Raw genomic sequence first — 135,829 nt, 5'->3', positions numbered from 1 at the left:
CCTGAATGCAGTTCCTCCAAAAACCCTGGGCTGCACCCTTTGTATCCCATGGGCCAATGTCTCCAACCTCTGCACCCGGCCCATGACCCCTGAGCCAGACCTCTCTCTATAAGCGAGAACCACCAAGTCATTTTGCTTCCATTCTGTTGGCCCTTTGTTTCCTTGCATGGGTCCCTTAATACATGTTCCCCTTCTTTTGGTGGTGTTGCCCTTGGCTTTAATTTATGTTGTTCAGGAAACCCAAAGGTCAAAACGTCCTCTATAGCTGAACAAAATATTCAGACTATTTTCCCCAGATTTGTTAATAGGGATTTTTGATGGGAAAGGATAAGAAAGAATAAGCTTTTACAGAGAGGTTAGTCATTCAAATAAGGAAGTCTTAAAAATCTGTATTGCATAAGGCACTCTGGCCACTTTTAGCCTTACATAAGACTTTTAGCCTATGGGAGTATGTTCCTATTGTAGACTCAATTGTGTCCCCTTGAATTTCTTCCTAATCCCCAGTGCCTCAGAATGTAACTGTATTTGGAGATAGAATCTTTAAAGAAGTAATTAAGTTAAAAGGAAGTCATTAGGGTGGGCCCTAATCCAATATATCTGGTGTTCTTATTGCAAGAAGCAATTAAGACAGATAAACAAAAGGAAGACAAAGTGAAGACATGGGGAGAAGACGGCCATTTCTAAGCCAAAGAAAGAGGCCTCCAAAGAAACCAGCCCTGCAGACACCTTGATCTTGAAATCCTAGTCTCCACAACAGTGAGAAAATAATGCCTGTTTTTTAAACCACCCAGTCTGTGGTACCTTGTTATGGGTTCCCTTGCAAACTAATCAGTTCCCTGCTAATTATTAGCAAACTGGCATCACTCTTCACCAAATTCATTGGAAAAGAACAATAGAAATCTTTTCCTGGCTCTCTCTCTCTCAAAAAATATCCACAGAAAAGAAACGCATGGTATTTGTGGAATTACTACTAAACACTTTCTTATCCAGCCAGTAATAAAGGTGTGGATCTGGGGTCTTGATCATTGGTGGGAGAGGATGATACTACAGTATTCTCTTCCTCCAGTGTCAATTGTGGCCCCTCTTCCTTCTCTTCTTTCCCTTCCTGTCTCCTTCCCTAACAATTTATGCAACAGCCATTAGATAGAGCTGAGCAAGTAAAGTGTGTATGTGTGTGTGTTTAGGGCCTAGGGGGATGGTAAGCTGTGGTGGCCCAGAGGAGGGTGCTAGTGTCTGAGTGGAAGGAGGAGGGTACCCACACAGGGGCTTAAGCCTAGCACAGGGTAGTCTGGCCTGGGAAGGGTGAAGAGGGCATTTATGTCGATGAGCTGCCCGTGTAAGGAGTTGAAGGCTGAGTGGGGTGAGGCAAGTCTCCATGTGGGAGGGTGACCCCGTGTGGGGTGTCATGGCCAGAACAAGGTGAGAAGGATGTCTCTTCCCCACAGAGGTGCAACCCAGTGTAAGACATTAAAGCCTGAGCAGAGTGAGGAAGATGTCCACATTGCGGGGGGTGGAGGGGAGGCTGGGACGGGGTTGGAGCCCCAGTGGGGTGAGGAGGATGCCCAGACAGAAGGGCGAGGTGGTGTGAAGTGGCAGGGCTGGAGCTGGGTGAAGAGGACATCCACATGGAGCCCAAGAGGTATAAGGAGGAAAGATGAGAGACTGGTTACACAGAGGTAGGTTGATTAAATAAGAAAATGTATTAAGGACAAGGAAAGCTAGATGCCTCATGGTTGGAGAAGGACATTACAAATATGGAAAAGGGAAGACTAGAGTGAACCCTGTGGTGCTGGATTAGAGTTGGAGATGATGGTGTGAACACATAGTTTTCAAGACAGATATATAGAGGATAAACAGATAGATAGATGACAGATAGATTGTTGATAGATGATAGATAGATAGATAGATAGATAGATAGATAGATGATAGATAAAAAATATAAATGTGTACATGCACAAATACACATTCCCTAGCTCTGTGCACTGAGAGGATCTGGGAGTAGTGATACTCCAATATCAGTGAGCATCCTAAGTACCTAGATTTTGGTTTCTAAACACTATTCTCCACTAAAAGACACCAGGGATCCTTGGATAAAGGGCTGATGCCAGAGCTGGGCTAGGAAAAGTACAAGGTAACCCTGAAACCTCTTTTTGTACCAGAGAGTTAAAAAATGATCAAAGAATTGAGAGACACATCACATCAAAAAGACACAGAAGCCAGCTTGAAGGGACTCCCACTAGGCAAATATGGAACAATAATAAGCATGAAAATAAAGATAGTTATAGATTATGACCCATTAAATAAAAGAGGAATTCATGAACCTATACTGACATAAATAAATAACAAATTGAAGGTATGATAAGAAACAGGATAATGAGGGGCTTCCCTGGTGGCGCAGTGGTTAAGAATCCGCCTGCCAATGCAGGGGACACAGGTTCGAGCCCTGGTGTGGGAAGATCTCACATGCCGCGGAGCAACTAAGCCCGTGCACCACAACTACTGAGCCTGCGCTCTAGAGCCCACACGCCACAGCTACTGAAGCCTTCCTGCCAGAGCCCATGAGCCACAACTACTGAAGCCCGCATGCCTGGAGCCCGTGCTCCACAACAAGAGAAGCCACCACAATGACAAGCCCATGCACCACAAGGAAGAGTAGCCCCCACTCGCTGCAACTAGAGAAAGCCCACACGCAGCAACGAAGACCCAACACAGCCAAAAATAAATAATAAATTTATTTTAAAAAAAGAAAAAAAGTGGGCCTCCCTGGTGGCGCAAGTGGTTGAGAGTCCGCCTGCCCATGCAGGGGATACGGGTTCGTGCCCCGGTCTGGGAGGATCCCATATGCCGCAGAGCGGCTGGGCCCGTGAGCCATGGCCGCTGAGCCTGCGCGTCTGGAGCCTGCGCGTCCGGAGCCTGTGCTCCGCAACGGGGGAGGCCACAACAGTGAGAGGCCCGCATACCGCAAAAAAAAAAAAAAAAAGAAAAGAAAAGAAAAAAAGTAATAGGATAATGAGATATTTCCCTAGTCTTAAAGTGCCTCCCCATTAGATACTGACTAATTACAAAGAGAAAGATGCCTGGGTGGCAGACACTGCATTAATGCTTATTGTTAACAGCATCAGTAATGGGACAAACCTAAATCTTAGGACACCTGATGGGATGTAGTGAGAAGAATGCAACATCAGTTCTGTGATATTTCTGCCAAAGATACCTAGCCTGAATCTAATCATGAAGACACATCAGACAAATCTAAGTGGAGGGACATTATACAAAATAACTAGCCTCCAATCTCCACCAATGTCAAGGTCATGAAAGCCAAGGAAAGATTGAAAAATGTTCCATATTAAAGGAGACTAAAGAGATGAGACACAAAAACTCCACACGTTATTCCAGACTGAATCCTTCATCTGAAAGGCTTTACTGGGGTAATTAAAGAAACTTGAAGGGGGTCTGAAGATTAGATGGTAGTGATGGATCAGTGTTAATTTCCTGATTTGATGGGGGTATTGTGGTTATGTAGGAGAATGTCTTTTTTTATAGGAAATATACACATAAATGTTTGGATGTGATGGGGCATCATGTCAGCAACTCACTCTCAGATACTTCAGAAAAAAAAATACAAATTATTTGTACTGTAACTTTTCTGTAAATTTACGATTGTTTCCAAATTAAAAAAAAAAAAAAAAGGTCAAGGATGCAGGACAACTGGCCCAGTCTCTTCAAAGAATCTGTGTCATGAAAACAGGGATAGATTAAAAGAGGCTTATGGGACATGACGAGCAGATGCAAACACGGTCTTGGATGAGATTCAAATTTGGATAAACAGCAACAAAGCACATTTTGGAGATGATTGGGTAATGTAAATATGGTTTATTATTAGATGAGATGAAATGTGTTGAAATGGAAAAATGGACATCATTGACCAGAAAAGAAAAAAAAAAAGCAGGTAATAGAACAGTGGTAAGCATCATGTGATCTGATTTTGTGGAAAAAAGAGAAATACAAGTCAAGTTCTAGAAGGATAAATACTAACCTTAGTACTAGTACTCATTGAGTGGCGGGAATACATTTTTATTCTCTTATTTTTGCTTGTCTTTATTTTCTAGTATACAGCAATGTCTATGCCCTTTTTCTGTGGTAGTAAAAGATAATTTTTAAGCAAAATTTAAATAACAGAATTAGGGGGAAAGCATCAATGGGGTCAGTGTATACAACTTTGAATAACCCACATTTTTATCCTCTGGGACATGTTAATGTTACAGAAGACGTTTGGACAAAGTCCCTGAAGTATCTCCTTGTCTCTGGCATAGGGTCATCACCTTGGCTCCATGTGTCTGAGAGGTGCCTAAGGGTGTGTCTGACTGTACCAGTCCATTTTAATACCATATAGAAACGTTTCAGTTATCTCACCTGTAAAATTGGAACTAATGCCCTACCACAGAAAGTTATTGGGAGTACTAAATGAGTTAATACATTTGTAAAGTGTTAAATAAATTATTAATAGATACCAATAGCACCTCATTTATACAACTACAAAATTTGTGATCATCTCATTTTTTTGTTTCATAGAGAGAATAAAAGGAAACAGATATAGCCTCCCAGTTCAGATCAGAACATGGCATTTATTTTAATTCATGAACTCTTATATTATACCTTCTGTATGCTAGGCACTATTCTAAGGGCTTTACAAATAATACTTTTTTTTTTTTTTTTTTTTGTGGTATGCGGGCCTCTCACTGTTGTGGCCTCTCCTGTTGTGGAGCACAGGCTCCGGACGCGCAGGCTCAGTGGCCATGGCCCACGGGCCCAGCCGCTCCGTGGTATGTGGGATCTTCCCGGACCGGAGCACGAACCCGTGTCCCCTGCACCAGCAGGCGGACTCTCAACCACTGCGCCACCAGGGAAGCCCCAAATAATACATTTTTAATCCTCATAATAATCCTATGAGGAGGGTAATCCTATTACCTTCCTCATTTTATAGTTGAAGGAATTGAGCCACAGAGAGGTTCAGTTGTGTAAAGTCACACAGCCAGTAAGAGGTAGGGACAGGGTTAGAACCATGCAGTCCATGCTCTTAACCTCAACCCTTGTAGCTGCTCTTACCACCACATAACCAAAGTACAGGAGTTGCTGGTACATTTATGCACGAGTTGCTTTCCAAAAGTTCACTTGTAAGCTAGTATTTCAAGTTGAATGCATTTCCCACCAAAACAATACTGCAAATTAGGTTTGGTTCCTGGGCCAACCTATTTAAATAGACCAAACTTTTTTAACAACATAGCTGATTCAGAGCAACTATGACCTCAAGACCAGTGTCCCGCTGGGCAAAGGATAGTGAATAGGTTTTATCTCCCAACTCAATTCCAATCAATGACTGTGGCTGCACAGAACTCAGATCACTGTCTGGAGAAGAATTCTGAGATTGGCCTTAGCAGGAAAGGATACCAGTGTCAATTAATGATGTCTTCCATGAATGGAGAAGCAGGAAGAGAGGTCCCAAAGCCAGGCATTTGCCATCTCTGCTCCAGACCCTTTTACATCCTGACACTAAGCTGTGAGGTAAGGCTTGCGACCCTGTCTCTGGATATGTCTCAATCTAGAGCCCAGAGGAATCCAGGGAGTGGAAGAAAGGGACAGGGAAGGGATTCTGAGAGCAGAAACTGCTTGAGGCTTCTGTTGACAGCGTGTGGGGCCTGGTGAAACTAGTGGCTGAGATGCCTCTGATGGGGTGACAACAGCTGTTCAGAATTATGGGTAACTTTGCAAGTTGAAAATTTGTGTGTCAACCACGCTGGCCTAGCCCTTCCTCACACTCACAAACATCACCCCAGTGATCCACACACCAGCAAGCCCAAGGGAGGCAAGTCTTTGTCTATTCTCGTGGCATTTCAAGAAGTTGTCAGAATGGTTAAATGATTTATTCCAGGTCATACAGTGAGATCAGTCATGAGTTATATATAAAAGCAATGTCAGAGTAGAAAGAAAATGAGTACATAGAACCCAGCAAGATGATCCCACAAACCACCAGCTTACGTACAGGGCTGTTAAACTAGGGTTTGGGATGGGTGGATCCTTGCTCATACTGCTGAGGTTTTCAGAGAGGGACATTAGAATGTGAAATAGACTTTGCATGTGGTTTGCTGAGGACTTATTTCTCAAGATAAACTAGAAAAAGTTAATTATATAAAGCTAAAAGTGAGTCCCAGGCTAGGTTGCATTTGAGAGAGTACTGTAGCCCAGCAGGCCCCCAAAATGGCATGTCAGCTTTCGAAGGCATTTCACAGTTGCTTCAACAGCACTGTTGGAATAAAGCCAAGCAGCTTTAGAAGCAGCCCAGTCCCTTAGACACAGATGACAGTGCCAAGAACAAAATAAAAAAGGGCCATGGCATCTGGGTCCTGCAGCGGCCAAATCACATCCATTCACCATGCCAAAGTCATCCTCAGAAAAATTCCCAGTGAGAGGCCCAGTGGCCCAGCAAGCTACAAAATCGCCTATGATCCAGGCAAGCAGTGGGTTCCAGTTCTCCAACTTCTGCCAAGATTGCCAGGCAGTCCTGATTAAGCAAGTCAGTAGGATGATTTCTTGTTCATAAAATGGACACTCCACTCCTAGTGTGTGTGTGTGTGTGTGTGTGTGAAAGAGAGAGAGAGAGAGAGAAACAGACAGACAGACAGACAAAGAGACAAGGAGAGACAGAGAGTGCACTAGAAGTCAATGATAAAATGAACAAAAAAATTTTTTAGGGAATTCCCTGGCTGTCCAGTGGTTGGGACTCCATGCTTTCATTGCCGAGGGTGCAGGTTCAATTGATCCCTGGTCGGGGAACTAAGATCCTACAAGCCACACAGCTTAAATAAATAAATAAATACAGTTTTTTACAAATTGTCTGGAAGATAAGGTTAACATGATTAAACGAACTAAAAAGAGGAGTGGGGAGAGAAAGAAGATGCTGGCCATCTCCTTAAGCCTTCTCCCAGTGCAGCAGGAAACTGACACAGGGACTGAAATCCCTCCCTGAAGGAGGGAAAGTCATGCCTTCCTCTGCTGGAGAGGTAAAAGAAAGCAAAGCAAAACTCAGAAAAGGTGGCCAAGCCAGGCAGAACCTTCTCTCCCACCTGCACATCTGCCTTGGGCTTTTCTTCTTTTCGGATTGTTGCAAGAAAACAGATGACTGTAGAAGGCTGAATTTTAAATTTATGAATGGAAATTTGAACAGATGTTAGCAATCAAGATGGCATATAAGAATTTTCTTTCATACCGTGTTTACAGCCCAGCCTCCTTCGCATAAATGGGAGAGGGGGTCATAAAAAGGGTAGTTTTTGATCTCAGGACAGCATAGATCCAGCTTGGTGATTATATGGCACAATAACGGAAATATTGAGAGAACAAAGCAAGAAAACACTAATCAACTCCCTGTATAAATGCTAAATATTTATCTACAAGATGATAAAATATATCTGCAAGAAAACCATTAACCCATCAAGAGCACATTCTGTGTTTTAAGTGGGGGATGTTCAAGCCCAGGGTCTTAACAAATATCTGTGAATACCTAGTTGCTTGGATTCTGTTTAGATTTTTGATGTGATATAGATTACTTGCTTTGGTTTGGTTTGGCTGAATGTCCCAGACATATGGGGCCTTACTAAATTTCAGGGAGGAATTGAGTAAGAGCTAGTAAGAGATCTGATGATATGGGCATTCATCCATCATCCAATGCTAGGAACTGGGCTAGGTGCTCAGGGTGGGTGGGAAGCCACAAAATGAATCAAACCTGATCTAGGCCCCACACACAGAGAGCTGAAGGAAAAAACAGGTATGTAACACAAGGCTGGAGCAAGGTATATGTTGAAGGTTATAGTAGTGAAAAGAAACGAGTGGGGTTGATTGGGGAATAGATCATGACCGTGATTCCTGATATCCTAAGAAGGGAAGAGTCAGGAGCTTGCGGCCATCTGGTAGAAGACCATCACCCAGGCTTTGTTAGCAATTTCTGTTGACTACACCTTCAAAACATGGGGTGGCCATAAAGTCTGGGAGCATGAATCATATAATGTGATCAGGTGTTATAATATAATGTCAATAAACCATTTATTATGTATTCACTTGGATTTCCAGACTTTGCAGCCACTTTGGCTCTCCAGAATACATCACTTCTCACCACTGCCATCCACCGTGGTTATCTCTCTCCTGGAGGACTGCAACAGCCTTGCTAGTCTTCCTGCTTGTGTTTTTGCCTACATCCATCACCCACAGCCAATCTATCCTCAACACAATAATCAGAGCAATCCTTTTGAAGCAGTGGTTCTCAAAGTGGGGTCCTTGCTGGGAAAGTTGTTGAAAAGGCAAATTCTTGGGTTCTCTTCACCTCTAGAATCAGAAACTCTGGAGGTAGGGTCCAGAAATCTGTGTTTTAAAAAGTGCTCCTGGTGATTCCGATGCGTGCTGAGGTTTGAGAGCATAGGTGAGGTAATGTCACTCCTTGGCTCAAAATCCTACAACTCTCCAAGGCCATTACAAAGCTACAAGGCCATCCATATACCGTCTGGCCTGTGGATCTTTCACTGACTGCCCATCACTCTAGTCTCTAGCTCACTTGCTCCTTGGCTATACTCAAGGTCTTGGCATTTACTGTTCCTTTGGTCTGGAATGTTGCCCATTCCCCAGGCCTCCTACCCCACCTATCATGGCTCAAACCCTCCTCACCTTCCCCCCCTCACCTCAAATGTCACTTTCTTGTTGATACATTACATATCCATGGTCTGTCTCTTCCCACTAGAATGTAAGTTACTTGAGAACCAGGATGTTGTTTTGTTGACTCCTGTATTCTCAGGGCTGGAACTGTGTACCTGGTACATAGTGAGTATCCAGGAAACAGCTGGTGAAGGAATGAATAAATGATCCTGTATTGAGGTCCTACCAGATGCCAGATATTGTTCTAGGTGCATCACCTCATTGAATGTGCCTCACTGAATTCCAACAAGGCATATGGTGTATGTTATCATCTTTATTTTACAGATGAAAAAGTGAACTAAATGCAAAAAAGAAGAGTGACAGATACTAAAAAATTAAAAAAGGAAAGGACTGAGATACGAGGTTATCAGAAAAGGAAACTTTTCATAATCCCCAAGTTCTGGGTTTGACATGGAGCCAAATCCACCTACATTTTGTACCAACTTTACTGTTTTTCCTTGAAAGTGGTCTGGGCAGAGGACATGCAAGCTTACTCTGGTATTTACCTAAGCAGAATGTAACTAAAGAGGTAAAATCCTGCTTTCAATGATCCCAGGACAAGGCTACAAGTAGGAGAATTGCTGCTCTGTTTGCTGATATTTTCCCATTGGAAACACAGATATTTCCTGAATATTCAAATAGTTCTTACTCTTCCTCCCAATTACTTTTTTTCAGTTTTAAAAACAGTTCGTATGTTGTTAATGACCTGGTAGAAGTGGATACTTGAACATGCTTATTAATGTGCTCGAAAATGAGCTCTCTATCAAGCCTCATGGGGATTTTTTTTCCCCCGGCCGTTAAACATTGTGTTCTCTGCTAAACATCTGCCAAAACGAAAATCCAGTCCTGTGACCAGTGCTGAAGAGTGAATCTGGTAGTGGTTCATCTACAAAGAAAGACTATGCGAGCAGGCCGACCCAGGGCCGTGGTCCTTCTCTATCTGTGCACATCTCCAGATGATCTCATTTAGTCCCATGGCTTTTAACACCATCTACATGCTGTTCGCTCCTGTGTCATCAGTCGGGGTCCAGGAAGGAAAATAGAACCCATGCCGGGTAACACAATGGAAGGAATTTATCCAGGGAATTAGTTACAGAGATGTTGGAAAAGCTGTGTGGGTAAATGGGGGTGGTGGTGAGATAACCCAGAGAAGAGCAACAGCAGGAAGCTGTGACCCTCCCTGAGGTTGGAGAGACAAAAGGGCCACAGTGGTGTTTATGAGAGTTTAGGAACAGTCGGAGCAGGGAACTTGGAAGAGAGTCAGACCAGTGGGATCTCAAACCATAGAGGAGACTCATTAATGCTACAGACGCTGCTCAAAGCAGGGAGAGGGGAAAGAACGCTGGCTTTTCCATTCCTCCTGACCTTTAGTGTTCTGCCAGTACCTTCCATCAGCCAGATTTTCCCAGGAGCCAGTTGGCAGGGAAGCTTGGGAAATGTAGTTTGCATAGGTCACCCCCACTTCAATACAGAGCAGAGCAGGGAAGAGAGGGAAATGAATCAGAGTGCCAACAGGCAACGATGGACACTGTTCCCAAATTAACTTCTCCAGCTCAGACCTCTTCTCTGAGCTGCAGGTTCTTACATTCAGTTGTTCACCTGACACCTCCACTTGGGTGTCTAATAGTTCTAACTTAACAAGGTTCAAAAGGAGCTGGTTTTACCCGCCAACTCCCCCCGATATTCTCCTTCTCAGAATGCGGATCACCCAGCTCAGCCAGAAATACGGGTGATCTTGGATTCCTTTCTTTCCTTACTCCGTATTCCCTCCAACCTTTTAGCAAGACCCACTGATTCCGTCTCCCAAACGGTACCTCTCCAGTCTTCTGTGCCTTCACTATCACCACCTTAGGCCAAGCCACCATCATCGCTCTGACAGGGAACAATAATGACATGCTAACTGGCCATGGTACTCCACTCCCCACCCCGTCTCCTTCCAACGCATTGTCCCCCCCGAAGGCCTGGGGGGCAAGTGTAAGGAGTCAGGACTTTATTCTAAGTGCTTTAGGAGCCACTGAAGGGAATGACATAAATAATTTATATCATAAAGAGATCAGCTTAACTTCTTTGTGGGAAATAAAACGTAAGGGCCAAAAAGTGGAAGGAAGACTAATTAGGAGGCAGTTACACGTCTCAGCCCTCTTACCCCAGCTCTTCCACAGCTATTCACTTGCTTGGCAGCCACTCCCCTTCTCCCTGTGCCTGCGACATGCCAAGCCCTTTCCCTCCTTAAGGCTGTCCACAGCCTGGAACACTTGTCTTGATGTTAGCACAGCCGGCTCCACATCATTCAGTCCCTACCCTCTCAGAGAACTTTCCTGACCAGGCTGTAGTAATTACAGCTGTTCGCAAACGTCCCATCTCTCTACATAGGGGCACAAAGTAGGATTGCACTTCTCTGCGCCTGGGCAGTTAGTTGTAGCCACGTGACTTGCTTTGGCCAATGAAATGTGGGTGGAAGTGATATACAGCTCCACTGGGTGGAAGCCTACGAGTCACTGTGTGTTTCACCACGATTTTTCTTCGGCCACAGAGACTGGCAGCGTACCAGATGATGGCTCCTCCACTGGCCTGAGACCCAGACTTAGGATGATGATCTTTCAGGGCAGAATTCTCTGCCAACCTACGGACACGTGGCATGAGCAAGAAATCAATGTTCCCTGTTTTAAGTTGCTGAGGCTTTGAGATGGTGACTGCAGCATACCTAGCCCATCTGGGCTGAAAGAGTCCCTCAGTCCCTTACATCAACCTGCTTCAAGGCCATCGTGGAAATACCACCAAGTGATCATTTCTACTTGCTGGTTTTATTCATTTATTTTGTTTCCCCTCTGCACCCCTCTCCAAACCCCATGAGAGCAGGATCTCTGTTTACCTAGCTTCTAGAAGAGAGCCCAGTACAAGTCACTAGGCAAGTATCTGTTGATTAAACCTCCAGTGCCTTGCACCTAGCATTTGTGCCTTATGTGTTAGTTTGCCAAGGCAACTGGAATGCATGGGTCTTGTACTCAGCACATCTGAAGCATCGAGGCCTAAAGCTTCACTCTGCTATTTACCGGTTAGGACAGTTGCTTGGGTTACACCCTTCCCAATTCACAGGAAACCAAGTTTCCCAAAGTCACCATGATTCCTTAGTCAGAAAAAGCTCTGCTAAAGACCACATGCAGCAGATAAACAAAAAGGAATGAAATCTTGGAACCATAAATCATGAGAGTGAAGCCGCCCAGAGTTAGGAGACAGAGTGGAACAAAATTCATTTTGATACTATTTTACCAGTGTTACTTGGCAGACAGTTGCTCTATCTTTTTTACAATTTTCTATGCCAGCTAAATCTAATTCCCCAGAAATGACCAAACCTCCAATTTCACTCTGGTCATAAAATACTGGCATTGAAAAAAAACTTAGTGATTACTTAATTCAGACAACTCCATTTATCAGCTGGCTTGACTCCCTTTATTTGGAAACCTCTTAGGGTCTCACTGTTTTCTGCCAGAGGCTTAGAACGTAAAATTCAAGTTAGAGATTGTTTTGTTTAACGTCTTTACCTTTTTAAACCAAATAGATTTTAAAACATTTTTTTTCTAGCATTCCATTATATAATTATAATAGAGCTGTAAAGAAGATCCTGATTATAAAATTAACCCTGCAATATTTTTAGGTTTTATATTTTTGCTCCTCACTTAAAATTTTTCCTTAAGGTTTCAAAATGTCTGAGATATTGAAGAAATAAACTCTTAAAAACTACGAAGTTATTACTGCATCTGTTCTTTCAGGAACTAGCACCCTTTGGTTCTTTAGGGCAGCCAGAAATTAATTATGTTCTACTTATTTAGCTTAGTCTCTTAGACCCTAGACAAACAGGCTGCATCCTCAGGAAGCAAGTGCATTTTGCCCCAAAAAAGAGTAAATATCAATTCACTAAACATTTGATCTGAAACTATCAACTTTTAATGTTAATAGAAGGCAATTTCTGCAATCTTGTCCAAACGAAATTCAATGTTATTAACCAGGTCCTAATCCTGAAGTTCAGGTACTAGGCACTTGCAGGCGAAACTTTTTTTAAAAAAATGAGCTCATACCATTTCCCCCACATGCTGAAAATGGGACAGTTTGAATATTGCAAGTCTCTCAAACAAAGCCATATTCATTCACATGCAGGAAATCATTTAGATGTGGTTAAGGAAACAGGAAATTTTTGCATTGGCTTTAATATTTATATTTTACCAAAATTTTTCTGAACTTGGTAATCATTACTAACACTTCTTATAGTACTGTTTACTGCATCTTAAAAATAAAATAACTAAGCAGAAAATGTACAGCTGAAGAAAACTGGATGTCAGTCTAAACAATGATTTTTTACTTTCAGCATGACAGACTTTATTTTGGCACTTTAACAAATATTTTGCTTTACAGCAGTGACAAAATATTTGCCAGAAATCTCCTTTTCCTGGCATGGATATTCCAAGCAGTTGTTATTCTACGAACTGAATTTCACTATGCTTTGCACAGTTAGAGGTATACCCACTACATTCTTAACCTCCGTAACCGAGGGACATTGTGCAGCTTTAAGAAGGTGCTATCACTTCCTTTTAATCACTTCAAAGTGGACTGATTGTGCAAGTGACTGGACAGGAATTTGAGAATTAAGGCCATTAAGAATTGACGTAAACACTGTTCCGAGTGCTGCATTAAAAAAAATTTTTTTTTAAATGAGTTCTGTGGCAATTCTGGGGAATGTTCTCTAAATGAAGGATTCATACTTCATTAAAAGTAAATTACGTGTTGTAAAGGTTGCTGTTTTTGCTGTCTTCCTACTTTGGCCACTCACAGTTTAAAACAAAATTGGTGGTAAAATAGAAAAAGGAAATGTTCAGTTAGAAGGCAGTCCCCAGATAGGGTACTCTCATATTTCCAGCTCTTGATCAGGCATCGCTGCTTTCTGGCAATTGCATTCCTAAGCAGTGAGGCCCTCCTTTTAATGCACAGAGCCTCCCTGCCTGACTCTTCTTCCCTACAGTGTGAACTATGGTATTCCATCTATTATCTCTTCGGTTAAGCTTCAGGAGAGATTTGGAGCAGTTTCGAAGGTAAAACAATCTACAGGACTAAACCATAGACACCGATGTCAGGAAAGCCCCCTTTAGTCCTTGGGAATTTATGGTCCTAAAAGTTATTTGCAAGAGCAGGCATTCGTCTCAATATTGCCATCAGCTATCTCCATAAAGGTTGCAAAAGTCACAATTCCCTCTCTGGCGGCCTTTCGATATCTACATTCAAACATACACAGGATGATGATACATTCAGATTTCCTCTGGCCAATTCACAAGTGAATCTGGTAATAAACAGCCTCATCACTGAGCTCTTTGGTTTTTGATTTACAGACACTGTGGAACACTCAGAAATCAAACCCACATCATCCTTGAGAGCAGACAGTCGTTAGCAAAGGGGAGGTGTACATTTGACCGAAAATGTACAAAATTTATAACAGTGACATTTTCAATATTAGGCCACATGATTTATTCAGTAGTTTTTATGTTCCCAAATTACAATTTACGTCTATTCGTAAGACTACAAAAGTTACCATTATAATCGTCTGTTCTTATAAAATACCAACTTTTTTTTAAACTGTTATATATACTCATTAACACCAGTCTGCGAAGAGTTACATAGAATCATAGGCACTTCAAAGGCTTAAAAAGATGTTTACAACTTAAATGCGTTTTTAAGAACAAAAACTGATTTTTTCCTTAAGTCCCTACTCGTACCTTCAAATTGCAAGAAATTAACAAATACAGTGGCCAAAGGAATCTGCAGCAACTTCTCAAAATACTGTTATCATCTTTGGGTTTGCTGAGGCTTGTCAGTAACTCAAATCCTCCCAAAAGAAGATCTGATTAGACAGACATGACTAAACAGTTTTGTGGTGATAATCCAATTTTACACATTAATTTGCTGTTGCAAATCTGCCTGAAGCTACAGGTAATGAAAAACAAAGCAAGTGTAAAACGGATAGTCTGACACTTAAAAATTTATACAAAATGGAAGTTAAAGTTTATATATTTGAAAATCACATATACACTAAATTACCATTATCTGAAATATCCAAAGACAAACTGCACCGTAACAGCTACAAAAGGCATAGAGTTTTGTTTTCTTTTCAAGGGGACAAGAGGGGCAAGCAGAGGAGAGGGAAACAACAGATAAATTAACAAAGTAAGACGAACTTGGTAAGGTCAATCTGAGACATGCAGACTCAAACGAAACAGCTTTCATCTTCAAACCGTAGGATAAAAACAATCTTTTCATATTTGCACATAAAAGTTTAGACCGATTCCATGAACATTGAGGGTTTTTAGAACATAATATTTTGCCACTGCTATTCACAGAACACTGCAGATGTTAAATGTGAATTTTATGTTGTTCTAAAGAAATACATGAGAAGTTTTAAATACAATGGGATTTTATCATTAAAGTGCCAGAATGGCTCTTTAATGAAAAAAACAAAAAAAACAAAAAAACAAAGATCTTCATTATTCTATGCAAAAGCTTTATTTTTAAAAGTTCAGTGATCTCATAAATAGAGACACTCAATGGGAGTTTTCACGCATAAAACTCCTTAGTAGGTGCCTTCTGATAAGCGGCACTGGATGGTTTGCGCTCTCCAAGGTCGTAACTTCCTTCATCCTTCTTTCTCATGCGATACACCAACAGCAGGATAAGGAAAATTGCAAAGAGAAAGCCGATAACTCCGCCAGCAATGACAGCTGAAACACACCAGAAGGAAGATTACTCTCAGAAGAGATTCAAGGGTGGCAGAAATTAGCTTTGTCAAGCCCAATCTATCTACACTTTCATAAAAAGCTTAATTTAAAAACCCCAAAACTGGATTCAATGAAGCAACCAGGTAATTATGCAAATCTGACATTCCTCAGGAGGTATAATACTTTCTTTGATTAATATTAATAACATCCCCCAAAAGCCTCAATAAGAAAAATCTGGCTGTGACCTCAACTAATTCCATACTTTAAAACTCTTGAGTCTCTTCGGTATTCACATTTTGTAGTCTAATCTTCTAATTGCTTTTTTCAATGAATACACAAAACATGATATAATTGACTTAAATTCTGTAAAGGAAAATAAATATGAGGGGCTTCCCTGGTGGCGCAGTGGTTGGGAGTCTGCCTGTCGATGCAGGGGACACGGGTTCGTGCCCCGGTCCGGGAAGATCCCACATGCCGCGGAGCGGAGCGGCTGGGCCCGTGAGCCATGGCCGCTGAGCCTGTGCATCCAGAGCCTGTGCTCCGCAACGGGAGAGGCCACAACGGTGAGAGGCCCGCGTACCGCAAAAAAAAAAAAAAGCATGCAAATTTCCTTTCTAGTCTTGGATTTGGGACTATCCTCTTCCAGGGATCAAGTGTTGTACAGACATAGAGAACAGATTTGTGGTTGCCAAGGTGGGTGGGGAGAACAGATTTGTGGTTGCCAAGGGGGGTGGGGAGTGGGGGAGGGATGGACTGGGAGCTTGGGATTAGCAGGTGCAAGCTAGTATATGTATGTCTAACTGAATCGCTTTGCTGTACATCAGAAACTAACACAACATTGTCAATCAAATATACTTTAATAAAATAAAAATTTTTTTAAAAGGATTAAGTGTTCTAAAATCTTGCAAATCTTCCCCTTTAAAATCCTTTCATCAGTAAGTTACGATTAGAGACAACATCCTTTAATACCTTGGGCACTATATCAATGGCCCTCCCCATAAAGAACCTTTCCTTCTCTTAAATTTGTTTTGAAATCAGGATGAATGACTTGGATCAAGACTGATCGATTTTCATATTCTGCCACCCCCAACGCCCCACTGTTCTGGACCAGCTCAGGCCTTAACTTTCTTCTTCCTGCCTCTCCCCACCCTGCCCAAAAGGCTGGCCAAGGGGGAGGCTGAGGGAGCTGACAGAAAATAAAGACAACATTTGCCTAACTCTTGTCTCTCACTCTGGAATGAGACAGGTGCTCAATATGGTGCTAAGGTAACATCCAGCAAGCTTTGCCGATACCTCTGAATATCACTTAGGCAAATGCTGGCCTACTTAAGGACGTGCCACCTGATCCCCACTGGGCTACTCACCTGCCAGGACTTCTGTTCGTTTAAACAGATTGTCTGAGTGCTTCTCAGTATACACATTTGTAGCCTCTTCAGCTGGGTCCATTTTCCTTTCTGAGTCAGAGAGGTGAACTTTTTCCTTATCAATTTCTTCAGGTGACTGGGGAAAAAAAAAAAAGATTATGAAGATTTTCTTTTAATGTGCTGGAAAGAAGAAAAGTAGATAAGCACATTCCCAAGTTGGTTCTTTTCAAACACTGAGTTCAGGAAAGAATTGCAATCATCGCTTTGTGTGATGTGCATATCAGTGGGTGAGTCCTATGGTGGACCCACGTTGTTCATGGTTTTATATAACACCCATCACATGCATAGGCAAAATGGATAGTTAGTGAGTTCATAATAATCCTAATGACATGGTTAGATTGTTTGAGTCGACATTTCGTAAGATCTCTTTCTCACCACCCTTTGGACTTTAGGCCACCATCCCCCTCTGGCTGCTCCAACCCAATAGCACTGCCCCGATTCTCCTCACTCCTTTATCATCTTTTTGCTACACAGGGCACTGTGATGACAGCTTCCTTGTTGGCATTCTCTCCAAGTGTTCTCCCAGGGCTCTGCCTGCTACCAGTCTGTGGCGAGCAGCCCCCAGGCTTCGTCTGTAATGCTCCCCTCTATTTATTCACTCTTACAACACCTTCACCAAACCCTGGATGACAAAGAACTTCAGGGGGCCTGGGTTCTGCAAGTAGCTCCTATGTGGTCCTGATCAAGTCATACCACTTTTTTGGACTTCGTTTTCTATATCTGTCCAATGAATGGCACTCTCAGGTTCCTGAGTATTCTGCAAGCCTAAAGTACACTCTTCTCGTAGAAAGCCCATCGCTATTTGGATACCTGGTAGAAGGACAGACAACTGGACAGATGAGAGAATGAATTATCTGGGTTCTAATCTAGGAGCCTTTTCACTATGCATTAGCAGTCGGGGAAGGGTTAGGAAAGGGAAGAGAAAAATAGGTTAATACTCAGGTTTTTGACTAGGGAAAGAGGAAAGCAAGTTCTGGTGGCGAATGAGGTGAGCATAAGTAGCTACTGTGATATTAGAGACTGAATTTAACTTATCCGTATCATCTTTGTCCCATTATTATGACAGATCGCATGAGTCCCCTCAGGTTTTTTCAGTCCCTAAGATCATTTGAGAGAGTTGACCTTCCCTCTGACTCAGCTTCTGATCCAGCAGCCAGGAAGGAGCTTGCATTTCAGGGGGTCTGCGGGTGTGGGGACAGGAGGTCTCCATAGAACTGGGGCCACCACGTACTCACAGGAATGGTCCACCAGTGTACAAACTTCCAGGTGCTCTGGATGGAGCATTCACTCTTTAAATTTAAAAGTTTTATTGTATGAAAGTAAGAGCTTGACTAATAAGAATTCTTCCAATAGTATAGAACTAACCTGAAATACCTTAACTCCTGTATAGATGTACAAAGTGAAAGTACGGAAAGGCAGCAGAGATAATTAAATTAGGCCAATTAAAGATCTGTCACATCCATGTCTGGTTGTTTGGATGCCATGGAAATGTGATGGAAGTAAAAGATGATGAGCAATGCTCTGCTTGAACAAGCAACTGTGTTCCTTTTATTCTGTCCCATAACAAACTAGACAGAATATCTATAACAGTGACATTAATGCCACAGTGACGCCCATTCAAAAGCAAAGTCTACTTTAATGGTATCCTAGAGGCAATGTTTAATTTAGCTGTGCCATGTAACGACAAAATAGAAAATTGAATCACCAGTATTAATATTATTCATTATCAGTATTATCATGATAAGTACCTTGAAAAGTGTTTGATACAATGAGTAGCACTCAGTAAATCTCCCACAAATGGATAAATTTTTATTATTACTACATCGAACACAAATGATACCAGGAATGCAGTAAAAGATTTGGGGGTCCTTAATTTCTGAGCTCATCTGCCAAACATCTGTCTTCTTTATTTTAATCTGACACAATTATTTCCTTAAAACCAATTCTTAGGGCTTCCCTGGTGGCTCAGTGATTGAGAGTCCGTCTGCCAATGCAGGGGACACGGGTTCATGCCCCGGTCCGGGAAGATCCCACATGCCACGGAGCGGCTGGGCCCGTGAGCCGTGGCCACTGCGCCTGCACGCCCGGAGCCTGTGCTCCGCAACGGGAGAGGCCACAACAGTGAGAGGCCCGTGTACCGCAAAAAAAAACAGAACAAAAAAACCAAACGATTCTTAAAAACTTCAACCAATTTTCAATTCATTGTTGTGAACTGACCAGAGAGCTCTACGTCAAACTAGGTTTTGCTTAGGATAAACTCCACCATGAAAAGCCAAAACTGAATTTTTTTTTTTTTTTTTTTTTTTGCAGTACGTGCGCCTCTCACTGTTGTGGCCTCTCCCGTTGCGGAGCACAGGCTTCGGACGCGCAGGCTCAGCAGCCATGGCTCACGGGCCCAGTTGCTCCGCGGCATGTGGGATCCTCCCGGACCGGGGCACGAACCCGTGTCCCCTGCATCGGCAGGCAGACTCTCAACCACTGCGCCACCAGGGAAGCCCAACACTGAATTTCTTGTCTCACGCTAGCGAGTCCTAATGCTTCTTAACGGTTCTTGACTTCAAGGGATTCAGTTATGACATGTGGTCAAATAAACAAAGCCAGATGCATCTTTCAGCAGCCACACTGGATGACCTACCCTCAGCTGCACCTGTTACTTTTCATTGCCCCTCTTCTCCCTTCTTCCTTTCACTCACTGAACCGAATCCATTGCTGGAGCAGCTACCGTGCACGGAGCCAGGTGTGTCTGCCTCAGTGCTCAGAGCTTCTCCCTCCTTTCCTGCTGCCTGGCCTGTGAAGTCAGTCTACTGCTAACGGCAACGAGCCCTTCTCCATCCCACAAACAGCACTCCCGTCTGGAGAGGGCTGACCTGACCGCTCCACATCTGCAGAAACCCATCCCGCCTGTCCCTCACCACCCTGTGCCCAGGCACCGGGAGGACGGCGGGCGAGGGGAAGAACAGCTGCACCCTGGGAAGGGGAGGCGCATCAGTGGGCAGGAAGCCTGCGTGCGTTCCGGCCTGCAGAGGGGTGCTCCTTCCTCGGGAGAAGGCCCGTCCCTACCTTCGTGACACAGCCTTCCACAGCCTGTCTGCTGCTAAAGCTTAGCAGCACCTCATTTCTAACCAGCAGATGGGTGAGCTCCAAAAGGGGGCACTTGTGTTTCCAAGTTCTCATAAGCAGCATGCTACCCCCCAGGCCGCCTGCAAAGCCTCCTGCTTTGTCACTCCACAGGCTCACTTGGTGAACTGCCTCGGTCTCTCCTGCTCTAACCAAATTCAATAAAGGCTTACAAAATGCTTACTGGCTCTCAGGTGCCACGCTGCATGCCCTCACATGTAACCTTCTCAAGGACCCATCAGGAATGCGCTCAGAGAAGCTAAGAAACTTGACCAGATCTAGGATTTGAAACCTAGGCCTTCTTCAGACTTTAATATGCATTTTCCAACTTAAATAGCTTACCTAGTAGTGGGTAGTCAGCTAGTTGCAGCAGCATGCTAATAAGGCCAAAATCATTGGTCTCGCAGTTTCCATGAACTAGTAGCCTTGCTCTGTTCTAAGCCCAAAGACCTTATTTCTTAGTAAGTCAGCTCTCAAAATGAATATAGGGATGTACCCGCATGCATCATTATCATTGGAAGAGGTCAGGGTTTACGTACCACTGAAGGTGGGCCTGAAAAAACTCTGGGAAAACACGTATTGAGACTAGTACCTGGAGGCTCCTTAGTCCATAACCTGTTTCAGCAGATGTAAAAGTTCACAATGGTTTTAACTCAGAACAAATTCTTTACGAAATAAAAACAAATTTTCTTAGCATAAGCCAAATAAACTGAAAAGGTTTTGCTTCTTAACTGGGCTATGAGGTCCTTAAGAAGGAGTACCCTGTAAAAAAGATTTGTTCATAAGCTACGCCTGGGTGATAAAAGTACTAGGTAGAATTAGCTATCAAGCCATGAACAGATGTGGAAGAACTGTAAATGCATGTTACTAAGTGAGAGAAGCCTATCTGAAAAGGCTACAGACTGCATGATTCTAACTATGCAACATTTTGGAAAGGCATAACTATGGAGGCAGTAAAAAGATGAGTGGTTTCTAGGGGCTGGGGCAGGAGGGATGAATATGTAGGGTACAGAGCATTGTAGGACAGTGAAACTTTTCTGTAGGCTACAATAATGGTGGGTACATGCCCATTATATATTTGTCAGAACTGACAGGATGTACATCACCACGAGTGAACCCTAAGGTAAAACTCTGGACCCTGGGAGACTATGACCTGTCAGTGTAGGTTCATCAGTTGTAAGAAGTGTACTCCTCTGGCACAGGATGTTGATGGGAGGAGGCTGTGCATGTGGGGGAGTCTCTGGGAACTCTCTGTACTTCCCACTCAATTTCCTGTGAACCTAAACCTGCTCTGAAAAACAAAGGCTATCTAACAGCAACAACAAAAAAGCAGTAGGTGGGCAAATGTCAAAAGGATCAGAAAGAGTAAGGAAGAGCCATTTACGATACAATGAAAAGACCCTTTGTCCTTACACAGTGTTAAAGGGCACCTCTTAAAAGGTATAGTCTGGGGCTTCCCTGGTGGCGCAGTGGTTGAGAGTCCGCCTGCCGATGCAGGGGACACGGGTTCGTGCCCCGGTCCGGGAAGATCCCACATGCCGCCAAGCGTCTGGGCCCATGAGACAGGCTGCTGAGCTTGCGCGTCCGGAGCCTGTGCTCCGCAACGGGAGAGGCCACAACAGTGAGAGGCCCGTGTACCGCAAAAAAAAAAAAAAAAAGCACAGTCTATACAATTTTTTAAAAAGGCACCTTTACAATAACCTGAGAACGTAATGGAAAAAAAATACACCTTTGTCTGAGCGGGGATCTTATTCTGTATCTTGTTCAGAGTCGTGGTTTCCACTCTCGGAGCAGCACTGGTGAATGAGATCTTTGGAAGCGGTCGAGATGTGCTCAGCTCTGGACTCTCTCCGTCCTCAGCAGCTCCTGGAAAAATAAGCGAAGATGAGCTAAGCCCACGAATCAGGACACAGATTTCTACAGTATCAGACAACATTGTCTAAGGCTGACGATGACAGAGCCATGTTCTCTCAAAACACCTGCTCCTCAAGAACTTAGCACAAACCTTCCTGCAGTCTTCATAGCAGTGAAGAGTGATTTCAAGGTGGATCTGTGGGGAGCCTGGCATTTTTTTCTATATTATTATTATCCTGAATGCTCTCAAGTAGCCCTTCTTTTACTTCCATGTTCAGTCTGTCCTACTCAAGAGATTTCTTCCCTTCTGTGCTGAAAGGTGCTACATTTTCCATTTTAAAACATATCCACCACAAAAAAGGAACACGGACGCTTTATCTGTGTGAGCTGCTGTCCTCTCTCCCCATTTTACAACCAGATTTTTCTAGTGGTGGCGTGCAGACTCACCAGCCTCTTCCTTCACCATCTACTCCACTCTGTGCTCTACTGCCCCTAGTCAGGTGTCCCCTGTCACCACACTACTGGTACTGTTTTGTGAAGGTCACCATTCCCCTCCACGTTCCATAGCCAGTGGCATTTTCCAGAGTCCTCATCTAATTGAACCTCCTAGCGCCACTGGACGCTTGTCAACTCTCACCTCCTTCTTGATATACTACCTTTGGGTTTCTATGCCTTTGACTTCCTGGCTTTCTCCCCTCACCTCTCTGGCTATTTCTAAGTCTCCTTTGCAGGCTCATTCTCTTCTACCTGGACACAAAATATGAAGAGTTCCTTAAGGCTGAGCCCTAGGCTGCTTCTTACTCCACACTTCCTCTCTCACCCATGGCTTCAATTACCATCTAAAGACAAATGAAACCTAAGTTGACATCATTAGCTTCTACCACTCCTCTGAAATGTAGACCTACATATCCACTGGCCTACTTAGCATTTTCACTTGAATGACTCAAAGGTACCATATACATCTCTATCATGTTCAAAATACAACTCACGGAACAGACTTGTGGTTGCCAAGGGACAGGGGGGTTGGGGAGGGAAGGATTGGGAGTCTGGGATTAGCAGATGCAAACTATTATATAGAGAATGGATAAACAACAAGGTCCTACTGTATAGCACAGAGAGCTATATTCAATATCTTGTGATAAACTATAATGGAAAAGAATATTGAAAAAGAATGTATGTGTGTGTGTGTGTGTGTGTGTATCTAATTATATACTGAATCACTTTGCTGTACAGCAGAAATTAACATAACATTGTAAATCAACTATACTTCAACAAAATTAAAAAAAAAATAGAACTCATGATCTCCTTGCCTCTCCCCTCTACAAACCTGGTCTTCTCCCCATATTATCTTACAGTGAATGGAACCCTCCATTCCTATAAATCACAGCTCTGGCCACTTCCCCTCTTCCTTACCACCACATTGAATCCATCACCCAGTTCTGTGGATTTTACCTTTTTATTATGTCTTCACTCTTACACCTTTCTATGGTTCCAGGGCCACCGCCCTCATCCAAACCACTGTAATCTTCCTATCAATCACTGTACCTACCTTCTTCCTAACAGCTCCCTTTCAGTCCACTGTCCACAAACTGGCTGTGACCACATCATCCTCCTGTTTAAAGCTATTACAATGGCACTCCACTGATTTCAAGATGAATATAAAATGCCTCAACCTAGCCTTGTGTGGTCCAGCCCTGGCCTACCTTTCCAGCTTCCTACAGCATCATTTTCCCTGCTGTCCCCTGTGCTCCAGCTGTGGTCCCCGATCTCTGGCCAGAAGCCTTTGCTTAGTTAATTCCTTCTCACCTCCAGACCTCAGCACAAATGTCATTCCTTGGAGAAGGCCTCCCTTCCATATTAGATTAGAGTCTTCGTTAAGTGGTTTTTTAACACCACCTTTCTTACCCTAAGATTGCATTTATCAAAAGTTTGTAATGATGCATTTGTTTGTGTAATGATTGACTGAAGTTTCCCCTACAAGACTGAAGCTCCATATGGCCAAGGGATTGTTCGCCAAGTGCCTAACAGAGTCCCAACACCTCCAGACTCTGACCCAGTATTTGTGCAGTAAGGACTGACAACTGACTGCCAGCTGGGCACTATGTTTTTTGTTCATTTGTTTTGCTTTTTTATCAGAAGAATTTGAGAATTTCTCACATTCAAATATAACATTCTTTTTTTTTTAACATCTTTATGGAGTATAATTGCTTTACAATGGTGTGTTAGTTTCTGCTGTATAACAAAGTGAATCAGTTATACATAAACATATATCCCCATATCTCCTCCCTCTTGCGTCTCCCTCCTACCCTCCCTATCCCACCCCTCTAGGTCACAAAGCACTGAGCTGATCTCCCTGTGCTATGCGGCTGCTTCCCACTAGCTATTTATTTTACATTTGGTAGTGTATGTATGTCCATGCCACTCTCTCACTTCGTCCCAGCTTCCCCTTCCCCCTCCCCGTGTCCTCAAGTCCATCCCCTACGTCTGCATCTTTATTCCTGTCCTGCCCCTAGGCAATCTTGAGAAAGAAACACAGAGATGGAGGAATCAGCCTCCCGGACTTCAGACTATAACATTCTTTTTAAGCTGACCATTAGTCAAATTTGTAACAACTGAAAAAAAACTCAGTCTGTAACTTGAGCTAACCTGCTTCCTCGGACAGGAACAAATGATGAATAGCCCCAAATTCCTCACAGAAGCATGTTACAATAACAAGCAGTTCAAAAAGCAAGAGGTAAGATACTGGGAATAGTGCAAAGCTATGAATAAGGCTCATTTTAAAAATATTTTGATATATCGACTGCCTCTGGCACATACACTCATTATACAGAGAAGAAATGGTGAGGGTCTATTGGAACAAATGTTGGATTTGGCATTAAACAAACAGTACTGATTCTGGCATTTATTTTCTCTGTGACCTTGGGCACATAACGTTTGAGTCAGTTTCTTCACCTGTAAAATGGGGATAACAACAACTAAGTCTCAGAGGTGCAAATATAATATGTATATTTGAAAGCATTCTGTATACATAAAATGTTACATAAATGTAAGTCATTAATAATGATGGCTCCAAATACACTGCTCTTTCATATCAGTCTCCCCAATTTTCCATCAAAGTTTTATACATAATATGATTAATTTGCTTCTTACAAAAAAAATTCAATGAGAAATGAAAAATTTTCAATTAAGGGCTTTCAAGACTCCCTTGGCTCACAAGAGTTACAAATACGAACTGCCAAATTAGGAGTGTGGAGAATTTGTTGTGAGAGAAGAGATTTTGTAAAGTAGAAAATTCCCTCAAGTTGGCACTTCTTAAATTAGAGATAGGTGAGTGACCCACCTCAGAGGCTCCTCCACTGCATTTATTATCTTTATTAAAAAGATTGACCCTCCTGCCCAAACCAGTAATCTGGGGACCCCCTTTCAGCCCGCTTTGCCTGAGACATGCTAGCCCAGAGCCCAAAGCTCGTTTCTACCTGGGAAACTCCTGCTTACACTTTTATGCCCAGAATCAGTGTCATCCCCTTTCCATCCATTGTGGAACTGTTTCTTTCTCTATGTTTCCACTGTTCACTAATTCTCTTCTTTTTTAAAAAATAACATTTTCTTCTACTTATAAAAAGAATACATATTTTTAAAAAATACATTTTTCATGGATGATATTGGGAAACAGAAATACAGGAAGGAATAAATAAAATTATTCCACCACCAGAGAAAGCATCATTAGATTTTATTTACTGAAGTGTTCCTAGCACCTAGAATGTTGTCTGTTCCCCCGTGTTATGGGTCATTATTAAATAGTTGAGGAATGAATTGAATAAATATCTGCATATCATCTCCTAATGAGTTTTTCACCTCTTAGATGACAGTTCCACTCTCCAAGGACTCTTGCACTCTCAGAATGTTCCTTTTTCAAAGTATCCTCTTCTTGTTTCAACATTAAAGAGCCTTATCTCTCCAACTGTAATAAGTTTTTCTGTAAGTTCTCTTCTCACTGTGAGTTTCTGTTCTCTTCCAATTTGGGGGTGTGGGAAGGTCTCTATCTTTCAGAAGTTACAAGTTCTCCTGTAAATGTCTGGGGAGCCTTGGTTGTCTTCTTGTATTTAAGAAGGAAAGGCTGAGAAGCTGACTGGAAGTTCTGAGCACACAGGAGAGGTCTGTCAAATGTTAGCATCATCAGTTAGATAGACTTGTGTGTTTTGTTGGAGAAATTGCCAATGCCAGTATCTTGGAGTTGTTTCCTTTGAGTTGGTCCAATTTCCTGGAGAGGGTAAAGGCCAGCCCATCAGTGTTCCAGGAACTGACTGGGAGAAGACAACTGGGAATATCTCTGCATTAAATAACTCTTAATCTGAGAACTTGTATTTCCTGTTTTCAGTGTGGGGTCCCTTGCCCCATCTGTGCCTGGTACACTCCCAGTCCAAAGACCCTCTGTTTTATCTTCCCCAGATAATAAACCTCCAGTTTTCTCCTGAGGTTGGGAGCATCAGTCCCTTTGCTGCATTATGGTGGGAAGGAATTAGGAAATCTACCTGCATCTTGAACAGACTTCCAACTAATCATCCTGAGTTTAGTACCATTTTCACGCTCCATCTAGTGCCATGAATTCTGGGGCCCTACGAGGATTCTACCGTGTAAAGTGGTTGCCTCTTGGCTCTCCTCACCCCCACTACTGGCTAACTCAGCTTTCTCACGTCTGCCAAGTCTGTTACTACTAGCCCATCTGCTTCCCAGCTTTCAAAACATTGTGGCGTTTGTCTCCTGTACTGTTTTGTTTGTCCTTGTGAGTTTAGGCCCAATTCCTTTATTGTTGGTTTAGTTGTGTATTGAAAGGTATGTGTGTTCAATCTGCCATCTTTAACCAGAACTCTGCATTTCACTCTTACATTTTTGTTTTATAGCACCTTCTTGTGTTTATCACCCATGACAAGGTATAACAATGATTTTTTTCTCATTTCTACATTTTTCTCATCAGACTCTTGGTTCCTTGAGGACAAGGACCTAGTTTTTCATCTGTGTCCCAAGAACATGGCCTAGTGTCTGGTCCACAGTGAATGCCCATGAAACATTTAAGTGAATGGTTGAAGTTTTCATGTCTGCCAATGTCCACCCCTGAGTGCACATATATAGTCTGGTACCATCTTCTCAGCTGGGAAGCATCCTCTAGGCCTCTGGCCATTTCCCTCCAGTCCCTTTGCTCTTCCACTGGATAGCATGACGGGAGTGAGGACAGAGGGAACGAAACCCTCTGGCCAAAATCCGGGGGATCCCAGGCTCCAGCTGGGACTGGGCATCAGTTAGGCAGGGTCTCCTCATTCTGGAGTAGAGTTTTGAGACACAAGGAGGCAGTAGATCAAAGGAGTGGAAGAGAACACACTCCCAAGCCCAACTCCCTGGCCCCTATCCCAGCTCCATTTCTTTCCAACAGTGTGATCTGAGGCAAGTTATTCAATCTCCCTGAGCCTCAGGGTTTTTCATGTGAAAAATGGAGATAATACAATCTCTCTTTACAGAGATGTCATAAGACTAGGAACAGTGCCTGACATGCAGTAAGGGCTGTACAAATTTTAGTTACAGCTTCTATTACCTTTAAGCTGAAAATCAACATCCCCAGTGCACTGCAAGGAGGTTTCCAGAATCCAGAATGATACACTTCTTCTTTTTTTTAAAATTAATTAATTAATTTTTAAAATTTATTTCATTTTTGGCTGCGTTGGGTTTTCGTTGTTGCGTGCGGGCTTTCTCTAGTTGTGGTGAGCGGGGGCTACTCTTCATTGTGGTATGTGGGCTTCTCATTGCGATGGCTTCTCTTGCTGTGGAGCATGGGCTCTAGGCGCACGGGCTTCAGTAGTTGCAGCACACGGACTCAGTAGTTGTGGCTCACGGGCTCTAGAGTGCAGGCTCAGTAGTTGTGGCGCAGAGGCTTAGTTGTTCTGCGGTATGTGGGATCTTACCAGACCAGGGCTCAAACCCGTGTCCCTGCACTGTCAGGTGGATTCTTAACCACTGTGCCACCAGGGAAGCCCCAGAATGATACACTTCTTTGTAGCAATGATCTGTCTGAGGCTGGAGCCAAGGTGGAAGCAATATGGGACCACAGTTAAGCCTCAGCTCGATCCATCTGACGAGTGGTTCAGGATTTCAAATGATCCACTCCAATCCCCTTTCACCTGGATTGGGGGGAGTGGGGGAGGAGAGGTGCTGCCAGAGGAGCAGGACTGAACCTGAGTCCTTATATTAAACTTAGGGACAATCTTGGGAGAAATCAGCAAAATGACTTGGACAACCTCCACAAATTTCTAACAACTCTTAGATTCTAAGATCTGTGAAATGGGGACCAAAATGTATACATATTTATTATTTCCTGGGACATTTTGAAGAGGACAGTTACAAAGCACTTTTGAGGTGCTAACGAAAAAAAAAGAAGTGCTATGAGTGAACGTTATTAATAGAGTTGTGGACTATGGAGAACAACTTTTCACACTCTTCCTGCATGTGCGTTATATACCACTTTCCCCAGAATAACTAGTTTTACATGAGGGCTATTTTTACATGAGGACTGCATTGTAAGCTCATTGTTACTAGGTCAGCCACCACCTCTCTTGTCTTTCTCAGACTTGCTGTTTTCCAACCTAAAACGCTCACTTTTATGTAGCTAGAGCTCTCCCAAAGACACAACTGATTTTAATTTCCTCTGGGTCATTCTGAAGCCCAGGCCGATCTGATTGTGAGACATCTACATTCAGCGTAACTTTTACCAAATGTTGAACAGAAAATGAAAACTCAGATCAAGGAAGATCCTGGATAAGACTTGCCTAGCATGCTGCTGACTTCGAGTTCCTGACTGGATCATTAACATATGCACAAGCTCTTCTTTCTCTGCTGCCTGGGGTCCAATCCTGGCACAGGTGAAACATTTCCCAGGTATGGTAGACTGCAAAATTGGCCAAATCCTTTATTCCCCCTTGTATCCACATCCTCTGCAATGTGGCCCTGCAGCTCTTTTCATTAAGAGGCGGACTCTGGCCTCACCTTATAACTGGCTCTGACCCATCAAATATGGTAGTGAAATTGTGCCAGTTCTAAGCCTTGGCTTCAGAAGATTTTGCTCACTCCTGCTTGTTGTCTTGGAATCTCTGCCTCCTCCCTGTGGACAAATGGCTGGCCTTATGGAGGATGAGAGACTGCATGACCAGAGCCAAGTCTGTCCCATTGTCCCAGAGATATGACAGAATCCAGAAAGATCAGCAAAGCTGCAAACCCAACCTGCAACTGACAATTGACATGTGAAGGAGCCCAGTCAGGCCAGCCTAAATTTCCACCCTGCAGAGTAATGAGCTAAATAAAATGACTGTTGTTTTTAGCCACTACACTTCGAGGTGGTTTGTTACGAGTCATTACTTCAGTGATAGATAACTGATACACCACTGGAGTTGAGGATATCACTGTACAATCATTTTACCTGGCTACTACGTTCTCCCTCCTACGCTTGAGCAATAAACTAGGAGTAAGAAAGTATAACTCTTCTCGGTCTCACCTATAATATTTAAGGTAGGGTTGGCAGCTGTATGAAACCATTGTCTCAGGGATCTCTTTCAGGGTGGTTTTCATGACATCACTCTGAAAGCGTTAATAATAAAATTAAAAGCTAATGTTGACAGAACACTGACTACATGCCAAGCAGCATACTCTAAGAGCTACAGATGTGTCAACCCCTTGAGCCTCACGACAAACCTATGTGGGAGGGACTATTATTACCTTCCATTCTATAAATGAGGAAACCGAGGTTCAGCCAAGTTAAATACATTCCCAAGATCTCACAGCTCAAGTGGCGGGGAGCTAGAATTCACACCCAGATGCTGTGACTCCACAGAGCATGCTCTTAACCATTGTGCATACCTCCTGTCTCCTCGAAGTAAGTTCCACTAGTGTGTGTGTGTGTGTGTGTGTGTGTGTGTGTGCATGCGTGCACACACACACGTGCTTACACAAGCGCAGAGAACAGAGGTGAGTGTGGATGTAGCCTGCCTTACCCGAGCCTGATGCAGAAGCATAGTCATCGTCATCAATAGGATACACTCCTGAAGCTTCTTCAATGGAGCTGTTGTCAAGGTACATGTCTTTATCAGATGTCAGCTCTGCCCGCTGAGAAAGGAGAGAGAAGGGATTCAGGATGGTGAGAAATTAGGAAATGAGCTTATTCAACTCACTGTGCAGGTTTACACCTCGGCGACTACCCGTCCCTCTCCCCTGTTCCTTGGAACCCACATTTCTGGCCCTACCCCTCCTTAGGACACCCTGACAACTCATATTACGTCAAGGGCTGACCACAGACAAATGCCCCTGAGGGAAGCCTACAGAACCTAACTCAGTAACATGAAGATGGCTCAGAGGCCGAAGCACCTATCACGGGCTTATCTCCTTATGTCCCACTAAACCTGTCTGAGTTCCAGGGCCCCCCAGTGCTAGTGGGAACTATCTGAGGCATTCCTGTTGTCACAAAGTCACCGTGAGGCTCCTTTACTGGAAAAGATACAAGACATTCAAATCATTTAAGACTTTCTTGGGGATGTATTAGGGTGCTTGGGCAAAATCACCACCCAGGGATCCGTCAAGGCCCCTTGGATGTTTGCAGGCCTGGCCACACTCAGAGAGGCATCACCGCAGCCAGGAGCTTGTGGTGGCGGGCAGGCTGTCACAGGGCTTCCTGCCACAGCCCAGACGCATGCAGATGCCAGCACCATACCCCTTGAGGAGCAGGGCCTGTGAGGCTCATGGACCAGGGCGACAGCCCACCGTGAGCCGCGTCTGGGGCTCACGGGCTTAGCAGAGCCTTAATGACAAATGCAGATAAACTCACATGAGCACATTCTTTTTATATTCCTGGCACTTGGTAACAGCAAATCACACAGTGAATATGGAGAAGGATCATTCACTAAGTTGACCAGTTCCACAGCTTCTTAGCTCTTCGGTAAGAATTTTAGTATTACAATTCAACCTAATCCTACCAAGAAAGCAAGTCGCATGAATTGGAGGCCGAGTAGATGTATAAATTTTTTCTTAAATGGTTTCAGTAAATTGATATTTTACCACCAGTATCTCATGAAAGCCCAGAAACAAATACAGCAATCTGTCAGCTTCTAAAACAACATCTGTGTTTGGAAAAAGGCAACACTCATTATTGTCCTATTTTTTATTTATTTTTTTATTTTATTTTATTTTTTTATTTTTTTGCTGTACGCGGGCCTCTCACTGCTGTGGCCTCTCCCGTTGCGGAGCACAGGCTCCGGACACACAGGCTCCGCGGCCATGGCTCGCGGGCCCAGCCGCTCCGCGGCATGTGGGATCTTCCGGGATAGGGGCACGAACCCGTGTCCCCTGCATCGGCAGGCGGACTCTCAACCACTGCGCCACCAGGGAAGCCCATGTCCTATTTTTTAAAATCCAATGGAATGTCTCTTCCTAATAGGAATGACAAAAAAATGTTTCCCTCACGACAGAGGCTTTCATTAGATTTCCTTTAAAGCCTTCTGTTCCAGCTGTCACTGGCACTGGAACCTTCCTAGGAGGATGCTGGCCCCGCCCCCCATCAGAGCAACACCATCTTCCCTCACGTTTCGGCCGCTGGCTGGAGAGGCTGAAGTGTCCTAAACCCGAGTCTGTGTTCTCTCCAGGAGTCAGGGACAACTGACGGGAAGGTATGGGCGCCCACTCTGTGTAAGCGGCCACATCGGCACATTCTGAGAACTGAGACTTTAATCGGGGACTGGTTTCCCAGTGGCCCGGCCTGCAGACACTGAGTGACCACCCTGATCCAAGAGTGTGCTGGAGTTTTCCTACTAGAACAGTCAGAGCTTAACTCCGCCCCCTGAGGCCATTCTACGTGACACAGGTCTCCAAGGCTCTCCCCAGTCCAGGCCTCGGGTGTTTTCCCAAGCTTGTGAACCGACCGTATCAGGATCCCTGGTTTCCACAGCCCCACCATCAGCGTCACTGAGCCACAGTATGCAGTCAGCTCCTTTGAGGGCGAGGACCGCACCTTATACATCTTCAGTCCACCCCAACTCCCCACAATCATGTATCTGGCGTATAGTACATGCTCAGTAAACACTGCTTGGGCTGTTTCATGTGTTGTCCTGATTGTATTAAACTTTGTCCTGTGAACTTCATCTTCAGGACCCTGTCGTTCTTTCTCTCAAATCCTGTCTACAAAACAGGCTCTGACTTCTTCAGTCCTTCCATGTCCTCTCGTTCCAGACTACTATTTTGGATTTTGTAGCCTATGAACAGTTTAAGACAAACTCTCAGTGTTATTTATTTTTTTATATATATACATTTTAAATTTTTTATTTATTTTATTTTTTGGGCCGCGTTGGGTCTTCGTTGCTGCGCGTGGGCTTTCTCTAGTTGCGGAGAGTGGGGCCTACTCTTGGTTGCGGTGCGCGGGCTTCTCATTGTGGTGGCTTCTCTTGTTGTGGAGCATGGGCTCTAGGCACGTGGGCTTCAGTAGTTGTGGCATGCAGGCTCAGTAGTTGTGGAGCATGGGCTCTAGAGGACAGGCTCAGTAGTTGCGGCGCACAGGTTTAGTTGCTCCGCAGCGTGTGGGATCTTCCTGGACCAGGGCTTGAACCCGTGTCCCCTGCACTGGCAGGCGGATTCTCAACCACTGCGCCACCAGGGAAGCCCTCAGTGTTATTTTAAATTGTTGCCCCTCAGCAGAGCACACTTGGAGAAGGCAGGGCCTCAGTGCCCTGTGTGTGCTCCCCGGGCATCTAAGACTGCATGGGGACTCAGTAAATATTTGCCAATTGAGATTACCTAAAACAAATTGGCCTTTGACTCAGGCTTCAGAGATAACATGTGTCATAAGACCCCTAAAGTTGAAATCTTTCCATCTGAAGCCTGGGAGATCACTGGCCCCAAACCTCCCCCACACATGGCATGGCACCTGGCTTAAGTGACCTTGAGTCTTAAAAGCAGAAACCCGTTTGCCTTTTCTTAACATTGAACGCCTTTTTCCTCCTGGCTCCGTCAAAGAAGTTTGAGGTGGCGCCGGCCACACGAAGATATTTAATCCCTCCTTGTAAACTGAATTTCTATTCATTAGGTGACCCAGTTGTCGGACAGACATGTCTGTCACACTCACAGGCAGATGGGCCAAAAACGTCTCCCAGAGGATTCTGGCCACCGCACAGTTCAACCACACGGGGAGGCTTGACAGGCAACTCACTTCTCCAGTACAACCGGCTCCTTAGGAAGAAGCTGTCAGACCTGAATTACTATAAGACTTGGGGTCAGGATGCATGCAGAGAAGCTGGCTTGCCCTCGGGCTCTGCGGGGCTCCAGGGTGGTCCTGCGGCTGACGGGATGTTTAATGTGCTCAAAGGCAGCTAAAAGTATTTGTTCCTCCAGCATCCGGTGCGGTGCAAATAGTGATGACCTCACACTAAAAGTTAACTCCTGCTCTGATGTCAGGGGCACCAAGCACCTAAGAGGAATTACCAATATCCATCCTTCTATAGATTCCAATTTAAGCAGACTCCTTTTCACTCGGTAGCAGATAATGCTCAAAGAAACACCTCCACTGTCTTTCCTTTTAAACAAAAACCACCTTCACAAACATGACAATTCCTTTGGTGAAGCCTCCGCAGTCTGTGGAAAGGATTGCTGAAGTTAACATGCCCGGAGAGGGAAAAGAATTCTGCATTGACATTCCCTGGGGGCAAGATGTGCATCTCTAGAAAGCCAAGAGAAGGGGTGACTCAAGACTACTACTTCTACACCAGCCAACTGCGAAGTGCCTCACTCAGCAGAAAACCCCAAGACACACAGAACGCTCTCGTGTTCGATGAGACAGAGCCTCTGGATGAAAGGAACCAGGAGGAAACGGGCAGAGGCACAGCCCAGGGGGTGGAGATGCAGCCTGATGGTAGGATTTCCTAATGCATTTGTTTCACTTGGGACCAGTCATCTCTACGGGGCAGCGCCAAGACTGTTGGCTAACAGGGCTCAGAGCACGAGTTGGAAGAAAAACAAAGCTGGTCTTTCAGACCCTTCCCCCCTTGGCTGATGCAAGACATGCATGCAGGAGAGCAAGGGGAAGTTGTAGAGAGCAACTGGGTACACGAGAAGGAAAACTGACTGCAGGACCAAATGGAGGTTCAACCATGGAAACTGAGCACTAAGTTGCCTTCATCGAGGAAGCAGCTCCTCCCAGAGGAGAAGGCCCGCTGCCTGAGTGCTGGGTCCCCACATGCCTGGAAGGCAGGCAAGATACACGTTTGTCTCCCAACTCCATCCCTTCTTTTCTAGCCTTCGAACTGCAGCAACCTCATCATGCTGGGTCCAGACCGTTACAGAGGCCTCCGTACTTAGTCACCCCTCAAGACATTGTCTTTATTTTTATTTATTTATTTTTTTAATTATTAATTAATTAATTTATTTTTGCTGTGTTGTGTCTTCGTTTCTGTGCGAGGGCTTTCTCCAGTTGTGGCAAGCGGGGGCCACTCTTCATCACGGCGCGCGGGCCTCTCACCATGGCGGCCTCTCTTGTTGCAGAGCACAGGCTCCAGACGCGCAGGCTCAGTAGTTGTGGCTCACGGGCCTAGTTGCTCCGCGGCATGTGGGATCCTCCCAGACCAGGGCTCGAACCCATGTCCCCTGCATTAGCAGGCAGATTCTCAACCACTGTGCCACCAGGGAAGCCCAAGACATTGTCTTTAAATCCACTGTCTGCTGAGGTACTCTTCTTAAAAAGGACCACATTGCTCCCCTGCTGAAGAAAACCCTTTAGTGGCTCCCTATCACCTATAGGATGAAAGAAAAATGCCTTTTCCTTGAAAGAATAGCATATGACCTCACCTGCATTTCCCGTGTCAGCTGCTGCCACTTCCTCCGCCCAAACCCTGGGCTCCATGGCAAAAAAAACTCCACTCAGAGACCTGGTGACACCAATTTCCTTTATACAAAACCCCTAAGAGGGGCTTCCCTAGTGGTGCAGTGGTTGAGAGTCCGCCTGTCGATGCGGGGGACGTGGGTTCGTGCCCCGGTCCGGGAAGATCCCACATGCCGCAGAGCGGCTGGGCTGTGAGCCATGGCCCCTGAGCCTGCACGTCCGGAGCCTGTGCTCCGCAACAGGAGAGACCGCGACAGTGAGAGGCCCGCGTACCGTAAAGAAAGAAAGAAACAAACAAAAACCCCTAAGAGGAGATAAACTCCCCTAAGGACAGAAAATTGAGGAAAACAATGGTGATCTAGGCCTCATATACTTGAGAATGGTGAAAACTAATATTCTGACAAGACGGTTTGGCCCAAACATACATGGTATTTGTAATAAAAATGAACAGAGAAAATGCTGATCCAGTGCCTGGAAGACCCCAAGTGCACCAGTCTCGATTTTAGTAAGCAATATCACAAACCTGCCCACTTTCTCAGCAAAGAAAATCGTGGGATGGCAACTGAACAAATCTACTTGTTGGTTTTTTCTTGTGAGGTAAAGCTTACATCAAACAAATATCATGTTTCAAACTGCCAGGGTGGAAATCTGTTATTTAGAAGTTAGAGGTCTTCCTTGAAAGATACACTGCCTTATCTACTAGATGAATGTCCTCTAAATGCCTTAAACTAGTGCAACCGATAAACAGTGGTCAAGATAATTAAAGCTCAAAGCAGTAGGTGTTAAATTCACCTTATGGTGGAAACTTAGGTTGATAACAAAGTCAGAAAGTAGAAAACCTAATTATTTATGGATACCACTCCCAGACCCAAGCTTCAGAAAATTATCCTTTGGACATAAAATTTAAATATTCATGTGGCCTGCTATGACATTCTAAATCATATCTTAGATAACAAACACCTGGATGGTGTCTCAGTTTTAGGATAAAGGCACATCCAGTCCTGACTTAGACTCAAATATATATTAACTTTTATGGTGATTACAAAGCACCAAACTGGCTGTAACTTTAGCTTATTTTTCCAGAGGTGACTCAATAAACTATTTTATTACTAGCTAACACACACTGTAAAAGAAATAATAGTTAAAATTTTCTCCCACATAGTCCCACAGAGATGATACACTTGCCCTTAAGATGAACTTGCCAATTCTGGCTTAGGTAGAGCCCAAAGGAACATATAATTTTAGAGCTTGACTGGACACTACAGGTATCTAGATAACCGATTTATTTCAAAAGTGAAGACACAGAACACCACAGTGGCAAAGTCACTTAAAATCACCCAGTCTAGTTGATGGCCAAACTAGAGCCCAAAACTTTTCCCTCCTAATTTTTACTATTGCACTGTAATGTCCTACAACATGAAGCTATCAGAGCCAGTCAGCCTGGGGTTCAAAAGGATTAGCTGTAGCTAATGGTTAAGTGTTTATTATGTGCCAGGCATTCTGTGCTAAGTGTTTTATAAGCACTGGCACCTTTAATCATCTCAACAGTCTCCACTGCCGACCAAGGAAATGAGGCTTGTCCAAAGACAGACAGCTCAGAAGTGGGGAGGCAGGGGCTCACGTCCAAATCTGGGCTTCAAAGTGTGTGGTCATTGAGAGGGCTGGCCATGCTGTGCCTCCCCCCAGCCCCCCTGGTGATTCACACACAATAAAGGTCCTGAGAAGAATTGTAATAAAGAGTCCTGTTGAACTCTGCTTGATCCAGGACCTTCAAACTTTGGCCACGGAAATTCTCCAACCACCCCCCTCCCCGAAAATCTATTTAACATCTTTTAGAACTAGTATTCTTGGCATCATAGATGGGGGAAAAGTCTGTGTGAAGAGTTAGAATTCTAGCTTAACAATTTCTTCTCTGCCTAACTTCTTGTAAACTGCCCATGTGAAGGATGCCAACTGCCATTCATTCATTTTTAGTAATACCTTCATCTCTATCAGATGTCCCATCCAAACCAAAGATGTAATGGAAGGAAAGAAACCTATGTTTATTGCTGGGAAAAGATATTGCTGTCCTTGAATATGTGAGATATGACTGCATTATATATTTCCAGGCAAATGCTATTGTATTTACCAAGCACCTGTTTACAGAAAACTACCTGGTACCTAACAATGTCCTAGGCATATTCTACTATCCTGTATATAATTCCCACAAAAGCTGAGGTCAAAGGTGAGGTCACACATGAAAGCAAATTCTTAAATCCTTACTTAAGAAATCCTTAAGAAAGATCTTTAGCTCAGACCTGTTTCAAACACCTAGACTAGTCCTTAATTACTAGTCCTTTTAGCTTTTTGCTAAAGTCTCTAACTTTAAGAAACACTTCAGCATACCTTCCATAAAGTGGGGATTTAGTTTAAATTATTTACTGGTGCATAGGAAAATAAATCCAATTCTGAAAAGAAAAAATCAGGTTTATGAAGGTGGAATCACATTTGGGTGTGAATGAGACAAAAAGATGACTGGGCTGCTCATAAAAACGACACATCAAAAAATAAATTCTAAAAAAGTCAAATCATCGGCAACCGTGGAAAATTTCAACTAGTTCCATGAACCTTTTGAAACAAACCAAAGCATGACAGATGACAGAATTCCTACCTATCTATTTACAATCCTTCAGGTCTGAACCACTCATTTGGAATTCACCAGTCATGGCGGATTTTCCTGCTGGACACTGCATACAGAGTGGGAATCTTATCTCACCACTTAGAATGTACGTTCCTTGAAGAGGTCCAGGAACCAGGAGCAGGTCTGATGTTTTCTGTATCCCCTACTGCTTTAGAGCCAGCACACGAAAAAGGTTCAACAAAGAGTAGGAGAGGTCACATTTTTCTGAAAGGCTAAACCCAAGCTTTAAGCCATTTGGTGAAAGGAAATAACCATGTATTTTAAATAAGTTAGCTGGTTACCTCGCATCAAGGAAAACTCAACCGATGTACTCTTACTAGGTCTCTTTTTAAAAAGGGAGATCTGGAATTCAGCCTTTTACTGTGAGGAGGACTAACAGAAAGATAAGTATGACCTTAGAAGAACCCACCAACTCATTAAGAATGCCTCCAATGAGCCGGGTACAACACTAGTCTCTGGAGAACATTAAATGGCTGAAAAGTGTTTTAAAAAGTAACACTGAGTTAGTGTACTTCACAGTAGAAATTTTCCTCTTTGTTTAAAAAAAAGAAATGAATGTGGTTCAAAGTACTTAGATTTTCTAGCCAACAAAGCTCAAATAAAATCTTTCTCTAATAAAATGCTCAGTCCAATAATCAGCATGTTAAAAAAAAACAACAGCAAAATAATCTTGCCAAAGGATTACTTGACTCATCTCAATTTATATTTATGATTCAATAGAATCCATATCATTTTCACCAAACATGCCTCACTGTAGGTATATTGGTGTAGCTGGAGCTTCAAAATTATTTTTCTCCCTGCAACGTTTGTCTGTTGAGTCTACAGTACGGTACCTGGCTCAGTAAGTGGTTTGTTGGGTAAATTTCAACCAGCCTCTCAGATAGGAGGACCCAGAAAATCCTGCACGCTTATTTAACTGAATGATGCAACCCTCCTCTGCCCCCAAGCATTACGACACACAGAACAGGCAGGAGGCTGGTCCCCAGTCCCATTTCTCTTTAATCTGTGAACAGCCCTGATTACACAGACTCGTTGAGAATATGCGCATCTACCAATAATCATACCACTGGCCTATCCCTCTACAAACCCCCATGTTCCAAAGCCCTTCGTTTCTATAAGCCACCACTTCATGAAGAAAAGCCCTCAACTAAATAAACCAAGCCGAAAGAAATCTAAACCTTGCACCCAAATTCTTGACATACTTTATGCTTTGGCACCTAGAGAAACTACAGGGACAACTAATTAAATGCAAAATCTCTCACCTGGAGTTTTCACTTTATGTCCTTTCATAACTTTTGAATTTTGAAACATCTATACTACAAAATTCAATCAATATATATATATATTTTTTTAAATCCTCTTCCTGAGATTGGTTTACTGCTAATAGTAAACAAAAACCAGTCTTCCTCTTTGGGAGCAAGGAAGTCAACCGGGAGGTAGGGGGTTAGGGGTAGGTAGTGGGGGACAAAAGCAGAACACACCAAAACTTTTTACTTCTGTCTGTGGTAAAGCGTTCGGATTCTTGATCCAGAGAGAGAAGGGAAGCCACCTTTGTCTTGAATTAAATTTGTCGGCTACAAAAACAGGGCTCTATGAAGCAATGTACATTAAAGCAACGCCTGGGATGCGGAGTGGGATTATGTTGAATATGCATGACACACAAAAGGAAAATGTTCATGACTTACAGATGTGCTCCAAGTTGTGCTTTCTTCCTTTTTTGGAATATCAAACAGAGGGAAGCCAGAGGTTTGCAGCCATGTTATTACAAGCACTGTTGCCTCTCCCCCTCCCAAACTAGAATATTCCAGTTTTTATTTTGCCATCCATATGACCACAGTTTAGACTAGGGTAAAAATAGAAGCTGTGTGGGCCTAACCTGAAAACTCCCAAGTGCTGGAGAGGGTCACTATTAATATATTCTAACTGAAATAACGAGATTCTGTTTCCTGGTGGCGTTTGACAGGAGAGGGGGGAAAAAAAGAGATTTGGAATTTATTTCTCATTCAGAAGTGTTTTGTAAAAACTACCATAATGGAACAGACTCCAAATCAAGCACAGGAAGCCAACAGGCTCTGGTTTAGATTTAATAATTCACTCTAAAGGCTTTTCATCTGCTACAATTTTAGGCCCCAAGGCACAACCACATATACTCTCCACCCTATACGGGAGCTGACAGAGTGCCACAGGATGCCTACGGGACAGAAAAATGGGAAAGACCGGTCCAAAGGGCACACCACGCCCTTCTGGGCTCCAGCTGATGCTGGAGAATGAACCTGCTCTTGGCAGTGAGCAGCGGTTGGTGGATGGAATTTCCAACTGAGCCTGTATTTCAGGTCTAAGCTAGCACTTAGTTTGAACGTTGATAGGAATATGGGAAGCTTTACTGTGAGCCTGTCAAGAGAAGCTTTATTTAAAAGATGCCAACTAACAGAAATGGGCACAAGTCCTTTGGGAAGCACACTGGCAATGTGTTTTACGAAGATATGAAACCTTTCTTACCATCTGACCAGGTATTTCTACTCTCAGGAATTACCCTAAGGAAATATTCTAAAAAGAAGGAGAGGTGGGGTGTTTACTACTGCATTAAAGCGAACACCCTGAGACAACCTAAATGCAACTCTAGAGGGGTAGCTATGTCAATTGTGTATGATACGTTAATTTCTCAACACAGCCATTAAAAAGCATATACCACAGAACAATGAGTAAAAAGTTTAGACAACACACTATGTTTAAAAAGCATATATTGCTTTAATGTTTTCTAATATTACAACTCTTAAAATTTCATATCATTTGGTTAAGCATTGAAAGGGGAGTGGAAAAATGAAGAGAGTTAATTGGTGAGGGTGGTGGCTTGTGAATGATTTCATTCCTAATTGATATTATTGTTATATTTTCCAACATATGTATGCTGCTAAAGGCACAGAAAGCACAAGATCAATGGAAAGGGCCAGGGACCAGCTTCCAAACATCAACAGTAACTTTTAACAGTTAATGCATTCAAACAGACAGGTACATACATATATAAAGAACCTAAAGGAAGCATCATGGAAGTATATGGGTGTATAAGTGACAAACACTAACAAAAAAAGTGCACACTTCAGAAAAGTGCCACAGAATCATACCACAGTGCTTGGGCCGCTTCCCATCCAGTTTAACCGAAGCCATAAAGGCAAAACGTATAGTAAAATGGATATTTAATCACAAGATTCTAGGTTTGAAAATGTCCTGGGTCTAATTACCCATCTTATTAGCTACTCTTTGCTCTTGAGTTATTTAAAGAAAGGAAGACACTCCACATCAAGGTGAGGCTGCCGGTGCCCCAGTCAACAAGCTCCCTTCCAGCTTAGTCCCCACCTGCAGTGGCCACTACCTGACCTGGGAGCACTGTGCCCCCGACACACTTCCAGGGCTGATGTGCCAGTGAGCCCCCAAGATGTTTTGCGTTGTTCCTGGTTTTCAGAGTCCATTCTGTTACACTGATCTCGTCTGTCTGCAAGGGGAGCCTCTTGTTCTATCTCTCCTTCTGCTGATTCCAGAGAGCCTTGGATTGGCACAGTGACTACCTGATCTAGGAGACTTTTTCAATGAAGAAAATGACATGCGGCTACTTCCTTACGCTGGAAGACTGAGAATGTGTCAGCACTTATCTAAATAAAAGGAACAAAGCTACACAGAAAGGGACACACCCAAAGGGGATGAGAACACGGACTTCAAAAGTGGAGTCAAGCTGTTCTGAACATGGGCTTTTTAAAATTTTTAATTTTATATTGGAGTATTGTTGATTAACAATGTTATGTTAGCTTCAGGTGTACAGCAAAGTGATTCAGCTATACATATACATGTATCTATTCTTTTTCAAATTCTTTTCCCATGTAGGTTGTTAAAGAACATTGAGCAGAGTTCCCTGTGCTATACAGTAGGTCCCTGTTGTCTATTTTAAATATAGCAAAGCGTACATGAACAGTGGGCTTTTAATACCTAGTGCCAAGTCACAGCGGCGGCTGCACCGTGTGCTGAAGGATTATTCATATTCTTGATTATCTACTGGAAAAACACTCTGTTCTGCCCAAGGCACATAGCCCCTGGCCCTGTATTTCTTCTTGTTATATAAAGGAACTGTTCTTGACCAAACTTTCCAACCAGTAAACAATGAAGGCCAAGCAGCTTTTAAAGAAATGATTTCCTTGATAGAGGAAGCGGGAAAAAGTTTAAAGGTATTAGAGTCCCATTATGAAATCCACTGTGGACCCTGCATGGAATTTCCCAAGAAATGAAGCCTGAGCTCCCAGACAAAAGCACCTGTTTCACAAGGACTGTTTACAGTCACGTGACCTGTGCCATCTCTCAAGCGAACGCATTTTAGAAAGCGCTCCTGTTGGTGTTCTCAAGTGTTGTTTATGAGTTATTTATCTGAAGATAACATTTACAGTCTTGCCATAGGAAGAGGAAAGGAGATGTGTGGATAGTCATATTTTTTCCCCAAAACAATAAACACTTTATTGGCTGTTCAAACTAACATGTGAGCAAAGCCTTCAAAAATCCAAAAGGTAACCTAATCCACCCCAGTGCTGCCTGTCTTTCTGATCTGCCTCCATCAGAATCTATCTATGAAGACATTCTGACATTCTGCTGATGGAATCGTAACTCTGATTCTTAAAATACGAGGATGTCAAAGATGAAGGGAAAAACAGAGCCTGCAAGATGGTAAAATTACATACTCAGTTAAAAAATAATATTTAAGAAGCTCTTTAGAGAATATATTGAAAAGAGCCTGTCATTATTTTTTGCACCCAAATGAGGCCAATTCATGATAATTCGCTAGTGATAATTAAAAGTCTCAGCTGGAACACACATTCATAAGTACCATTTCATAGGAGACATAGCACTTAGTTTTCTAAAAATATGGGAGATAAGGAAAAGCAAATAGTTAGGAGTCAAAAACACATCAGATCATCTCAAGGAATTTTTTTTTTCTCCAGGTGAATCCAGTAATAAAAGCAGCTTACTAGCTGATTCCATCAGTTCTGAAGCAAGCCATACCAAAAGCCTGAGGTGATTTAGCACCCAAGTGTGCTAAATTATTTTCTAAAAATTCCCATATTCCCCAGGATCCTTCCTTCTTCCCAAATTAATGGGCCACCCCATGCCTGCAAATGCCTTCTGCAAAGCAACCAATGGCAAGATCTTTGTAGAAAGCCCTGCCCTTTCGGATGACAGCCGCCTGGAGCTACTTGTTACATCTTCATTTCCTAGAGAGCACAGGGTCTTACTGAGAATTAAAGCCCGGGGAGCCCAGTCCACATTCATGGTCTCTCACTTGGGTCCTGTCACACACAGCCTTTTGAGATGGGACCGGTTTCGAATAGATGGAACTGCTCCGGGCACCCTGCTGCCATATAGCGCCTCTGCCCACAGAGTAGAGTTTATTATTTAATTGGTACAAGATCAGCAGGCAGGCTGAGAAGAACTCTCTCCTGGGGCTCAAGAGTAAGAGACCCAAGGAAGATGCGTCCACTCCTCACCGGCCTCCAGGCCACAGCTGAGGATGTGGAAGCTCGGGGGCTATCCGTTTCTATCCTTCCTAACTTGGACTGGACCTACCTGCCTTTGGCCAATGGAACAAGGTATATGGATACTTCCATCTCTCTCTTCCAGCCGCTTACACACGGCTGGTAGAAAAACCACTTGCTTCTTGCCCCTCCTGCTTTGGAGGCTGAGGAATTCGGCTGAGTGATGTCAGCTGCCAGGGTAACCTCTTTGGCATGCAGGCCAACAGCCCCTCACCTGATAGCCTTTCCCTGCCTGGCCGCCCTGGCGCGCCGGTGCGGCCACAAGCCCTTCATTCAAGTGGTCACACGGCAGCGCAGCCCCCGTGGAAACCCGCTTGGAACTGTTCCAGCTCATACCAAAGAAGGAGGCTTTTAATACAGATTGTTCTTTTAAAATCCTTTACAAAAACAGCTGTAATCAATCGTGCTGGGGGGCTCCGTAAAAAGCTGCCACTCGGAAAGCCCTAATATTGATTCTTTCCCCTCGCATGGCTTTTAAGCAAACAATCCCATGGAAGAAACCGTAATCAATTTCTTGAGACTTTGCTAACACGAAACAGTGTCTAAATTAAAATATACTTTTCAAAATTAAAGGAAAACCATAGTAAATATAAGAAATCCATCCGTTATCCTGCCTTTTATTCAAGGGCCAACGTGTTTGTTTCCAAAGAAAAGTCAGTTGAACAAATGCAGTAATTATTAAACACTGATTAAATCTCAGCAACTCTTCTAAGAGTTGTTTAGCAGGTGACCCTAGCCGAAAGATTAAAGGGAAATCTGTCTTCATTTGAGGTCTGGCATTTCCCATTCTTCATTTGCAAGATAATATACTATTTTCTCTGTGCCTATTCTTAGGGAAAACTATCAATTCTAAGCCTGTGTTTACAGACAGTCATGATTCCAAGTGGTCACATCCTGAATGGACGTCCAAATACCAGAATATTTTAAGCCTTTTCATAGGAATTCTGGTAGATATATTATGCTGTCAAATTTGCCTTTCCACATGAGGCCCTCTTAGAAACCCAAGCATGTCAAAAGGTGAAAAGTCAATATTTAAAGCTACAATGTGCAAACAGAGCAATTTGGTGTTTTCAGTTGAAAATTATATTAAAAACTCTCACCAACATCAACAGCCAATTTCCAGATTAAGCATTAAGGAAAAGCACAATTTCATATAATGTCTGTTATCTGTACTTCTATTTAGAAGAAAACAACCTGAAGACTTTATTAAAATGCCATACATACAATGCATACAGAATTGAAATCTAAGTAGACTGAAGAAACCCATAACACTGTGTCAGCATGGCACTTACCACGTGAATGAAATTAGATCTGATCACATCCAAAGAGCTGGCAAAAAAGAAAAAAACCAAGAAAACTTAACTGTCATTTGCTTTGCTCCCAAATAAAAGTAATCTCAATTTCAAGGGAATGAGCTACAATTTCTGTGGCAAACATCTGATATTTGTTCAGGTTTCACATTCCTGGCATCCAAGGACCATAGGCGTTTACTCAGGGGTGGGTGTACAATTTGCAGATGTATTAGTTGAGAAGTTTAACTCCCTCTCCACACCCAACCCAACCCCTCAAATTAGAGAAGGCCCCTGCTTTTTCACCAAACTAAATAAGTAAGAACTCAGAGTTCTATAAAACTCCGTTAACACTAGTTGATCAAGGGATTAAAGCTTTGGCAAGCTAGGCCTCCTGGGGTTGTCACACAAGAAGGATTTCACAGCTTCACTGGCCTGGGCAGCCTTTTTATCCCCAGTAAGTTATTTTAAGCAACTTTTCTCCAGCAAACAAACCTCTGGTCTTCCTCTCTTCCATTGTAAAATTGTTACAGCTCAGAAACAGCTAAGCATTAAGGAGAAACCAGAATCGGCCTGATCAACTCATGTCAATCCCCTCCTTCCATTTGAATGCTCTAGATCAGGGCTGTCCGATACAATTGCCTGTGATGATGACAATGCCTTGTCCAAAATGGGAGCCACTAGTCCCATACAGCTATCGAGCAATTGAAATGTGGCTGGTGCAACGGAGGCACTGAATTTTTTTATTTTATTTACTTTTAATCAATTGAAACTGAAATAGCCACACGTGGCTAGTGGCTACTACAATGGACAGCGCAGTGCTAGGAAGAATGTTTAAACTGTTGCTGGAAGCCTGGGCATATCAAAGCTGTCTGCAGCTGCTGGGCTAAGCCGCTGTGGGGTTAAATGCTCTCTCCTTAAACAATAACTGCATATGAGCAGAAATCAATGCCTAACACAGAATTGCCTTTTCCATCACAACACTCCCTTTGCACTACACACCTGTCAGAAAAAGTAAGGATTCAATCTAACTAAGTCATTTAACAACTACTGATTTACCAAACATCTACTATGTGCCGGAATGTTCTATCATCTATTTAAAAATAACGACGACCTAGAGGGGTGGGATAGGGAGGGTGGGAGGGAGGGAGGCTCAAGAGGGAGGGGATAGGGGCATATATGTATGCACATGGCTGATTCACCGTGCTGTACAACAGAAACTAACACGGCATTGTGAAGCAATTATACTCCAATAAAGATGTATTTTAAAAAATAGATAAATAAAACAGTAAGCTTTGTGGATAAGCAAAGTGTGGTAGAGCCAAACAGTGGAATAGTATTCAGCGATAAGATAAAATGAGCTATCAAGCCAGTAAAAGACAAGGAGGAAACTTACATGCATATTACTACGTGAAAGAAGCTAGTCTGAAAAGGCTACACACTGTACGATTTCAACTAGGTGACATTCTGGAAGAGGCAAAACTATGGAGACAGTAGAACATCAGGTGTTCAGGGGAAGGAGGGAGAGATGAACAGATGGAAAGTGAGATCTTTAGGGCGGTGAAACTATCCTGTGTGAAGCTGGAATGGTAGATACATGACATGAAGCATTTGTCAAAACCAACAGAATGTACACCACGAAGTGTGAACCTTAATGTACACCGTGGACTATAGCTAATGATAATGTACCAATATTGGTTCATTAATTGTAACCAATGTATGCAATAATAAGGGAAATGGGCAGGGGCCTGCGGGATATATAAAACTATATACTATCTGTTCAATTATTCTGTAAATCTTAACATGTACTCCCCCAAAATAAAGTCTATTAATGATCATGACGTCCAAATCTCTGGTGAATTCCTAAGGCCTGCCCATGTACCTGTGCTGAGCTATGCTCCTTTCTAGAATAAAAACACACGTTTTTTGGCAAACCAGCACACACAAGATGGTTCCTGGGTACTAACAACGTGTGTATGTGGCTGCCTCACACCAATGACAATTAGGTTCATGAAAGAAATGAGACCTTCCAGACTTCTAGGAGTGATAAGTGGCCCATTCACAGTGGTGATGGGTGTCTGCATTCATGCTTATTCATTCACTTTTGCCTACACTTGCTGCATCAAGCAAGTAAGGAAACTGCCAACAACAGACAGGCAGATGCAGACTTCTCCTGGGGAACTGTCTACATGATTAACAATGTCTGCACCACTGTTCTATCCACTGAGCCATCACAATCATCCAAATACTCTGATGCATTAATAAACTACCAGGAATAAAAACTCTAGTATACTCTGTTTTTTTTTTTTTTATTGTAAAAGACATTCTTAGGACAACTGGGGAAAACTGAATGTGGACTGGATATTAGAAAATATTATGGAGTATTAGTTCGTCACTAATGGGCCAAGAAAGTGCTATTTTCCTAACAAGGGGGAAGAGTGAACTGCACTTGACTGAAAATTACACCAGCCTGTGTTAAGTTGGCTTCAACTAAGTGGACCCACAGAAGACAGCATGGGAGGAGGGGAGGTGATCGGACAAATCTTCTAGAAGAAAAGAAGGCCATGAACTTGAGAGATAAACTACAGCCCTAAAGAGTTTCCACCTCTGAAGACAGAAAAGGGGAAGACATAGGGGTAAGAGAGGCATTGTCATAAGGGGGGGGAAATCCAATCTAGGTAAGGAACTCCCTTATCAGAACCACGTGTGCAGATAAACTCTTTGGGGTCCTTTCTTCGGACAAACAAGTAGGACGGGAGCAGGCCACCTTTATATGTGGGGGCTTCACTGGAATTCATCTGTGTATTCAAAAGGCTAAAGCAACAGAACTGGAGACAAAAGTTACAGGCTGTGAGCACCAGGAAACAAAACTTGGCCTTCTTGAGCATGTGAGTAACGGGGAGGTTATTAAACAGCTGTGTCAAGAGAATGGAATTCAGAACTTCATTCCCAACTCCATCCTCACTGACCCCTTCATTTAATTCAATGAGAAATTGGTGGTGGCACCAAATCCTATTAATCATTATATATTAATATATATGAAAAGGGCAACTTGCAAATTCAAGCTGGGCACTTCTGATTTGTGTCCTTTGCTGATGGCGTTATACTTCAGTAAAAAGTTGACTGAAACACACCAGCAGAAAGAGAGCAACCTATGTCTTAGAGAATAAATCCTTTTCCCTGGTCACAGCCTTCTCTTTCAGAGAAGTCTGCATTTCCAAGATCCATAACAGGTGGATCGTGGGGTCCTTTTTCAGGCACTTCTGTATATCTGAGCACGAAACTCAGAGATGTCAACACTTGCTTGGGAACATATTTAGCAGGTTTTGCATCTTTTTTTTGTGGGGGGGACAAAGCAAATCCCCATAGTTCTCATGAAGGAGAGAGGCTTGGATTTCTAGTGGTTTCAAACATACATGTAATGCAATAAGTTTTCCATGCTTCTTGAGTTTTCCAGAGCATAACATATGGAGGGAAGCATTAAATGTCTTTCTCACAAAACAATAAGACTAGACTAACGCCTCACAACCTTCTGTGGAAAGCTGTCAGATGACTCTGGACAAGTGTGATTCCAGCCACAACAGGGTAAGCGCCTACGGCCTGTAGGGCCAGCAGGCCTGGCTTTGTCACTTTTCGGCTGATGGAGATGGTAGGCCTGGTAACCATGGATAATCACTCAGCTGGTTGTTGATGGGGTGGGGGTGGGGGGAGGATGGCTGCTTCTGCAGGGAATATTTAGGGACAATTATGATGTAAATTCTGAACAGTCAAATGGCAACTCTGGATAAATTCCTGGTGGGACAGCTGCTGCTGTATATACTTGAACCTCAGGTAGGCTTTCTTGCTGTGATAAAGTGGATGAATTGTGGTGACAGTGACCTCATTTCTCTTCACCCCAAGTTCCCAGGGGCAGACTCCAGGCCTCCTGCTGGCTCAGCTACCAACCCAGGGTCTTCCCCTGAAGATCCAGTCTGCGTCCAGCCTTGTTAACCCCCGAGAGACACCGGAGACGTGAGAGGACCCTGGGCTAAAGATGCTGGCCACGCAGTATCCACTGAAGCCAAGAGTTAACTCGTTCACTTCTTGAGCACCTACTGTGTGCAGGATGCCATGTGAGGTGCTGAGACCACGAAGCTGAAGGTGGGTTGATACCAGCTAGGCATGGCAGCAGGGGGGATCTGAGGGGCAGGAGGGAAGACGGGAAACTGGGGACAGAAAACCAAGACATTTAGGGGACCCAGACAGGATGGGGAATTACTCAGAGGAGCCCCAGTTCTGCATGGTGGAGGGTAGCGTGTGTGTCCAGGAACAGGAATGATAGTGAGATGAGGCTATGAAAAGGGTCAGGTCATGAAGGGCCTTTGGGGAGAAACTAAAGAATTTATATTTATTCTGTAAGCAAATGAGGGACTTCAAGGAGAATTTCAAATTTGTGCTTTTGGAAATATGAGGCTGGATATAGTGCAGATGATGGATTAGAGGGGCTGGACTGGAGCCACGGTTGATGAGTCAAATTATGGCAGCAATTATGTAAGAAGTCCAAGGCAGAGAGATTGGAAAGGACAGAGTCGATGGTATTAATGTGGGTAGAATCTGCAGGACCTGCCAATTGATTGAATGAGGGGAAAGAAGCTATAATGATATTTTAAAAATGACAACAGTAGCTGCTATCCTTGTTGAGCATTTGTGTGCCAAATGTAGATGGATGAGACCCCAAAATACTCTCAACACCCAATAAGACAGGTATTAGCCCCATTTTACAGCTGTGGAACCCTGAGCCCTAGCGATCACATGGTGTGTCCACCATCACGCACCATATGATCCTAACACCCAGGTTTCGTCAAATGAGGGGTCGAGTCTTTCAGTGACTCAGAAATACAGGAAGAAGCAGGCATGCGGCTCACACAGCAAGGTGGTTTGAGACATGATGAGTTTGGTGACCAAGCAAGCAGGACATGCCAGTGGGAGTTACTAGACAGAGAATCAGAAATACTTGATGGATGATGGGTTCCTCCCATTATGTTGAATGACCAGATTCTTAGAGACCACTGGGCCACGTGCCAGAAAGTTAGGCAACATGTGAGTTAGAAGGGGCTGAAGAGAATCCAACCTGAAGTCAGCACACCTGGACAGAAACTCGGAGGCTGAGCCTCCTTACCTGTAAGATGAGAAAATAACAATGCCCATCTCCCAGGTTTCATGGGAAGATTAAAGAGAGGCAACGTGTGAAACAGCCACTGTAAACTGTAAAGTAAAAACCCAATGCATGATTATTTATAATTGTGTAGACACATTTGCTCTTTTAGGCAGATCCGGTACCCTGTTAAAAAAAAAAATGACTGTTCTTCAAACTCAAGCTACTCTGGGGAATCACACAGCTTTCTTAGTCTGTGTCATAATGAAGCCTGGGGGTCACAATGATCTGGCTAACTTTGATATAAAACAAACCAAATGAAGCTGATCAGGACTGAAGAATAAAGGGAAGGCTCTGTTACTACCCTAAACCCAAGTCCACCTTCATATAAACTATCCATATAAGGAGTTCCTCATGTGGTTAGAAAGTGGTGAATGAATGTAGTTCATGACTTCTATTAGTTGGCCATTTGACAGTAAACAAAGATGACACAACAGTGACCCCACAGAAACAGATCACAATATGCAGAGTTGAGAGATCTTCTAGGAATTATGGGACAGATTTTTGCTTTGTGGCTCAGATATCAATAATTACATAACATGCCTCTACTGTTCTTAGAAAATTAGTGTGCACAGCACCTAGGCTGGAAAAGATGTCTACTCATCCCAGGGGAGCACAACGCATCCAGTCAACTTTTAAAACTCCACATAGCCTGAGGAATCCACATTCACCTCTTCCCCTCACACCACCTGAGATGCCCAGAGCCACTTAGAAGCGTTTGGTTGGGGAGTTCAAACAGAACCCAGACCACTTCCACAAAAGACCAGAGTCCAAGGCGGTAATCATTATTTCTGGCTGAACCCACTGGTCCCCAGCAGGTGGCCAGAGAGGTTTCAAAGCCCAAAGAATGTTTTCACCAGATGAAAGATTTTAGGTATTAACCATCTCCCCCTCTAATATGAACAAACATTTTTCATCAGGGGTTCTGGTATCAAAGACTATTAAGAAAAAGAGTTGTCCCGCAGCACCTCCCATGGGGTCTCCTTTCATTGTCCCAGGCCCCCTGCTCCAGGAAAGGTTGTAATAACATAATGAGGCCACCAAGGTGGGTGCGGGATGCAGAGCCCGGCCGCGAGACGACCGGAGCCAGCACCAACGGCCTTTAATACGTGGATAAACCACCCAACGTGCCTTCCTAACAATCCTGCCCTACGGGGAAGGCCAATCCTTCAATTTTCTTATCCTGAGTCAAGCCCTTTCCAGAAGGAAAAGTCTCCCTGTGCAATAATAATAAATGCCCACAATGACTTGATAGAGACAAGAGATCCAAAGGTGCTAATGATACTATTATCTTTCCCTCCACGTTCCAAAAGCCACAGAGGTGACAAAGACAAAGGTTTATAAAACAGGAAACATTCAAGAGACTGCGTTCAGAATTTTTTATGATTTGTGACAGTGTCAGTTTGTGGCCAGCTAGGTTTTCTTCCATTTCAACACAGATTTGCTATCGGGCATAGTGCTCTCAAGCTCTCAGAGGAAGGGTGCTGTCCTCTGAGGCGCCCATCAAAGAACAGGTAATTAGAAACAATGAAGTGCATTCTTTTTTTTTTTTTTTTTTTTTTGCGGTATGCGGGCCTCTCACTGTTGTGGCCTCCCCCGTTGCGGAGCACAGGCTCCGGACGCGCAGGCTCAGCGGCCATGGCTCACGGGCCCAGCCGCTCCGCGGCATATGGGATCCTCCCAGACCGGGGCACGAACCCGTATCCCCTGCATCGGCAGGCGGACTCTCAACCACTTGCGCCACCAGGGAGGCCCTGAAGTGCATTCTTTGCTTGCAGAAAGGGCATAACAAATCCCAATATTAGGTTCAATCAGATGAAATTGCCATTTTGTAGGTCAGAAATGTTAGCAGTTTTGTATGGTGTTGTCTATACAGACTTTGCATTTTTTTTCTTGCTTTGCTTCTCATCTCAAGTTGAGCAGAAGAAGTATCTGAACTCTTCACCATGGCTCATAAGACTCTGCATGACCTGGGACTCCCACTGCCATCCTCATCTCACCTGCCTCCCCAGGCATTCAAACTTGTTCCCACCCCAGGACCTTGGCACCAGCTCTCCATCTGACTGAAACTCTTCCCTCATGCTTCTGTGTGGTCAGTTCCTTCTCATTTCAGAGGACTCATCTTTTCTTTTTGAAGATCTCCTCAAAAAAGCCTTTCCTGACCATCTTACCCACCACTCGCTATCCCAATATAGTCCAATAAGAATAGAATGCGAACCATGCATGTAATTTTAAATTTTTAGTAGTCAGTGGCATTAAGTACATTCATATTGTCAAGTAACTATCACTACCATCCATCTCCAGACTTTTTTCATCATCCCAAACTGAAACTCTGTACCCATCAAACAATGATTCCCCATTTCTTGCCCCTCCAGCCCCTGGCAACCATCATTCTACTTTCTATCTCTAGGAATCCAATTATTCCTCATGTAAGTGGAATATACAATATTTGTCCTTTGGGGCCTAGCGTATTTCACCTGTCATTTATTTAGTATATTTTATTTCATCTAATACATAAACAATTTATTTTAAGATGTACTCAATGTAAAAATTGAGATATTGATAATTTTTTTCATATTAAGTCTCTAAACTGCAGTGTGTATCTTACACAGCACTTCACAGTGTGGACTGGCCACGTTTCTAGTGCTCAATGGGCACGTGGCGAGTGGCCGCCATAGTGGATAGTATAGGTCTATCACATCACCTTTTAAACTTTTTTCACTTACTTTTCTCTAGCCAAAATTATTTTTTTCTTTATATATCCATGTGCTTTTTTGTCTCCCCTCAACATAATATAAGTTCCTCAAGGCAGGGCCTGTGTCTTCTGTTTTTTGTTTTGTTTTGTTTTCTGCTCTAAGCTAAGCATATATATATATATATATATATATATATTTTGCACTTTCTTTTATTAGTTTTTGCTTTATAACAAAGTGAATCAGTCATACATATACATCTGTTCCCACATCCCTTCCCTCATGCATCTCCCTCCCTCCCACCCTCCCCATCCCACCCCTCCAGGCGGTCACAAAGCACCGAGCTGATCTCCCTGTGCTCTGCGGTTGCTTCCCACTATCTATCTACCTTACATTTGGTACTGTATATATGTCCATGCCTCTCTTTCGCTTTGTCACAGCTTACCCTTCCCCCTCCCCATATCCTCAAGTCCATTCTCAAGTAGGTCTGTGTCTTTATTCCCGTTTTACCCCTAGGTTCTTCATGACATTTTTTTTTAAATTCCATATATATGTGTTAGCATACGGTATTTGTCTTTCTCTTTCTGACTTACTTCACTCTGTATGACAGACTCTAGGTCTATCCACCTCATTACAAATAGCTCAGCTTCGTTTCTTTTTATGGCTGAGTAATATTCCATTGTATATATGTGCCACATCTTCTTTATCCATTCATCCGATGATGGACACTTAGGTTGTTTCCAGCTCCGGGCTATTGTGAATAGAGCTGCAATGAACATTTTGGTACATGTCTCTTTTTGAATTACGGTTTTCACAACATCATTAATCATTAGAGAAATGCAAATCAAAACTACAATGAGATATCATCTCACACCAGTCAGAATGGTCATCATCAAGAAATCTAGAAACAATAAATGCTGGAGAGGGTGTGGAGAAAAGGGAACACTCTTGCACTGCTGGTGGGAATGTGAATTGGTACAGCCACTATGGAGAACAGTATGGAGGTTCCTTAAAGAACTACAAATAGAACTACCATATGACCCAGCAATCCCACTACTGGGCATATACCCTGAGAAAACCATAATTCAAGCATATATTAAATAGAACAGAATCATTTAAATATTTCTAGACTAATGTCTTTAGAGCAGATGCTTTTACAAATGGAAGAATCCATCTCCAAAATATCACCGAGATCCTCTACTATCTGGAATAGGAGCATCCCTGGAGACCACCAGTAATCAGGTGTTCCCTTTTACAGGAAGACTCAAGGCAGCATGGATAGTGGTTAAGAGCCTGGACTCAGCCTTGTCTGGCCCTGCCACTTACCACCTATGGGTCCTCCCTGAGGCTCAGGTTCCTCATCTATAAAGTGGGGATGATCGTAACAGTGCCGACCCCGTAGGGTTGCTATGAGCATTAAATCAGTTAATATTTGTAAAGCACTTTGAACAGTGCCTGGCACATAGGAAGTGCTCTGCCTGTTGGTTAAGGCAATAAATCACGCTGATATGTCTTGCCAGTGCCGTGTGAGGGATGACTGCCCTGCTCCAGGCATCTCCCTCCTTTGCACAGTGCATCTACACAGCAGTGCCAGGATTACTTTACACGGGCACACACTCCCCTGCTTAGAGCACTGACAGCCTCCACTGGCTCCAGGAGCTAGTCTAAACTCCGAAGCAGGGCAAGCAGGGAGCAAAGTGGGTGAGAACAAGACTCTGGATCCAAAAGACTAGGGTTGGGCCAGGCTCTGCACTTATAAGCAACCTGTGAGGACCGATTCAACTTCTGTGCCTCAAGTTCTCCATCTATAAAACAAATAGTACCTACTTCCTGGGTTGTTGAACAATTAGAGGTGTTAATACAAATCAAGTCCTTTTATAGTGCCTGGCACATAATAAGCATTCAGTAAATATCTATTATTATTACAGGGCCCTCCCCAACTGAATTCCAACCTTTACAGCTTCATTTAGCAAATATTTAAGCACCTACTAGGTGCAGGGCCCTGTGTCTACATGGACTTTCTCTCACAGGAGCTTACAGTCAGGTAAGAGTCACTTATAATCCAGGGGGTAGCTGTCTGCTATGGGTGGTAAACTGTACTCTAGGACCCCACACAAGGGAATCTAACCGAGTCCTGGGATGTGGGGGTCAGGGAAAGGCCTTCATGGAGAAAAGGATAGCTAGGCTGAGATAATAAGAAGGAAAAAGGGGGATTGAGAACGAAAGGACATTCTACCTAAGCACCAGCCACATGTAAGTCCTCATCTTTCCCTGGTCACATAATGACTTTTCATTACTCCTTATGACTTTTACTTATATTACACTCTGATTTACGTCTGCCTACCCCAACAGATGAAGAGTTCCCCTCGTCACCTGCTTCCCTACTAAGCACAGAAAAATTCAGTAAATGTTTATTGAATGAATTCACTTCTCCCCTATTTTTCCTTACGAGTAAAGACCCACTTTTCCAAAATGGCAGCCTAAGCTATGGTCCTAGAGCAGGGCTACACCAATCAGCTCCTGGCTTCAGCAGACCCATGCTCAGTTTACAGTGTCAAACCAGTTCACATTCTACAAACCTGCAGATACAAGAAAAGATGGCTCTAACTCAATCACTGTGGCATTTATTTCTCACCTATGAATCCAGAACACCAAGTGAGAGTTCCACCTCCAGGTTTTCCCTCAGGCAAGTGATTGAACCTCTCTGACCCAGATACATCACCCCCTCCAGCCACGCTGCTTGTCCAGCTAATACAGACAGAGCTTCAGAGTTCTATCAACACGTACTAATCCAACCATTTTAGCAACTGGACGATTGTTTAGTATCTTCAACAAGTTCTGATTACGTTTTAAAGGTATATTATGAAAAACAAATTCGTTCGAGGTGCTTCCCCCCCTTTTCTTTAAACCAACTTGTTGGACTGGCTAACAATTTTATTCATTATAGTTACCATTTCATTTTTCACCCCCAAAAGACGTATTCTTTCACTATAAGATGTGCCAAATGTAATCAAGAACTTCTGAGGAAGAGAGGAAAAACCCACAGGCTTCGTTGCAGACAGAGGGTTTACCTGACCCCTAACTCATATAACTTTTAAGACAAAGCAAAGAAAACTGAGACAATTCTCCTTTAAGTGTAGAATAAGCTTTACTGGCATATTAGATAAACAGTTGGCAATTTATGTCTTTACAAGGAAACAGTGGGAAAAATATGGACATTCAGTGTGCAGGAGACCTAGGTTTGAATGACAGCAAGAGTTCACAGGAGTTTCCCCTGCTAAAAAGTGAAGATTATACCCCTACAACGGTAAAATGACACCTGCACATAAAGTGTCTTAACAGTGCCTGGCACATAGTAGGTACTCAAAAGATGTTACTTCCGCTCCACTTCTCAGAATACAGTTGGGAAATGAGGAGTTTATGGCAAAAATAAGTTTAGGAAAAAATATCTATGACAACTAAATTATCCTTGTGAACACTCAATCAGATTAAAGATGGCAGAATGTGCCAAAACTTAAGACTTTCATAACAGGACACCATTTTCTCTTCAAACTACAATTGAGAAATGAGAATTCTTCCCTATCTTTTTGCTACTAGAATTCTTGAAGCCAGCCTTTGATGACATTTGATAGATATACTTGAACATACACACACAAACACATATACAGACCCCCTCCCTAAATATAAATGCTTACAAAGGGAAGTATGAAGATAATGCCCATGCTTCTCAAATTGCAAGGTCAGAATGACTTTAAAACAAAACAAAACAAAAAACAAACATCTTAGGGAAAGTAAGATCAGCAAAAACATTTTCTGGTATGTTATATATGCTTATTAATTGTCTTTCACATAAAACTAATAAGTACAATAGTTATTATAAAGGCTTCTTTAGACATGTAAAATATGCTCAGGTAAACTCTATTATGGTTCACGTTTCATTATTTTCCCAGACATGTTGTGAGTAGAATGATTGAAAACCCTTTCACAATATTCCTTATCATTCTAATGAATTAGCTGTAGCCTTTGCTTTCAGAGCCATAATAATATTAATGGTTTTATAACTCCAAAGCATTAGGATGAATTAAATGCTCTTAAGTAATCAAGAAATAATTAAAGGCCAGGAGAGAGTTTAAGTGTTTAAGTTCACGAATTTACCAAAGTCAACTCTGATGCTCTTACATGAAATGTGCTTTTAAATTAAAATCCCATATTTCTTTAAGAGAAAGCATCTAAGAAACCCACAATAAAGTCAGCCAATATAATACACATATAATATAACCAGGACAATTATCATGATAAACACCAGACATTGCATTTGGCTACTTTATATCCATGCCACACTTTCATGTCATCCAGGGAGATGCTCCCCACACCCAGGTAAGGTAGTCAATGCTCCCAGCACCCAGATGAGTCAGACCAGGCAGTGAGCATCACTGACATCAAAAAGGGTGCCCTCTCTTTTTTTCCGCCATCCTGGTGTGTGCAGTAGAATCTGTTCCTCACCAGGTCTACTCAGAAGATTTTCAGGATCAAGCGATTCCTAGCCAAGAAAGAAAACAGAGTTGTCCCAATTCCCCAATGGATTTGGATGAAAACTCGTAATAAAATCAAGTCCAAGTCCAAGAGGAGACACTGGAGAAGAACCAAGCTGGGTCTATAAGGAGTTGCTCATAAGCTGGCACACATATTTATGCTGTTACCAAGGTCACTTGTATCTTAACGTATCACTCTGAAAACATTGCTACTATCTGGACAGCCGGATGTACTTTATTGGGAAAATGATTTTTCTCTTTGTTTCAATGTTTCTGCACTAGTGGGCTGGTTGGTAATAAATACGTGAAGACCTTTCGTTTGGAAAAAAAAAAAAAGAATGTGAGTCTACAGAGTCCTACTCAAGTTCGCACAGCTACAAAGTGACATAAGAGGCAGGAAAGAAGGCAGACTCAAGCCCAGGTCTTCAGGGCGCCACGCCCACGGTATTCTTCTCTCACAGTATGAGTCTTCTGGGGGTAACAACTCAGATATTTCAACTGGCTGCAGAACTTCAACTCCACAACTTCTGGGTCATTGATTCCTCAATTTTCCACCCCTGGACCCTTCACCTCCTGCCCCCAGGGGAAACGTCATTACATTTTAAATGTCTCCAATTTCTTCATGGCAGTTATCTATGAGGCCTTTTTTTTTTTTTTTTTTTTTTTGCGGTCCGGGAAAGATCCCACATGCCACGGAGCAGCTGGGCCCGTGAGCCATGGCCGCTGAGCCTGCGCGTCCGGAGCCTGTGCTCCACAACGGGAGAGGCCACAGCGGTGAGAGGCCCCCGTATTGCAAAAAAAAAAAAAAAAGCTTGCTAACTTATCAAAGTTTATGAAGTCGAGTGAAAAATGGACAGAGAAAGACTAAAATGCGACAGAAGACAAGTCAGTTTTCCAAAGGATCACGAAGTTCAACTTCCAAAGCAATGGGCAAGGCACTTTCCCAAAGCACTGGCAGGGCTGACCTCGTCACTTACTTACGGGAAACTATAAAACTTGTAAGATGAACCACAGAAAAAAATGTAAAATCTGATGGCATTTCCTTGGAATGTTTTATTTTGGGTTAGATATCAAAAGTCCAGAGGTGTGTAAGGGAAACATCTTAGGTACGTTCATACAACAGCAAGCACTCTTCAGGCTTTCCCTTTAGAATCCTTCACAAATGAAGCCCCATTAAATGAGAGGTTCTTTACCTCTCTGTGTGAAGCCAGGCCACAGGCAAGCAACGTTTAAGGGACTGCAGGCTAGACCTGCGGAATGTAACTGCAGTGAGAAGAGGAGTGAGATCTATGAGGAATTGATGACCTTTTCAGGAGTTCCAAACACCCTCCTCAAACTGCAGTCACTCTTGGACCTGCCCTTGCAAAGTTAAAAGCATGAGAGTGTCTCTTAACAGGTTGCAGGCCACACTGCTTTCCCACCCCTCTTTTCCCACCCTACTGACGGCACTACAGGCAGCTTACACAACCATTTTAGAAGGGACGAGGACAGATTCCCTACATTTAAAACTAAGACTAAAATGTAAAACCTTCTCACTAGGACAGATGAGGACACCTGAGTCTTTAACAGGGTGTAATTACCAAGCCACCAAGCTACAAGATTACATCCAGGCCTGGTAACAGAAAGAACCACCAAGATGCTGGCAAAGCTTTCAGTAGACAGGCCTGTAGTTTGGTAATTGGCAGTTGGCTGGCTGTAGAGCCTGTTGGTCTGTAATGACAGAGCGAGCTCATCGGTGGCCTGAGAGTAAAGAGGACAAGTGTCCTCATCCAGTATGTAGAGAGGAAACAGAAGTATAACCCTCAATTCAACAGTGCTTTTACAGGCAAAGGGCCTGTCAGATGGCACAGAGTAACAGCTTAAATTACACATTTTTTAAAGTTCAAAACTCAATTTTAGCACTGTTGTAAACAAACTCCAGTGCACAGATCTGAATAACTGACAACCTTCTTAAAGAGTTAAATTTATCTTTTAACCCAAATGTATTAAACATGGACTGTAATACTTCCACATCAGCTTCGAAAATTGCTTAGAAGAGCGGTTCTCAAGGTATAAGGTGGAGTTCTGTACCACCAGCATTGGCATCACCTGGGTACTTGTTAGAACTATAAATTCTCAGACCCCACCCCAGACCTAGTGAAACAGAAACTCCAGGGTGGGTACGGAAAGAACACTCAGCTTAGTTAGGTAGCAAACAGCATAAGGGAATGTACCAGAAATAAAAATGAAAGTTAGGTAGAAAAGCCAGGAAATTCAAGTTGGTTGAGTGCCAGCCTAGGAAGCCCAAAGCCTAGCTGGGAATTGTGAGCTCTTGAAAGTTTGGGGGCAGGAAGTGAGATCATGAGAAGGGTGGGTTAGGAAAAGCTAGGAAGACTTGACAGAAGGCTGTCAAGAAGGCTACTCTAGAGCAAGGTAATGAAATATGGACATGGGAGGGATTTGTAAGGTGTCAGGACTGGAAGTTTCAGTAAGACTTGGCAACGGAGACATCTCACTGACACCATTTATAGAAAAAGCAATGAAAAAGATAAGTTTGGGAGAAGACCAGCCAATGTCGCTTTTGGTCTTTGAGGTACCAACAGAGTGTCCAAGGAAAATGTCTATCAGGTGATTAGAACAGTGAAAGAGAAAAGAGCATAGAGCCAGAAAAACAAATTAGGGATGAGGTGTGCATGTGAAAATGATGATGTGAAGCCACAGAGTTAAGTGATATTGGAGGGGGAAATGTAAAAAGAAAAAAAAAAAAAAAAAAGAATGGAAGTCTACATTGAACTGGCCCCTCTCTTACATTCACTAACCTATCATCAAATGAACCTTGACCTCCGTGGGAGAACCATCCAGGTCCCCAAATAGGAAATCTGGAATTTAGATCAGCCTGCAGATACAGAGAGAGAAGTGGGGTAATTTAAGCACAAAAGCTCTGCTTGAAAACAATCCTAATTTTATTTTAGGTTTCACTAGAATGAAGAATTGAAGGTGAGGACTACCAATTATATTTGTATCAATGGAATCCTTGGTTCTAGTAGTTACTCATTCTCACTGATAATTATCTTCCCAGTGAGAATGAGTGTGCTATGAACGGGTAGCCTGCAGAAGAGAGGGAAACGCGGCTTGGACTCATTGTTATTCTACTGATGCAGAGCCTCTGGTAACAATCAGTCCTTTCCTCAGAAACTCCCAGAGCTCCCAAGACCCACAGGGAGCGTCCTCCCTGCCAGCCCCCTGCCATCCCGACTCCCCCATGAACCATTGCCTTCAGAAGGCCTGCCAAGAACAAGCAAGGGAGGCAAGGCAGCTCCAGCAAACATACCACCTCTGTCACTTACCTTTAAGTCACTGAAAGGTTGTGGCCCAGAAACAGACCGGCAGAAACACAGCTGACCCTTGAACAACGCAGGGGTTAGGGGCGACAACCCTCCTCACAGTTGAAAAATCCACCTGTAACTTACAGTTGGCCCTCTGTATCCCTAGCCCCCCTTATCCATTGTTGCCAGTATCCTCTGCATCTGCCTGTCATGCCAACGATTCAACCTACCACGGATCATGCAGTAGTGTAGTATTATATTTTATTACTGAAAAAAATCCACATATAAGTGAACCCGCACAATTCAAACCCATGTTGTTTAAGGGTCAACTGTATAGTCAGTTGATTTTTAACAAAGAGGCAAAGGCAGTACAATGGAGAAAAAACATCTTTTTGACAAATGGTGCTAGAACAGCTGGACATCCACCTGCCCCCCCCCACAAAAAAAAAAGGCTAGACACAGACCTTACACCCTTCACAAAAATTAACTCAAAATGGATTATAGATCTAAATGTAAAACACAAAACTATAAAACTCCTAGAAGATAATTAGGAGAAAATCTAAACGACTTTGTGTATGAGAATGACTTTTTAGAGAAAACACCAAAACCATAGTCCATGGAGGAAATAATTGATAATAATTCATTAAAATTTAAAACTTCTGCCCTGTAAAAGACACTGCCAAGTGTCTTTGAAGACAAGCCACAGACTGGGAGAAAATATTTACAGAAGATATATCTGATAAAGAACTATGATCCAAAGGTTGTGCAGCAAGTAGTCTTCTTATTTGATAGGGGCCACCTGGCCATTCTGTGTTTACTAGCATTGATTCGCTTTCTGCTCATTTTTTCTCCCCATCGCGATCCTCTGGGCTTTGTTCTTAGTCTTGTTCTTTGTTCTTTTACTGCCAGTACCCAAATATTTTCCCACAATAATAAACATTTCCAACTAAGGGAAGGAACTGGGAAAATAGATATGATAAGGCAAAAATTTTCTTTTTCGATATGGTAAGAACTTTGTTAAATCTACTAAGGGATGCCGCACCATGGGGCCATGGAACCACGATGAAATAAACAACAGTGGAGCAATATCAAGCGGCTCGTGAGTAGCAGCTACCTGGAGAATAAACTCAATCAAGGCCATCCCACTCACTTTGCACAGTAAGGCTGTTGTGAATTGCCACTTCTCCACAGTCCTTTGGGAATCCAATGCTTGTTTATACAAGGGTTCTAAAATGGGCAGGACCAGGGCGGGTGATGCTTACAATATGACAGATGCTCTGGTTGTTTTTTCTTTTTCTCACCAGCTCTCTCTTTCAAGAACACTACCCTTCATTTCTTCCCTATGTGAAATGTGTGTACATTTCTATACCTAGAAGAAAATCCACCTTGCTTGGCCAAACACATACTGGGCACACTTTGACATGGGTACTAAAACTTGGAGGGTAAATAAACACACTTCAAGCTGATGGCTGTGTTTTCCTGCCAATGTGTGGGACTGTTCACTCCAGCTTTGAAGAGTTATTTTATCTCTCTTTTAAAAGACTAAGGGCTCTTAATCTAGTATGCAGGGAATAAATGGATGGTTTTAAGGGATCCATCAGCCTCCTGATTTTTAAAAAAATAAAATCAGGGCTTCCCTGGTGGCGCAGTGGTTGAGAGTCTGCCTGCCGATGCAGGGGATACGGGTTCGTGCCCGGGTCCGGGAAGATCCCACATGCCGCGGAGCAGCTGGGCCTGTGAGCCATGGTCACTGAGCCTGTGCGTCCGGAGCCTGTGCTCTGCCACGGGAGAGGCCACAACAGTTAGAGGCCCGCGTACCACAAAAAAAATAATAATAATAAAAAATAAAATAAAATAAAATAAAATCAAGTGTATGCATACAGCTTTCATCAAATTCTCAAAGGAGTTTGTGATCCAATAATAGCCCAAGTACCACTACACTAGGTTCTGCAGGGAAATCCAGAAACACTTCTTCCATCTTAAAAGTCAAACCCTTAAGTCACATAAATAATAAAACTATAGCTTTAAAAACATAAACTCTGTCCTTTTATATGCAAACATTTGTTATGCATCATATTATGTTCCACCAACTATTTTAAAGGATCAATATTTGAGACCCTTTAGTAATTCAGTTACACACCTCCTGTGGAACAATTAACCCATACATCACTTAACACTTTTATATAAACATCCTTTAATCTTCACAAAAAGCTGTGAAGTAGATATTATTCATGTTTCAAAAGTATGAAAACAGACTTACAAAGTTAAAGTTTTTTCTCAAGGTCATAGTACTAGTAAGCTGGGGTTTGAACCTAGGTCTTCTGATGCCAAAATCTGTGGTAACATTCTGTAAAATACTAGTTTAAAAAATATCAATTGGACTATAGAGACCGAAATTTGATTATTGGTTGCCTAGAGTTGAGGAGGGGGGAGATGGAGAGAAGAGGTGAGAACTGCTGGGAGGTGGGGGGAATGACTGCTAATGAATACAGGTTTTTTTTCATGGGCCTGATGAAAAAGTTCTCAGATTAGAGTGTGGTGATGGTTGTACCCCTGAGCTGTGTACTTTTTAGATGGATGAACTATACGGCATGTGAATTACATCTCAGTAAAGCTGTTAAAAAATCAATTAAAAACTAAGGGGGCTTCCCTGGTGGTGCAGTGGTTGAAAGTCTGCCTGCTGATGCAGGGGACACGGGTTCGTGCCCCGGTCCGGGAGGATCCCACATACCGTGGAGCGGCTGGGCCCGTGAGCCATGGCCGCTGAGCCTGCGCGTCGGAGCCTGTGCTCCGCAACGGGAGAGGCCACAACAGTGAGAGGCCCGCGTACCGCAAAAAAAAAAAAAAAAAAAAAAAAAAAAAAAAAAACTAAGGGAAGGAATCAATTTTCAATATTTTGTCTGCTTTAAGACCAAAGTAAATACAACTCAAAAACTCACGGAGGTATTTTGTTTCCCCAAGTATTTACAATTCATTTCACATTAGGAAGGTCAGTAGTAACTGGAAGAGAAAAGATGGCTTACTATTCCTGGATTAATTCCAGCTGGGTTAGAATTTGGCTGCAGAACTCCTGAGTTTCCTTTACCTCCCCTTCTGTAGAGTGGGGACTGAACCACTTATTTACACTCTAACTTAGAGAGGCATAAAAATGGAGACAAAAGCCTAATACTCAGAAAGGTTTAATCCCTAAATCATTACTGGTCATTAGGGGTATAGAAACAGCAAGTTATACTTATGTCATGAGAACTACTCATGAACACAGCAAATCAAGCTTATCTTTAAACCACAGTTTCATTCTTTCACTTCTCTTTTCAGAAATGATCAATGGTCTCTTATTATTTATCTTATTAAATCCCATATCCTCTGCCTGGCCTCACACCCCACCTCATTTCCCACCTATTCAACAGCCTCAAGGTCGGTCACCCTCCTCAGTCTCACACTCAACTCCATCTCCAAATTAGTGGAGATTCCCCAGCAATCCCTTTCATTCTCTCCTCTAGCCTTCAAACTCCTAAATCTTTTAAGCCCCACCTCAAATCTCACCTCCTTCTTGGCCATTCAGCCTTGACTCTCCTCTCTCACATCATTACATCCTATCTAGTCACCACCAGACCTTGTACCAAATATGGCAACCTTGTTTCCACCATCCTTCTTTGGGGAGGAGGTCCCACATGACAAGCACCTAGACCAGAACTGAGTATAAGGTAGATAACTTAGTCATTAAATTACCATGAGTAGACTTACTCCCCAACTCCAGTAAGTCATGCAAAACAGTCTAAAAATAGACCAGTTCCTCTACTAGCAATCCATGAAATAATCTGGAAGTTAGATTTATAAGTGACACTTAAGATACTGTGTGATTTAAGAGTTTTCTATTGAGGTGCTTTACTAATATATATCACTTAGTTTATTACACAGTAATAAAAAAATTCATATGATTTATGGAAATGCTTCAAAAACGGATATTTGATTTATATGGACTTATCCCATTTAAAAATCACATCCGTTCTTCCATTCAATAAATATTTCAGAGCACCCACTAGGTGTCAGGAACTTAATCATCAGAATTCAAGCCAATTTCAAGAGGTAAAATTCAGAAATGCAGCATCGTTACATTCACTTTGAAAAGATTTCCTCCATACACATCAAGGATGCAATTGAAGACAACAACCAACACAGGCGCCGACACAGGCAACATCCCTACCAATGAAGGTCCATCAGCTTCCTGCCACAATGGCACCATCTGCCATCTCTTTTGCTTGAGCATTCCTGGTTCCCCTGCTTCCTGGTTATCCAAACCTTGAGCCTGAATCACAAATCCTCTTCTCTCCCAAGAACCAGGGCAAATCCAGTTACTTTACTCTCAGCCCATCTCCACCCACCAGAAAAGCAGCATGTCTGAACCCTAGCAAACCATTTTTAAATGACACACGTCCCTACCCTACACTTATAATCTCCTCAACCGCCAAGAACAGAATGGATCCTTCTCAGACGGGTTTCATGCAATTAGAACTGCTAACTACTCATGCGTATGGGCTTTATTTACAAAGTACACTGAGTGTAGACATGGTTTAGACATGCCCTGACATGTATCCTCAGTATCGATTTAATGTACTTATGTTCCTCTTGTACTTGTGTATCTTCTTTAAAAAAAAATCCCAGCCTGGCATTCTAGCACCTTTCTACTACACAACACAGCTGTTTTGTTTTTGGGCTCGGGGCAAGTATCAAAGAGACAAAAATATTGTTTAGCAAGAAACAACACATATCTTTACATATGGAGAAACAACACTTCATATATAAAGATATGGAGTGATCACACATATGACAAAATATTCAATTGATCCAATCTTAAAATTGGTTAAAAGTTAAAAATCCACGGCATGAGAGCAGTAGTGTGGCCAAAGAGGAGGAATAATTTCCATATTTAGTTTTTCTTTTAAACATAATAAAATTTCTTATTATCCCCCACAGAGCAATGAGAATGATTCAAGTAGCTGATGGAAGCCACCAGGTAAAACTGCACAGCTATTTTATAGCTATTTTATAAAGCTGGCTTATATGTAGTTAACCTCTCAAATGATCAGTCCCAGAGAGTGAAACATAATGGTGAAAAATCTGAACTAACATTACAAAAATAATCCAAACCATAAATTTTCTAATTCAAGTTGGACTTCCAAGTATGTCCCTTAATCCCATTCGAATATACGTGTATGTGTGATATTCTGATAATTCACTCCAAAGAAACTATGTTTTAACAACCAAGCTCAAGAGGAAGTTGAGAGGTCCAGCTTGCACTAAGTTTAACAATTTATTACGGCTCAAGCTGGATATATACTATTCTTAGACCATGAGAAAATTTATACTATCTCAAACCTCTGCAACAGGCAAATAAGTTAAGCATGTGGATTTGTACGGATGCCTCAATTTGCAGGGTCAGTAAAGGGAGTTTGAGAAATGAACAAAGGAAGGACATTGGTGTAGAAAATGCTATTAAATTGGAAGAGTAAGTGTTGTCTGGAGTAACTGAGAAGTGGCCTCATTTTCTGAAAACTTCCAAGACCATGAAGTATTACACACCAGAGGGAAAACATTTTAATCTAGCCCACTTTATCAAATTCCACGTTTGCGTTTAAATGTTCATGCAGCTCCCTTAAATAAATACTAGTATTTATTAGCTGTGCAGTTTTACCTGGTGGCTTCCATCAGCTACTTGAATCATTCTCATTGCTCTATAAACGTGAGTAAATGCTAAGATGGAGACATCAAAAAGACAACAGAGCTACAACACTTCACACCCTGTCTCATACGCAATAGATATTGGTTAACTGATTGGAGTTGGAACTAAACAAAACATTTCTAATTTGTTCAAATCTGGCCAAGTGCCATACCAGCTACTTTTTTTTGCGGGGGGACAGGGGGCTTGCTGCATGGCTTTCAGATCAGGGACTGAACCCGGGCCACTGCAGTGAAAGCGCCTCATCCTAACTACTGGACGCCAGGGAATTCCCATACCAGCTACTCTTAAAGGATGCTAACTGAATCCCATGAGCTCCCCATGATTCTAATGGCCTAAAAAAGGAGACAAAACAAGTCTGCGCCATCCATCCATCCATCTACCCATCCAGATATGTGAAACCTCTTATGTGCTGGGCACCAAGCTAATGGCTGAGAATATAATGTGTGTATAGTAAATTTTTCCAACTTCTTATTTTTCTTAAGCCTCAGCATCCCCCAAATATGCTGCCAACACCTTGTCCAGGTGACCAGTTGCACCACTACAATATAGCTGATCTTACCACAAGTTCCCCATCCTGCCCTTCCCCGACTGCGAGCTAGTGACATTCAGACACACCAAGGAACTCACCTCACGTCCTATACTTGTGTACTCCATCTGAGCCCAACAAAGGCACCTGCCCGCAGGTCCTCTCTCCCCCTGGGCCCGCCACCTGCCTGGCTGAGTGTGCTCCCTGGAGCTCCTCTCACACGGTCCCCTGAGTGGCACGCAGGGCCTCCCTCTTCTGGGACCTGTGAGTGTAGTAACTCCTTTAATTTCATATGCCTCTCCAGGGGTAACTTCTGTGGCCATTTGTGATGATCCTTAAAGACCCCACAAGGAGGCTATACTCCCCCATTGATAACACAGGGTGCAAAACTGGACAAAATCCCCATCCTCTGGAGCTTGGTCTCATGAGAGACAATCAAGCACCATGAAAATAAATTGTAGAAAAAAAGTGCTTCCAAGGAGAGGTGAGCAGAGCTGTGAAAGTGTGTAAGGTTTGGCTTTTTGGGGGGGCGGGGGCGGTCAAAGAAGACTTACCCTGAGGCCTGAAGGATGCTAGGTCTTTACTAAGGCAAGAAAGAAGAGGAAACAGGGAAGAAGAACGTTTCAAGCAGAAATAGCAGTTAATGCGAAAGTCCCTGGAGGGAGGAAGCAGCCCACAGGAGAAGCTGAAAGCTGCCCACACGGCTGACTGCCAGGAAGGCAGGCAATACGGGTCGAGAGGGCAGAGAAGTAGGCAGAGGCCAGACCTGCAGCGTCTAGTTAAGGATGTGTCTTTATCTTAACATAAAAAAAGAGAAAAACAACCCCCCCCCCAAAGTTTCATGTAGCACAGTAGAAAGTGGACTGGATCCCAAATGAGACAAGGGATCCCCAGTCCCCAGTTCCAGATCAAAATCAGGTGGGCACCGACCTCTGCCCCACTCAGTGTGTCAAACGAAGATATCAAAACCTATCTCAGAGCACCTTGTGAGGAATGAATTAGGTGAAGGATGTGAAATTGCTTTGTAAAGTGTTTGGCAAATTAATAGCATTATAAGAGTATAGATTATTTTTAATTAAATGCTGTAAAAGAAACCAGGATTTGCATAAAATCTACTTTCTCCTTTTAAAATCACAAATTAGGAAAATGTGCCCAAAGATATAATCATTTTAAGAGTAATACTCTCACACTTGTGCTTCACTGAAGGAAATGATATTCACAAAACTCAAGACCTTATTAAGTTTCGGATGTTAACCTGTTCTATGACCCCTTACGGATGGATGGCCAGCTGTTTGGATATTCATTTATTATATTTCAATGCACCGGAATCTTATATCTTAAATAATCACCATGTAAACCTCCCTAGAAAAAATATCCCTGGTATAAATCCAGAACTGTATGTCATCAATCAATTATCTTCTTACACAGAGAGCTTGGAGCCAAACTAGACAGAGAGCTTACCTAGTCCTGTATACAATGAAACATAAACAAGTGGAAGTACAAGTGGCTCTCATGGTCTGAAGGCACTATCCTGAAGTACAGCAATAAAGCAGAAAGAAAAGAATTCATCTGTGGTTCTTTACGATGGATAAATAGCTGTAGCATCTACTCTGTTTTTGGTGGGTGAAATTCTTGCTGCCAAGAGAGAGCAAGCAAGAAAAAAAAAGCAAGGTGCTCTAGACTGATGTTGGTATGAGGCTAGCTTATCTCTACAGCTTCCCATTACCCTTATCTCTTCCTAAAAGGAAAACATTAAAGCAATCAAACTTTAGCAAGAGGAATGACTCAGTAGACACACACACACACACACACACACACACACACACACACCCCTCAACTGTTTAGGCTATTCGCATATTAAACAGTGTAAACTTCTGGGTCCTTTACAGTTACAACTGCTGTAGGTATCTTCAAAACAATTATTTAAAAAAATCAAAATAATAAAACAGTATAAAATTTTATAAAAGTGCATTCTCATACAACCCATGTGTATAGTATTCTTATAGATTGGTTATCAAAATTGAATGCCTGTAATTAATATTTTCTGAAATTAGTACTGGTTTACAGGGGTTAAGTCTATTTAAAAAGTGTGCCTCATAAAACACATTTTTCTTACAAATATTTATCAAATGAAACTTATTTTATGCCTTTTAGCAATTTCTCCCTCAATGTAGAAGAGCATTTTGTAAAATAAGCGTGTCAGATTTTTGCATCATTTTTAAAATATCAACCTTGCATTACATATTAACTCCAAGCCTAAAACTGATTTTTTTTTATCAGTCTGATTATAAAATAGCTATTCTGGAATTCCTGAAATACCTACAAGACTTTTTCATTCAATACCAGAAAACTCTTATAAGCTTAATGAATTGGAGAAGCATTACCCGCTAACAAAGGCAAGAAGCTTCAAGACTCCACAGGAATTTCATCATTCAGTTTTCCAATGTGGGATGGGGGAGGGGAGACCACACTCTAGGAAAAGTTAACTAAATACACTGAAGGATTGTAAAGTATCCCTTCTACAGAAAAACAGAACCACAAAACAAAATAGAGGCTTCAAAACAGTATAAAAATACTTTTAATTATACGTTAAAAGTTAGTGACAAAAGCCTAAAAACTCCTTTGTCCCTTTTAGCCTTGAAAGCAGAGGAAGACTGCCTATAGGTAGCACTATTAGAAAATTTTGTCCTAAGTAAAATTTAGGACTTTACAATGACATTGAATTAGAATAAACTCTTAGACATGGCAAACACCAAATGTACTGAGTGAATCAATCCAAAGTGCAAACTGATTTTATGTCAAAAGACAGTGGCTGGATAGAATTCCTTCCTTTTAGATGTTGCATGGAATTCAAACAAATGCATGGTAACGACACGGCACCATTTACTTCTCTCAATTTTGAAACCCCCATTTGCCAAGATCAATAACATGGAATATAATTCAAGAACTTTAATATATCAAAACAGAAGAGGGAAAGAAGGTCCTCGGGGCCTCTGGATAGAACAGAGTCCCAAGATGGAGCTCAGAGTAAAAACAAGTTAGAGTTTTATATTAGATACTAGAATCTGTATTTCATTCCTCATTTCACCTGGAAGCTGAGACATTCACTGGAACAAGGTCTGGGTGAAGCAGGGGTTTTGGCCAAGCCTCACTGGAGAAGAGCGCCATCAAATCAGAGGCAAGCCAAATGCATACCAGTGGGTCGCAGCTTCTGTTGAAGAATGTTGAAGTTGGTTACTTTCCCCAAATCAGGACACATCAAGCCCTCCAAGGAGGCAGCAAGAACTGGCCCCTCGCACTGCCAATCAAGTCCCTGACTCATGGGGCAGATACCCTGCCCCCCAAGAGTGAACACAGGCTGATCTTGTTCAAGAAAAAGGAAGGAGGAAGAGAAGAAATCATCTGAAGGAAATGGAGATATCCAAGAAAACCTATTCCAAGAAAAAAGAAATGGGCACAAGAGGAACAGGCACCCAAGTTCACATGGGTTGGAATCAGAGCTGAAGGAGAGAAGACTCAGAGCACTGGGCCTGCCAAACTCGCTGAGCTGGTCAAGAACTCTTTCTGTTACTGGCTTCTTTCTTGATATCTCTCCTCCGTAGATTCTCAAAATGACCTGCCTAGTCTCAGAAATAATCAAACTCAATCGCCTGAAAAGTCCATTAGAATCCAAAATTAACCACCCTAAAACTAGCTTGCACTTGATGACGAGCAGTGCAAGAGCTTAAAAGCCTTGGAGCTAGATAGGCTGGGTTAATTCCTGGTTCCACCAGCCCAGTGACTTTGGGCAAGTGACTTACCTGCCCCGGGTCTCTCTGGTTAACTCACCTGTAACCTGGGGTGGATAACAGTATACCTGCCTCACACAATGGCAGTGAGGATTCCAGACATAGACTGCTTAGGAGAGCTGCTTGGCACCTAAGTAAGCAGCACATAGCATTAGTTACCAGTAATTATTTACTGACGAAGTCGTCAGTTTTCTACTGTCCTATGCAGAACAGATGGGTTTGATAAGGAAAATTATAACCACAGGCAGATTTTCTCTCTTAATCCCATTTAGTGGGTGAGAGGTGAATTTCTTGGGGCTTGTAGGAGGAATGTGATGCAACCCACAACAAGCACGTGACAGGTGTCTTCTCTGCACCTACACCACCTGCCTGGGCTAGGTGTGGGCCAAAGGAAGCCTCCCCCAGCGAATGGGCTAACATGCTCAATGGCTAGAACCAAGCGGGAGCTTCCCAGGGACAGTCACTTACTTTTCCAGTAGCCCTGCTCGCGGGTGGAACTTGGGTGAGCGTGCTGATTGTTGGCTGGGCAGGAGGCAAGTTCCGAGCCCTCCTCAACAGTAACCTGCGAGCTGTGTGCAACCCAGGGACCTCGTCAGCCCGATGATCACGGAGACCGTAGGTAGGAACCAAGAGCTGATGATATTAGGACTAGAAAAATGATCAGGGCACCCATCAACAGGAAGGAATTTGACTCCTGTAACTCCAGAAGCGAGACCCACAAAGGAGGCTCCTGGGGGCTCCAGACGCCAATGAGGAATAATCACAGAAGGGCAGTGGACTGTTATGATTGGCCAGTTTAAATAAGAATCACTGTAATATACTTCAGTGGAACACTTTATTCTTTAACAAAACGTGCCTAGCGAAGGGAGGTCAGGGGACTTGATTTGGGCTAAGTTATTTCCCCAGGGTTCTAGGGCTCTGTGTGTTGGGTGGGAATCAGCCCAAGTCAATGCACTTGTTACACATGCACAGCAGTGAGTATCAAAACTCCTTCCTCACCAGCACCACTGACACAAGTGTGGTGCCAATAATGATAGTATAATTAGCCATTAAGCTTTCTTTTTCAGTAGAATTTGTCCCTCTCTGGGCATGACTGTTAGCATTCTCCATCAACTGCTTGAATTATCACTAGATTCTATCAAAAATCCTACAGTGACACTGGGGCAACCATCCCGTCCTCCATTTTGATTTTAATTTTTATATTTTAATTATACACACTTGTAAATATGAGATCGTTGACAAGCTTTTAGGGTTCAAATTTTCATGTGAGCAGAGAGATCGCAGCCTATCTAAGCTGCCCGTATCTGGAGGGACAATACACTACTAGGGAAACCCCAAAAGCCCAAGGGTAAAATTTCAAACCGAAAAGAGAGAGAGCAGTCTCCAAAGTGAGCTGGATTTCAAAACTGATGAATCAGAAAAGTTCTTCTAACTCTATTCTTTTAGCTAAAGGACTACTCATCACTACAACAGTTTCTAGGCTCTGGTTCAACCTAAGCAAATAGGCGTTATTTGTTTTAAACACCGCTCATTAAATTAAAAAAAAATCAAATTCAGTAATATTTGAGTCATTATTTGAGTATTCAGTACTTATTGAGCCCCTATACAAAGGCATTTCCAAGTATGCAAACATATGGGAGTTATTACTATAGCCCTCAGAAGAGAAACTGATATTAAGACTTTTAAAACCATATTGTCCCTGATAGGAGGCACCAAAATAACAGCCTGATGAAGACACTCCAGACAAGGAGAAACAAAGGGCCAATTAATAAACATTCCCCAAATTACTGGCTCCAACGGACCTACTCGTGAAGGACAACTGAGTCTATCTACCGGCTGTGTTAATGCTTCCTAGTGTTGCTGTCAGGTTTGAACTTCCCCTTTCCCAACAACTCATGAGCCGCTCATTTCTAAAAAGGCTGCTCAGTGGACAGCTCTCCGAGACAAAGACTTCAGTCCCATTTTCAGGGTTACCTACAGATAAGCGTTTTGTTTTTCACTTATACCACACCCTCCAGGAGAGCCTCAAGCCACCCAGCTGTTCAGGGGGATTGTGGTTCAACAGCAGGAAACATACAGAAAACATTGGGAAAAACATTTTTGTTTGTTTTCTTCCCCATGTCAAGGCCATTGCTTGAGAGGAAAATGAATGCAAAGGAGAAAAAGGGGGAAAGTTTAGAAATGCATCAAGTTGGTTTCAAATAACACTCTTCCCTAAGTTTTCTTGAAGAAGTAAGGATCTCAATTTCAGGATAAACACTCATTTCAGGAGTGTTCTGTTAAACACTCCATGTTTAGATTCCTATACTGTGACTACCCAAGAAATGTTTCTGACATAGAATTTGAGATCCAAGAGATAAAAGGTACACAGGCGCATTTGAGTTCAATTTGCTAGAACAGTGATAAGAAGGAATTGTACACAATACAGAATATGCTGCAGAAACCCATTGAATGATGTCTACTCCGTGTGCGCACTGTTGTCTAGGATGCTGTAAAGTTGGGAATCAGAGCTTTTTTGTTGCTGTGGTCCTACTTACCACCAAAATCGACATCAAGACAGTAAACTGCATGCCCTCAAAGCTGCAAATTCCCTGTTTCATGTTCATTGCAAAGCAGATTCTCACCGTTAAAACTGGCCGTTTAAACAGAAGGTTCAGACCAGGAATTTCATTGGTCCATTTCTGGTCATAGCTACTTCCAGTAGCTTCTCACCTTTCATGAATATTCCTGTCACTTCAAAAAGAAAAAAAAAGGAAGCACTGAAATGATGGGGTAAAATATAGGTTAAAAAACAGTGAAAAAAGCAGTTAAAAAAACAGTGAAAGGATGGCAGCTCGCTCCCTGCAGGGAAGACTGCCTGAAGGTGAGAAGATGGATCCATCTCAATCAAGATGGATCACGTTGTACGTCTGTCTGCAGCAAAAAGCATCTGTGATCCTTAGAACTTTCTTCCTCCTTGACCTTTCATGTTTGGGGAAAGACGAATAGTGGATATCTCAACTGCCTCTACGAAAGCTGCAGTATAATTTGCATAAAAAGTCAAACCAGGCCCCACTCAAGTCAGGCCAGATATCAAGACAAACAAAGCATCCTTTAAATCCAGACCCCACAGTTTTGTGTAAGAGCCACTTTGATATCCTCGGACAGCAGGCAAAAAAAATAACAATAATACAAATAAAAAATTTACCCAGGTACACCCTGACACCACGTATTACCATGTGCAAACCTTATGAAGAGCCCAGACTGGCTTCAAGATTGAATACTGGGATGCGGCAAATGAATATAGACCCTGACAATCGCCGGTAGCTTCTTCTATAAATAGTGGGTGGAGAGCGCTGGTGGGGAGGTGGTCTCCAAGTTTATGGGTGAGCTTGAGTCATAATTAGGCCTTCTAGATCCATATTTACCAACTGTGACTCACACTGTAAGTGGGGCTGCAGGAGTCTTTCACAGGATAAGCTACTGAACCAGATTTTTACATGTGCATCCAAGGCATCTGATGGTAGTAGACCTTTCAACAGCAGGGGAACATCACTGCCTAAATGCCGTCAACTCAAACCTTTGAGACACAGTAATAAATTGAAAATAGCCTGCGTTTTCCCCTCAACTCAGATATGAGACCATTCAATCTGACACCAAAAGGTTTTGCAAATCAACAGGCCATTTAGAAATGGCCCGTTTTCATTCTAGCACGGTGGCTTTTTAAAAATGGTCACACCCAACAGAGCAGGCTACAGGCTGCGTGGAAAGTGCCAGTTCAGAAAAGCTTTGCTCTTTGTGAAGGCTCCCATCAGCAGAGGGAATTCACAGCAGGATGCTCTGCTGGGCCCATTAATCAATATATGGAAATTCAAACAAAAGGCTTGTGGAAGCCCTCTTCCCAAAAACATTTTTTAATTCCACAAAGGTATCAGAGGCGAGACTCTAGTTGGTTAGAGGGCTAACCGTTCTGACAAATCTTTAATGAAACACTTGAGAAATCCATTCACACGTAGTCCTGTTTCACACGCCAGCTTTTTCCCTCAGTTCCAAACTTGATAGCAATAACTAGTAATTCACCTCCCTGTCGTTAAAATAGCCCTTTCTTTGTACTTCAGCTGAGACCACTGAAATTGCTCCATGAGGAACAGAAAAATTCATCACACATTCTACAAAAAGCTCCCCATTCCCCTTTTCCTCCAGTTTACTATGATGATGGCATTCCCATCACACAAAAGCAAAGGGACGGTCTTCTTTATGGAAGTCCACGGCTCCTCCATCACTCCATACTATGGACTGGAGTCTTCTGTGTTCTCTTGGCTAATTTTTTCACTAATAGGAACTTTGTTTCATATTTTAAGAGAGAAGAGACAGAAAGCAAGCCAGCCAATTGGCCAAGTACTAAATTATCTTACCCCAAATCCTAGTAAGGGCTCCTCTGAGAACATGAGGGAGACTACGGACCCTCTCCCCCAAAACTGTGTGTCCACACAAATTTCTACAGTTTTTGGCAGTTGATTCATGAAATCCTTAGGTCCGTCCAGGATTCCCGGATTCCTAGTCAAACCCCCAGACTGGACCACTCTCCGATCTTAGTCTATTTTGGATGTCTGTGAGGGACCACTGACAGACCCTTCGAGGGATGGATGAAAAGGTTTACCTTTCTAAAAAAATTGCAACAGATTATGAAATGGAAAATTTCTCTGCAATTTCTGAGCAGTTTACAGCAGAGTAAACTCCCTTTTCAGCTAATATCTTCTTCCGAGTTAAACTTCTGCCCTTTAATTCCTGATTCTCCCCTCTCCCTGTCCCCTGCCTGCTTGTAACCCCTCACCAGCAGCCCTGGAACCGATCCCCCAGCCAGAGCTCTGGTCTCCCCACCTTAAACCCCAAAACCTCATCCAAAAATGGAAGGGCTGCCAAAATGTAGTCCTTGCTATCCCGTCAGCTTATGCTCTTTACTCCAGAGCAGGGGTTCCATCCACTGCAGGGAGTTCAAGGTCATTTGGATGTCTGTCAGAAATGCAGATGCCCAGGCCACACCCTAAATCGCAGAACACCCCAAACTGACAGAATTTCAGAGTGGGGTGCAGGAATGTGCACGTTTACAGAGCTCGCGGACATTTCTCATGCACCCACAGTTTGTGGACTGTTGCTGACAAATCATCCTCCACTGAAGCCTGGGTAAGATCCTCCTTGCCTGCCTCCGTCCTAACATTATGTGCTCATTCTCACCTTAGACTTTCATTCTATTTCTTACCTCTACATGGAAATATTCTCCACCTACCTAAATCTTACGCACTTCAAACGGTCTATCTCAAAGCCCCTCCTTCCCCGATACTGATCTATTCTATCTCTCTCGAGGTGAATTTTTCTCTGACTTCACACATCAGCATTACCTACCTAGTCCTTAAAATACTAGTTATTAGCCCAGTCCTGGTGCTACAGAATTGGTGGAGTGAAATGTAAATATGTAAATGTTAAAAAAAATGAAGTAGACGGAAAACTGAGAGAACTCTCAAAACCACCAAAATCTTGTCTGTTAAATTTCTACTTTCCAAAAGTCCTCTAAAATACTTCTGACACCAAGGCCAGGCAGAGAAGAGTTAAAGTCTTCAAACCTGCTCTCTCAGCTAAGGCAATAGATGCCAGCTACCAGAGAAAAGCTAGTCAGGTGGGAACAGCTGTGCCAGGGCTTAGCCTAACAGGATATACTGACAGCACAAAGAGCCAGCTCACTGAGCTTCTGGAAAAGACCTCAACTCCGCCCCTCCCCCCTCCTCACGGCAGTGTCTCAAAAACCCCTATGCCATTTACTTAAACCACAGGCCCGTAAAAAGTAGTGCGGACTTAAAACTGCACATGATGACTTGCTGCATAAAAATATACAATTATTTTTTTAATTATGCACAAACCAGGTGATGATTATAGCATATATAGCGTATAAGCGTATATAATTATATGCATGTGTTATAAAAAGCTTCAGTCCTCAAACCTTATGAGTGGGCATAACCATCGCTAAACCCATCCATTTATTAAAAAATATTAACTGCAAAGCTTCCTAGGGATGTGGCAATTGTGCTCACTGCGGTGGGGACACCAAGATGAATGAGAAATGGTTAATTGCCCTTGAGGAGCTCAGCACAATCTTGTCGGAAGGAATATAATAAAGAAAAATAGTGCAAAGCAGTGTGTGATAAGTGCCGTGAGAGAAAGTCAAGGTACTAGAGGAGAGAAGGCGTGATTACTAGAATAAATAGAGAAAACAGCGCTAAGGCAGCAGCGGTCCACCTGGTTCTTGAGGTTAGAATGGAGAGGACAGTCAGCATGCAAGAAGGGCAAGAGCTTGAGAACACAGATGGGAAAATCCTTCTGCTCGGGATGGGATGGGATGGCAGCTGAGGCAGAGTTGTCGACGGGATAACTGAACGGACGCTCCTTGGCCTCTCTCGGGTATACCCGTAGGATGGGGATGCTTTTACAACGGTCAAGTCACTTTGCTGATGGGTAAACCATGTCCAATTAGCCTAAAGGCACCCAGGTTACTTCTTTACTAACAATAGTGCAGCCCAACCTCAAATTAAGCCTCCATGGAGAGGAAATTGGGGAAAAGACGATATTCTGCAATAAACTAGGTGAGAAAAAGTACCAGGGATCATCATGGCTAGACCAATGGACGTAAAGTCAGAAGACTTGGGTTTGAGTTCAAGTTCATTTTGTCAGCTGTAACACTTGGAGTAAGTCACTCACACTCTGTTTCTTTGCATGCAAAATACAAATGGTAATTTCTCCACCCAGTAAGAGTGCTGTTCCAACAACATGGATGTGAATGAAGGTCCTCTGTAAAATTATAAAGCTCTTTCAAAATGTAAGGCAATATTACTGGATAAGTTTTGAAAAGTTTTAAATTTTATTTTAAAGTACACATTGTCGTGATTAAAAAATAAATAAATAAAGACCCTCAAATAACATGATGACTGTCCTCAGCAAGGCGAGCGCTAGGCTCAGACAGAAGCAGATACCAGAGATGCCAGAGCAGAAAAATGGAAATAAACAGGAAGGTGCTGAAATTGTTGGGCTGCTAGAAAACCAACCCTGAAACCACCCTTCAGCTAGTCTTTCCATTTACTTAAACAGAGACACCTCCTTAACAGAAAATCAGCTCAAACTTGTTTAAATTGAAACCTGTGACATAAAAAAATCCTAAATGATACTGGATTTAAAAAGAAAACACTTATTCTGTTCAGATTACATGATGTTCCCTCAATAACTAAAAAGATATTACTATGGTCCTACCTAATTTCCTTCATTATCATCTTGGCTTTTTTTAAAAGCAAGGGTCAATCAATAATGAATACCCAATATACAATTACCTAAGTTAAATACATACACATATAAAACAGAACTTTAAAAGATTGAAATTCATTTTCATAGTTAAAGAAACAAATGCAAGATATTCACACCCACTTGTACATTACAGTGAACTCTTTTGTCATTAGCCATAAAAATGTTTGAAGCTCTAAGTAAATATATTAACCTGTTAACCTGCACTAAAGGATTTTATAGTGTGACTAATTAAAATAAATCTTCATTTGATGCCATGCAGCCCTCAAGACTTTCAAATTCTAACATATTAGACTAGCATGCTTATAATTTAAGAGCCAAATATTTTTTCCATCCAAAGAATATCTAACATGCCAGACAACACAGCTATTTCTCAAATTCCTCACCTCCTGAATCTCTAGTAGTCTAAATTTCCCTTCCTCATTCTCCCAACCTTCCCTTAATAACTGATTTTCTCTACATGTTCCTCCTTTTACCACAGTAGCAATAAAATTTATCATCAACTAGGGCACTTTGGCGAGTGAAAGAGGGGAGTGATTAATAATTAAGCCAGAAAAACAGGTATAAAAAACTGGGACATACAGTAACCCTACCTACGGCTATTATTCTAGGTAGAGGGAAAAGTCTACTCAGGACGAGGGAGAGAAGGAAATCTCTTATTTAATAGGCTGAACTAGTATGTAAATATTCGGACCCGGGAGTTTCCTGGTGGTCTACCGGTTAGGATTCAGCGCTGTCACTGCTGTGGCCTGGGTTCGATCCCTGGTCAGGGAACTGAGATCTCACAAGCTGCACAGTGTGGCCAAAAAAATAAATAAATACATAAAAATTAAAAAAATAAAAGACTATCTTAAAAAAAACTCTTCGGACCCATCCCAGCCCTGATTTCCGTCTTTGAACCATGCACAGGGAAGAAAGTTGCCCTGCTGCTGCATCTCTCCTCCTTTCTGGGATGCAAAGTCCAGGTCAGAATGTACCTGACTGCAAATTCTTTGGGACCACTGGCAAAAGCTTGAGGCCTTGTTTGTCCGCTGGTTTCAACAGAGGACTATCCTTCACTGTTAAAGAGGCATTAATAACCTTCAATTAAATAGGCATTAGCAATGTCATCTTCTAACTTCAGAGGCTCATTCTTATCCAAAACCTTCATTAAGTGTAGTTTACTGTGTTGGGTGCTGCAAAGGTCAAAGGGCATAGCCCTCGTCCTCCCTGGATTTACAGTCCAAGAAGGAAAATGACATGGGCTGTAAAGTAAGAGATACTCACACATCAAATAGGGGATACAAAAATGCAGGCCAAGGAGGAAGAGCAGAGCTGGATTTGGGAAGAGAGCAGAAAGCAAACCAGTTAAAGGAGAAACTGGTCCAAATGATCCCAGGGGGGCTTCCCTGGTGGCGCAGTGCTTAAGAATCCGCTAGGGGGCACAGGTTCGAGCCCTAGTCCGGGAAGATCCCTCATGCCACGGAGCATCTAAGCCCGTGAGCTGCAACTACTGAGCCTGCGCTCTAGAGCCCACGAGCCACAACTACTGAAGCCGGCGTGCCTACTGCACTTGGCAACAAGAGAAGCCACTGCAATGAGAAGCCCGCACGCCACAACGAAGAGTAGCCCCCGATCTCCGCAACTAGAGAAAGCCCACATGCAGCAATGGAGACCCAACACAGCCAAAAAAAAAAAAAAAAAACAGATCCCAAGGCACTGGCTTTGGGGATGCAGCAACAAGGCAGCACTACGTGTTGTGAGGGGAAGCGGGGCAGAAGTGGGAATCAGAGAACCACGTCTGGTCCTTTTTCATGGCTCGGTTCAGGTTCACCTGAGTTTAGGACCAAATCATCCTTAATTGTGACGTGACTGCGCTCCTCATCCCAGCAGCATCACACCCTCACCTCTCCCGTGAGCACCCTCAAACCTGGGGGCTTTTGTGTCAGTCACTGGAGTATAATTGGCACCCAAAAACCAGATGTTCAACAAACACCATTTTTAAAAAAAAAACATAGTAAAATATGCAGAACATAAAATGTATCATCTTAGCCATTTCCAAGTGCACAGCTCAATAGTGTTTACATTCATTATGTTCTACAACCATCACCGCCATCCTCCACAGCTCTCTTCATCTTACAAAACTGAAACTCTGCCCCCGTTAAACAACTCCCCATTCCTCCTTCCCGCAGTCCTTGGCAACCACCCTTCTACTTTGTCTCTATAAACCTGACTGCTCTAGGTGCCTCACATGAAAGTGGAATCATACAAGACTTATACTTGCCTTTCGTGACTGGCTTATTTCACTTAGCATAATCTCCTCAAGGTTCATCCATGTAGCGTGTGTCAGAATTTCCTCCCTTTTTAAGGCTGAATAATAACCCATTGTATGTATAGACCATGGACAGTTTTTCTATAATAAATACTTTTTGAATCGAAGTAGGTGTACCTCAGAGACTAGAACACAGTTTCCCCACATGTGAGGGAGTTTTAAGTCTCTTTCTTCTTTTTTTTTTTAAACTTTATTTTTGGCTGCGTTGGGTCTTCATTGTTGCGAGCAGGCTTTCTCTAGTTGCGGCGAGCGGGACCTACTCTTTGTTGCGGTGCATGGGCTTCTCATTGCAGTGGCTTCTCTTGTTGCGGAGAATGGGCTCTAGGCACACGGGCTTCAGCAGTAGTGGCACGTGGACTCAGTAGTTGTGGCTCGCGGGCTCTAGAGCGCAGGCTCAGTAGTTGTGGCGCACGGGCTTAGTTGCTCTGCGGCATGTGGGATCTTCCTGGACCAGGGCTCGAACCCGTGTCCCCTGCATTGGCAGGCAGATTCTTAACCACTGAGCCACCAGGGAAGCTCTAAGTCTCTTTCTTATACTGGACTATTTGAAATTTCTTAGAGAAACAGAGATGAACTGGCAATTTAAAAAAAAATCAGGTAAGAAAATGCTTCCTGAGGCTCTCTTCTATTACCTACTACTCAAGGAGAAGGCGGGACTTAATAGCTCACTTGCCCTGTGTGAACTGAGATTTTTCCGGTAAACTGCCTTGCTTTTATCAGCTTATATTTTTTATAATATTCTTTCTTTTTTAAAAATTAATTAACTTATTTATTTATGGCTGTGTTGGGTCTTCATTTCTGTGTGAGGGCTTTCTCTAGTTGTGGCAAGTGGGAGCCACTCTTCATTGCGGTGCGCAGGCCTCTCACTATCGCGGCCTCTCTTGTTGCGGAGCACAGGCTCCAGACTCGCAGGCTCAGTAATTGTGGCTCACAGGCCCAGTTGCTCCGCGTCATGTGGGATCTTCCCAGACCAGGGCTTGAACCCGTGTCCCCTGCATTGGCAGGCAGATTCTCAACCACTGCGCCATCAGGGAAGCCCATCAGCTTATATTTTAATGCTTCTGTTTCATGGCAGGAGTCAAACCTATTTTCACGAAGGCCAAGAAGGTAGCCTCTTCATCTGGAAAGAGAAGACCGCTACAGAATGAATAAACAATTGCTAAATCTTTTCAAATCCAGACTTCCACAAACCACAGAAGTTTACAAAAAAAAAGCTGTGTGTGGGGAGGGGCCTCTGGGCAGCCACTGTCTCCACAAGGCTGACCTCCCAAGGCGGGCAGGTGAGCACAGGGGGGCCTGCTGAAAGCTACTGTGTACAATTCTGAGTCATCAAGGCGTTTAGTGCCGCCCCTGTAGGGGCTTCCCTTTTCCTTTCTCCCTCCATCTTGAGATTCTAAACAGACATCAGAAATGCATAATCACAGACGCTCTTCATAATGAACCCGACGCTTCTTCTTCCTACTCCTTGGAACTTCTTGGAAGCTTGATCTAATTATGTCAGTGAAGCTAAATATAATGACTTGTTTTAGAAGCATTTCTTCTGTCAAATCTTCCTGTCAATATGGTCTCATTTTCCCAACCACGTTAATTGGTCAGAACTGCTTCTGTTCATTCCTCTCATATGATGTCCCAAAGGGTAGGAAAGGGTTGAATTATACCTTGATCCAGAAAGGACACCTTAGAAAACTGGAAAACCTGAATAGGGGAGTGACCTATAAGACTAAGAATACCAGAAATGTTATCTAACACAAGCAAACTGGATGAATGAAAAAAATGGACGTAGAATGCACTGGTAGTGAAAACCTCATTAAACGCATGTCATACTGCTTTTTAATCACTAATAAGTGGTCAGGCGACTTCAAGGGAGTAGAGACCCTTCCTCGTGTCTCCTTTGGATCCCTGTGGTATAGTGCTAGGCAAATAGCTACTGTTGATTAACACATGTTGATATATAGATTGATGTTTACTTGACTATGAACAATAATGCAAGATTGTTGGTTCTCTTCCTTTCTTAACATAATTCAGTTATTTTTTAAAAATAAAAATTCTATCAGAAAGTGAGAGTCAACATATCCATAAATTCTTAAGTAATTTACCATGTATGCAACTCTACAAAGCACAAAATCTAGATGAGATGATCAGTAAGAAAAAATAAGTACCCCAAGATGTTTGAAGAAAATACTTTTATATCATCTCGTTCACACTTAGATGTGTTTCATCTTTGACAACATGGGAGATAAAAGATCTTCCTTTAATGTCACTTCTGCAGGAACTCCTACATGAAATTCTATGGTCAGTGCTGGTTATTACAAGTAATTCCATGCCCTGCTTTGTTTTCTTATTTAAAAGGAAAACCAACAAATGATTACAGCATAAATTTGTTCCCTTAGCCAAAATTTATGTTTTGCTTACTTTCTTGAGACACAAACACACACAGATTAAAGGAGAACATCCTAATGATGTTTGGGCAGCAAACCCCAAAGACAGCTCACCTTGCGACTGCCTCTCCTCTTAAAAGATCCTTACGGGGATAACAAAACTGATGGCAATCAGACCCACAAAAGTCAATGCCTTGGTCAGTGTACTGGCCTGGCTGACACAGCTGGGGACAGCACACAGCCAGCTAACTGTCTGCTCTAACCATACTTAGGGAAAATGAATTTCTTTAGCAATTGCTCATTCTGAAGACTTGAATGAATTCTTAGTATTTCATTCACAGCTCAGCAAAGAAGATCCTTCTGAAATATCAGAGCATGGGTGGCTGCAGAAGTTGCCATGGCAACTGCCCCTCCTTCAACTTTCAGCAATTAAGAAACTTAGTGGCATTTCTAACAATTTTCATGTGCAACAGAATCTGAGGCAGACAACCCTATCATATAATACAATTTTAAGGTCCTTGAAGCAATGGAAAAAATACCTATATCTGCTTAAGGGAAATTCAAATAACAAGCTTCAATCAATCCAACCTAAGCAGAAAAATTCCCCAAAAGTAACATTCATTTACAGCAAAGCTTTTTTGTTTTTTTTTACTATCTTTAGTATCTTTCATTTAAAATATTTAATGTTTGTTTTTTAAAAAGTGCATTTGTATTTTTGATATATTTTCATATCCATTTTGTTATTTTTAGTATTATAAAACCGACTTCCAGGAATGGAAGCCCAATACATCACATAAGCTTTACATTTAACACAGCCTACAGGAAATAAGAGTTTGTGTTATGGCCATGCCTCAAGACTAAACGTTCGGGAACCAATTAGGTCTAAAGTCAGAGGTCACTTCTAAATAAAAAGATTTTAAAGACATACTTTTAAGTGTATTAGCCCTTAAGGAATAGGAGAACGAACTTCCCCCCCCCCTAAATTATCATTAAAATTCATGGCTATGTTATAGGCCCAGTACAAAATACTAGGCTCATTAAAATAGCATTTGAAACCAGTACAAAATAAACAAAATATCCCAAAGCAAAAATCTTTCAGAAGAAAAGTTATTAGTTTCTTTCAACTTCCCTGAACACCTAAAACCAATGATTTCTATGCAGTCTTTTTGACATAACCTCCTGATTTGCCTGATTTGCTATTCCCCCCCCCCCCACCACAGAGAACCCTGATAGCCCTAAAGAGTACTCCACTGCGGGCATCTATTCCTTAAGTATATTGTTTTCAGAATTTTTGGAGAACTTTGTGACATCTCTGAGATACCTGGACACTGTGAGATCCCGTGAACTTCAGGCTGGGGATCTCAAGCAGCCCAAGAGGGTTCTAGAATACAGGCAAGAGTTCAAACTCCAAGGGGTTTAAAATAAGGCTTATTTTTTCTCTTATCTTAAAAAAAAATTAGAAATTTCAGAACCACGAGCTTTCTCTGTTACTCTGTACCATTTATAAATTCTCTTGGTAAGGAAGAAAAACCTAACTGTCACAGTACAATCTTTTTAGCCCCCTCAAATTTATCAAAATGTCATCAGAATTAATCAAGTTCCACCATTTTTCATAACAGTAGACCCCTGCAAAAGTACTGCTAACGTACCAAAATTAGGAGGCTTGCTATCTGACAAAAGATGGAGGGTTCCTTCATTCGTTTATGAAGATAGATTGACTGGCTGGTTGACTAGCTATTTTGTTACAGCCTGCCACTGTCAGCTTGGACTAGCTACTGAAGATTCTGGTATAAAATTCCTCAACGAGGGACCTGAGGTTTGATGAGCTTCCCAAACAACAACACACAGACAGATTTCAGTGCTCTGGCCAACAGCAGACTCTCTCTAATTGAACAGAGGGAAAGCACATAGGAACCAATCCTCATTAGGCTCCTGGAGGCCAGGGTTCCCTCCCAACCTGGTACATCTGTATTTCTCAAAGCACCCACATGGATGGAGCACAAGCTCCACGTAGCTGGAACTGTGTCACTCGCTGCTGCAACCCCAGCACCTAGAGCCCTGCCAGACACACACAAGGCACACAATAAATACGATGACCAACCACATCCAGCAGGTACTCAGGAAATATCATGGAGCCACCAGCGTAACCCCTATGTGGGAGCCTTCTGGCCATAACCAACCTTCACATAATTATTCCTATCCATAGCTGTGGCAGCCCCTGGTTCTGTCTTTCGGGAGGGACATGAAAGGAAGAAACAAAAAGAAGAAAAAGAAAAGTTGGCATAAGCCATTCTATATTCAAATTTCTCACCCATAAATCAGATTCCTTGCGGGGCAAGTCCATGTCATCTGATTACTTCGGGGTTCCCCACGGACATTTCCAGAAGTGTTCATAGTCAATGAACACAAATCATTCCTGTCTGGGTTTTCCCCTTCAACATCGTGCCTTTGAGCTGCATGAAAAAGCCTTTTCTACGTTTCATAAAACTGCCTGATGTAACACTTAACTGCTGAACGACCATCTTTTTAGAGTGTCCATCTCCCAAATCAAAGTAATAGATATGTATCTCATGCCCTGACATCACAGAGCCCCCTGATAACTGTCAGACTCTCCTCTTAACCTACGGCCATTTTCCTTTCAAGGAAGTCAAACCAAGGCCTCGGGAGGTGCCTAGGAAGCTTCTCTTATTCCTGCTGATGCTCCTAAAGCCAAAAGATGCCCCTGCAGGCGTGAGTTACAACAGTGTCACTGGTACAGGTATGCACAGGGTTGTCAGCCCTAAGAATAGGGATGCTCAGTTAAATCTGAATTTCAAATAATGAATACTTTTTAGTATAAGTATGTCCCACTTAGTGCATAGGATGTACTCATGTTAAAAAAAATTGGTGTGGGCTTCCCTGGTGGCGCAGTGGTTGAGAGTCCGCCTGCCGATGCAGGGGACACGGGTTCGTGCCCCAGTCCGGATAGATCCCACATGCCGCGGAGTGGCTGGGCCTGTGAGCCATGGCCGCTGAGCCTGTGCATCCGGAGCCTGTGCTCTTCAACGGGAGAGGCCACAACAGTGAGAGGCCCGCGTACCGCAAAAAAAAATTGGTGTTTATCTGAAATTACATTTTAACTGAGAGTCCTGTATTTTATCTGTCAACCCTATGGGGGAGGGGGTAGGACAGTGAGACAACAAGAAGCGTGGTGAGGCTAGAGACTGTGATGAGGGGACTAAGAACTTGGGTGACAAAACTAAAGGGGCTGAAATAACTTAGAATGATGCTCAAAAAGTTTGTGGGGGAAGAGAGCAGAGAACGAGGAGCCTGAGAACCATTCATTGAAAGCCACCAATGGAAAGGCCACTGGAGTGAAACAGCCTCCCATGGGCCACCACACAAGACTGCCCAAAGACAAAGGTAAAAAATGCATTCTGAGTTCATTGTTGCACTCTGGCAACAATGAACTCAGAAAAGAGAAGTCACATTCATGGCACGCAGTCTACATTCCAGGCACCTAGCTAGTCTCTTACACCATATCCCTGATGGCTCGCAACACCTCTAGCAGTTGGCTCCCACCTGGAGGACTGTCAGAGAAGGTAAAGGCACAGCCCAGGATGTACTCAGTCATATGTGGGCCAGAAGCCGTCTAGAATATTGGTACTTGCAGTCTTCGGAAAGCCAAAAGTTGGGATCTTTATCCTTCCTTCTTAGTCCACGATATTCTGCAAAATAATGACTAGAATTTCATGTTAACTATGGGGGAAAATATATTTACCCATGTCCCAGGAGGTAGGCTTTCTTTTGTTCCCCCCAAATAAGAAAGCCCAACAAAAAGCCCCCTCAAAAGGCAGCCAGTTGGTGCCTGGCAAGAGTCATACTCCCTGGGGTCCCAAGCACTCAGTTAGGTGACTACTATTTATATAAAAGGTGTAAGTCTGAGACTAACAGATTACGGTAGTTCTTAGCTACACCTGAAGACCCCAACTGCTGCCTTCTCAATGACAGTCGTGGCAAATAATAACAACAACTAACATTTATTGTGGGTTTACTATGTGCCAGATGTTATTCTGAAGTCTTTGCATTTATAAAAAGTACTTAATCTGTGCAACAAGCCTAGCAGACAGGTACTATTATTCCCCCACTGTATAGATGAGAAAAAGGAGTCAGAGAGAGATTAAGGAACTTCAAGGTCATATAGCTGTTAATGGTAGGTGATGCTAGTCCAGAGCTACACATCTACAGGTAATGATGGAACAACTCAATGTGATGTCACAACTCTAGCATGCCATAAATTGTCCTAAATTGGCACACAGAGTTTGTAGTTCAGTCAAGGAACCGAAAATGAGATGCCGTGTTCCAGTGCCCATCTTGACTGGCACACACGTGGACGTACATAAGGCTGAACCAAGCCACGAATATACTAGAATCATTGAGTCATATTCAATAGTCGGTCAGTAAATATAAGGATGGAGATGATGGTGGTTCATTATGATATTAACATTTTTCATCTCGTTTTCCATCTTACTTTTATCTCTTGAATTTCAAGAGCAAGATAACTCCCAAACTTACAGGTTTTAAATGTTGAGTACATTTTTGATTTGTGTAAATAAAATATTTTAAAATGGTTTGGTGGTTTTTATGTATACTGGACTGTTCTTAGCTTCATAACCTTCATTTTGCTGTTTTTTTAAACAACCTTTTATTCTTTGGATTGTTGAAAAGAAATATTCGTATAATTTCCTACTCTTAAGCATGTACTTCTCTTTTATATAATAGGGCAAAGAGATAATAAACCTTCTGGGAAAACATGCCCTGTAAAAGGTCTTCATGGTCCTTAATGATCTTGAAAAAGATCATTCTATGTAAAAAAGAAGTCATTTCAGACTCCGAAATGCTCCAAATTCTATCTACTATAACACATCACTAATTCATTGTATGACCTTGAACAAGCTATTTTACCTCTCTGGGTCTCAGTGTAAACACAGACGTCTCATTTGTAAAATGGGAGGGTTGGTTTAGATCACAGTTCCCCAACTGGGATGCGCTGGCACAGCTGTGCCGGGATTCTGATGCCCCTGGGCCCTCAGGGCAGCTGGACAGAGCCCACACTGGAGGCCCCAGAACCATTACCTCCAGCCAAAAGCGGCCATTTGTTTCCCGGCAGTGGGCTGTGCAAACCGTTTCAATGTGTGCCATGATGTGAAAATGGCTGGGAAGCACTGGATAAGATGACCTCAAGGTCCATACTACCTCTGACATTTTGTAACTCTAAATTTTAAGTCTGAGCTACTGCCAGTGGCCAGCTACTAAGTGATTCTATCACCTGCAATGCAGAGCATGGTGCTGTATAATCAGAAAGCACTCAACAGATTTGTTACAATGGCTCAAAGTGCAGTGGCATCACTTAAGCAAATGACATTACTTTAAAAATTAAATATATAATTACAATGTTCTTTACTAGGGTTCTACCGACTGGAAATTTCTATTACTTAATACCTTAGTTTGTTATCTCTGCTCAGAATGTCAAAGCACCCTGTAAGACCCTAAAGTGTTATATAAAAGAAAGTAATCTATATTTAGTATAGTTTTAATATAAACAATATGATAGTACATTCTAACCTTTATAAGTAATTACTATATGCCACAGTAGCCCCACTATTAATCAATCTAAAATTTTGCTTAAGAATTATAATGGCACTTCTCATTTCCCATGGGCCCGCCACTCCCATCACTTAGACAAAGCAATTACATTTTTCAGAAAATTAAAATGTTTGGAGTCAATCAGAAGTACCTGTTTAAGAAGCCAGAGAAAATAGGGTTTAAACAGATTTAATGTCTATAATGTTTATCCTCAAAGTAAAGCAAGGCCAACAAAGGGTGAAAAAAAGCCCACATTCCCCAATCTGATTTAAACTAATAGGTTGGAAAGTTCAGGCAACGCATTACCAGAAAGATGTAAATAAGCAGGAGGGGGCTGGGAGAGGAAAACCAATAATGACTACGGAAGGAGGAGGGCTGCCATATAAAGGACAAGTGAACAGCATCTCCATCACTTAGCTGAGCGGGCACAAGGGACCTCTAACTAAATCCACACCGGGGATCAAGAAGACAAAGAAGGAAGGATTATTCCGTAACTCCAGGGATCCCAGGGAAGGGAAAAGAAAGAGGAGAGAGCATCTGGGGAGGACTATGGGGAAGAAGACTTTTCTGGTGAGCTACCCTTGAGTAAGGAGAAGGCTTCAACTCCCTTGACAGACAGGTCTGCTTAAAGATTACTTCTCACACCTTAAATCAGCCCGAGCAAGAAACCCTGGGCTGAAAATGCCCAGGGATATTTACATAAAGAGAAATGGGTCCAGGTTTGGTGTTTTACTTTTGTTAGAATCTTAACACTGACAGCCACAAGCAGCCACCTGTACTTATGGAGTTTTGGAATATAAGGACGGCTACAGGGAGAATTTGTTTTTAAAGACTATTCTTATTTTAAACTTAACCCATTCCTAACACAGCAAATTTAAAAGATATAGAACATTATGAATAAGAGAATAAAATTACCCACCACCAGAAACAATTACTGATAACATTCTGATGTATTTTCCACCATTCTTTTTTTTTTTTTTTTTTTTGTGGTACGCGGGCCCCTCACTGCCGTGGCCTCTCCTGTTGTGGAGCACAGGCTCCGGACGTGCAGGCTCAGTGGCCATGGCTCACGGGCCCAGCCGCTCCGTGGCATGTGGGATCGTCCCGGACCCGGGCACGAACCCGCATCCTCTGCATCGGCAGGTGGACTCCCAACCACTGCGTCACCGGGGAGGCCCCCACCATTCATTTTTAACACGCTATTGAATATTGAGTGGAAAGGATGAGTGGTTTATTATGGTATTTGAAATTATCTCCTTCTCCACTTAGCTTTCACCTCCTGAATTTAAGAATAGAACAACTTGCTTCACACAGGTTTGATGCATTAAGTGTGATTTGTGGTAGTATTTGCACGACTCACTGGGGGAAAGAAATAGCTGCTCTTGGCTGGAGGTGACGGACCTGTGGCCTCCACCACAGGCTCTGTCCAACTGCCCTGAAGGCTCAGGGGCATCAGAATCTTGGCACAGCTGTGGCACGGCATCCCAGTTGGGAAACTGTGAGCTAATCCAACTCTCGCATTTTTACAGATGAGAATACTGAGACCCAGAGAGGTAAAGCAGCTTGTTCAAAGTCACCCCGTGGGGCTTCCCTGGTGGCGCAGCAGTTAAGAATCCGCCTGCCAATGAAGGGGACACGGGTTCGAGCCCTGGTCTGGGAAGATCCCACATGCCACAGAGCATCTAAGTCCGTGTGCCACAACTACTGAAGCCCATGCGCCTAGAGCCCATGCTCCACAACAAGAGAAGCCACCACAATGAGAAGCCCGCACACCACAATGAAGAGTAGCCCCCGCTCGCCGCTACCTAGAGAAAGCCCGTGCACAGCAACAGAGACCAGACGTAGCCAAAAATAAATAAAGTAAATAAATAAATAAGAAAAACAGAAAAAAGAAATGAAGAGTCATTTCACAGAAGAGGTAACATATATGGCCAATGCAAATCAAGACTGTGAGATACCATTTTATACCCATTTAATTGGCAAAAATTAAGAAATCTGACAATACCAAATATTGGAAAGGATATGAATGAACAGGCTCACTTGTACATTGCAAGTAGGAGTGTAAATTGCTACATTCATTTTGGAAAACAGTTTGGCATCATCCTGTAAAGTCATGCCTCGTGACCCAGCAATTCTACTCCTAGGCATATACTTGTGCATTACACAAACACTCATATTTTGGGGGACAGAAAAGAATGGATGTTCACACTAGCAGAATAGATAAATTATTCTGTGACATGTTCACTCAACAGAATGAGTGAACTATAACTACCCACAACTACATGGATGAATTTTAGTAACATAACATTGAATGAGAAAAGCAAGTCTGAGATATAAAATAAGCAAAACTGGGACTTCCCTGGTGGCACAGTGGTTAAGAATCCGCCTGCCAATGCAGGGTTCAAGCCCTGGTCCAGGAAGATCCCACATGCCGCGGAGCAACTAAGCCTGTGTGCCACAACTACTGAGGCTGCACTCTAGAGCCTGCGAGCCACAACTACTGAAACCCACGCGCCACAACTACTGAAGCCTGAACGCCTAGAGCCTGTGCTCCGCAATGAAGAGTAGCTCCCGCTTGCTGCAACTAGAGAAAGCCCGCGCACAGCAACAAAGACCCAATGCAGCCAAATATAAATAAATTTAAAAAAAAAACAAAGTCACCCTGCAACTTACAATGTGAACATTTCAGAAACTGGAGTCTAGTATGACTTGTTTTTTACATAGGATGTTTCATTATGGTCTTCTAGAATATTAAGGATCATAAATCCCCTTCATAAGGCATGTTTTCTCCGATGGTTTATCTCTTTGCCATATTTTATATGGAGAAGTAAATGATTAATAGAAGTAAATTATAGATATCTCTCTTTTGGACAACCCAAAGGCCAAAAGGTCTTTGTTATTTTAAAAAACAACAACAGAACTAAGATGAAAAACCAAGGTTATAAAACTAAAATTAGAGATTTTCATTTTTAAATAATTTACACTAGTTTTTAAATAGTAACATTCCCCCAGTATATGTAAAATCCAAACCACTTAAAAATATCTAGAATTTATTTTAAATTACATTTCTTTCTAGAAAGGATGTATCCTAATGAGTACTGGGTATTTGCATTTTCTAAAGCTTGTCTAATATAGGATAGAACAATGAACACTAGTTTGGGTTTGTATTTTTTGGTACTAGTGATCATTATTGACATTTGTAATTCCCCAGTAAAAGGAATAATTTTCTGTATTCAAGTTGAGCAATCACTAAGTTTCTTGCTTTCAGGCTTTAAAAGATATCCTTGTTCAGAGATTAAATATCCTTTTTTTTCTGTTTTATATAAAAATATATAACCCAAACCACATGAATGTATTTTGGTGATGACCTGAGGCAAGGATCTAAATAGCTTGTGTGTGTGTTTTTTTTAAACTATCCAATTTCATGACCTCCTTTACCAGATAATCTGTACCTTCCCCCAAGGACTTATCGTGGAATTGCTATTCCACACTGAAAATTTCTGAGAGGTGCTATTCTGTTTGATTGTTTGTATATTTTTACTCCCATATCATCCTCTTTTATTATAGCTTTACAGTACGTTTTAATCTCCAGTAGTACGTCTCCATCTCATTCCTTTTCCAAAGTAAAATATATATATGTGTGTATATATGTGTGTACCTATACAAACATATATTCTTCCAGATAAACTATAGGATCAGTTGAAAAACACTTTTTATTGAATAGAGTTTTGAAGACTATATGCAAAGGACTCTTAACATCTCAATTTTCTCTGGTCCCTTAACATGAATTATTGCACTCCTGTTCCAAACATTCAATGACTTTTTTTTTTCTTTTTAGTGTACCTTGCTGACTTGTCCCAAATATATTGATTCTCAGCTCATTTGGAGACTCAGCACATAGCAGGTTTTAAAACTCCCTGGTTTTAAACCCAGCAGATCTAATTCCACCTGGTAGATTCGAGCCCCTCCCCCTCCCCCCCACCAAATAACCTGCAGGGCCACCCAAGGAGGCCCTGGGGTATCACACAGCGGAGGCACCAAGGCCAGGTCAGAGGGCCCTGTGCCGTGGCAGCAAGGAGTGCGGACTTCACTGGGGGCGATAGGAAGCCGCTGAGGGCACTTAAGTAGTAAGGAAAGTGCCATGATCAGATTTCTCTTTTAGAAGGATAAAGATAGCTGTGAGAGTGGACAGCTAGCTTAGTGTAAAAGCATCCAACAGAGGCACAAGAACAGCTGGGAATCTCCTGCAGTACCTGTTCTAGACAAGCAGTGACCAGGACAATGGCAACGGAAAACAAAGAATGATTTTGGTGATATTTATGGCACTGCAGCATCGCCTCTGTTGCTACGTAGGGCACATCTGAACACTCCAGAAGCAGAAATAATGAAGCTCGAAACTTGTCCCCGGGCATGGTCTCTCCCCACATGTCAGTAAGCATACTGTCCCTCTTCCCCTTGGGGTACATTCACTCAACCAGTATTCACTGAGCACCTACTATGGGTCAGGCACCATGCTAGCTGTTGAAATAAATCCTGGATGGGTCAGTGCCAAAAATCAGCAGGAGTCACAAGAGAACGAAGAATATGACTCTGACATCCAAACACCAAGTGTTAGAAACCGGCGTCACCCAGACATCAGGAAGACTGTTGCACGGAGCCACCATCTTCCAGAGGACACCTGCCTCTCCACTCCAGGCCAGTGGCCAGGCCCCCATCTCCCCCTGCAGATCCGGGAGCCCTGTGAGTGCCTTTCAAGCCTTCCTTGAAGCGGTATCACCATCCCGGTTTTACAGATGGATCAACAGAGACAAGTGAAATCAGGCACCCCGACCATGGCTACATGCAGGGGGATCAAAACAGAACCCAATTCTGGATTCCCTGGCTTGACCATTGTGTCTTTGTGATGTATCCCAAGTACTTAGGAAGGCCCTTAATTCTCATGAAGAAAAAGGAAGGGCTTTTCCCCACTTTTTGCTCACTGTTTAATCTCCTCCCCTTGATAGGGGTGTGGTTTCCACAGCTCTCTGGGCACAATCCACCCACTGTTAACAGGAGCCCACCCTCTTGGCACTCCTGTCATCTAGAAAGAAGTTTCTTTATTTCCCCCATAGCACTGAAAACAGACTAGAGACATCTGCTCCACCTTTTTAAGGTCAAGGAAAGGAGTGAAGAAATTTCTGCATTTAATGGTCATGTAAGGCATAACAAGAATCACATATTGTTATATAATAACAGGGTGGTTTTAGCAACTGCTTTAAGGAGATCAGCTCTGTACATCAAGCATGTAAACTTGTAACTTTTTTCTCTGGCTTATGTAAAATGATTTTTGATACTTCATTTTTCTGTAAGACTTAAAAGTCTGCATTCCCTTTAAAGATTCCTATGTTTAAAATCAGGAATCACAAATAATCAGTATGTATTCACTGAATTCTAACCTCCTTAGACCTATAACAAAAATAGGTACAAAGCCACTTTGGGGAGGCTGCCAGGCCCAAAACATCAAGAAAGGCAAAACATGCCTCCCACTACCCATCATGTCCAAGAGCCAAGGCCATCTCGACCATCTGATGCTTCATAAACTTCAGACCAAATGCTCAGTTTTGCTGAGCCTGTCCTTCAACCTCGCGAGGAGACTGCTTTCCTCACCTGTGAAACAAGGTCAGTGATGCCCACCCCTCAGGGTTACTGTGAGGAATGACCTTGATAAGTGTGAGAAAAGCTCTGTAAATTATGAAGAGCCATGAAGACATCCTAGATCCTTCCCTCTGGAGGCACTGTGACTGCTCCCCTTTCAGTTACATGAGTTAGTCGTCTTATTCTGATTTTACTTATGGAGAAACTAAGGCCAGACAATGCTTTTTCCAGGGCAGGTGGGAATCTAACAAATCAAGAGAAAGCCCCCAGAAATCAATAAAGACTGAGGAATCCAGTTTGTAGCAAGGTATGACCTTAGAGGAGTCTAACCCTTCCAAGCACCGCGGTTTCATCTGTCTGAGTTCAACAAACCTGCCTGGAGGGTAGACCAGCAGAGGAAGGTTTTATCACAAGAAAGCTTTAAGGAGAAGACAAAGACTGGAGGAATTGGGCCTGACTTCTAGCTCCCAGGGCAAGAACCTTGTCCCTGCTCTCTAAGCGGCCCGCAGATAAGGCAGTCCAACCAAGACAGCAGGGATAGGAGACGGTGCAGCCTCAGTCTAACAGGAAGGGGGCTCTGGCGAGGAACTTGTCCAGCGACCTAAGTGGACCGCCCAGTGCTACAGGGAACGAGACCGACCAGTATTGACCAAGCACTGGTGGGAGGCTGAACATGGAGCTGCTGTGGAAAGAAAGCCGCATCAAACCCAAGGAGGGCATCTTCCAAGGTGAGAGGCAGAAGCTTCTCTAGAACGACCAAGTTCAAGACAAGGCCATCTCCTGCCCTAAGTGACATCATACCCAAACCAGAAGCCTCACCACTGCTTGCCTCCAGACTGGCCAAAGATGAGACTGAGGATGCCGTGGGGAGAAGGAACGGGCAGCCAGGAACGCTCAGGAGCACTTGGGCAGAGGGAGAAACCATGACTGGGATCTGCCTGAAGAAGGGAGAGCAGGCGTTCCAGCCACTTCTCTGGAGTAAGTTGAAGGACAAAGTCCAATTTTATATTATTGTGACCTAATTCCTGCGCTATCCCCCAAGCTCACATGGAAATTCGGATGACTTGTTAAATAATGGCCCAAGTCGTGTCTCCCGCAGGTTCTGATCCCATAAAAGACTGTAATTATTGGAAAGTCTTCAGACCTCACAGCTTTTCAAGAGTGAGCAGTAAACCACACAAAAATAAGAACCACCCGCCACCCACCGAAGTGCACATGTCACTCCATTAGGTCCCATTAAACAGCCCAGTGAAGTCTGAGGGATTTATTAGGTGTAACCACAGCCATGCTCTGACTCCTATTGGAAAGGCGGAGAGGGAGGAGGGATGGTTTTTAAATATTTCTCGAGCACGTTGATAACAAGCCTTGCAGCGCTGGCTCATTATCCCCAGCCCGCCCTGCAATCATTAACCGGGGCAGTCGGAGGCGGGGGGACCGGCGGGGGCGGCGCGGGGTAGGGGGAAGGGGAGGGGGGCGCGGAGGGGGGCGGCCAGACAAAGGCACCCAGTCCCCCGCCCAAGAAGCCTTCCTGATGCTGCCTGCAGCTGTGACTTGCAGGAAGCCCTAACGTCTACATCTGAAACGAGGAGAGCTGAGACCCTAAACTGGAATAGGTAAGTGAAATTAGTTCTGACGGGTTTTCATTAAATCTTTTTAGCCAATTGTCAGTGTACTTCAGAGGGGGAAAAAAAATTATATATATATATATATATATATATATATATACACCCCACATGTTCAACAGATGTGGGCCGAATCAAAGCCGAGCTGAGCACAGCAGCAGTGATCTGCAACTCCCCCAAACAAAAGGTCAGCCACAGATAATGACATCCCCCGAGTGATATATGTGCACATTAGAAAGTTAAATTTCATGAAAAGAATGTCCAATAAAGCCATCAATTTTATTTTTGGTTCATCTGGCTTCAGTTTCTGCCTCCGGTCATTGGGCTCCAGGAAAACAGCCCCGGGCAGGCACCTGGATTCACTTGGGGACGGGGGCCCTGGTCCGTGAACTACGACATTCCACACATATTTTCCCAAAGCGAGCACTGAAAGGCCTGCTCCCTACTTCTTAGCTCACTGTCTGTACAACATTCCCTGGCCTTTGATGTGAAAGAAAAATACTCTGCTTTACAACATTCCCTTCGACGGAGCTTTTTCTGAAAGAAGCCAAAACATCCCCACCCTTGTGGCCACCCTGTCGGTCCCAACACCTTGGGAATGAATGGCTATCTGAATGTTACAAACACTTGGAACGAGTTTACATCTACTAAATCCTGTTACCCTGGTAATATTTAAGGGGAGAGAGATCATTAGCAGAACTCCCCACAATTTTCCTTGAAAAAAGCCCACCTCATTTCGGGGGGGTGAGGGTGGATTCTAATCCCACATAGTTAAGAATTCCTCCATCCTTCTTAAAGTGCCAGAGTAATTTGCTTTTAAATGCACATTTAAACCAACATTTTATAATGTTGTTGCTGTTTTCAATGAGTTACCTCCCATTCCGACCAGGCATTTTGGGCTAGAATAGCCGTCCTGTACAGTCACCTCCTACTGAATAATTATAATAGTGGGCCAATTAAACTAATCACCTTTCCATGTATTTTTATCCGGCTTACAGATGTAAATCTCCCCCAGAACGCCAAGAATGAAAGGGTCCTCTCTAACAGTACCCAGGACTCTGAGTACCACTCCTGGAAGAGGCCCAAGGCACCAGGGGCAAGCTTAACTCTCCAACCAAAATTAATAAGTCACATTTTCAAACATGGGACATTCATGTATATTCACCATACATTCCTCTTTCTTCTTCAAGGGAATCTAAAGGATCTCCCGATATTATTCCTTCACTGCTTCTACACTTCAAAAGCCTGAACTTCATGTTAATGTGGTTTAGCTGAAGCAGCCAAACAACACTAAATCCTCTAAAAAGAGATTACAGACAATGACAGTGCGATGCAATGTGGGATTTTTAGCGGCTTGGAAATCCATTGTATACATTTTTGGAAGAAAAGAAAAAAAATTTTTGAAGAGACTTCAGATTCAGAGGTTTATCATTGCAGTGTGAGCTATTTGCTCCGGAGCAACTGAATTAATAACTCCTCGGAGAAACTTCTCCTGATGAATTACGCAGAAACTTCTGGCTCTGAAAGGGAGGACACATTGCCATTCAGAGGCCAAGTGACAAGAAGTGAAAGGGAAAAATTCCAACCCTAAGCAAAGAGCAGCAGGTGGCAAAGACACTTCATTTGTGTGAAACTAATCCAGAAATAGACATATACATCCCCTTCCCAGAGAAAGCTTCCACCTGAAGAAGGTTGCTTCTGGGCAAGGTGACAATTTGCAGGCAGTACATACACAAAATTCATCTTATGCTACACATTCTGAAACTGCCCATTTTGCTCAAAATATCCGAGTAGAGAGACTAAGAACTATCTCAAATAAAGATCCTAGATTCCTAAACTACTTCCCCTCTCTTATGAGTCTAAATGGCTCTTCCAAAAGTTTTATAATGTATCATAAACTGGAATAATTGCCTTCAGAGAAAATCACCTTAATTGCCTCCTTTGATATCATTACAGCATTAGAATAGCATTGAGAAAGTGTTTCCCAAAGGGACAAAGAGCCACTGCTATCAATTAAGGGAAACAAAGGAGGAAAGGATTCATTACCTTTTGATAACCTTCTCTTTCCAAAGTACCCAAAACTCTGTCTTTGGTGAAGAGCAAGGAAAATAATATATAGCTTCTTCTTGTGCCCTAACTTTTCTCCAGTCGAGGGGAAAAAAAAAATCAGGTAACCACTTGAAAAATTCACTTGCAGGCAACAGGTACTTCAAAAGCTTGTCAATCAGTAAACGGACTCAGGCATGTCCTAATTAGACCACTAAACAAAAGACATTCCCAAGGCATAGCTCTAAAAGAAGACTCTCACATTTGCCTGTTTGGGATATGCTCCAGACCTCCCGTCAACCGCTTTATTTTCAGCTATAGACGTCACCAAAATCCTAGAAAGAGAATAAATGCAAAGAAAGACATTCCACTGTTATCTCAGTAGGGTATCCTAAATGTAGTATTTTCTTTTAAGTCTTGCAGAAAGGATGGTGAGACATAGAAAAGGATGCTCAGCTCACAAGCAACATAACCTTTAAAAGTGAATAAAGTAATTAAAAACCCCACTATTAGAAAGTATAAAAATAGGTTCCAGGGACCTTCCTGGTGGTGCAGTGGTTAAGAATCTGACCGCCAATGCAGGGGACACGGGTTTGAGCCCTGGTCCGGGAAGATCCCACATGCCGCGGAGCAACTAAGCCCGTGTGCCACAACTACTGAGCCTGCGCTCTAGAGCCCGCGCGCCTAGAGCCCATGCTCCACAACAAGAGAAGCCACCGCAATGAGAAGCCTGCACACCACAATGAAGAGTAGCCCCCGCTCGCTGCAACTAAAGAAAGCCCGCGCGCAGCAACAGACCCAACGCAGCCAAAAATAAATAAATAAATTTATATTTAAAAAAAAAAAAAGGTTCCAAATCCACTTGGCATGTTAGTGAATAAGATCATCCTGATTTTTCTCTCTTGCTTAGTCAAACACCCTTTTAGGTAACAATGATACCCAGTTCCATTATACCAAACAAAACTCTACCAGTTCAGTCCTTTAACTGGGCAAGAAGGGAAAGCATTCACATTTCAGTGACATCCCTGGATTTAATGTATTATTTCCTACAAGAAATTCGCTTCCCAACCTTTAAAAGGAAGAAAACTGGGGATCTTGTTTCAACTACAGAGCAGGGAAAATTCTCACTTCCCAACACAAATGTGAAACAAACAGCCACACATTACACTCCAAGAACTCTAGACAGCCATCTTCTTTGACGAAGCCTTTTGTTACCTGGACACCATTAGGCTCAAGGACCCCCCACACATTCTTCAGCACAGATAATGTGAGCCCACCTACCTTCTCCAGACTGGAGGCCATAAATCCTCAGAGGTGGCAGCCCTGCTCCAGACACCACCATTGTTGAACAAAAGAGTTCTTTACGTAAACATCCTTCCTAGTTTTCAGAACAGTCTTCCTAGACTCAAATTTTCCCCCCCAACACCTCTCTAATATGACTGTTCTGTCTTTAGGACTCATACACAGAATTTACTGGAATAATCTATATACTGGTCCAGTTATTAGGATTTACACGCTGAGGAACACTACTGCTTTAAAGAAAAATCTGAATGTGGCTGGTTAGCTCATAACTCCAAATGCTTTCTTAAAGTCTCTTCTCTTTCGGCTCAATTTTCAAAAATATACAACGTATTACGTATATCGATGTGAGAGTCGTGTCATTAAGAATGTGGTGCTTTACAAAACAGCTATAATCCGGGGGCGAGGAGACCTGGATTTCAGTCCTGACTAGTTCTCTTTGGGCAAGTCACTTAACTTCCCCAAGTCTCTGCTCCTTCGTCTGTAAAATTAAAGGGTCTTAAAAGGCACAATGCAGTTCCGAACTTCTGCAGTCAGTTTGCTTCCTAGATTGTTTTCTCAAATCCAATCTTCAAAAGCTCCACCTTCTTTTAACCTCCATATTGTTTTGGCTTTTGCCCTTGGGTGTCCAGGGGAAGAGTCTTTTGTTTAAAAGACAGCCCTGATGTTCCCCAGGGGCCCAAGGGTTAAGGCAGTTCTCCAGGAGCAGGATGTGCATAATCAAACTCAGACAGCAGCTGCGGAGTTGGAGATAATCCTAAAAGGACTACTTCAGACCTCCTCTTTCTCTCACAGTGAAACTGCCTGGCACCAGGCCTGTTCCGGCTGTTTGGACCTTATGTTTTCGGCACATTGCAAACAACATCTTCTGTGGATTCAACTCTCAAAATGCCAATGGATTTTTCTGTTTTGCTTTTTCAAGCTGGCTCTCCAGAAGCAAATACTTAAAAGACATAAGCATGCACAGTGTCCACACGCTCATCATATATAAACAGCTCGGGATGAAAAAAAGAGAGTCTTTGAGGGGCAGGGAGGTAGGGCTCCTTATTAAAGGGATTCTTACTGTCCCTCTGTTCACTTGGACAGACAATCTTTCATGAAATAGCAAAAGTGACTAAAACAACAAAAAATCACCCATTTAGAAATTGCCCAATGTATGGATCTCACACTAATTCCTAATAGTGACCTAGTGTTTCCACAAGGTCAGAACCTCTCTCCACTTCACTTCCATGGCCCTCTGAAGTAAAAACAATTCCAACTTGCTTCCCTGGAAATACAATGTGAACAACAGCTTAGCTTTGTAAAATGGGTTCTATTTGTAGATTCAAGAGAGCTTTTTACAATGTGTTCCTTTAAAAGCATAAAGGTTGTCATTACAACGTTTTCTTGGCAGCATTCTTATATCAGCTCTACCTGACAAAAGTTTTCTTGTTCCAGGAAGTCCTGTGGGAAAAGTGAAGAGGATGTGCTATGAGAATCACTTAGTTTCAGAACACAAGTGTGGACTGCCGCAGCCAAATTAGTGGTCTGTGTGAATTTTAAGAAGCTATCAATTTGTTCATAAAACTAAAGTTCTACCACTAACTCCTAAAAATAACATAAATTAGGATTTACATTTCTTTGACATGAAATGTAAATTTAAGATTTTTTTTCTCCCCAAGGTATCCAAGGTAAAAGAGGTATCCTTTAACAGTGTGATGTAATTACATGTTCTCATATGAAATCGATTTTGTCGTTGCTTTAAAGTTTCTCAGAATACTACTTCCATCCAAATCACTGTTCAAGAATACATGTTTTTAAATACTTATTCTCTCTCTATTTTTTTTTCTTCCTTGTGGCTGTGCCTCATGGCATGTGGCATCTTAGTTCCCTGACCAGGGATGTAACCGCACCCCCTGCAGTGGAAACACAGAGTCTTAACCACTGTGTCCAATACTTATTCTCTAATAAATATTTATCACTTAGAAAAATTTCTCTAAGATGGAGCCATGGAGCATGAACTCCACCAATAAACTGTCTTATTACTTTGGAATTTGAACACTTTACAAAAGTCTTCAAAGGTGGGAGGGATAAATAACTTATAAAAATCAGCTTTCTGGGCTTCCCTGGTGGCACAGTGGTTGAGAGTCCGCCTACCGATGCAGGGCACACGGGTTCGTGCCCCTGTCCAGGAAGATCCCACATGCTGTGGAGCGGCTGGGCCCGTGAGCCATGGCCGCTGAGCCTGCGCGTCCGGAGCCTGTGCTACGCAACGGGAGAGGCCACAACAGTGAGAGGCCCGCATACCGCAAAAAAAAAAAAAAAAAAAAAAGTCAGCTTTCTGATTTGGGTCTACTATCCAGGGAATAGAAAGAGTTTTTTACCCCAAGGAAGTAATGAGCGCCACAATGGGGTTCAGCCCCCATTTACAAGCACTTAATTCAAGCTCACTTCCTCTCCTAACAAGGCTCCCATCTCCATCAGGTAGGGTCCAACTGCAGGGGCCACATCTGAGGTCGCAAGCTCCCCAGATATGCTTGATCCAGGCTCATGGTGCTCACTGCATCTGCTCAAGGGCTCTGTAGTGAGGATGTCTGGATGGATTTTGTTGAGTATGGGCTGGTTTTGTGTATGTGCTTTTAGGTGGAAGACCTTAAAATCAAACCATGGAAATCATTCTAACAAATTGGCAAGACAAAGCAAGACACGCACACTTCCTGACTGAAAACTAGGACGGACCCCCACCTAATGTTCCACTGGAAGATGCTGCCGGACTTCAGATCAAAAAAATTTAGTGGGGGCTTCCCTGGTGGCGCAGTGGTTGAGAGTCCGCCTGCCGATGCAGGGGACACAGGTTCGTGCCCTGGTCTGGGAAGATCCCACATGCCGCGGAGCGGCTGGGCCTGTGAGCCATGGCTGCTGAGCCTGCGCGTCCGGAGCCTGTGCTCCGCAACCAGAGAGGCCACAACAGTGAGAGGCCCGCGTACCGCAAAAAAAGAAAAAAAAAACAAAACTAACAACTTAAGAGGTGAACCATATTGTTCCTAATTATTACCACTATATTCATGCACCAGCTGTGAACAGTTAAAAGCCTTTATTTCTAAAATTCCCACGAACCCAAGAATAAAATTAAGACATTTCTGAAAGAAGTTTCAGCTATTTATCTGTAAGTTAACTGCTCTCAAGGTAAGGCAGTCTCTCTAACTATATCCACAAGGCAGAAGTACACAGTGTCACAGCAAAATTTTGTTTTTTCCTTTTTCTATGTCACGCATTTTATCATTAAAAATTAAAATAACCAAGAAATATTATGAAAGCACACGACTAGGCTTTTAATACCGTTAAACTAAGAGAACGGATCACTTCAATGCCACCATTTATGTGCTTCCCAGCCACTTCTCACCAGAATCACCAATAGAGAACATTAGTAGGACATGTCTTTACTCTTTCAATTATATGTGTAGGCAACAATGATAAAACATACCATTTTTTAAAGGGTGGCCAGGCACAAAAATCACACAATTTCAAGCTGACTTGGGGAGAAGCATCAGAGTCTACTCAAGCTCCTTCATTTCACAGCTGAAAAAACCCAGGCTCAGAAACTGTAGGCAGGGTAGAGGCAGTCAGAGCTCAGGAAGGTCACTTAACCAAGTTTTTACTGGCAAGGCTAAGCCAGGGACCAGAGACCTAAAATGTGCTCCACTCCAAACATTCAGAAATGCATTCCATTTCAGAAGGGAGAAAAACAGAATAAAAACTAACAGCAATCCAACCACTCTGCTACCTACCCTTTGTATCACTGGCAAGTGGGCTCAGCGAGGCTTGAGGGGCCTCATGGCCAAGTCTCCTGATATAGTTAATGTCTTACATTCCTACTTTTTAATTCATCCCATTTCCTAACCACCTAAATTAAAGCCAAAGGAAAGACATCCATCACAACCAAGTTTGTTTGAAGATTCCCTTCCATAGGTGTGTCTATAGAGATAGACACACATTATTTATGTACATAAATATGTACCTATAGTACTTATAGATCATACAGATAAATGGAATAAAATCAAGAGTTCAAAAATAAAGCCTTACATTTATGGTCAACTGAATTTTGACAACAGTGCCAAGACAATTCAATGGGGGAAAGAATAGTCTTTTTAATAAAATGTGTTGAACCAACTAGAAACCACATGCAAAAAAAAAAAAAAAAAAAAAAAAGTTGTACCCCTACTCCACAACACATGCAAAAATTAATAATTAACTCAAAATGGATTACAAACCTAAACGTAAGAGCTAAAAACATAAAACTATTAGAACACATAGGAGTAAAGCTTTGCAACCTTCAGTGAGGAAACAGTTCCTTACATATGACACCAAAAGCAACAAATGAAAAATTAGATAAACAGGACTTCATAAAAATTAATACTTCTATGCTTCAAAGTACACTACCAAGAGGATGAAAAGACAATCCACAGAATGGGAGAAAATATTTACAGATTGAATATCTGATAAAGGACTTGCATTAAGAACATATAAAGAACTCTCGAAACTCAGTAATAAGAAGACAGATAACCCAATTTTTAAATGGGCAAAGGATTTAAACAGACAGTACTCCAAAGAGGAAATACAAGTGGCTAATAGGAACACAAAAAAATGCTCGACATCATTAGCCATTAAATGCAAAACCACGCTGAGGTACCATGTCATCCCCGCTAGAATGACTATGATCAAAAAGGACAGAAAATAACAAGTATTAGCAAAGATGCAGAGAATCCTTGTGCACTGCTGGTGGAAACGTAAAATATTCCAGCCACTTTGGAAAACAGTTTGGCAGTTCCTCAAAATGTTAAACATAGAGTTACTATATGACCCAGCAATTCCACGCCTAGGTGTACAGCCAAGGGAAACAAAACCACATGTCCACACACAAACCTATACAAGCGTTTTCGAATCAGCGTTGTTCATAACTGCCCAAAAGTTGAAACAACCCAAATGTCCATCAACTGATGAATGGGTAAACAAAATTTGGTACCTCCATACAACGGAATATTATTCAGCAATAAAAGAGAAATGCAGTACTCATCCAGGCACCATATGGATGAACCTTGAAAAGTTTATGCTAAGTGAAAGAAAGTGGTCACGAAAGACCACATATTATATGACTTCAGTTACACAAAATGTCCAGAATAGACACATCTATAGAGACAATCTTATAAAGACAGAAGGTAGATTAATGGTTACCTAGGACTTGGTGGGGATGGAACGAGAGGTCACTGTGGATGGGTAGAGGGTTTCCTTTGGAGGTGATGAAAATGTTCTAAAATCAAATTGGGGCAAAGTTTGCACAACTGTGAAAATACTAAAATCACTAAACTGTACACGTTAAATGGGTGACTTTGTGGTATGTGAGTTATAGCTTAAGAAAGCTATTAAATTCTATGTATATATGTACATCAACTGCAAGCAGCATAAAAGAAAGACTATTTGCCAGTGATCCTATTGCACAGCCAAATAAACTATTTTTTAATAACTAAATAATTTCCCGACAATGCAAGGTATGTTTTGATCCTGAGCTCAGTGTCAAATTTTGCATTTTGTAGAGGACCTCAGACCAGAACTAAAAACACCAAAAAGGTTATTAGCATAGAGGTGGGGTCCACAGAAAGTCCTTCCAAGCTTTCTAGTTTTTCGGCCAAAAGCAGTTCATTCTGTAACTTCAGTGTGTTTAGACATTAAAATGCAGAGTCAAGGGTGGGAACCAAGAACGTGCATTTTTTTTTTTTTTTTTTTTTTTTTGGCGGTACGCAGGCCTCTCACTGTTGTGGCCTCTCCTGCTGCGGAGCACAGGCTCCGGACGCGCAGGCTCAGCGACCATGGCTCACGGGCCCAGCCGCTCCGCGGCATGTGGGATCCTCCCAGACGGGGGCACGAACCCGCATCCCCTGCATCGGCGCCACCAGGGAAGCCCAGAACGTGCATTTTTAACAAACCCCCCTTTCCCTCCCCCAAGATGTTTCTAATCCAGGCAGTGTGAGGACAGCACTTTAGGCAAGGAGACCCATCCACCTGGAAAGCCTCCTCTGGGCAGTCCTGGAGCTAATGAGCTGTAAATCGGTGGGCCAGTTGTGATCACAGTTGGGCAGCATTTTTCATACTAATACTTGCCATCAATTTCATAGGCATTTGGGAGATAGTCAGATTTGAAAGTCTGTGGATAAATCATGCTGGGTGAAATGCTCGCCTTTAGAAGAGGCAGTTCAGTCACTCCTTGGGACCCCCAGAATACCATGCTTGAGCTACTCAAAGTCTCAGTATCTTTCTAGAGTACATTCACTTGCACAGTTTTTAACAGAACTATTAGATTCCAGGACAAAGAAACTGCATAGTGTGTAATGTTCAGAGCCCAAAAATGAGGAAAAAAATCTGCTGGGAATTGCCATCCACAGAACAAGGACAGCTGGCCTTCACACCCCAGTTGTTTCCTGTCTCTAACAGGTGGAGCACATTCTCCCAACTGTGAGAACTTCACCTCCTACTCCAGCTTCTATTTCCCATACTCAGAAGCAACCTCCATCCTCCTATCTGGGAGGAAGAAATTTGAGCTATAACAGCTAGATGGAGTGGCATCCCTGAGAGGAAGTGGTTAGTCATGAAAGATTATAGCATTCTAAATGACAACTGTAACCAATTTACTTGGCTGACAAAGGAGAAGAGAATAGAGCAAAATGTTAAAATGTGGACTGGAATTTTAAAAACTTCATTCCGGGCTTCCCTGGTGGCACAGTGGTTGAGAGTCCGCCTGCTGATGCAGGGGACACGGGTTCGTGCCCCAGTCCGGGAAGATCCCACATGCCGCGGAGCGGCTGGGCCCGTGAGCCATGGCCACTGGGCCTGCGCGTCCGGAGCCTGTGCTCCATAACAGGAGAGGCCACAACAGTGAGAGGCCCGCGTACTGCAAAAAAAAAAAAAAACAAAAAAAACTTCATTCCAAGGCAATAGGTAGAGAGGAGAAAAAAATTATTTCCTTAAAAAAAAAAAAAGAAGAGTGCAGCCATTATAGAACTATAGCACATTTGGTGGCAGAGATCAGCGGGTTTTACAAATGGGGAAAATGAGACAAAAGAGGTTGAGTGATGGATGTGCTAGAGGTCACTGCTGGTTACTGGCAGAGAAAGGCCAGCTTATAAGAACCCAAGTCTTCTGGTTGCCTGGCCAGCATTCTCTTGCTTCATGCAGGATAAAGAAGTAAACATGAACGGGGTACTATTTGGACAAGAGTAAAGAGGTAGAGAAATGGTTCCTAACCTAGAGTCCTTCTGCCCATCATTTGTTTCAGTGGTGTTTTTCACAGTGGTTGCTTAAGCCTCATAAGGAAAGCTTTGTGCTGTGTCCCATGGGTCATGGGTGATCATGACACAGCATGACCATCTCATCCAGTCGAAGAAGAGGTACTTGGTGCATGTCACAAAGTGATGGGGGAATGAATGCTTCGGAGGCTAAGCCTACCTTCCACATCCCTGACAGCCTGGGACAGTGGCCTCTTTGCCTGATACTCTTCATGCTGGCTTGGAGACCGTCTACCTCTCCTCCTTTGAAGATTCTTCCACTGCCCTCAAGTCCTGGCCCCTTGCTGTGACTTGAGTTTGCCTCATCTCCCAGGTCCACACCTCTCTGGCTCACATCAGACAGTCAAGCTGGCCATTCTTCCTCATTTAAGTACCTGTCAGGGTCACTTGAAGTTTGAGGCAATGGCAAATTTCAATAGTTACTTGTCCCCTCAAGTTGGCAAATAGACATCTTGCCAACAGTTTAACAGAAAATTGGCCCTAGAGTGCCATACTCCTTCAACTGAGGCAACAAATGATGTCTAGTCTAAGACCAGGTTATCAGGAAATAAAATATATTTTAAGTTGTTTGGCATTTAACTTCAAAATATTATAAGGACAATAGAATCTAAAGTTAGAAGGAAGCTATACAGGTCAGCTCATCTCCCAGCCAGCTAATGCTTTGAATCTCCTCTAAAAATCCCAAAAGGCCATCCAAGCACATGCTTACTTACCTCCAGCCTGGGGCCCTCACTACTTCTGAAGTGGTCTATTCCATCCCTGCCTGCCTTTTAGAAAGGGCTTCCTTTTATTCAATCAAAATCTGTCTCTTTGGAAGCTACCGCCCCTTTCATTCTCAATTGTCCAAAAGAATATAAGATCCAAGAAGGCAAAGGGTCAGATGTAAGTCATCACATTATATCTTCCTAGTGCTTGTTAGATGATGATGCTTTCCAGAAAATGCTTTTATTATTGTTTTTTAAATTTCCAGTAAAATAAATACAAGCTCTTGCACATGTAGATGCTAAAAGAAAGTAGTTTTATATGAAATAGATTAAAAGGCTTTCCTGAATGAATACTAAACACATCTGCGAATAGTTTACGGTATGGAACTTGTTTGAATCTTCTAGGTTTTCTGTCTCTATTTATACCTCAAGGCACAAAACAACACAAGCAGTCTGATAAAGACTCACAAGAGTAGTTAATGCCCAGGGAGAAAAATGACAAACACTAGGAGGTGTTTTTTAATATTTATTAAACCAACAATAGTGTTTTGGGTAAATCTTATTAACGCAATACACAAAGTTCTGGGCAAATGAAATTTTAATTCATTTACATCAGATGTGCCTGCAATCCCCATTTTTATTAAAAAGGACAATAATGCAATAAGCAATAAGCATTCAGTTGAGAGGCTTGAAAATAGCATGTTATTTTGAATATTATGCATTATTTTTCTATCATTTAACGGTTACAACTTTTTTTAACATGGTATGCTTTTAAAATGCTCCTGTTTCATATAATTCAACCACATATCATTTCTTCTAAAGTTTGTGGAAAAGTCTGCAGTCTTGGAAATCACCTCAAATCTTCTATACAATGAGTAAGTTATTTAAAAAAAAAAAAATATATATATATATATATATATATTAAAGGAAACAAAACCTTGAGAATGAGAGGTAAACACAGCACAATTCATCATTTTTATAATACTCATCACTGTTTGATGATGGCCTCTATTTATACAGTCCTTTGCAGTTAAAGATGCAAACCATTTCATTTAGAATATTTTAAAAAAAGTTTACCAATCAGTCAAAGATAAACAAATTTATCTTTTCCTTTATCAATACTTACCAATCATTAAAATAAGACATCAAAAGTACATTGCTGCAGTCTCCTATGTTTATTAAACTCATCAAAATATTTGTTTTTAAATGCCTTTTATCTAATGTGCCAATAATCTTCGAATATTCCATACACAACTAAGTTGACAGTAAATACTCCTCCACCCCTGGCTTTAGCACTCCCAAGTTCTCCACTTCCCTTTCTTGTCTAGGTCCAAATGCCAGTTAAAGGAGTAAGCTCACTGTATACTATGCCTGCTATTTAATTTGTCACTAAATAGATGGATACTGGAGTTTTTACCTGGACAAAGGGCAATGCCTGAACCCACATCCAAGTTACAACCTCCACTTCCAAGTTATGACCCCCCTTCTAAGATATGAACCTACTTCCAAGATATGGTCATCAGGAGTGTAAGCCCCAAGGCAAACTGTTGTGTGTGTCAAATATCTTACCCTGGCAAAATCAGGTAAGGTGAAGGTCAGGCTTGAAAGAGGAGAGAGAAGTTACTGTAGTAAGAGCCAGAGCACAGGTGAAGGGAAAAAAAAGGTGTCCCATTTTGACAGCATCCATTCTCCTCCCTCAGGTAATAGTCACTCCACTTTTATCTGGGGAGCCAAACCTTTCCTATCACGGTCCAAGGGGATTCAGGCTCTTCCTCCACTTGTAGTTCCAGGGATGATGCATATGACCCAGGCCAGAGGCAGTCAGGTCAAGCCAATCAAGAGTCAATGATGGGGAGCTTCCCTGGTGGCGCAGTGGTTGAGAGTCCTCCTGCCGATGCAGGGGACACGGGTTCGTGCCCCGGTCCAGGAAGATCCCACATGCCACGGAGCAGCTGGGCCCGTGAGCCATGGCTGCTGAGCCTGTGCGTCTGGAGCCTGTGCTCCGCAACGGGAGAGGCCACAGTAGTGAGAGGCCCACGTACCACACACACACAAAAAAGTCAATGACGGGACTTCCCTGGTGGCAGTGGTTAAGAATCTGCCTGCCAATGCAGGGGACACAGGTTCGAGCCCTGATCCAGGAAGATCCCACATGCCACAGAGCAACTAAGCCCATGTGCCACAACTACTGAGCCTGTGCTCTAGAGCCCGTGCTCTGCAACAAGAGAAGCCACCGCCATGAGAAGCCCACGCACCGCAACAAAGAGAAGCCCCCGCTTGCTGCAACTAGAGAAAGCCCACGCACAGCAACAACAAAGACCCAACACAGCCAAATAAATAAATAAATAAATAAATAAATTTATATTAAAAAAAAGTTAATGACAAGCTATTTTCGTATTCTTACTAGAATAATTGGGAAAGAGAAGCTCTTTCTACAACTGCTGAGAAGACAGGCTGTGTGCTAACCTGAAGTTGCCATACCCCATCTTGCCACCACAAGGGGAGTGGTTTCTCCTGGTTGTCATCAATATCCAAAATCGTCCCTTCTTTAGTAATACGACCTCTCCAGATTCTTACTAGGCATGTGGCTGCCCACGTAGAGACATTTCCCAACCTGCACTGCATTTTGTGTAGCCATGACTATACTCTGACCAATGGGATGTAAGTGGAAGTGACGCTACACTTCCAGGCTGTGGCCTAAAGAGGAATGTGCATGTCCACCCTTTGACTCTTCCTCCTGGCTGGGAGACGGGAAGGATGAAGCAGCCACCTTGGAGCCACAGATAAGAGCTACATGGGAACATGGTAAAACCATCCCACCAGCTCTGTCTTTGGACTGTTATGACAAAGGGAAATAAAACAGCTATTTTAAGCCACTATATTTGGGGAAATCTCTTTTTAACAACAGCTGAGCTGTTACCTTAATTAGTAGAAGTCCTGGGAGTAAACCTAAGAAAGGAAAGTTGCACCGAAAGACATGTAAAACCCAAGACCTGATACTTAAGCCTCTTGATGCAGCCCAGACTGAAGACAAAACTACTCCTGGACTTCTCCATTATCTTAGCCAAAAAGTTTCTTTTTATTTCTTATGCCAATCTGAGTTGGGAGTTTTGTTACTTGCACCGGGGAGTGTCTTAACTGCTTAAATGATGATGGCTTATGGGCTACTGTTACACCTCACGGTCCCAGGATCTCCTAAGCAGTAGCTCTCGAGCCATCCCTTGCTTCCTCATCAGTGCCTGCTTCCCTGAGTCAACACCAGACAGAAGCCAAAGCAGCTATTCTGCCTCCCCTCAAAATTATAAATTAAGGGCATCCTAGGGACTGACTTCTTTAAAGGAAACTTACTATTTCTATAAAGTAGTGTTTGACCAACTATAATGTGGCTGTGAGTCACTGAGAGTCTTGTTAAAATGCAAATTAGAAGTCAGCAGTCTCAGATGGGGTTTGGGATTCTATATTTCTTTATTTTCTTTTTTTTTTTTTTGCGGTATGCGGGCCTCTCACTGTTGTGGCCTCTCCCATTGCGGAGCACAGGCTCCGGACGCGCAGGCTCAGCGGCCATGGCTCACGGGCCCAGCCGCTCAGCGGCATGTGGGATCTTCCCGGACGAACCCGTGTCCCCTGCATCGGCAGGCGGACTCCCAACCACTGCGCCACCAGGAAAGCCCTGGGATTCTATATTTCTAATGAGCTCCCAAGGTGATGCTCAGGCTGCTGGTCCAGTGCCCACATTTTGAGTAGTAGCGCCCTAAAGCAGTGGTCTGCAAGCCTGCCTGCACAGTAGAATCACCAAGGCAGCTTTAAAAAAAAAAAACAACACTGATATCTGAGCCCCACCCCTAGGGGCCCTCCTTTAGTGGTGCCTGTACCATCAGGGATGAGAACCATTTCTCTGTAGTTGTCAAATTCTAGCAAGCCACAAAAATCACCCAAAGAGCTTTTAAAAACTCAGATTGCTGGGCCCCACCCCCAGATTTCTGATTTGGTTGGACTGGAGTATGGGCCCAGAACCCACATTTCTAACAAGATCCTAAGTGATAAAGATGCCGCGATCCATCCACACTTTAAGAAACGCTTGTCAAAAGCTAGAGTTAATGACTCCTGCAACAGACCTCAATTTCCACTGAGAACAAATGCCTTTATCTGCCAATTTTATTCTATTAATGCTCCGGAACATCTATCAGGGGATACACTGGGGGAGGGGAGTAGAATTCACATTTCCACTTCCTTGATTTCTAAGACTAGTCTCTGTGCATGCTTAATACTTTGTAAAGAGAGATTTAACCCTATTGTCGCCAAAATAATAAACAGTAATGATAACTTTTCTTCTGGATATTACAGACTCATTGGGTTTAAAAGCCTATGAATCACAGCAAATGGCTCACTTTAACAGCTTGCTCAGAATAATACTTCTTCCATCTGTATTGTAGGACAGATACATGTTGAGTGGTAGTTTCTAAAGGGTCAGCATTTTAATGTCATCCTGCAGAGCTGTTTTTAAAAGCTTTGAGAACTCCAGAATTCTCAAACAAGGTTTTTTCCCGAGTCAATTAAAGAGATCCTCTTTTATTCAAGGGATGGAAAATTGTGTTCAGAGTTGAGTGAGGGCAAACATGCTCCCAAATTAGATATCTGAACAAAGTAAACTATGAATAGATTAGATAATGGGCTGCTGCTTTTTTACTTAAGAAAGAACTAAAGACAACTCAGATGTCTTATTCACAGGACAGCCTAAAGCACTCTCTCTTCCCAACTCCAACAGGAAACAGTCTATTTCCATGGAATTAATTCAACTTGAACCAGGTTCAAGTAGCTGAAGTGCAGTTACAATAAGAGGGCCATCATTAAGACACGTGTGCTCAGCTTATACATGACCAGTACATTCAGACAAGCCCTAGAATACATTTACAATCAGTAAAACACACCATCTCTCTGCTCAAAGCGTGAACTCAGGCAAATCTAATAAGCTGACCAAACATGCTTTTCTGCAACCAGGCCAAGAGGACAGGCATTCTTTGTTCCAACAAGGAGAGTTTTCAAAAGGCAAGGGAAATATTTCAAATTTTTAAAGACATCCTTAGATAACTTTCACTTATACGTGTATAATCTTCTGTCTAAAGACCTCGCAAATGGCATCCTAATCCACCAACATAATTATCAGAAGAGTATAACCCAAGAGAAAGAGATATTGAAGAGAAGGGTAGAAGAGTTTAAAAGCTCAGACGGAGCGAGCACTTCCCAGTTCTACACAGCTTAGACTGTGCCAGGCAGCAGAACTGTCCTGGGAAGCCACTGTATTCCACGTGGCTGGGTCACAGGCAGTGGTGAGCATGGTTTAAGAAGACAAAATCTTGAGTGCCCGACTTTCTCCGGAGCTGGAGGAGACCATAAAAGCATCCAAAACAGTTCTCTTCTCAAATCTTCTAGAAGTTAGAATCACCAGGGGAGCTTTCCAGCTGGCTGGGCCCCATCCCCAGAGATTCTGGTTTAATTGGTTCTGGGTGGGGCTCAGGTACAGATGGCTTTGAAAAGCTCCCTAAATGAGTTTAATGTGCAGGAAAAGCTGAGAACCACTGACCTAGAACCTGCTCTTCACTCTCCAGATGAGAACAAGAGCTGAAGAGGCAAAACACCACCTTTTTTCACCAAAAAACAACAGCCACAAAAAAAAAAAAAAAAAATAGAAAAGAAAAAAATTCAGCCTCTGCTTTTGTCTTTCCCATCTGGTCAGTGGCACCATCATTCTTCTCTGTCTCAGTTTCAAAACCTCAAAAGAGGATGCTTTCTTCTTTGATCAGCACACCTAATTAGCCACCCATTTCAATTAGCGTCAACAGGAGACTAGTGACTATTCTACACCAGGCACTCTCCTAAATGCTTGACGTGCAGGAACTCTAATCCTCATAGCATCTCGATGAGCTGCTACTGTGACTCACCTTCTTTTCACAGATGAGAAAACTGAGGCCCAGAGAGACTAAGTAACCTGCTGAAAGCCCTACAGCCAGACACCAGCAGATCTGGTATTTAAAGAGATTCCTATTTATTCTACACTCAGTTCTCCCATTCTCTCCACAGACAGAAGCTTGTGGAGAGAAGCCTTTGAGGTAAGGTGCTAAATGTTGGTAAAGAAATCAGGAAATGTGTGACCTAGAATATTAGCCCAACCATGCAAATGAAGGGTCTGACCCATCACTAATGGGGGCTGCACCCATCAGACTGCTTTAAAAAGTGATTATACATTTAAACACTCTCACTGCTCTCTTGAAAGATTACAGTATCAAGCCAGGGCTATTTAAAGCTAGAAAAACTGAGGATCTGACTTCTGCTCTGTCATCTAAAATACAGCCATGGTAAGTAATACCGCCTAGCAGTTGTGAGACAATTATAGGCAATAAATGGGAAATGCCTACCACAGTTCTAAGCACACAGTAGGAGATCACTGTAGTAATTTCTCATGTTATTGTCTTTTAACAAAATTCAATTCTTAAAAATATCATCCCACAGACTTATTTTCTGAAAAACTAGGACTCAAATATATTCATGTTATTACACTAAGATTTACATCAGTACTCAAGAGAAAAATGTTAGAAGATCATCCAGTGCTGGCAAAAAGTGCTTCTACCTGGCCCTCAGTTCCACAGACATTTTTCCCTGAAGGCTCTGACATAATTTTAGTATAAAAATCCAAAGAATGTTCTTCTCCCCTCAACCTACAACAGCAGTTTGCTACCTACATAAAATGTGGTAGTAATTCATGAGGATTTTGCTTCCAGTTTTGATTCTTATCTCCATGAAGGTTTTATCTCCTCTTCTGCCTGCAAGTCTCCACAATCTTCCCAAGATTTACAAATCAACTTGACTTCAGTCTCTCTCTCTCTGGGTCTTCCAGATCCTAGTGCTCTCAGCCCTTCTCCCCTAATCAGCCAAAAGCTTCACAGACAATAAAGAAGTTAGCAGGAGCACATTTTTTGTTGGAAATTCTGAAATTATCTCAACATCACTTTATTCATTTTGCACAAAACACACTGATGCAGAGATATAACATATAATGTATGTTCCACTTGGAATTTCATTTATTTATCAAACATGTGGCAGAAGTAAGTGTATTAGGTGCTAATCATTAGTGTAGGGAATAAGGGAGAGGAATGAGCCCAAAAGGGAATGTGTTATGGTAAGAAGAAAACAGCAGCAAATCAGATAGCCTGGGCCCAACTTATAATTCCACCATTAACTAACTATGTGATCTTGGACAAGTCAATTCTAGCTCCAAAACCCATGGTTACATAATGAAAAGGCAGAACCCAAAAGAACACAGTGAAAATCATCCCAACACTTGTATACCTCTTTCATTCATCAGTTAAGACTATCTGATCAACTGAACACATAGTATAAGGTCTAGCTCTCCCCTTTAAGAGTCCAAAGCTTATAAAGTATGGAGAATTAAACTGGATGAAATGTAAGATTTCTTTCTTGCCTGATATAAATATCAATAGCCTATTCAGGTTTTAAACAATTTCTTGCTCTTTGAATCTTTTGTACATTTTAATATTCGGAAGTCTTTGCTTGCAGAGCAGGTGGAGGAAAACTAAAAAGTATGAAAATCCAGTGTCTAATTCTGGTTTTTCTCTAGCACACTGTGCCACTTCAGGGAAGGCTTCTTTCTAGGAAAGCAGTAACTTCTCTTCTACAAGGGGTTCTTCTTATCCTTCTCAACTGTAGTTCTTAAGCAGTTTTGATTGCTAGATACGTCTAACTAGATTCAGACAAAAACAAACAGATCCATAGTTTACAAAGAATGCATGTGTTAAATATGGCTCAACCCAGGTGCAATTACCCTAAACAATCAAAAGGTAGATAATAGTTGCTTGAAGGTAGGTATCATGTCATTTCTTTTTAACCTGCAAGACAAGCAAGAGCTTTGCCCTTGTTCGATGTGCAGTAACATGAGTCAATTATTAACTGACTTACCAAATAAGAAACTTCATCCAATAACTAATCAGAACAATTACAAAATCTAATCAACTCAAAAATAAACAAAATACTCAAACCAAAATACCCTGCACTCTTATCTAAATGAGTTCAGAGGTGAGACATAAATGAAATTAAGATTTTAATTCACTAGTAAACCTAACAGATAAATCAGTGTTTATAGGACCTCCTTTAAGCATTTTATAATTATAATCCCAAGTATTATGTTAGATTTTTCAAATCTCAACTAAATTTCCAACCTGTATGCAAGTCTATTTTGAGCTTTACTTGAATGTAATCCAGGAAACGGATGATGCAGGAAAGAAAAAATATAATTCAGCATCACACCTTGCTTGGTGAAAAATAAACTGGTCATAAATGTGTGAAAACATATGTCCCTTGGTGCCAAGGGTCAGAATGCAAGCAAGAAACAAGAAACATGCATACATATTTGTGCATATATAATATACTCGGGAATCACGAAACTTAAAGCTGAAAGGAAAGAGGATCAAATGAGTTTATAACACCTACTTTGGGTTGGGTTTTTTGTTAGAAGTTTTCAGTCATTATTGAGGCTAATCTTCAAAATTAACCCAAAAGCAAAATATTATAATTCCCAATTTTACACTGAGAAAAACGAGCTCAGAGATGATAAGAAACTTCCCCAAGGTCATGTGGCTTTTAGGTGGTAATACCAGAAACTGAACTACAGCATACCTGACTCATCATCATACCCTTCAATATCATCTCCTGTATTATCTTAATTTGGGAGGGCACACAAGTGAAACATGAAAACACTAGAACTACGACTTCATGTGAATTAGGATCTATATATGTTATGACCCATAATTTACTGCACTGTCACGCACCTGTCATCCATGCAGAGACTGTTGCCTAACAACTCAGTACACAGTGGCTTTTTGGTTCCTAAACATGTCAAATATATTGAGTCTTCAGCACAGATGTACTAACCCTAATACAGTAAGCCTTAAGTTAACCAGATATTAGACCTTTATATAAACATTTTTGTAAATTTTTATCAGATGCTTTTCTGAATCTGTTGAGATGACCATACTGTTATCTCCCTTAAACTGTTAATAACTGCATTGCTTTCTGATGCTGAAGCATTCTTTGGATAAACCCTACTTGAACTCATCATTATTCTTTTAATAAGCTGCTGTACTCGGTTTGATAACATTCTATTTAAAATTGTGGGATAGGGAGGGTGGGAGGGAGATGCAAGGGGGAGGAGATATGGGGATATATGTATATGTATAGCTGATTCACTTTGTTATAAAGCAGAAACTAACACACCATTGTAAAGCAATTATACTCCAATAAAGATGTTTAAAAAATAAATAAAATAAAAAGTTGGCATCTATGATCACAAGTGAAACTGGCCTAAAGATTTGTTTTCTTGTGCTTTCCTTGTCTGGTTTTGACACAGAATAATGCCAACCTCATGAAATCTTCTGTCATTCTCTAAGCTTTGGAACAAGTATCTGTTCCTTGAAGGATCAGCAAAACTTATTTGTAAAACCATCTAGGTCTGGTGCCATTTTTTTAAGTTTTTTTTCTTTTTTTTTTTTGATGTGGACCATTTTTTTAAAAGCCTTTATTGAATTTTTGTTACAATATTGTTTCTGTTTTATGTTTTGGCTTTTTTGGCCGTGAGGCATGTGGGATCTTAGCTCCCTGACCAGGGATCGAACCCGCACCCCCTGCATTGGAAGGCAAAGTCTCAACCACTGGACTGCTAGGGAAGTCCCCTGGTGCCATTTTTTTTAAATGGAATTTTTTGTTGAGATAATTGTAGATTCACATGCAGTTGTAAGAAATAACAGAGACTCCTCTTGTACCCTTTACTCAGTTTACCCCAATGGTAACATTTTATAAATATAAAAACAAGGATACTGACATTGATACAATTGACCAATCTTATTCAGATTTCCCCAGTTTTACCTGTACTCATTTGTGTTTGCATCTGTGTGTATTTAGTTCTATGCAATTTCATCAACGCACAGGTTTGTGTATACATAAATACATAGTATATACATATATGTGTAGATATATTTAAATTTATTTAATATAACCAGGGTTTTACTATACATAGTTTTTTATTAAAGTATAGTTGATTTACAATGTTGTCTATACATAGTTTTATATCTGACTTTTTTTTCTATTATAAAAACAGTTTCCAAGTTATAAACATTCTTCCAATACATTTTTAATGGTTGTATGATAATTAATGTATAATTTAGAATCTTTTATTTAACCATTCCTCTAGTATTATACACGTAGGTTGTTTCCATTTTTTTAACTATTATAAGTAAGGCTTCAATAAATACATTTACCCAGCTACGATTATTTCCTCTGGAGAGATTTGTAGAGATAAAATTACTGGAGAAACTGTTCATGGGCCAGAAATAATCGATGACATATTCTCTCACATCACCCACATTTAGAGAAAAGGGTGAGTACAGGCATACTTTGTTTTATTGTGCTTCAAAGATACAGCATTTTTTTAAAATTAAAGGTTTGCAGCAACCCTGCGTCTCGCAAGTCTATCGGCGCCACTTTTCCACCAGCTTTTGCTCACTTCGTGTCTCTGTGTCACATTTTGGTAACTCTCACAATATTCAAACTTTTTCATTATTAATATATTTGTTATGGTGATCTGTGATCAGTGATCTTTGATGTTACTGTTGTAATTGTTTTGGGGACGAACTTCGGCCATATAAAACAACAAACTTAATAACTGTTGGATGTATTCTGACTGCTCCACGGATCAGTTCCCTATCTCTCTCCCTCTCCTCGGGGCCCCCTATTCCCTAAGATACAACAATATAGAAATTAGGCCAATTAATAACCCTACAGTGGCCTCTACATGTTCAAGTGAAAGAAAGAGTCTCTCACTTTAAACCAAAGGCTAGACATGATTAGGCTTAGTGAGAAAGGCATCTCAAAAGCGGAGAGAGGTCGAAAGCTAGGCCTCTTGCACCAAACAGTTAGCCAAGTTGTGAAAGCAAAGAAAAAGTTCTTAAAGGAAATGAAAGTGCTACTCAGGTGAACACACAAATGATAACAAAGCAAAACAGCCTTATTGCTGATATGGAGAAAGTTTAATGGTCTGGTTAGAAGATCAAACCAGACACAACATTCCCTTAAGCCAAAGCTTAATCCAGAACAAGGCCCTGACTCTCTTCAAGTCTATGAAGGCTGAGAAAGGTGAGGAAGCCGCAGAAGAAAAGTTTGAAGCTAGCAGAGATTGGTTCATGAGGTTTAAGAAAAGAAGCCGGGGCTTCACTGGTGGCACAGTGGTTGAGAGTTCGCCTGCCGGTGCAGGGGATGCAGGTTCGTGCCCCGGTCCAGGAGGATCCCGCGTGCCGCGGAGCGGCTGGGCCCGTGAGCCATGGCTGCTGGGCCCGTGCGTCCGGAGCCTGTGCTCCGCAACGGGAGAGGCCACAGCAGGGAGAGGCCTGCGTACCGCAAAAAAAAAAAAAAGAAAAGAAGCCGTCTCTGTAACGTAAAAGTACAAGGTGAAGCAGCAAGTGCTGATGTAGAAGCTGCAGCAAGTTATCCAGAAGATCTAACTAAGATAATTCATGAAGGTGGCTACACTAAACAACAGATTTTCCATGTAGATGAAACAGCCTTCTATTGGAAGAAGATGCCATCTAGGACTCTCACAGCTACAGAGAAGTCAATGCCTGGTTTCAAAATTTCAAAGGATAGGCTGACTCCCTTGTTAGGGGTTAATGCAGCTGGTGACTTAAAGCTGAAGCCAATGCTGATCTACCATTCAGAAAATCCTATGGCCCTTAAGAATTATGTTAAATCTACTCTGCCTGTGCTCTGTAAATGGAATAACAAAGCCTGGATGACAGCACATCTGTTTACAACATGGTTTACGTAATCTTAAGCCCACTGTTGAGACCTACTGCTCAGAAAAAAAAGATTCCTTTCAAAATATTACTGTTCATTGACAATGCACCTGGTCACCCAAGAGCTCTGATGAAGATGTACAAGGAGAGCAATGCTGTTTTCATGCCTACAAGCACAACATCCTTTTTGCAGCCCATGGATCACTTCAACTTTCATGTCTTACTATTTAAAAAACACATTTCATAGGGCCATAGACAGTGATTCCTCTGACAGATCTGGACAAAGCAAATTGAAAACCTTCTGGAATGGATTCACCGTTCTAGATGCCATTAAGAACATTTGTTAAAATATCAACATTCACAGGAGTTTGGAAGAAGTTGATTCCAACCCTTTGAGGGGATGACTTTGAGGGGTTCAAGACTTCAGTGGAGGAAGTAATTGCAGATGTGGTGGAAATAGCAAGAGAACTAGAATTAGAAGTGGAACCTGACGATATGAATGAATTGCTGCACTCTCGTGATAAAACGTGAATGGATGAGGAGTTGCTTCTTATGGATGAGCAGAGAAAGGGGTTTCTTGAGATGGAATCTACTCCTGGTGAGGATCATTGAAATGACAACAAAGGATTTAGAATATGACATAAACCAAGTTGATACGGCAGCACCAGGGTATGACAGGATTGAGTCCAGTTTTGAAAGAAGTTCTACTGTGGGTAAGATTATCACACAGCACCAAATACTACAGAGAAATCGTGAAAGGAAGAGTCAACCTATGCGGCAAACTTCACTGTTGTCTTATTTTAAGAAATTCCCACAGTCACCCCAGCCTTCAGTAACCACCACCCTGATCAGTCAGCAGCCATCAACATCCAGGCAAGGCCCTTTGCCTGCAAAAAGATTACAATTCGCTGAAGGCTCAGATGATGGTTAGCATTTTTAGCAATAAAAAATTTTTAATTATGATAATGTACATTGATTTTTTTAGACACAACACACTATACTTAACAGAATACAGTATAGTATAAACATACTTTTCTATGCACTGGGAAACCAAAAAACTCATGTGGTTCACTTTATTGTGATATTCACTTTATTGCAATCTTTGCTTTTTTGTGGTGGTCTGGAACCAAACCCACAGTATCTCCCAGTATATCTACACAAAAATGTCCCCAATCCCAATATCTCGAGGTAGAGCTAGGCCTCCCCAAGTCAGGGAAAGAACCCCAGCTATGAAAATGCAGGCTCAATCATGTAGTTTCCAGGCCACCCTCTGGGCTGGAGCTTATCAGATGAGCCCGTAGAGTGTCAAGCCCCCACTCTTTAGGGAAGCAGAAAACAGAATATAAGTAACAAACATGTGACACTGAGTGTGAAGATGCCACTGTGTTAAAAGCTCCAGTGTGTTCTGTCCCATGTAATCCTAAGAACCTATTTGACGATATTCCATTTTACAGATGAGAAAACTGAGCACAGAGAGGTTTAGAAACTTGCCCAAGTTTACACAGTAAGTGGATTCTAACCCAGGCAAGTCTTAACTCCAGTGCCCAGGCTCTGAACCACTGTACCATACTGTCTTCTCATTTAGACTCTTGCTATGGTCTCTACAGCACTGACGCTGGGCTCTGGTGCTATAGAAAGGAACCAAAGGGAAGGCAGTTAAAGGCCCCTCTCTGGAAATGAAGGTCAAGGCCAGAAACCAAATGAGAAACCTGAGACCCTCAGTGGATTATGCTTCAAAAGCCCTCCAGATTACATCAACAAGTCATGTTGTCTTCTTTCTAGAATGAAAGTGAGTTCCATCACCTCAACTGCTCTTGCTGCTACACTGGCCTATATCAGGAAATATATGGGAAAACACTAGATATTAGATCATGAATATTCAGAGCAATGTATATAATCCCAGTACATGATGAATAGTTAGCTCAAGTTAACTGATTACCACCAGCATTTTACCAGTAGCTTTACATTTCTGTAATGTGAAGAAATTCCTTGCTCCAGTGATAAAATAGTAAGTATTTGGCAGGAGCTTAATAATTACTTATTGATTAGGTTAATCTTAACATTGCTCCAATCATACCCTGAAGCATATAGAAAAAAATAAATATTAAAGACAGAAGTTCTTCTAGTTCACTTTATCATTTTATAGCTGAGAAAGCTGAGGTCCCACAGGGATTAAGATTGTTAATTATATGTGTGCAAAGCCTCTCTTTTGCCTTCAATACTGTACATTTATTTTCACTATCTTTATATTTAACAATACATTGTACAAAAATACATATTTAACTCTTACTCTTTTTTTGGTAAGAACTTTAAAAAAATAATTTTCCTTTAGTATTTGTATACCTTGCTCCATGTGTCATTCTTACCATGAGACTAAACTCTATTTATTGTACATATTCCTTAAACATCTGTACTATTTGTATTTAATATACCTGTATAAAGATAAGAAAACATCAAAATGCTTTGCAAAGGACACATTTTACTGCATCTTTGTGACATTTTTCACAGAACAGATTCAACAACAGAGGAGAGAAATGTGAAAACATATCTTGTCTTTAATAATATTTTTCTATAGCTTGGAGTCCAACACCATGACCTGACTCTCACATCACTGACTGGGGTACCAGTTGGCCTCACTGCTGATTCAAATGGGAAATCTCCAGTGACTTTCTCCTAGTCCCACCAATTCTTTGAGATACCCAAGAAAAACAGATGTACACAGTCTATTTCAACAGTGTCCTTTCCTACTCAGAGGCAATCACCCCTCTAGCCTTATTGTTAAAACGAATGTTGCCCTAGAAACAGACTCACCAAATGCAATGGAGATTTTTAATAGCAGGACCCACATCTCAAACTGCTAAGAGAAGAAATTCTTCCATGCATTTCTACTCTTAAAAAATAAAAATTCTCCCTATTGCTACTCACAGCTGCCCAACATTCCCTGACCTCCCGTGCCACCTCATTCTAGACACCCAGTGGCACTTAAGCATGCGATGCCACTGTAACTCTCTCCTTCCGACCTGCTAGAATCTCAACTCAGCCAAAGGACATGGATACGGGAAGGAGTAGGAATGTACACTGATGGGAGGCACTGGATTTGCCTTTTTATTCTTCAACACCACAATGTGGATGAAACTGAGGTCGAGAGTCAAAACTTGCAAACTAACCCAGGTCCACCCCCAAGCTGGTAGATTCAGCTGACCCCAGACCACACTGTCTTCAGTGACCAGAGCGAAGGAGAGCTTCAGCAGGACCAGCTGACCCTGACGGCCCCAGCCATGGGCACCTGCCCTTAAGTATGGAGCATCAAAGGTGTGGAAACAAGGACCTTCCCCTCAGTGCCAGTCTCCAAAACATCAGAGGGCTAAGGGGCCTCAAGAATATCATATTCTCTCTCATTTCATAGTCAAGAAAACAGCCCAAGAAAGAAGAAGGAAAAAAAACAACACTTACTTTCTGTGCCTCAGGTACCACTCCCACGCTCCATCATTTTATCCTCACAACAATCCTGTTATAAAGGCATTCTCAGGTGCAATTTATATGCACACGCACATATGTATATTTTTTAAGTGACTCAAAGTGTCAGTATCTTGTCCAAGTCGTAACACGGAATAAGTGGCAAAGTAGCAACATCTCCCCCACCCAAACCCTTTAGCTCTACACTGGTCCCTCAGGGTCACAAAGCTTCTTACCCCTGGAAGCCCCAAGACTAACACAAAATAGCACGTAGAAGGGGTAAAGTGTGTTACTAGACCAGTGGTTCCCAGATGTGGCTAATTCTTTAGCATCATCTGAGATGCTTTATAAAAATACAAACCCCCCACCCCCTTTAGGTTTCTGATTGTTAGAAGGCCCTGAAATCTCTATTTTTACATACTTACAGTGATTCTGATTGTCAGTCTGCCTTACTATTTACAGAAAGAGAAAAACAATGGTTAGATCAGTCGTGAAAGGCTGTCTGGAGCTTGGATTTGAATCAACAGAATTTAAAAGGAGAAACACTGAAGAGGTGGCTATGTCCAGCGAGCACTCACAAAAGTGAGATGAGTGGGCGAGGGCGGGGAGACGTGATGGAGAGGGATGGGGGCGGGGGGGTGGGACTAACTAGGAAGGAGTGATATTCTGGAGCATCATATAAATCTGGCAGAGGTATTTAGACTCCACACCATGATAACAAGGAAACACAATCCAAGTGGTACAGGGTAAATCAAACAGCAGGTGAGCATCTGGGCCAGGAAGGGCAATGGCAAGGCTGTTGACATGGGGCACATGCTGGCAAGGTGCCAACAAAGAAAAACCTGAAGGGGAAACACTTCCTGGCTGCCTGGTTTGATTACGCCTTTATCCTGAGCACTTAGTACAAGAGATGCTGAATAAATATCATGGAATGAACAACATATAGGTGCATATAGTGGCCAACTGGTCACGAAAGTCAACAAAGATGAATGGGGTCAAGGACCGGACTTCAAGATTCAAATCTGATTCAAATCTAGAATTAAGATGATGGTACTGGCAGAGGTGACTGAAAAAGAGTAGCTTGGGGCCTCCCTGGTGGCGCAGTGGTTGAGAGTCCGCCTGCCGATGCAGGGGACACGGGTTCGTGCCCCGATCCCGGAGGATCCCACATGCCGCGGAGCGGCTGGGCCCGCGAGCCATGACCGCGGGGCCTGTGTGTCCGGAGCGTGTGCTCCGCAACGGGAGAGGCCACAGCAGTGAGAGGCCCGCGTACAGCAAAAAAAAAAAAAAAAAAAAAAAGAGTAGCTTGTTTTCAGCGAAAGCTCTTCCTCACTCCTTCTTGCTTTTCTCTAAAACTTTATTTTGGCTTCTGGTGCATGAAAGAATTAGGTGGTTTTGAAATACTGGAATGTACCTTCGACAGTGGCATGAACAGCAGGTCTTCTGTCTTGGGAAGAAGAAAACGATGGGCAAGATCTTTTGGTTTGCTTCTTTGGCAAAGGAGGAGAGACAATCTCGTGAGAATCTAAACTCAGATGACATTCTTCACATGACCTAAGATCACTGCCAGCTGACATGCCGATAGCACTGTGGCGTTAAGCCACTGGACTCCCTGTAAACCTGAATTGACAGAGCTGGCCGGGCTCTGTGTGGCTTGGTCAGCCTCAGGCTTTGCCAACCTGAGGAGACTCCGGGCCCCCTGAAGCTGGCCAGTCAGGTCTCTGGGGGCTTCTAGGAGACTTGAGAACTAGTTCTACCCAAGAAAAGAACTAGATGATCTTTTGAAATCCCTTCCAAACGAATGATTATTCAAGGTGCCTTGTGTGTAAGCATATTCCACAGTTCCTCAAATGGCAAGCACCATCAAAATTATACGTTCCGGGTCCCAGAAGCAGGAGTTGGAGGGTGTACTCAAATTCCTCTGGATGCCCATCTTCCACAAGCCTGATCTTAATAAGGTCTTCCCTTCTCAAGTGACATCTACCTCCTGCTAATATCCAACTAACAGAGAAAGAGCCCTTATTTCTCTAAGATTCCCTAGCAAGTATGATCTGCCACATTACTAGAGCAGCCAAAATGTATTTTTCTAAAGAACTGCAAAAGGTTATATGGTTTCAATTTAATTTTTCCTTCAAATGCAAGTTTTCCAAGGCCTGCCTTTCATAATACACGGAGACGTAAGGCATGGGTCCAAATGATCTGACAGTTTCTTTTAATTTACGCACATCTAAGCATGTGCAAAAAATTCCACTAGTTCATCAACATCTTTACTCATTAGAGAAATGCAAATCCAAACTACAATGAGATATCATCTCACACCAGTCAGAATGGCCATCATCAAAAAATCTAGAAACAATAAATGCTGGAGAGGGTGTGGAAAAAAGGGAACACTCTTGCACTGCTGGTGGGAATGTGAATTGGTACAGCCACTATGGAGAACAGTATGGAGGTTCCTTAAAAAACTACAAATAGAACTACCATATGACCCAGCAATCCCACTACTGGGCATATACCCTGAGAAAACCATAATTCAAAAAGAGACATGTACCAAAATGTTCATAGCAGCCCTATTTACAATAGCCCGGAGATGGAGACAACCTAAGTGTCCATCATCGGATGAATGGGTAAAGAAGATGTGGCACATATATACAATGGAATATTACTCAGCCATAAAAAGAAATGAAATTGAGCTATTTGTAATGAGGTGGATAGACCTAGAGTCTGTCATACAGAGTGAAGTAAGTCAGAAAGAGAAAGACAAATACTGTATGCTGACACATATATATGGAATTTAAGAAAAAAATGTCATCAAGAACATAGGGGTAAGACAGGAATAAAGACACAGACCTACTAGAGCATGGACTTGAGGATATGGGGAGGGGGAAGGGTAAGCTGTGACAAAGTGAAAGAGCGGCATGGACATATATACACTACCAAACGTAAGGTAGATAGCTAGTGGGAAGCAGCCGCATAGCACAGGGAGATCAGCTCGGTTCTTTGTGACCGCCTGGAGGGGTGGGATAGGGAGGGTGGGAGGGAGACACAAAAGGGAGGGGATATGGGAACATATGTATATGTATAACTGATTAAATTTGTAAAATAAAAAATATATATATATATAAAAAAAAAAAAAAAAAAAATTCCACTAGTTCAAAACGCTTCCTTTTCTTAAGCATACTTCCAGTTCAAATTACGTGTTTATGGCAGTCTGCAATGTATTATTCCTGAAGATAGACAGTCATGTAAAAAATTGATAGAAAAGCAGCAGCATATCACTACTGCCACACTCTGTCAGTCTCTCCTCTCGCATGCCGGTGGGAGGTATAAATGCATCGCCATGACCAGGCTCGCCCTGATGTCTCCAGCGTCCAGAAAGGCAGGGCCACCAGTTCCTTTCCACAGACAGCTTTGAGCCTTGGTTGCTGAGAACCTCTTTTTTCACCCCCTTGAACTTAGTATAAAACTCAAGAATGCACTAACTGGAGATGTTCTTCCTTTTGAAAATGAGAGGCTTTACGCTTAGATGATCACTACTTCTAACTCCCAGAAAACAGTTGCAGTTTTCCAATTAAAATTAGAAGTACTGGAAATCATGTACTCTAATAACTAAATGTTGAAAAGTGAAGTCTTTCAACTTCGCGTACGTTTATGCTGCTACATGTGAAACAGAGGCTGAAAAGTAATTTAAATGGACTATTGGCTGTTCTGGACCTTGAAAAAGCTTCTATTGAGAAAAATTGATTCACCGCTTAACAAAGACTCTCTGCTACAGTCTTCAAGTTGACATTTAAAAAATATCTAATCACCCTTTTGAATGATATTCCAATTACTGAAAACAGTATCTACCACAGTGAAACAGCTCAATTGGAAAGCACCCAATTCTGGTTGGAAATGAGAAATATTAGAACCCCAAAGGCACAGAGTTGGGGGTAGAGGTGTCACCAGAGAAGACAGGTATAGTTCAGCCAAAAAGCTTCCTTAAGAAGCACTGTCAGAGGGAGATCAGCTCGGTGCTTTTTGACCACTTAGAAGGGTGGGATAGGGAGGGTGGGAGAGAGGCGCAGGAGCGAGGCGATATGGGGATATATGTATACATATAGCAGATTCACTTTGTTATACAGCGGCAACTAACACACCATTGTAAAGCAATTATACTCCAATAAAGATGTTAAAAAAAAAAAAGAAGCACTGTCAGATTTATGCAAAACTCCAAGGAAACATTATTCCTCTAGAATCCCCAAACATCAACACTTTCTAGCAAATTTATGAACAGGACTCAGCAAAAAAGGGACCTCCTTATAACCCTGCACAGCTTTTTAGGCAGGCAGGCTTCTCCTGAAAATCTTTAGATGGAGTTCTCCCTTTGCCCTGCTTTGCAACAAGATGAGCAATAATGTTTTTCTGAAATAAACAGAGAATCTCTCCCTTTCGGTGTGCAAAGAGCCAAAGTTCATAACGGCTGGGAGATTACCAATCCCAAGGGATAAAACGATCATTTGCCAAAGAGAAATGCTGATACGTTTCGGAGTTCTATTCTACAGCCGGAGCACCCAAATTCTCATCTGCTGTGTTCAGTTTACAATCCTACTTGTTCTCCAATCTCGCCTAACGTTTGGGCACCTGCTAGCACACACAGAGGTTCCCACACCGATGAAAAATGCCCATCTGCTGCTGAGTGCCAAAGAGGTTTCCCAATCCTAAATCGCATCAACTCAAAAAAGGGGGCTGGGGTGGGGGGAGAAGGGAGAAATAACACGCTAAAGGCGAGGGGGAGAAACTCACAAAACCACCTCTAAAGATGACATTATTTGTCTTCGAAGAGGCGGTTCAGTTTATTAGAAATGGACAAGTTATTCGGTGGCAAAGGGAGGAGACATGGGGAACTGGAAGGGACAGAAACAGCTGCACTCCCTAACCGAGGCCCCGGACCGCCCTGAGGCTGCAGACGGGATCGCGGACAAAGCTCAGGGCGCCCAGGTAGGGGCCGCCAAGCACAAGTGAAAGCCCAGGAGGCAGTTCTCTTTAGAGGGCGCTCATTGGGCGTCTTAAGGAAGCAAGCTCCAACCCCCCCAAAACGCGACCCAGAGGAGGAGAAACCAAGTTCCCACGGCCGAGGCCGGGGAGGGAGGCTGGGTGCCCGCAGCCGGCCCCGCCGGAGAAGAGACTCCTCCGGGCCTCGGGGTACTCCCGCCGGGTCCCACGAGGGCAAGCATGGCGGGATGGAAGCCTCGGTCTCCGAGCGGCCGGGCGACCCGAGGCCGATCGACCCGAGGCCGATCGCAGTGTCACAGTACCCCGCCTCGCCCCGCTGCTGCACTCGAGTGCAATCCATACTGAAATGCCCTCCTGTCCCTAAGGCCCCGCGAGCTGCCCCCCGCCCCGCAGGAAGCACGGGTCGCCGCACCACCGGGAGTCCAGAGGCCCGCACCCCGGCATTTTCGGGCGCGTTCCGCTCACCCACCGCGGGACCGAGGACTGCGCCTCCGCCGGTAGCGTTTCCACGTAGTGTCTGCTCCCTCGCCCCAGCCAGGGGAACATCAAACAAAAGAACTTTTTGCAAACTTTCCTCTCCGGACACTCAAGGGTTTCTTAAAGCTGAGCCCCATCTCCCCAGAACCTGCATTCAATCGAGTAGGAAAGCTGGCGTGGGGGTTTGGGGGGATGGTGTGCAGGAGAAGGGACCCCAAAGTTTCCAGGGCGTCTCCGGGTCTCGGGGAGCGCGCGGAGGGGGCCAGTTCCCTCGCAGCCCTATCCGGGCTTCCTCTCTCCGGCCACCCTTCCCCATCGGTCCTTCCCGGCCACGCTTCCAGACCCTCCGACTGCAAAGAAGTTGGGAGTGACTTCAGGGGCCTCTGCGGTTCGACAAAACTGCAGTACTCTTGCCCTCATCCCGGGGGACCTCGGGACAACTCCAGCGAGCGGCGCTTTTCTGCGGGAAGCGAAGGGGGAGAGGAGTGGAGGAGCGAGCTCATTTGTCCCAGCAGATCGCCGGGGGCCGAGGGGCACGTCTGGGAATGGGGGACATCCCCCAGGTGGCGCTCCCCTATTCCCCGCGGGCTCTGCGGACTCTGCTCGGTCTCTGCACCCTAAACGGCGCGCGCGTCCCCAGCCTGGCCCACTCACCGACTCCGCCGACACGCAGGCCACCAAGCCCAAGGTGAGCAGGATCCAAGCGCGCCGCATATTCCCCGGGGACCGGCTGCTCCCAGCCGCCGCTTTGCAACGAGGGAAAAACGAAGTCTCTCGCCCAGCGCCCGGCGCAGCCTGCGCAGAAGGACCGGAGCAGAGCAGCCGCAGCGACCGCGGCTCGGGCTCGGGAGCTCGGGCTCCGGGCTCTCGCTTCCTCCTGCTGCGCCTGCGGCTGCGCCCCGGGAACGCGGCGCCTTCTCACTTGTTGGTTCCTACACAACCGATGCCTAGCTGTTGCTCCGGTGAGGCAGCTCTCTGGAGCTCTTCTTGCTCTGCTGTTGTACTCCTCCGCGGACTCCTTCCCCGTGTCGCGGCTCCGTTTCTGATTTTTGAGGAATAAATTAGGTGGCTTGGAATGTAGCTGCAGCTGAAGTTTGGGCACAGGGCGGTGGGAGCGCCTGATCCGCGCGGCTGGAGCTCCCGGAGTATCTGGAGAGAAGCGCGTCGGAGCGGAGCTAGTGGCTCAGCGGCTGCGCCCCTCCTCCTCCCGCGCCGCCGCCTCCCTCCCAGGGTCCTCCTCCCTTCCTCCTCCTCCTCTTCTCCTACCGCTCCCAGCCTCCCTCCGGAGCCCGCTTCTCTGGGCTTCTCCGGGCGTCTCGAGGAGGGGAGGCGGCAGTGTGACTCCCAGCTAAACCCGGGAGAAATTCCTACAGGATTACGCCCGGATTGGCAGCTCCGGCGACCAGTGGCCACCAGCAGCTCCGCGCTGTGGCTGCTCTGGGTCTGTGCGTCCGCAGTCTGTGCTCCGGTGCTCTAGTATTCCTTCATTTTCTGACTCCCTTACCCGCCCCCCACTCTCTCCCCCCTTTCTCTCCCTCCTCCTCCGTGCTCCTTTTTTCTCTATTTTCTTTTCTCTTCACTTTCACTTTTCTGGAGAAAGATCGGTGAAGCGACGAGAGACATGTTTAGCTTTTCTGCCTGTGAGAATCAGACCAGTACGAAGAAACTGCTTTGAGAGTTGGAAAAACACACACACGAAGTTTACAGATGCCTTCAAGCAATGTGAAGTGTTCATAAAATGGCTAGTTCATGAAAATTGTATTTTAAAAGAGAAGACAATAAATATAGTAAACGTGTATTGAGTATTTCCCACCCTCCCCCCAAAAAGGAAGTGAAAGAAGACTCCCATAAACCCAAAATGCGACACTTTCCAAAGCTCATAATTTCATTAAGGGCTTAAATACCATTTTTGCCTCACACACAGTTTAAGCCCCTAACGCATTTTATAGGCTCCATTTCAGCATAGAGGTGTTAACGTTTGGAAGCTACAAATAGGGCAATTTGATGAGAAATTGGATAGAGATCTGAATAATAACAGATTTAAGAGAACTTCAAAGATAAAAGGGATAAAGTAATTTCTAGTCTGAAGAAAATAATGAGCATGTATTTCCTGAATGGAAGTAATCGACCTGAAATATTTTCCTGTGAAATCTTTTTTTTCAATTCTGTGTCTATAGTACACTACAGAACATGGCAAATGCATACTCCCTTCCAGTTTCTAGCACGATTTTTCTCACTGACTTCTGAAGTAGATAATTCTATGGAGCCATTCTGCTCCTAGAATGCCCACTCTAGGAAACCAGGGATCTTTCTGTCTTGTTCACCACTGTATTCTCATTCCGACGGCATAAAGATACACAATAAATATTTCTTGGATAAACTTTCATCTAAAACTCAATCTATACTGTATAAGAGTTGTGAGTCTTTAAGAAACATAGATGTAGATATATAGATACTAGAACTTGAGATTTTTTGAATTTATATTTCAAACTATAAGTTTTGAAATTTAGAGAACTGGAGAGAACTTTAGAGAACACAACCTCTGAGATGTCTGCCTCTTTGGTTTTAAGTCCCAACTACCAGGCTCCCAACAGGCAAATCTAAGTCATTGGCAGCCAAGAGGTAATTTGGAAAAATGGAAGAGTAGGCAAAAAAGAAAGAAAAGAAGAAAAAGATCGGGAGACTGGGCGTTGTAACATCAGGATGTTTCTGATTCCACAGAAACTGAGCTGGCACCTGGGTGGGTCAATGTGGGTCTGGCTTGGTTTTTGGAAGAATGAACTACGATTAAATTTTTAAGATGGATTCTTTGTGGGTTGAACACGGCTGAACATGGTCGTTCCTACTTCTGCAGGGCTGCCAAACTAGGGGCCGCTGTCATCCTGTAACTTGGATGAAAGTAATCTTAGCCCCTGCTGCAGAAAAGGGTCCAGCTACACACGCTAAGTCAGCAGCTTCTAAGGAGGGAAACTGAACCCGGGTCTACGGGTTTCGGATCCTGTGGGTTCGGTAGAATTTATTTGTGGGTTGAAGAATTTCTTGAGAAGGGGAGACTTCTGAAAGGAGTTTTCCAAAGGACAATGAACAATGTGAGAGAAATGCACAAAGCCATAAAATGTCGTCTCTACTCACAAAAGAGGTCTAGTCTGCTCTCCAGGCTTTGGACAAGGTCATACCCCTTTTCTCCCCAGCAGTTAAGAATCCATCAAATAAATTAGAATTCCAGTGAAAGGGGAAAATGCACTTCTCCACTGGCTTTCACAGCTATTGCTGTTTATTGGGGCATCCACCTAACAAGAAGCATGGTGGCTGCTCTCTGATTCAGCTTGGGCAGGCAGTGATAAAAATGAATTAGCAGATGCATCTGTTGAAGGAATGTAGCTGTGCCCCTGAAGACATACCCCAAGGCTCTTGGTGTTTATGAGACTCTCAGTGACTGGGTATTTTTTATCAATGGTCATGTAGCACTGAGAGTTTAGTAATAAGGCGATGGTACTATTTTGAGAGTCACAGAATATCAGATATATGATAACAAATAAATATTCAAGATCTTGTGCTCAAATGCATGAACAGTTGTGGCCAAAGGATAATCTGACTGTGTAAAAATCACGAACAGTGAAAGCACTTACACAAGAGCTGGCTACAAAAAAGTTACCCATGCTGAGTGGGAGTGGGCCTTGTCCCCCGGTGTTAGAAGCACATCTAAACTTGGAAATGATGAAGGCCTGTGTCTTAGTCTGTCTGGGCTGCTATATGAAAAATATCATAGACTGGGTGGCTTATACACAACAAAAATTTATTTCTCACAGTTCTGGAGGCTGGGAAGTCCAAGACCAAGGCACTGGCAGATTCAGTGTCTGGTGAGAGCAGGCTTCTTGGTCCATCATAGACAGCTGTCTTTTCATTGTGTCCTCATGTGGTAAAAGAGGTGAGAGAGTTCTCTGGAGCCTCTTGTAAGGGTGCAAGTCCTACCCATGAGGGCTATGCTCTCATGACCTAAACACCTCCCAAAAGGCCCCACCACCAAGTACCATCACCTTGGAGGTTAGGGTTTCAACATATTTACTTTGGGGGGGACACAGACATTCAGTCTATAGTCACCTATTTGTGTGTTTTGCTGACTGGAATTTTTTTAAACTGATGAGGACTAAAATTCAGTAGAATTTTGTGGAGTATATCTAATACACTAAGTGTAGCTTGTAACTAGAGCCAGAGGCTCCTCTCTAATATATGTTTTCAAGTCCTTCACTTGAGGACTGTGCTTTGAGGGGCACAGCAAATACAATAGCAAAACTCATCACTTCCCAAATAGTGTCACTGATTGCTAAAAAATAAACACCCTTCCTCAAGAATCTTAGAAGAAAATATAACAAATGAACAGAATATAGAGGCTAACATGCAGAAATGTAAAAAATAAGAAATATTGAGAACCAGACAACATGAAATAATAAAAACGAAAGCTTCTAGAGACATATTTTTAACCCAAGCTGACACATTGGATTCCATCATTATGGTATCTAAGGATATCATATGATAACTGTGGACAAGCAGGTGTATGTTCCAGGGTGATCTGTCACAACAGGAAACTGCAGAGGGACAAAGATGCCACTTGGTTGTTCTCGGTTGTTCTTCCACTCACCATCCCCTGGAAAGTTCCCAGGGGTCCAGGCTAGAAATCCATTTATTAGCATCAGTCCTGATTAAATTCACTCGAATTATGATAGAACCTGAGACTAAGAGGAAATCCAGCTAGCCAGCTATTAATTACCCATGCTAATAATGGCAAGTGAGCGGAGACCATGATAAAAATCTACCAGCAATCCAAAAAGTCTATTCTTAGCCTCAGTCTTTCCACTGTTCTCTCCACTCACCTCTGTCAACCCTTTGCCAAGGAAGTTGGCTGATTTGAGTCTTCTAATTTGATTCGGTGCTAATGTTGAACAAAATTGTCACATTTTGGGCAGCAGGACACCGGCAGGAAAGTCAAAATTGTATAATACATAAATTATCCCCTGAATAAAACAGGAGGCAAAACATTCTTATCAGTTTACCTAACAGAGGGACATGGTTCTTGAAAGACTGGCGAAACTTGACATTCACTCGTTTGATAAACATACATGGATCACCTGGCACATGCCAGGTACCCATGGGGTAGGAACGTGAATTTTCTTGAAATGTGTTAGAGTTAATACATTTTACACTAAGAGTTTTCCTCAAGTCACAAGTCTGTGACTAAGGTCCAAGTCAAACTTCATCCTATGAAAATTGACAGAAAGCATTATTTATGGACTACATCGTTCTTAGGCATCAAACAACATTTTCCTAAGAGCCATACTTGGATATGTGAATTGAGAAAGGTTCCATAAAGGCATCTTGAAATTATTTGCATTGCATTTGTATATGTCCAGCTGGACAGGAATATCTAAGCTTGGCTGATTTTATGTAAAATGTTACTCCTTTTGTTACTACTGTCTGTAGACTATTACTTTAATGGCAGCAAGCCCTACCCTCTTTACTATTCTTAGAGATCTGTCCTCTCCAAGGCCCTGGAGGGGAGCCCTACATACTATATACTAAATGGTCCCACACTTCCTTGCTCACAATTATTCAGACCAGGGCTGGATGTGGGGGGAAGCAATTTATTAGTGGGCCAGCAGAACTTCAGATCATTTAAACCAGGGAACTCAGAGTCTAACTCAATTGTACATTGACCTGGGAGTCATCCAAACCCGGTAGGGGGTCCTTGTGTGCTGAAATAGAAGTGGCTGATCTGCAGTAGAAAGAAAAAAGCAGGTGAACAGAGAGAATCAGAAATAGAGAACACTTGACTCCAGAATAATGTAGGTTCCTGACTCTTTTCCAGTTCATTTCTTAGCCTCTTTGGAGACCCAAGTCAACTTGATTCCTTCAGGATCCATGAGATACTCTGGTATCTTAAGGTAAATTCCTCATTTTTTCCTTAGCTCGTTTAAGAGGATTTCTGTTCCTGGTAAACAAGCGATCCCAAAGACAGAGCTGAACATGAGGCAGAGTTTTGACTACCTTGCCTTCACTTGGAATAGAATAGAATCCTTGTCATTTAGTGCTTTATACACATAGATGAGTAAAGAACAGTCAATGAAGACAACCTACTGTAAAAGCTATTTAGATTTTCAGAAGAAAATCAGGAAAAAATGTGTTTAAATTATTGAATTACCTTAGGGAAAATATTTTCCCCACTCAGTAGAGTTAGGTATCTTAAAATTTCTAGAAGCAGAATAGAATACATAGATACTTCTCTGAATAGGATAGTATTAATACTGGGACCACCTGCAGGTTAATGCTGGAAATTGCTTCACTGAACATTTTTCTAAAAGATCTAGAAGGCAAGGTGCACAAACATCCAGGTGTGAAATGTTACAAAATTCTTTCAAGTAGTGAAATGTGAAGAAGGTAGTATGGTCATGCCTGGGTGAGTTGTTAAGTAACCCAATACATTCAGGAGACAGAATGCAGCCTCTTACACCTGCAGTTAGGGGAGGCTGTACACTATAGCAGGTAAGAGCTCAGGCTTTGGCAACAGACAGACTGGAATTTGAATCCCAATTCCACCCCTTACTCTGTGTGTGTGTGTGTGTGTGTTTTGTATTATTTACTCATTTATTTATTTTTGGCTGCATTGGGTCTTCGTTGCTGCACGTGGGCTTTCTCTAGTCATGGCAAGCGGGGGCTACTCTTCATTGCGGTGCGTGGCATTGCATTGTGGTGGCTTCTCTTGTTGCGGAGCACGGGCTCTAGGCTCACAGGTTCAGTAGTTGTGGCACACGGGGTTAGTTGCTCTGCGGCATGTGGAATCTTCCTGGACCAGGGCTCAAACCCGTGTCCCCTGCATTGGCAGGCGGATTCTTAACCACTGCGCCACCAGGGAAGTCCCCTTACTGTGTTTTAAGAGGCCTTGACACCCAAGCAGGCCACTGAGTCTAAGCCTCAGTTTCCTCATCTGTAGATTGGAAATATAGGGTTAATGTGTAGAATCTGTGAGCTAACGCATCAAAGAGGTTATCGAGTCACTTTGTACATAGTGAATTTCCAATAAATGCAGGTTGTCTCAATAAATGCCAGTTGTTATTATTAGTATTTCCTTGCCTGGAATAACCTATCTGTTCTCCCAATTCTCTGGCTAATTCCTACTTGCCCCTTCAGTGTCAGTTTAGAAGTGCCCTCACTGGCAAACATTTGAATGCCTATTATGTATCACATACCTCCTCCAGGTAACCTTTCCTGATCCACCTCAACTGAGTAGGAGACCTTTAAGACAATTAATCCTCGGGGCTTCCCTGGTGGCACAGTGGTTAAGAATCCACCTGCCAATGCAGGGGACATGGGTTTGTGCCCTGGTCCGGAAAGATCCCATATGCCATGGAGCCACTAAGCCCGTGAGCCACAACTACTGAGCCTGTGCTCTAAAGCCCACAAGCCACAACTACTGAGCCCGTGTGCAGCAACTACTGAAGCCTGTGCACTTAGAGCCTGTGCTCCACAACAAGAGAGGCCACCGCAATGAGAAGCCCGTGCACCCAAACGAAGAGTAGTCCCTGCTCACCTCAACTAGAGAAAGCCCATGTGCTGCAACGAAGACCCAACACAGCCAAAAATAAATAAAGAAAGAAAATAAAGAAAGAAATAGGAAAAAGGAAAATTTTTTAAAAGACAATTAATTCTCACCTATTAATTATAACCTAGGATAGAATATTTGAGTATTAATAAAACTTGCTCACAGAAACATGTTCTGTTGTGGCTAAAAGTACAAACAAAAAACTGAATAGCATCAGTAAGGGCATAGGAAACAAGAGTACCCATCAATCTACCCTCAAAAAAATGGGCACCATAACAAGTTTAAACCTGAATAAAAACCTAGGGAAAGAGTGTAAAAATGTAAAGTCACAAATTCTGAAATAGAAGTAAAGAGAATTGAATTGTTAAAACAAACAAAACAATCTCACTCTTTTGAATTCAGATAGAAGTACGGAAAATGCTTCTGGGAAGGAAAAAAATATAATCTATGATAAAGTCAGAACTGAATATGTCTGATTTTTGCTCTTTTTTCTTGTAGCTGTTAGTGATTCATGCAGCAAAGGAAGGGAAGTTCTCTGCAGATTTGACTCCAGGGTTGCACTGTAAAAGCAGCTCTTCATGCTTGCCAAGTCACCACACGCCAACACCCCAAGATGACCTATGTGAGCAGCCCAGTCTGAATGTCTCCCTTTCCCTCCCTTCTCATGTAACCCTGTATGGATACACACACACATACATGACACACACATGAGTTTTTTGTGTTTATTTTGTTCTTACTGTTTTACAAAATAGTATCCATTAAACACTTTCTTTGTCTTGTAGAAATTCCTTCAAGTCACTTGACAGAACTTTCATGCATTTTTTTAATGGTTGCATATTTCCCTTTGGTGTGGGTATTTCCCACTCGATTCAGCCATTTCCCTATAATAGGCATTCATTCTGTTTCCAGTTATTTCCTACAAACAATCTTACAGGAAATACCTTTTATATATTTCCTTAATTCATGGTAATTTTCTTTCTGAAGGCTAGATTCCCAAGAGTGGGATTGTTGGGTTGGAAAGTGTAAACATTTTTAATTTTATCAGATGTTGTTTGACAGCTTCACAACAACAAAAAGTTTTCACACTTCCACCAGTGAT

General features: G+C 42.8%; 1 protein-coding gene across 1 annotated transcript; it reads right to left on the bottom strand.

Moving 5' to 3' along the window:
• Window positions 1-14,223: 14,223 nt before the first annotated feature.
• On the bottom strand, window positions 14,224-128,351 carry SDC2 (syndecan 2). Its single transcript, XM_060116357.1, has 5 exons — window positions 127,791-128,351; window positions 29,920-30,031; window positions 21,762-21,898; window positions 16,856-16,991; window positions 14,224-15,494 (listed from the first exon to the last, which is right to left on the bottom strand). The coding sequence occupies exons 1-5, from the start codon at window positions 127,848-127,850 to the stop codon at window positions 15,331-15,333; spliced, it is 609 nt and encodes a 202-aa protein (XP_059972340.1). The 5' UTR covers window positions 127,851-128,351; the 3' UTR covers window positions 14,224-15,330.
• Window positions 128,352-135,829: the final 7,478 nt, after the last annotated feature.

The sequence above is a fragment of the Mesoplodon densirostris genome, chromosome 13 (assembly GCF_025265405.1).
Source record: "Mesoplodon densirostris isolate mMesDen1 chromosome 13, mMesDen1 primary haplotype, whole genome shotgun sequence".
NCBI lineage: Eukaryota > Metazoa > Chordata > Mammalia > Artiodactyla > Ziphiidae > Mesoplodon > Mesoplodon densirostris.
The sequence above is the reverse complement of the archived record's forward strand: the minus strand, read 5'-3'. Positions and strand labels throughout refer to the sequence as shown.

Coding starts and splice junctions, on each gene's coding strand:
- SDC2 (XM_060116357.1), bottom strand. CDS start 127,850: ATGCGGCGCGCTTGGATCCTGCTCACCTTGGGCTTGGTGGCCTGCGTG. Junction 21,899..29,919: donor TGCTTCTGCATCAGGCTCGG/GTAAGGCAGGCT, acceptor TTATTTTTCCAG/GAGCTGCTGAGGACGGAGAG. Junction 15,495..16,855: donor ACGAACAGAAGTCCTGGCAG/GTGAGTAGCCCA, acceptor GGTGTGTTTCAG/CTGTCATTGCTGGCGGAGTT.